This window comes from Balaenoptera acutorostrata, chromosome 1 (assembly GCF_949987535.1).
Source record: "Balaenoptera acutorostrata chromosome 1, mBalAcu1.1, whole genome shotgun sequence".
In the NCBI taxonomy this organism is placed as follows: Eukaryota; Metazoa; Chordata; class Mammalia; order Artiodactyla; family Balaenopteridae; genus Balaenoptera; species Balaenoptera acutorostrata.
Genome location: NC_080064.1, coordinates 174,957,762 through 175,079,657, shown reverse-complemented (window position 1 = coordinate 175,079,657; position 121,896 = coordinate 174,957,762). Strand labels below are relative to the sequence as shown.

General features: G+C 47.4%; 2 protein-coding genes and 1 long non-coding RNA gene across 3 annotated transcripts; 1 reads left to right on the top strand and 2 right to left on the bottom strand.

The window, feature by feature from the left end:
- Positions 1-6,268: 6,268 nt before the first annotated feature.
- LOC114236414 (uncharacterized) lies at positions 6,269-16,691 on the bottom strand. The gene is made up of 3 exons (XR_003622382.2): positions 16,566-16,691; positions 14,767-14,878; positions 6,269-8,229 (listed from the first exon to the last, which is right to left on the bottom strand). It is a non-coding gene; the product is annotated as an uncharacterized LOC114236414 (long non-coding RNA).
- Positions 15,295-60,939, top strand: MAPKAPK2 (MAPK activated protein kinase 2). Its single transcript, XM_007171663.3, has 10 exons — positions 15,295-15,831; positions 55,470-55,609; positions 55,793-55,857; positions 56,140-56,219; positions 56,718-56,844; positions 57,457-57,532; positions 57,921-58,045; positions 58,381-58,466; positions 58,566-58,646; positions 59,230-60,939. The coding sequence occupies exons 1-10, from the start codon at positions 15,514-15,516 to the stop codon at positions 59,371-59,373; spliced, it is 1,242 nt and encodes a 413-aa protein (XP_007171725.3). The 5' UTR covers positions 15,295-15,513; the 3' UTR covers positions 59,374-60,939.
- Positions 60,940-93,577: 32,638 nt separating this feature from the next.
- On the bottom strand, positions 93,578-97,504 carry IL10 (interleukin 10). Its single transcript, XM_007171565.3, has 5 exons — positions 97,313-97,504; positions 96,420-96,479; positions 95,991-96,143; positions 94,878-94,943; positions 93,578-93,793 (listed from the first exon to the last, which is right to left on the bottom strand). The coding sequence occupies exons 1-5, from the start codon at positions 97,475-97,477 to the stop codon at positions 93,701-93,703; spliced, it is 537 nt and encodes a 178-aa protein (XP_007171627.1). The 5' UTR covers positions 97,478-97,504; the 3' UTR covers positions 93,578-93,700.
- Between the last annotated feature and the right edge of the window lie 24,392 nt (positions 97,505-121,896).

The window sequence follows — 121,896 nt, the reverse complement described above, 5'->3', positions numbered from 1 at the left end:
TAAAACAGTTGGCTGGTGGGAAGCAGCAGCATAGCACAGGGAGATCAGCTCAGCGCTTTGCGATGACCTAGAGGGGTGGGATAGGGAGAGTGGGAGGGAGGCTCAAGAGGGAGGGGATATGGGGCCATGTGTATGCATATGGCTGATTCGCTTTGTTGTGCAACATCAACTAACACAGTACTGTGAAGCAATTATACTCCAATAAAGGTCTATGAAAAACAAAAAAAGAGCCTAAGCATAACAAGCAGAGAGAAAGATGGATTGGAAACAGTGGGGACTGAAAGCAAGGAATCTAGTTAGCTAGTTACTGGAATATTCTAGGTGAGAGAAAACTAGGGTAGTGGCAGGGGAGATGGAAAAGAGGGCAGGATACAGGAGGCCTTGCTGAAACAGAAGCAGCAAGAACTGCCAACCAGTTGAATGTGGGATGTGAGGAAAGGGAAGAATAAAAGGACGAATCTCCTAATACGGTGTTGGGAGAGACCTTAAAACTCAGCTAGATCAAGTCTGAAAACCGAACTTGGAATACCTTCTTCAACAAAGCCATACACACATGCCCAGTGTATGTGGGATACAATGTGTTTTTCTTGCTCCCTTTCCTTTTTCAGGAGTAGGGCACACACCAGGGTCGGATAACAGAAGATTCCACAACTGTTCTGTGCAGGGATTTCGGGGGTATCGCTGCAGGGCCAGCTTCATGGGTGTGTGGCCCACGTGGTCACACAGGGACCTGTGCCTAGGGGGCCCCATGTTTGGCTTAATGCTCTTCTGTTGCTTCCTTGGAATTCTTCCTAATTTCTGAACAAGGAGCCCTGCATTTTCATTTCGCACTGGGTCCTGCAGACTATGTGGCTGGTCCTGGGCCTGTGGCAGTTGCTGCTGGGAAGAGAGGCAGAGGTGAGGGTTAGATAACCCAGTCTGTCTACAGGCTCTGAAATGCGAGGGCAGCCGGGGTTGCAATGAGCGTGGATGAGAAGCGTGTGGATCCTAAGAGTCGCAGCCTATCTCACAGGCTTGCTGCGAATGTTAAATGAGCAAATGTGTGTAAAGGGCTCAGAACAGTGTCTGGCACGTAGTGATTGCTATGTGCATGTTTAGTGTTAGTATTATTCCCTCCCTGCATGGATTCCTCACTTGACAGCCCCAGGTTGATTATTCACAGGGTCACAGTTAACTTCTCATTTTTACATTGTTAGCCTGGCATTCACCATCCAGCCCTAGGCTTATGATTGTCTTTTGGGGAAAAAAATCCAACAATAATAAGTATCACAATAAACAAACGTGTGATCTCACATCCTCTCATCCTTAGTGTAACTAAATAGTGCTTCAGGCTGCGTCTGTCCGTGTGGGATGTGTGTCTGTGTATGTCTTTGTGTCTGAGAGGAAGCTTTTTTTTTTTTTTAATCTTAACTCAATTAATTAGGGGTTCTCTCTGGTGGTTTAATTTTTTTCTTTACCTGCCTTTTTTGTTCATATAGAAAAGACTCTTGAACCACCTGCTTCCTCCCTCCCTCCACTTGTCCTCAGATCCCCAAGGGGAGGGCAGGATCTAAAGGAAGGACTACGTTACTATTGTCATCATGATAATGGCTCCCTCCCCCACTTCCCTCCACTCCCATCTGAGTCCCCAGAGCCTGTAAAGTGCTCAACCTTTGTCCTTAAAGTACAGCTCCTTTTACTGGCGGTAAAAAATTAAAATACTGGCCCGACACCTCTATTCTGTGAACAGTTGTCCTGATCAAAGTCTGGAAGCTGTTTCCCCTGCCCTCTCCTAATCTTAGATGGTCCCAACCTATTCCCAGTAAGACAGAGCTCTCTCTTAACTATCCTGGGGTTTCAAGCCTATGGAGGACTGCATATTTTTTCCTTAGCAGAAATAGTTGTGGTTTTTCCTAACAACTTTGCAAGTTCCCCATAGAGTTGGAAATTCCCTTCCTGGTTGCAGCTTTTAATGGATGCACAAGAAGCCTGGTCTGGTCCTATCTTTCCTGTTGTGTGACTCTAGGAAGTCAGCTTAAAGTCTCTGGGCCTCATATTACAAGGATTTCCTAGATTAGGACGGATTGAAGGCTGAAAAGGGAAGGATTTATTTTTGGAGGACCCTGGGAGAAGGGATTTACAAACATCTCTGTGGTGAGAATAGCCAATTGGGGAACTACCAGCACACTTAGATTCCTCTTTTTGAAAAAAAAATGAGCTTAATAATTTCCATTGCTAATTCCTATCCCTTACCCTCACCTCCATGCCTGCCTCCACCCTCAGCTGTTGACTGATAGAGTAGCTAAGCTGTACTCTCCCCCCTCCCACTTATACACACACTTCTTGGAGGCCTTAGATAAATAGGAGGCAGAGGCAAGCCTGAGGAACTATTATTATCATTATGATGACTATTATGCTTTCAGCATGAGAAACAGGAAGTGAAACTGACTAAAATGCCCAATGATAAATGTCTAGCCGCATCTTCTCAGCCAGACCTAAAGGCAAAGAAGCCAGCCAAAGAAAACTGTGGTCCCATCACAGGCTCTATCAACCTCCAGTGTGTGTGTGTGTGTGTGTGTGTGTGTGTGTGTGTGTGTGTGTGTGTGTGTGTTACAAGGAGTGTCTTTAAATAACTAGTTTCCAGGACTTGTGATCTTTCCACCTTATTCTAATGCCCATGCTTCCTCCTTCATGTGATATCCTCAGGGTCCTTCCTTACTTTTTCCTTCCCCATTTCCTAGAGAGAGCTTCCAAAGGCTGTCAGATGTTAAAGGACACGTCCAGTGATTAATTGGTTCCTCTACACACACCTTATCTGCTGAGGCCAGGTCTGAGCCTGATGCTTTCCTCTGGAGCCGGTTTTGTCCCCACAGTAGACATTCCCTGAGCCAGAGGCCTTTCTTCCCTCTCCCTTCAGGGGAGCTATGTTTTCTCTTCTGGCCTGGCCGCCTGACACTCCATCTGCTTGGCTGATTATCCACATCCTTTGTCTTTCTCAGGAATCGATTATGGATAAACGGTAGTCGGAAAACAGGGCATGGGGCCATGTAATTACCCCACGTTGACATTTCCATTCGCAGCACCAGGGCCCCTGGAAATGCTGAAAAACAGTAGAAATGACCTGATTTTCAGATTGCCTTGTTAGCTCAACTTCCCAGGGAGAAAAGAGCAGACAGCTGTGAGGGAAGTAAATGGAGCAAGCTGGTGTTTTGGAAATACCCCCGCATTTGGACAATGTTCTGAAAAATGCAGAGGGAACAGAAGAGAAAAGGCTTCAGGACAAGGAGCAGGGAGAGGGAGAGTAGGATGCTCAGCTCTTGTTCTCCTCCCAACACCTTTAATCGCTTTTGGACCAAGATCTTGATCCAGAGAAACAGATTATTGGAATTTTGGTTTGGGAAAAAATAGCCATCTTAGTTTCATTGCCATTTTTTCCAAGCCTAGAACAGGGTCCAGTGGAGCCCATCCAGGGTTGGCATGGGGGTGAGGTCACAACAGGGTAACTGATGGGAGAAGAAACTCTAGGATAGAGCCTTATGCCCCAAGCTGTCTATCTTTGGGTGGCCCCTGCTCCCTGCTCAGGAAAGCATGGTGCCTAAGAAGACAGGGTTGGGTCCCAGCTTCCCACCTTCAAAGCCCCACTCCAGTCCTTACTTTAAGTCACTTAAACACACTGGGCCTCAATTTCCTCATCTGGGTCCCCGAAAGGATATTAGTAACACCTGCCTTGTAGGGCTGTTCTGGGAATTGCTTAACACATGGCGAGCGCTTAGAACCATGTCAGGAACATAGGAAGTGCTTGATCAATTGGCGTGATTATTACGACTTTTATTTGTCTTTCCCTGAGTGCCAGCCACCATCTTCCATTCCATCTGCCCAGCAAAAATAAGTGTCGTATTCTGTGGCAGGCACTGGACAGTCACCCCCAGGGATGGATAAGAAGTTTGCAGGAGGCTTCACTGCCTGCCAGGTCTCTGTTCTTTTTTTTTTTTTTTTTTTTTAAAGGTTTTTTGGGTTTTTTTTTTAAACATTGTTTTAAAAAATTTATTTATTTTTATTTATTTTTGGGTGTGTTGGGTCTTCGTTTCCGTGCGAGGGCTTTCTCTAGTTGCGGCAAGCGGGGGCCACTCTTCATCGTGGTGCGCGGGCCTCTCACTGTCGCGGCTTCTCTCGTTGCGGAGCACAGGCTCCAGATGCGCAGGCTCAGTAGTTGTGGCTCACGGGCCCAGTTGCTCCACAGCATGTGGGATCCTCCCAGACCAGGGCTCCAACCCGTGTCCCCTGCCTTGGCAGGCAGATTCTCAACCACTGCGCCACCAGGGAAGCCCTCTGTTCTTTCTTAACACAGTGCGGAGCACACAACAGGTAGTGTCATCTTGACTCCAGGCTTCCTGGTTCCTTGCCCCCAGACCTTGCCCGTTCACCTTCATTTGCTTCTTCTGCTGCCCTGCTCTTTCTTTTCCCAGCTCTGTAGAAGATGGTCCCAGGTGTCCCAGCCCAGGCCACGCTGGAGTCCCGCCAGGCCCTTCCCTGACTCATCCTGGTGAGGAAGCCCGCTAATCTTCCCACTCAGCACGTCTCCCTTTCCAGGCCCTGGGTTCCCCACACACTCCCTGAGGAAGCTGGAGGAGGGCCGCTTGGCTCTGTAATCACCACACTTCTCGGTGGTAAACAAGAACCAGATTCCTGGGGAGTGACGCAGGCAGGAGCTCAGTGGCCCAGACAGCTGCGATCACACCGAGACTTTAAGAAACACCCCTGCTTGGGCCCTGACCTGTCTGGGGAAGGCCCAGGGGAAGGCTGCCCACACACCCCTCTTTGCTACCTTTCCTATTGACAGGGGTCTTTGCACCAGATGGCTCTGCAGACACAAGGGGGGCAGCCAGTGGGCCCAGATTCGGAGGCCTCCCCCACAGAACTGGGGAGCATAGCCCCATCCGTCCTCTTCCAGGATTGGTCTCACCCTCTTCCCTGATCTATACCCAGCTCCCACCCCAGGCCATCATCGCTCACTTCCTATCCCTTCCCTCACCGATGCTGGGAGAAGCCTCAGACTCCGGAGGATGCCCTGATCCCAGGAAGCACAGAGTAAAGGCTGCGCTGCAGGCTGGCATGGCCACGAGCTACCCAAGCCTTTTGACTTTGGCTAACATGGCTCATCCAGGGCTTCGCTCTTGACAGTGGACTTTGGAGTTTAGGATCTGGTGTCCTGGGATTTAGGCCAAACACAGTCCATGCTAGTTCTTAAGCGAAAAGCTGGACTGGCTTAAATACCTCTGGAAGGATGCATGAGAAAATGGGGCAGAGAACTGGGTGGCTGGGAGAGAGCTGTTTACTATATGTCCTTTGGGGCTTTTGCATTGTGTACCATGTTCACGTACTAAAGCAGGGGTCCCCAACCCCCGGGCCACGGGCCGATACTGTTCCGTGGCCTGTTAGGAACCGGGTCGCACAGCAGGAGGTGAGCAGTGGCAAGCAAGCAAAGCTTCATCTGTATTTAGAGCTGCCCCACATCGCTCGCGTTACTGCCTGAGCTCCACCTCCTGTCAGCATTATGGTGAGTTGTATAATTATTTCATTATATATTACAATGTAATAACTATAGAAATAAAGTGTACAATAAATGTAATGAGCTTGAATCATCCCGAAACCATCCCCCCTCCCACTGGTCTGTGGAAAAATTGTCTTCCACGAAACTGGTCCCTGGTACCAAAAAGTTTGGGGACTGCTGTATTAAAGGTTCAGAGAGAGAGAGAGAGATGGAATATTCTGTAATTTTGTAAATCTTCTACCTGTTGAGTATAGGGAAGAGTCCTTTGTCTCGCTCCTCAAGGCAGAAGGGACAGTGAGGCAGCTGCATTGGGGAGGCCTCATCTGGGTCCGACTTCAGGCTTAGAAGGGGCTGTCAGAGGCAGGTGGCTGCTTGGGGAGATTTTCCAAGTGTCTGAATGACTTGGAATCTTGCACTAAAAGGTGACACGTTGCTGAGTGCAGTGATCCAGGAGGAAGGAGGGAGGACCTGTGACCCCTCTAGTGGACCTGTGACCACTCTCCCATCTCATGGACAGTTAAGCCCCTCTGTACCAGAGAGGTCGACACGGGCGGGTCATTCGGCTGCCTTTGCACTGGGAGCCAACACCAGGGGTCTGGCTACCGGGGGCCCAGTGTCCTTCCTGGTAGATGCCAGAAACTGCCTCCAATTTCCAGGTATTGTGTATTAATCTTAGTACATTTGTTTCTTTATTTTATTTTTTAAAATATTTATTTATTTATTTTAGGCTGTGTTCGCTCTTTGTTGCTGCGCGTGGGCTTTCTCTAGTTGCGGTGAGCGGGGGCTACTCTTCGTTGTGGTGCGTGTGTGGGCTTCTCATTGCGGTGGCTTCTCTTGCTGCGGAGCACGGGCTATAGGCGCTCGGGCTTCTGTAGTTGCAGCACGCGGGCTCAGTAGTTGTGGAGCACGGGCTTAGTTGCTTTGCAGCATGTGAGATCTTCCCGGACCAGGGCTCAAACCCGTGTCCCCTGCATATTGACAGGTGGATTCTTAACCACAGGTGAGTCCCCATTTTTTTCTTTAAAAACACTTCTTTCTTTTTTGTTCTAAGTTCTTGCATTTATATCATGTGTTGAAGTTTGCACAGCACTTTCACATAGTATTACCAATGGCTCCCTGTTGCCCAAAGTCCAAAACCTTAGTGGAATGTCTAGCCCTTAAATCTGCTTTTCGCCTCACATCTTGACACTCTCCCCTGCACACCCTACATTCCAGCCTGTGCTGACCACCTGCTGCTCCTAAACAGGCTGTGCAATTTCTCGTCTCCCTTTGCTCTATTGTTTAGTGTTACCCCTTTCTCCTCCTCTGCCTGGAGAATTCTTGCCCATATTTAGATCCCTAGGTCAAATGTCATTTCTTTGGTGAGAACTTTCTAGATGACTCTCTCTTGTTTGTGAGCCCTGAAGACCCATACTTAAACCCTCTCAAGGCCACACCCATTAGGACGGCTATTACCAAAAACAAAACCCAAAAAACCTAGAAAATAACAAGTGTTAGCTAAGTGGAGAAATTGGAACTCTTATGCATTGCTGATGGGAATGTAAAGTGATGCAGCTGCTATGGAAAATAACATGGCAGGTCCTAAAGAATTTTACATAGAATTAGCATAGGATGCAGCAATTCAACTTCTGGGTATATAGCTAAAAGAATTGTAAGCAGGGGCTCAAACAGATATTTGTACACCCATGTTCATAGCATCATTATTCACAATAGCCAAAGGGTGAAAGCAAACCAAGTGTCCATCAAGAGGGATGAGTGAATAAATAAAAGGTGGTATATATATATATAAAATGGTACAGCCTTAAAAAAAAGGAAATTCTGATACATGCTACAACATGAATGAACCTTAAATACATCATGCTAAGTAAAACAAGCCAGTCATAAAAAGACAAATACTGTATGATTTCACTTATATGAGTTTCCTAGAGTAGTCAAATCCATAGAGACAGAAAGTAGAATGGTGGTTGCCAGGGGCTGGGAGGAGGATGGGAGTGGGGAGTTATTATTTAATGACTTCAGAGAACTAATTTAGGAAGATGAAAATTTCTGGAGATGGATGGTGGTGATGGCTGCACAACAATGTGAGTGTACTTAATGCCTCTGAACTAGTTAATAGTTAAAATGATACATTTTATGTTATGTATATACATAACCGTCACCATTTACATATACATGTAAATATATATATATATGTAACTTCTCAAGGCACTCAAGGTCCATCAGGGTCCTCTGAGCATTCCTATGCCCAGTACAATACTTGACCTTAACTGGTGCTCAGTCAATGTTTGTGGATATGAAAGGGGGTGCAAAATTGATGGTGGGGGTCAGGTGCAGGTACCAGGCTGGTCCACATGCCAACTTCTCTCTTCCAGCACATCCAATTTTCCCCTGCACCTACTGCTCCAATGAAGGGAGGGTTCTAGACATCTATCCAAAGCTGTGGGGAGACGCCTTTCCAGCATCAATGAGCGAGCTTCCAGGAATGAGAGGGACTTGCCCGCAACATGTACTATATAGGTCACACAAAAGGAAGAACTTCCTTTCATGATATAGTGAGACACCGGAAGTTCTGAGAGCCTAAAGTTTTTAAGGTCACACACCTACTTGTCTACATGTAGGTGTGGTCTTTTGAGAAAGTTGACAGATCAGGTGGTCTTCACAGGTCCTTTTCATCTCTACAATATTATAGTTTTCATAACCTAAAGAGAAACATGGGGGAAAAAGTTAGCTCCTACCTCTGTCATTTAATGAGCAAAACCAAAACAAAATGTGGGTTATACCACATGTACCTCATATATTTAGGTCATTTCTCAAAAGCTTATACATCCTAGGATCCTAAATTCACTACTGCTTAAATGACTTTATTCATTGCCTTTAACTCTCTGTCTTGGAGGAAGAGTCTTTGGAATCTGAGTAAGTTGCAGGTTGCAGACTGTTTCCTTCTCCTGAGCCATGTGCACAGGCTGGGATGGCTTCCCCAGAGTGGCCTGGCAGGTGTCAGGTGGCTGGACAACTTACAGGAGCATTTAGGAACATGGACTTTGACATGTGTGGAAACAGCATGAGTTTTGAATTCCAGCTCTTCTGCTCTAGTGTGATGACTTTGGCCGGGTATTTAACCTTTCTGAGCCACAGTGCTTTCAATGATTGGAATAGCAGAAATAATACTAACTAAGTACAGCCTGTTGAGAGGATTGAAAGAGATGATTGGTATGAATGTACCTGCTGCATAATAACCGCCCCACAGAGGCCAATCAGTATGTGTCAGTAACAGCTCAAAACTTGGCACAGGAATATTAATCTAGGGAGTATTATCTCCCCCTTCATTATACAAAAAGAATGCAGAGGTGCAGTTATTATAGTAGTAAGTGGTAGAGGTGGGATTTGAACCCAGAACTTGATTCCGCCATGTTCTGCTGCCTCAAAATTATGGTCTCATGGGGAGCTGTTTATTCTTATACACTTAGGAAATTGTTACCCAGTCCACACACACACACACATCTCTTCCTACCTTTCCTACCTTCCCACTCCCATTTACTCATCTTAAGTGAGGGATGGAAAAAAATTCCAGGGGTCAGCAGGTTACCAGACAAAGACCAATGACCCTTTGGGTTGACACACCCTGGTTGTGTTCCTGGATGGCAAATCCCCTTTACCTTTCTCCCTTCCCCATTTCACTATCCAGGCTGAATGCTCATCTGAATCGCAATTGACATGCCCAGATACAAGCTAGACTGGAGGGGCAAAGCTTTTAATATGGGACAACAGTCTTGGGCTATCTTGACTATGGTGGAATATTTACCCCTTTCCTCTCCATTTCCCATACTAAGGCACGGAATTTACAGTTAGGCAACCTGTAGTCTTAATTAGTCCCATTTTCCGTCCCTTTGGACCAGGTCATGTCTGTCGATGTGCAGAAGCTAAGTTTCTGTTCCCCCTTAGGTACTTACTTCTTTCTCTTCCCATTCCCATCCGTCCCCTCTGCTCCGGCTGCTCCCTGCTGTGGCATTAAACAGTCAAAGGGGGCTTCCCTGGTGGTGCAGTGGTTGAGAGTCTGCCTTCTAATGCAGGGGACACGGGTTCGAGCCCTGGTCTGGGAAGATCCCACATGCCGCAGAGCGGCTAGGCCCGGGAGCCACGACTACTGAGCCTGCGCGTCTGGAGCCCGTGCTCCGCAACAAGAGCGGCCGCGACAGTGAGAGGCCCGCGCACCGCGATGAAGAGTGGCCCCGCTCGCTGGAACTGGAGAAAGCCCTCGCACAGAAACGAAGACCCAACACACCCAAAACTAAATAAATAAATTAATTAAAAAAAAAAAAACCCACAAACCTTTAAAAAAAAAAAAAAACAGTCAAAGGATGGGGTGCAGATAAGGGCATTGGGGTGGGGGAGCAGAGCATTTCTTCCCCTCTGAGATGTCCTCACATAGGCGACTGCCCACAATATTTGCTTTGGGTAAAATTTCTTTCTGTGGATCAGTCCCTAGTACTTTCAGAGATTTCAGAAATTTTGTGATGAATAATTCTTATATATCTGTCATTTTTGCTTTGGAGAATTTCTCAATCTCTCAAAGAAAAACTAGCGTATAACATGAAGACTGCTAATCTCTCCTAGGCCTCGAGTCATTTTCCTTTCCAAGAGTGAGCTTTCAGTGAAGAGAGCCTTTCCTGTGAATCATGCTCCCTTCTGCAGTATTTTGTGTGCCCCAGCAATAGATACAAAGGCCACTTTATCTGTGTGCATATATCTATCCAACAGCTTGCGGATGATCGTATTTCATCAAAAGCGTGTTATCTGAAAATGTGCAGGAAATTCACCTCCATAGATTTTCACCCTTTGTCATCCATTCATAATGCCATATCACAGCAAAATAGGAAATTTTTACTCTGATGGTGGAAGGCAGGGCGGGGGAAGCCTTGAGAAGAGATATTGTCATGGATTCACAAGTAATCGTATCATATAACCCAGCCATGCAAATTAACACAGACCTATACTCTAACAGATTAGGTCAAGATTGAAGGAAATTGAGGTGTGGGAGATTTAAAGTTTATCTAAAATGGAAAGTATAGGCCATACCTCTTTAGGTCATTCCTGCCCAGAAATGGCAAGATACCATATTTTGGACATCAAGAAGGATATGTGGGTGTATGTCTGCTTAGGATTTAGAGTGGGGGCCATGAAAATGGACTTTGGGTCAGAAAGACCTGGGTTCTGTGCTTTGTTAACTATGTACCCCTAGGAAAGTTATTCAATTTCTCTAGGACTAAGTTTCCTCATTTTTAAAATAGATAAATGAGGATAACAGTACGTATCTCATAGGGTTGATATAATAGAATGGGATTTGGATGTGAGTGATAGAAAACTTAGAACATCAGTTGCTGTAATAAGAAGGACATTTATTTCTATTTCATATAAAGGCTGGGTAAGTTGTTTAGGGCTGATACGATGGATCCAGGCTCCATCTTCTATCCATACTCCATGGATAGAAGGACATAGACTATATCCTTTTGCTCTGTCATCCTCAACCTGTGGCCTCCAATTCATGATTCAAGATGGCTGCTCAAGCTCCAGCCATTACATAAAAAAAAAAAAAAAAAAAATTTATTTATTGGCTGCACTGGGCCTTAGTTGCTGCACGTGGGCTCTTCGCTGCAGTGCTCGGGATTCTCTCTAGTTGTGGTGCGCGAGGGCTCCAGAGCTCGGGCTCAGTAGTTGTGGCGCGTGGGCTTAGTAATGCCCTGTGGTATGTGGGATCTTAGTTCCCCAACCAGGGATTGAACTGGCGTCCCCTGCATTGCAAGATGGATTCTTAACCACTGGACCACCAGGTAAGTTCCTCCAGCCATTACATTTTTATTCCAGCCACCAGGAAGGAGAAAAGAGGAAGAGAAGGAGGAGGACTTACCTCTTTTCTCAACAGCTTCCATTTACAAGTCATGAACACAGCCAGCTGTAATGGAGGCTGGGAAATGTAGTTTTGATTCCGGGCAGTCATGTGCTTAGCTAAGTACTGAAGATTCTTTACTATCAAAGAGGGGGAAATGGATACTGGTGGAAACAACCAGCAATCTCTACCACAGACCCTCAGGAGATTTAAATGAGACAATGGCGGGCTGAGCACAGTGTTGGGTATAGAGTAAGCACTCAATAATCGCCATCATTATCATCATCGTCACCATCATTGTGAGGAGGTGGGGAATACTCTGAAACTATGACAAGACATTGCCTTATTTTAACCTCATCTTTCTGATGAAGTCACCCATATCCACCTCCCTTTTAAGACACTATGAGCTTCACCTTTTATGAAGGTCAGACACCTTTATGTGTCCTTATGAAATAAAACTACATAAAAGGAAAGCAAAGGAATGATGAACCTAGGATTCAAGATAATGGTTATCTTGGTCAGAGAAAACAGAGGTGGGTTGGGGGTGAACGGAGGAACCACCTAGTTAGATGTATGCTACTGTCAAAGTCCTGGTTTTCATTTTGGGTAGTGGATTCACAGGTGCCTACTGCATTATTAAAAATAACTAAGGACTTTCCTGGTGGTCCAGTGGTTAGGACTTGGCACTTTCACTGCCATGGCCTGGGTTCAATCCCTGGTCAGGGAACTAAGATCCCTGCAAGGTGCAGCCAAAAAACCCGCCCCAAAACAAAACAAAACAAAACAACCAAACTAATAACTAATTAAATAAAAGCAGAGATACATGGACCAATGATTCAATGATGAGGAGGATTATAATTAACCAAATTCTATGTACCTGAGGTCTTTAAATTGTCTTTGTGTGTACAGTATTGCATGGCATATGTGTTTGCATGTCAATAGTAGACAAAAATAGTCCTTTATATTTGCATAGACTTTTAACTTCTGAAGTGCTTCTACATATCCATAAAAATTGTTTAAGTAGTTCATTACAGATGATTGAGAGCTTGGTATTATACAAATAGGACTTTGGACTTCCATGTACTAAGAAAAAATATTTTATTTTATTCTTACAATAGCTCTACAAGGGAGGCAGGACAGATGTTATCATCACTGTTGGACAGATGAGAAAGAGGGAACTGAGAGGGCACGGGACTTGCATGAGGTTACATAGTTAGTTAGAACTGGAATGGAACTTAAGACTCTGGATCTCTTGCCCATCTTAGGTTCTTCCTTTAGCCCATCTCACTCCCCAGTTATTATCCATCCATTAGACATTTATTTCGTGTCTGTTACATGCCAGGCATATTGCACTTATGTGTTTGTGTTGATATATGTATATGTTTTCTGGGTGCTGTGTGTGCAGCTTCTGTAATCTCTATGTACTGAGTCCTTGTGTGACCCCTGGGCCTAATTGGTCCTTGTAATTCCAGGAGGAAGTCCCAGCTGTGGTTTCAGTTGTCTAGTTATTCCTAGGTCACTGGGCTGCAGCATCTCCCCAGAGTCCCAGCTAGATAGGAAGGCAGCTTTGATATCAGGGGCAGATCCCCAGGCAGTGGGCACAGAGCAGAGGAGCAAGCCAGCAATGCCTCAGTCATGATAAGATTTACTATTTCATGATCATTTCTAGCTTTTGGGTAGTTCTCATGAACACTATCTCATTTAATTCTCACTCAGCCCTGATATTCGATTTTATTATTTGTCTCCTTTTTTCAGATACAAAGAGGAGAGACTTGAACTCAGGTCATTTGTCTCTAAATTCTGTTCTCTTTCCACTGTGCCTTCTGTCTCTGAAAGGGCAAAAAGAGCTTATCCTCTGTCTAGCCTTGTGGAGGGAAGCAGGTGAAAACTCAGTGCCAGGCAGTAGGAAGCCACTGGTGACCCTCTGCAGAGGAAAAAAGACCAACTCCCAGCGCTGCGCAGCCCCAGCCCAGCTGAGATGAGACCGAGGAGCAGGCGCTTCCACCTCCCCATCCCTGCGTCCTTCTCTCAGTCCTTGGGCTTCTCCCTTGTGTGCCTCAGGGAGGTGATAGTAGTGCTGCAGAACGGGTGAGGTGTTTTCCAATCTCTGTGGCCGTAGGCTGTCTTTTTATCTTTGAGGAGTCAGAGGAATGGGGAACTGTCTAATAACTTATCCACCCTCTAGCATGAGAGGAGAGCTTCCGCCGCCTGCTATTGCAGAGGAGAATCCCTCTGCCCTCACCTCCCAGACTTGTGTCAGTGCCACTCTCTTGATGCTGTCTGCTTGTACCTGTCTTCTCCCCCACAGATCAACACCATCCACCACTGCAGGCCTGAGCATGGCACCTTGCACAAAGTCAAGGTGTACGCTAAATTAACTGTGCTAAGAGCGAGTATCTGTGTTAGGGGAATCATATTTCTCCTTGGTCCATGGAATGGACCAAGGAGTGACTCCTGGGAAGGGACTCTGCTGGGAGGGTAACTTCTACCTTTCAGGCTACCCTTCACTCCATCCTTGCCTGGGCTCGGTCCTCAGGGCACCTGTCCTTAGGATGTTCCCTCCTCTGCTTCTCCCTGAGCTAGGTCTCCCTGGACAAGGGGGCTCTAGAGTGTTGGGGGAACGTGTTAGGGGCCACGTGTGGCCATAGGTAAAGTCACACTCTCTAATTTGGCCTTATCAGTAATTAAGCTGAGGTTTTGTCTTCACCTCTCTTGCTCCTTGTCTTATTTCTGAGCTGTTTTACTACTCAGAGTGGGGAGGAGGTCAGCAGGAAGGTATTTCATGATCATCCCCAAACCCCCATCAGAATATGTATCGAGACCCTCTGGCAGCTTAAATTTAGGGCCTCCCCAGTCTCCTCCCCTGATCTGGGCTATGCTTAGGTCCAGCTAGATCCTTACTATCTTCCTCAGAGACATGGGGCTAAATTGGACTAGAACTTGGCTTCTTCAAAAATACCCATTTCTTATGGCTGTAGGTTCAGGGCCTAACTTTTCCACATTGGAAATCAGGACCTATTCCCCAGACCTTCCCTTTTTGGTACATTGTCTCAGGGAATTCTCTCCACACCCCATTCTTCCCACTGGGAGAGGTGCACCGACTTGCTCAGGATCACACAGCCAGTCAGAGGAAAAGGCTCCCTGATTTCAGGTAGTCTGAATGTCAATCCATCCTCTTCCTGCCCTGTATCCCTTTTTAGCTAATTTACATGAAAAAATGTTCAAAAGTATAATTACTAAATTGTTCATATTTATACGATAATAAATCTTTACCGAAAAACAAATTTGTGAGAAAAGAAATGCAAAACTCAGAGGAAAGTGTTCAAGTTAAAATATTCCATATTTGCCTCACCCTATTCCGAGAATGAGTGGCCTCTGTAATTCCAGGTCACCCCAGAGGTCTCATCTGGCTCATACTTGCTAGTCATCCCTCGCCTTCGAAATACACCCCCAGCTGCTGCTGTCTAAAAGAGCCAGACAATTGGAGAAAAGTGGATTATCTATCTGATTATGCAGCTACTTTCATACGCCTCCCCTTTCGCTTTGCGTGGCCCTGATTATTTAAGAACTACGATTTCTCGGTCCCGGCTCCCTGTCCCCAGCCCCAGTCCCCAGCTTTGGCCCTTCACGCTCCGGAAGCCTCGCGTCCTCCCCTTTAAGGCCAGCCCCTCCCCCACGCCCACGCCTCCCCAGCTCCGTCCCGCCTCCCCAAGCCCTGCCCCCTCCGACCCTCCCCTTTAAGGACCGGCCCCGGACGCAGACGAGGCTGTGACGCGGCCGCCGGCCCTCGGGCTGGGTACTTTGTCGCGCGGCCGCTTCCCCCCCGGCCGGGGCCCCGCCGTCCCGCGTTCCACCGAGCGCCTGGCCCCCGGGGGGAGGGTGGGAGGGAGGGAGCAGGGTCGGTGGGCGCCAGCAGCGCACAGCGGGACCCACGGAGCCCCGCGACCCGCCGAGCCTGGAGCCGGGCCGGGGCGGGGAAGCCGGCTCCAGCCCGGAGCAAACTTCGCAGCCGGGCTGGGGGTGGCGGGGAACCCGTCCGGAGCCGGAGGAGGGGCCCGCCGCGGGCCCTCCCGCCGCTGCTCCCGCGCCTCCGGGCACCATGCTGTCCAACTCCGGTGCTGTTCCCCAGCCCGCCGCCACCGCCGCCACCGCACCATGCTGTCCAACGCCGGCGATGTTCCCCAACCCGCCGCCGCCGCCGCAACCCCCCGCCCCGGCCCAACCTCACCCCCCGGCCCAGCCGCCGCCGCAGCCCCCGCAGCAGTTCCCCCAGTTCCACGTCAAGTCGAGCCTGCAGATCAAGAAGAACGCCATCATCGACGACTACAAGGTTACCACCCAGGTCCTGGGACTGGGCATCAACGGGAAAGTTTTGCAGATCTTCAACAAGAGGACCCAGGAGAAATTCGCTCTAAAAGTAGGTTTGGGGCCCGAGGGAGGGGAGGACGGGCGGAGGGGGTCTCCCGGGGACCACCCCCGGCACTCCGCAGCGGCCTAAGCTCTCGGTGGCTCAGCGTGGTCGCGCCGACGCTTTCCTCGGACTGACGTCGGGGCCGCGGAGGAGTGGCCGCGGCGGGGCTGCCCGTCCCGCGCGCGCGAGGGGTGCCAAGTGCGCGGCAGGGGGCGGGAGGCAGCGGGAAGGTCAGGTCCCGGCGGACCGCACAGCCGAGACCGAGTTTCCGGTCACCTCCGGGTGTGAGTGGCGGGGACTCGAGAGGACTCTTGAGGACCCTGCCATTTTGGGTTTGAGCGGCATCCAGCCGAGTCGCAACGGTTGGCTTCGGGACCACTTCTGCTAATTTTCCCCCTAGTCTCAAGGAAGTGATTTTCGGGGGTTGTGGTTCCCCATCCTCTCCTCCCTCCTTTCTTTCTGTGGGCACAAAAGGCCCATTACTCATTGAGCTGGTTGGTCGGTTGGTTTGGAGAAGTCGTATCTCAGAGGTTTATTTAGCCTCGCTCCTTATTTGGGAGCCGGAATGTGTGATTTCACTTCCCTGGGCCTTGCGAGTGCGGCTGTGCTGCCTTGGGGCGCGCCGGCCGGGGAGGTGCAAGGCTGGAGATTCCGCTGGGACACCGACACCGCCCCCACCCCACGACCGCCCCGAGCGCGAGGGAGGATTTGTTTTGATCCGAGAGGGTGCCCCCTCCTACCTTCAGTGCCTGCGAGGCTCCAGATGGGAGGCCAGCAGGCTCCAGCGCGGTGTCTCCTGTTTCCATAGCTCCATTGATCATTGTAAACCGGGTCCGTAAACCACGGCTTGGCCAGTGCTGATTCCGCAAATCGGAGATGGCCACTTGAGTCCTGGACGTGGGCGATTGGTGGACAGCAGGAGGGAGCGTTTTCCTGGAGCTGGGGAAAACCAACCTCTTTTTTTTTTTCTTTTCTTTTTTAAGGGGATCTGGTAGGGGGGAGAATGGGGATTTCAGTGAGAGTATCTACTTCGGAAGTTAAACAGAATGGACTTGGAGGTCTGATGAGTCGCCAGTGCAGTGTGAGCCACTGTTCAGGGTCATGAAAAAGGTTTTCCCCAAAGAGGGGTTTCAGATCAAACCACATCTCTAAAGGTGACCCAAAACGCCTTTTTCCCCTGGGGTGTCTTAATGACTGGAGGAGGAGAAAAATACTTCCTGTGTTATATTTTCTCTTCCCCCTCAATCCCTGTGGCTAGCTGTGTTTCAGCTATTCATACGAAACTCAGATATGTGTTATGGGTGGAACTGTTGGGATATATAATTAGATATAATAAGACCCTGGTACTTGGGGGTTGAAGAAGACAAGCATGTTCAACTTAACAGATTTTAAGGCCTCTAAAATTAGTTTCTTGCTGCTTTCATCCTCCCTTTTGGGGGAGAACTTCAGCTAGCCTCAACACTGTCAGATTTGTTTGGTTTTTACTATAAGCTGTTGCTGAGGGCTTTTGGTTGTTTGGTGTCGACTTTTGGAGAAGGAATATGTCAGTATCCTGAACTCTTTATTATTTGTGCCTTAGACCGTTCTTTCCTTACTCATAACTGGGGGCAGGGAAGGAGAGTGGTTGTTTGACCCCGTGGCTCTAACGTCGGGGAGTGGAGTTGAGTGAATACTGTTTGACCACAGTTAAACTGTACTGTTGAGGAAGTGACAGACATTCTTTCCAGGAGAATTTTCTATCCCCTCTGAGACGCCATCTGCCTTCACCCATCAGCAGTTTGGGGACACTGGCTGCTCATTTTCTTGGATAGCTGGAATATGGTATAAAGACTTCAGAACAAAAGCTCTCAACTTCTGCTCCTTATTCTATTTAATAGACACAGAAAACCACCCTCTAAAATGCTTTTGGGTGGCAATTCAGATTTCTATTGTAATTAATAGGAGAAAGATTTGGATTTTTTCCCCCTTCGAATGGTTTTGAAAGGAAGGATCCAGCAGTATTTTATTTTATTTTTTTAACATCTTTATTGGAGTATAATTGCTTTACAATGGTGTGTTAGTTTCTGCTTTATAACAAAGTGAATCAGCTATACATATACATATATCCCCATATCTCCTCCATCTTGCGTCTCCCTCCCACCCTCCCTATCCCACCCCTCTAGGTGGTCACAAAGCACCGAGCTGATCTCCCTGTGCTAAAGATCCAGGAGTATTTTAAATAACACTCATAGTTTGTCCTTCTCAGGTTAGAAGTGGATGAAGATTGAAGTCAGAGTGTGTTTTGACAGGCAGCCTGCTCCCAGATCTTACAAGTTGACTCAACTGTTAAATTGTAGATTTCCCACATATCTTTGTGTAAAAACTTAATAATAGAGGAAGAAAGAAGGGATGAGGCATTCAGAGACTGTTAGCAGTGTCAACAGCGCTTCCAATATCGAAATACTGGCTGAGACATAATTACAGCTGTGGGGGGAATCTGGTTCAAAGAATTCTGTTCCAGAGACACACACCAAAGAGATTTCTAGATCTTGAATCTTGATTAACTTAACCATAGGTGCTGAGTACTGAAATGATTTTCAAAACCAGGAGTGTTTTGATTATTAAGCAAGGGAGGAAGAGGTGGTGGGGCAGGAGGGATTGCCTCATTGGAAAGGTGCCTGAAGAAAAAGGGAGGAGACCTCTGCTCTACCCAGGGTGTTAGGTCAAAGAGCTGTAGAGCAGCAGCAGGGCCTGTCATGGGGGGTCTGATATCTGCTATCTCACAGCCCTGAGAGTTGATGAGAGGTGGCGGCTGCCTTGATGCCCTGCTCCCTGTCTGTGGTCTGGTGACCTCTTAGTCCTATTAAATGTAATCAGTGATTTAAAAAATAGTCCCAATCCGCCCTGCTATTTCTCTACCTCCATCTGAGAGAGGTAACATTTACATGCTTTTTGGTGGGTGCTATGACCTTGCCTCACCATCTCTCCTGGCTGCTTTTGCGAAGATCTGAGTCATACTCATACTTCTGTCAGAGTTGGAAGGGACTTTAGAGGTCATCTCATCCAACCCCCTCATTTTGCAGATGAGAAAACCAAGGCCCAGAGCAGAGGCTTGCTTGAGGTAATACAGCCATGCACTTGGCAGAACCAGGATTAGAACCCAGGACGGCTGACCGCTTCCCACTTGGGAACTGCACTGACATCAGCAGGCTTGGCCCTGGGACTGGCTGCTGCTCCAGAGCCTCTCAAGCCCGAGGAGCTACTGTCACCGCAGGCCCTCCTTGACTGTTGGCCAGGGGGTGCTGGGTAGGGACTTATCGGCTTCCCAGCAGAGATCGCCAGAGTTGGAGAGGCAGCTTACAAACCAACTCAGCAGCTCCATGAGTTTTGAATCTTCAGTAACAAACATTTTTTTTTACCACCCCCTCCCCTTTTTAGGAAGTGTTAGCTAGAAATCTTATTTACTAGTATTATTTTTTGTGCAAGAACATGAGAATTCTATTCACTGTTTCTTTGGTAGGGACGCCTAGTCTCAACTCACTTGTGCGGTAATTGGTCCTATTCCCTGCGGGGGTTTTTCAGTTGCTTACTGCTTCATTGTGTCACAGTGACTCTTAGGTATTAGTTGAACAAATTTAATTAAAGCCAGCACCGTTGTCCCTCTCTGCCGTGTGACTCTCATTCGGTGAAGCATATTACTGCTTTACAAAATATAGAATGTTGTCATAACTTATCTCTGTTTGTCTTTCCGTTGTGTCGATGAGAGGAAACAAAGTACTGTTCCTTCTTGCCTTTCTCCAGCAATCCTCCCTCTCCAGGTGACTTCGTGTCACCGCCATGTGGCTTCCTTGGTGTTCTGAAGGGGAGCTGATCAGAACCTCTCATGGTTGAGCGGGAGAGTCGGGGCTCCCACATCCCCTCAGTGCAGGCTGCACTCTCTCCAGCACGCCTCGTGCTGTGTACTGGTCGGGGAGCAAGAGAGTTTGCGGCTGGGTGAGGGGCAGTGTCCCAAATTGGGGTTTGCTGGATGGAATCACAAGGTGAGGAAAGTTTCATTAATCAGCCAATCTCTTTTATCTCTACTGTTGTTACAGTAGTTAACAATTCTCTGAGCATCCTACCATATGCTTTGTTGTATGGAGGATACAGACATTGAAAGTGGCCTTAAAATTTTGGAGGTCAGGACGCTTATTTGGAGAAGGTGAAATTAACAAATGTAGTCTAGGGCTGTACTGCCCAGTATGGTAGCCAATGCCCATGTATAGCTATTTAAAATTAGCTAAAATTGATTAATTAAATTAAACTAAGTTAAATTTAAAAATCAGTTGCTAGCCACATGTCACGTGTTCAGTAGCTACATGTGGCTAATGGCTACTGAATTGAACAGTGGAGAAGAACATTTTCGACCTTGTAGAAAGTTCTATTGTACTTTGCTGGTCTAGGGGTTAAATTGTGTGGTTGGGAATAGAAGAACTTTGAAGAGGCAATCTGTGAGGACCGAAGGAGCTGAGGACAGTCTCTGAGGAATGAGCACATCTGCAGGAGGTGATGGTGGCGTTGCCCTCGGGGCAGCTGAGGGGAGAGTGGATCAGTTGGTAAGGAGCAAGTGGGGCTGGTGATTCAGAATTGAGCGTAACCGCTCTTTGTGTTAAAAGCAAGTTTTAAAGTGTTTGAGGAGCATGAAGTAAACTAACAGGATGTTATAAAGAAAGGTTACAAATCTCTGAGGTTGGGGCTTGTGGTTTTTTGAGGGAAGGTGTAGCTTCTGGGTTCAGAGACCCTGTTCCTTGCTTTGGGCCCTGCCCTGGTTGCTGTCTACTGCAGCAGGACTCTTGACGTCCACTGAGGCAGGATCAAAGCTGGGGCAGCTCATGGTTCTTTTTCACTTATGAATTCTGGGCTTTGATAGAGCTTGAAAATAATCTCCAGCTAAGATGTGGGATCAGTGGCTGACAAAAGGGGGAGAAAAGCAGCCCCAGGCCTCAGGACCAAATATTGATGGGTGTCTGGGAAATGAAGGGGTCCTTTTTAGAGGATGAAGGTATTGGTATTCATAATTAAGATGTTTTGACTGCTTGGAATCTGAGGAGTTGGGCCATCATCAGTTGATGATTTTATTTAAGAAGCAGGTGCAGGGGATTCAGGGAGAGGCCTGGAGGAGCCAAGCTTCAGGACTGCTGGAGGCAAACTTAATCCCTGGCCACATCCTGGGGATGACGGAGGCCCCCTCCCTACCCGCAGAGCCCAGGGATGTGTGGAGTCTGTGCCGAGAGGAATGCCAGCCATGGCGGGGAAGACAGGGCATCAGTATCTGCATCTGAGTCTTTTCACGATTCCCAAGTGGCCCTCCTGTGCTCTGATGCAGGATTCTCCCTGGTAATTTGACATCTGTGGCACAGGATTCATACTTTCCTGCTCCCTCTCCTCTGCATGAGGCCTTCCCAAGGATCCTGTGGGGTCTCTTTTTTCCCCTCCTCCCTGTGCTGTACCTTTCCAGTTGCTGCAGTGTCCTGGACAGAAGTGGGTGGGCAGGGCAGAGCTGTTCTTTGTGTTTGAAGGGGCTGCAGCTGCTCTTGGTAATGATATAAGGCTCAGTGGCAAAGGGACCCACAACTCATAGTTCCTTAGAGCTCACAACACTCCCTGCTTATCTTTCTTGACCCTTTCCACCTCACCGAGGAAGAGGCTGGGCCAGTCCAGAAAGGTTCAGTGGTATATCCAAGGTCTTACCTGGTATCAGCATCAGAGCCTTGTCTTGGGACCTGGTTCGCTGGGACCTCCTCTTGGTCTGGGTTCCTTTGGTGTTTTGGTTGCTAGAGGTAAGAGTATGGGGTTTGTGGACCTGGCGGTGCAAAACTCATCTCCACTAACTGGTCACTAGGATCTTTCTACATTAGTCATCTTAGAAACGGGGCCATTGGTAATAAGATGGGACCATGCCACTGAGCAGCTTGATGTACACCAGATATGTAACCAAAATCAGATTTTATACCTTTTCTAGTCCTTAGGGGAATAGTGATATTTTGTGTTTTAAGATATGTATGGATATAAATATCTAGGGATAAACCCGATACCATGGGTTATGTGCTAGATTAGAAAGAAAGAAAGAGAGAGAGAGAGAGAGAAAGGAAGAAAGATGGATAGAGCTAGTCTTGGTGCCCTGCTAACTAGCTGTGTGACTTTGAACAGGTCAGTTAAACTTTCTAGGCCTCAGTGTACACATCAGAGGGTCAGGCTACCAGTGGCTTCTGGGACATGGCAGTGTGGGATGGTGGAGGGCTGTGCTGGAGGCAAGAGGCAGGAGAGCTTGCTGACTTGCTCCACGTCTGACCATCAGCAGTATCTGGGCCAGCGTGGATGCCCTTTTGATAGGCTTGCTGCTGGGTTGCAGGGCAGCTCCTGTCCAGTTAATTAATAACCATCATTGACCAGCTGCGCCTTCTCTTGTGTGAAGACTTGGTGAGTGTTCCAGCAAGTGCCTCAGCAGAGAGGATGGACTGTGTAACTCAGTGGGGTGTGAATCCTCTCCTTCCTTGAAATCAGAAGAATCTTAGTGTTCTGGTGGCTCAGGGTAGAGATGGGAACTCTTCATTTTTTTCCCCATCTGAAACTCCTTCCCGTTTGAAGTTACGGGGCCAAACCTGGCTGCTGTGGTTGGCTGTGCAGGCTGTGCCCTGCACAGGGCACCTGGCTGAGGGAGGAGGAGGGCTCTGATCCAACCCACTGTCCACTTGTCAGGCTTTGCCTTGGTGTGTGACTGGGTCCATACAGATGGGTGCCGCCTTCTAATTCACTTGGAGTTATAGTATGGGTTTGGGGCTGTTCTGAGGTGAGAGCTGGGGACTGAGTCCCAGAGCTTATGGGGAAGTTAGGATGTACCTCCAGGCACCACTTCTCACCCGCAGGACTGGGTACTAAGGGATGTGAGGAGACTGAGGAAGCAAGAGGAGAGGGAGATGCCTAGTGAGGTCTGTTTTCGTTTCTCTTCTTCCTGCCATTCAGGGCTAAAGCTGTGTTTTCAGCCCTGGAGCTTTGGACTGAGGTCCTGAGTGCCAGGCCAGAAGATTTTGTTGGCGGAAGAGGAGACTCCGTGGAAGCGGGGATAGGGTTGTGCTCCCCTCTGGCGGTGCCCAGTTCTTGGGGGTCTTCATTCTCTGATCCGGTAAACACCTTAATGTACCATCTGCCAGGTAGTACAGGCTGGGGCGTGGCTCCAAGGTCAGCCTTTATCTGTAACTGATGTTCCCTTCTAAGACCAGCCAAGCTGTGTGTTCATTCTGCCAGGAACCTGAGCTGTCCAGAAGGATCGTATGAAAGGGCATCTTACTCTTGAGGGGCGTTTCCAGGCATCTCCATGGCCAGTGTCCATCCAGGGCTCTTCCAGGGACGTGAGGAGTGGTGAAGGCTTTTCTATCTCAGAGAAGATGTGGTGAACATCTCTGTTTGGCTTATCTCCGGGATGGTTCTTTTGAACCTGAAGCAAAGGTGAAATCTCTCTAGTCACAGGTAGAGGGACTTGGGAGGAGAGCCCTTGACGGCCCCGCCAGCTTCTCCACCTTCATGCTCCTGTGGGGCTCCTTACCCTCCCGGGCCCTCCCAGGAGGTGATTGAGTTGATCACTTTGCTGCCATTTTGATTATTCATATTGTTATGAGGCTCCCAGCCCACACTGGACATTTGTAACCAGGCCTCCTGCCCAGGGCCCATAACTGTCACTCAGCCCCTCTGTCTCAACAGCTAAAAATAAACCTGCCACTGCTGCAGTCTCCCCTCGCAGCCAGGCCCTGACGCCTGACCCAGGTCTTCCTGCCACACTGCTGGGCTGTTTCTCACACTCACTTGCACCCCCTCCCCATTGGCCCCCTTCTCTTCCAGCCTGAGCTTGGTGGGTGGTTTGGGGCCAACTGGCTTTTCTGAGTGCTGAGAGTAGCCGTGGCTGCTGCTTCTCCAGGTGTCGACATTTATGTGTGGAGGCTCCGTGGAGCTCGGGGAAGGATGAATTAGCCAGGGAGGAGGGTGAGCGGGTTTGGCGCTGTTAGACTTTGTGTGTGCTTGCATCCAGATCTGGCTTCCTCCGGACTCCACCGCAAGCTAGCCTCCCTGGCAGAAGGAGTGTGCGGATGAGTAGAGGAGCCCAGCGCGGCTGTCCCAGGCCCTCGCCCAGCCACCCGCCCTGTGGCTGAGCGTGCTACCTGCCCCAGGACTCCTGCCCTGCTGCTAAGCTGTACTCTCCACCTCTGCAGCATGGGGCTTCAGGTTACCAGATTCAAAAGTGTGACCTCATCTCTTTGGCTTCCAGGAATAACTGGGCCCTGGCTCTCAGGGCCTGTTTCATGAGTCAGGCCATGGCCCCTCTGGCCCTCCCAGCTCAGCCACCTGCAGGATGTCACAGAGAGCATGGGTGTCTTCTACCTCCTGACTGTGGGGGGCAGGGGTGTTGGTGATCTGTGTCCCTTGAGGTCCATCGAGGTGGCCTCTACTACTGCCCGTGGATCCCGGGGCACTGTAGAACAAGGAGAGGAAACGGGCTCAGATAGCTGAGATACCTACTTAACTGATAGATACTGGGCAGAGCATTTCCTTTAGTTGACTTTGACATTCTCTTCTTTCTGAGTTTTCTAATCCTTGGACAGGTGTTGGTACTAATCCTGTTGGATAGGAGGATTCTGTGTTTTCTGGTATTAGGGTTTATCTGGGAGGAGGAGTGCATGGGAGAGAGCCGAGGTAGAACTTGGGGGACCCTCTGCTTTCAGCTAGAGTTACATACCCAGACCACGTCTCCATGACTGCCTACTCCTGTCTTTCCCCCTGGGGCCTCATTTCCTCTGAAGGGAGAGATTTATCTGCCAAGGCGCATTGGCCTCTGGAGGGGAGGAGTTGGGTGTAAATTGCTAAGAGTTTATTTTTAACTCTGACAGAAGGAGTCCCTGTCCTTGGAGTAGCCATGGCCCCCACCCCCTGCCACCCCGACCCCTGCTCTCCCTCTCCTGGGCCTCCTTGCCTGGCTTCTGTAATTCTTAGAGGCAGGGATTTTTAAAGGAAGGATTTTAAAGGCAGGCTTCACAGGAGCCTTAGGTGAGGGAAGCCTTTCTAAGTGAAGAATCTGCAGATTGCTCCTCGTGCCTGATTTCTGCAGAGTTCAAAGAGTTGGGGGGTGGGGCAGGAGGAAGAGGGGGAGCCCTGGGCGCTTGAAGCCACGTGTGTGGAACTCAGAGCATCCTAGGAATGCAGGTGGCCTGGTGAAGAGCCCAGTGTGCCCTGGAGCTTGCTGCAGTCAGGCTGCTGCCTGTGGGAGCAAGGTCTTCGTGTACCTTTCGTTGTGCTTCTCTCCGTACTGGCACCCAGATCTGAGGAAGGCTGGAGGCCACGGGGCAAAATGAGTGCGTAGAGTAACCTGCTTTGCAAAGTCTCATGCTTACGGAAATGTCGTTTTGCTATTCCCTTTGACTGCCAGGCTCCCCAGCACCATATCCCTTCCACTGGAGCCCATGTGGGATTCCCAGGGACTTCCTTGCTTCTGTGTCCCCTCCCCCTGGCGGCACTCCAGTCACCTGCGCTCTTAGGGAGGAGGAAGGGGCTGTGAGTGCCCCTTCCTCTGTGCCTCGTCTCCCCTGCTTTCATGGTCTCTTTTGGTTGCCTTGCTTTAGATTTTTTAAAAGAAAATAAAATTGAGTTGGAGGTGTAATTAGAGAAGGAAGGGCTAGAGGGTAGAGGTGGGGGCGGGCTAGGCCTTCGAACATGTGGCCGACCCTGAGGACCCTGGCCTGGAATGAGGTCTTGCCCCCTCAGTTCCTTGGAGAGCATGGGGATTAGTTTACCTAAAGCCCAGCTCTGATCACGTAGCTTCCCAGCTTAAACCCTTCCATGGGTTCCCTTTGGACGCAGAGTTTAGGAGGTTTCCAGATCCTTCTCAGATCTGGCCCCAATCTGGTTTTTTCTGAGTGTGTGCTGTGCCTCAGCTTAAGTGGCTTATATATGCCGTTTGCTTATGGGGCTCTGCTTTCCACCCCACACCCTCACCCGTGGCCTGTACCCCATTCGTCCTATGTCGCCTTTACCACCTCCACCCCCTGCTCCCCATCGCCCCCCGCCCCCCGTCTGTATCTGCTTCTTCTACCCAGTACACATGCTGCTCCTTCCTTCGTGAAGCCTTTCATGCCAGAAGCAGGTCTCTGCCATCCCTCCCTCACACTTGCCAAGACACTCTTACCTTTTCTTTCACATTTTAAATGTATTTCTCCATGTGTGAAGTGGAGATATTGGATTGTAAGTTCCTTGAAGACTCACATCTCCATTATTTTTGTATTCTCTTAGTTCTGTGTAGTGACTATATGCCGCCATTAAAAAAAAATTCAGAGAGTATTTTGGCATTGTGCATTATACTTAGCTGCCTCACAAAGGTGTGAAAACTGAGTAATAGTGCATGCTGCCTACATAAGTATAAAGTACTAGCGGTGATCCTCAGGGTGGAGGGGGGTGGCCCTGGGTGAGGGGCAGTATTTGCCTGGGCTGAGAATGAGCCAGGGCTATAGTGAGGGTCCCCCTAAGTGTCTCTCCCTGCTCTTCCTCGTGTCTGCTAAAAAGCCATTCTCAGGACAGCCTTCTGGGCGTTCTTCCCTTTACCCACTCGGATCTGCTGACTCAAGCTGGCACTTTATGTTTCTGCTAAGGGAGTTCTCGTTCTTGTAAGGGCCCTGACCACAGTTTCCCATTGATGCCTCTCCTCCTCCTCCTCCCTGTTCCAGAGCCCCGCCTTTTCCTGTTGTGCTGTGGAGATGACCCTTCTGCCCCTTGGAGAACTTTAACTGAGGGAGGGACAGATGTGGAACTTGCCAGCTCTCCTACAGTTCTTGGCATCTTCGAGTCAGCCCCAGACACAGCAGAGACACACAGATGCAGTCCAAGGTGATCTATCTGTCTGCTGGCCTTGCTCCTGTGTGTGTTGCAAGAGGACCAGTATTGAGCAGCATGTTGCTGGGACTGAGGTCAGAGGTTTGAACCTCGTGGGACCAGTTAATTCCATGCAGGGGAAGCAGAACTGGACTGGCATCTGAGAGACCTACCTGGCTGTGTGGTCCTCAGCAAGTCCTTGAACCTTTCTGGGCCTCACTTATTTTCTTCATTCGTAAATCGAAGGGCTCTCCTGTATTGAAGGGCTTTCTTCATTGCTGCTGCTGCAACCCCACTGCTGGGAAAACAACCCGATGCTGGGAAAGAACCCGATGCTGGGAAAGAGGTGGTCAGCCCAGGTTCCAGGGATCCCGGGATTGGGAGCCATCCTCTCTGTCCTCACTTTCTGCAGTCCAGTGTTCTTTCACCCTTCTCCGGGCTGTAGTATTTTTATTCATTCAGCCATTCAACCGATGTTTATAGACATGAATTCTTCTCTGTGCCTACCTCCTGTCTTCCCTGCTGACTGGCCATCAGGAGGCCCAGATGGCAGGATTAACCTAGAAGGGCGACTAGTCAGGGTCATCCCCTTGGGTTTAGACCCCTTTTATACCTCTGCTATATGAGATGAGAGGGATTTAGAACAATGAGGGTTGATTCTTTCTTGCAGCTTAGACTAGACCCCTGCCTTTCTAAGTGGGATTTGCCTTAGGGTGCCTTCTAGCCCTCTGAGATCCAAAGCGACCCACTACTCAAGAAAATTAATTAGAAATGCCAAGAATGACTTTTGCCGCCTCCCTAAGGATAGATCAGAACAGCAGAATGACTTTGATACCTACAACAATCTTGTATCTCTGTCTCCTTCAGATCACTGTTGAAAGCTTAGCAACACTGTGAAAGTTTCCCAGATTGATAACAGGTCTTTATTGAGCAGATATTATATGTATCAGGCATTGTACTAGGTGTTTTACGTACACTCTTGTTAATCCTTAAAATAATACTGCAAGGTAAAAGTCCCCGTTTTACAGAAGAGGAAACATGTTCAGAATCATTCACTCGTTAGCAATGATTTATTGAGCACTTACTAAGTGCTAAGTGTTATTTCAGGGTCTGGGGATACATCAGTGTACCAAGCAGGCCAAAAAAAAAAAAAATCCTACCTGCGTGGAGCTTGCATTCTAGCAGGGGGAGACAGACAAAATATAATCAGATAAATGTCCAACGGTGATAGGTACAAAGGAGAAAGGAGGGGAGGAGACCCTGGAAGGCTAGGAACGCATGTGTGGTGTTGAAATTTCAAATAGGGGCTCAGGGAAGGCTTCACTGCGAAGGTGACATTTGAGTGAGCCCTGGAAGTGACTGGGGTGGGGGCAGGCGGAAGGAATACAAGTGCAGAGCCCTGAGGCTATTAATGATGGGCGTGTCTAGCTCTAAAACCTGGCTCCCTATAGCTTGCAGAACTGCCTCTCTTAATAGTTCTTCCCTGACTGCTATAATTCAGTACTTAGTTGATTCACCTCTTTATTTGATCATCAAATATTTATGGAATGCTTATTTTGTGCAAATTGCTGCAATGATAAGATGGGAGCGCTGCCTTTGGGAACTTACAGTTTAGAGGAGGAGTGAACACCTTTGTGTATAAAAGGAGTAAAAATAGACTGACCCCCGAAATCTGGACTGTGCGCCTTCACATGTCTTCCCTCTTGACCCTCTCTGACAGAGGTAGTCCAGGTGGTCTGATTCCAAGTTTTACGCATAAAGAGGTTCAGGGAGCCGGTGGTGGGAAAGTGGTGGAATCAGGGCCACAAAGGATACAGAGACTCAGGGTGGGCTCCTTGAGGCTGGAGGGGTCAGGGGTGCGGTCACTTTTGCCTGGTATGGACTCACACCTGTGACAGGGCCCGGGGCCAGTGCAGACAGAAGTTTGGCCAGTGGGAGGAGTAGTTTGAGGGACTCCACTGGGGCTCCCATCTTCTGTTTGCTGAGGGGGGAAGACCCAAGGTCTCCCTAGGGATGTTTCTGGTAATGGGAAATGCTTGGGACTACGTTGGCTGGCTGTCGCCTGGAGCCGGGGAGGAAGGGGGTGGTGAGAAAGGGCTGGCCAGGCTGCAGCTGTGGCTGAGGCTCTTGTCCTCTTCGGGGCCCTCACAGGGTTTCTCTGTTGCTCTGAGGAGTCGCGTCCTTCCAGTGTTGAGCCTCCCAGGCGGACCAGTGGGCAGGTGCACTCAGGGTGCTCTCTGAGCCCCAGCTCTGGCCATCTTTGCCTCCAGCCTCTCAGGAGCTGGGCGAGCAGAAGTCAGGGCTCGGGATGGAGCCGACCGTTAGTGCAGATGGGAAAGTGAAGCAATGGGTCAGGTCTGTTTTTTCCTGAGCATGTGCTGTGACAAAGGAAGTTGCAACATTTTTTTTTTTTCTCTCTTTCTTTTTATAGAGCAAGAAGGGAGGAAAAAAGTCTTCCAGTAAACTTCAGATAACAGATCTGCTCTTTGAAGGAGGGTTGTTCTCCCCTCCCCTGCAGGGATTCTTTAGTTCGTAGTCTTTCTCCCATCCTTCCTCCCCCGCCATCCCTGCCACCGGCCCTCTTCTCTGAGGGCCTGTGTCTCTGCAGCAGGCTGAGTACCTCTCCCGAGAGGAGGCAGTCAGTAACTTGGTCTGAGGGAGCCTTGAGAAAGCATCTTGTCCATTGTGAGTGTGCGTCCAGGCAGATGCTGGCAAAAGGGTCCCAAAACATGGGAGCAGGAATTAAGGCTGAAGGACCACACATGTGAAGCTGGAGTCCTTGGTCAGGTTTGAATTTGGCCTTTGTGCTGTACCTGGGCAGGAATCCAGTTGTGTTTTTCAGTGTGCAGATGATATATTTTCCTGATGAAAACTTTCGAGGTCTGGAAAAGTAGAGGAACTTTTTTTTTTTTTTGGCGAGATTTATTTCTTCTCCCTTGGATTTCTATACCCCAGAACAGCCAAAAAGTTCCATTACAAACCAGCTTTGAGACTCCAGCTTTAGTCAGCTAAGGGATGTTCTAGGTCATCCTTGAGAATGAGGTCTGCTTGCTCTGGGGAAGCTGGGTGGTTGCACCAGGCAATGGGCCCCACTGTCCGGGATGGGGTGAGGGCTGCTGGCACTGTTGGTGTTAATTGCTTTCTTGGGCAGAGAAGGGCAAAGCCCTGAGGGGTGAAGATTTTTATTCAGGCTCTTTGTTCTCTGTACCTGCTGTCTCCGGTACAGCTGTCACAGAGCTCCTCCCTTCCTGCTGTTTTCTTTGAACTTAATCTCTTTGTCATCAGGTGGGTCTCTTCAGGCTGGAGATGAGCTCCAAGAGGTGGTGGTGGAAGGAGCAGAGTCACAAGTTTCTTGCTTGTGTAAATCTCAGAGTGAATACATACACCTTCTTTCGTAGCTAGCCGCGCTGGCTGGTCCAGTAGCCACTAGCCACATGTGACTATTTAAATTTAAAAAATTAAATAAAGTTAAAAATTAGTTCCTCTGTAGCACTAGCTCCATTGCAAGTGCTCAAGAGTCACATAGAGCTAGTGGCTACCGTGTTGGGCAGCGCAGATAAGAGAACATTCCATCATTGCAGAATGTTCTCTCAGACAGCACCAGACTCTGAGGTCATCATTCTACACCCTGGTAAAGATTTAGCGGAGCTGGAAGGGGATTTGTGTAAGAGCATGAGGAGAGGTTTTGGGGCCCAGTCGAGAGGGTAAAAAGAAGGTGATCATTTAGAAAGGGACTTTAAATAGTATTTTGTTTGTCTTGTTTAGGGCTGCATTCCAGCAGATGGTCATCTAGCCCAGTTGCTCCCAGCCAAGTCGACTGTCAGAATCACCTGTGGGTAACATTTGAAAATACAGATTCCTGAACCCCACTCTTTGTATCTTATTGTACAAGACTACAGAGGTGGTGTTCAGGAATGTGTGTTTTTGTCTGTGATAATTATCTGTGTTTGGCAACCTTTTGAATCTATTCTTAAATTCCTCCAGTGATAAGGGAGATTATCCCTTTTCAAGAAAACCTTACTCTTAAAAAAATTGTTTTTTTCTGGTTTTAAAGTTTTATGTTTGGAGGTTCCTTAAAAATCTAAAAATAGAATTACCATATGACCCAGCAATCCCACTACTGGGCATATACCCAGAGAAAACCATCATTCAAAAAGATACATGCACCCCAATCAATGTTCATTGCAGCACTATTTACAATACCATGTCATGGAAGCAACCTAAATGCCCACTGACAGATGAATGGATAAAGAAGATGTGGTACATATATACAATGGAATATTAGCCATAAAAAGGAACGAAATTGGGTCATTTGTAGAGACGTGGATGGACCTAGAGACTGTCATACAGAGTGAAGTAAGTCAGAAAGAGAAAAACAAATGTCGTATATTAATGCATATATGTGGAACCTAGAAAAATGGTACAGATGAACCGGTTTGCAGGGCAGAAATAGAGACATAGATGTAGAGAACAAACGTATGGACACCAAGGTGGGAAAGCGGGGGTGGTGGTGGTGGGATGAATTGGGAGATTGGGATTGACATGTATACACTGATGTGTATAAAATAGATAACTAATAAGAACCTGCTGTATTAAAAAAATATAAAATGCAAAAAAAAAAGTTTTATGATCATCGAGTCAAAATTTAGTTCCCTGAAGTTGTATCATCCCTTGGTGCTAGTGGTGTTTTCCGGAGCCTCACAGAACGCATCAGTCACATCTTCCTCACTCGGCCTTCTGCAGATAATCGCACCGGGCTGTGTGTGCTCCTCTGCTGCCCCAGCGTCATGGCAGGGTTTCAGACTCCTCGACCTGCCAGGGGCCCTAGAGAGATGCAGGGTTGTGACATCATTCCCAGGATTCTTCTGATCATCAGGCCTTGCTGAGAGATTGAGGAAAGGTCTGCATCTCAGTGGACCCTGACAGTGGAGAGTCCTAAGGGTCATCCAGCTGGTACAGGCCGTGCGTACCTTCCGCCTCTTTATATCCTGCTTCATAGGAAGGAGTCGCTGTTTCTCTGCATGGTTAATGCTTGCTTTTTGAGGCCACTGATCTGGTTTTCTTCAGAGGCATTGAGAGACTCAGCCATTGGTACCCAGGCGGCTGTGACCACAAACATTACTTCTATTTAGAGACCTTCAGTGACCTCCCCTTGCCTCCAGTGTGTCCCTCAAACTCCTAAACATGGTGTTCAGGCAAGCTGGCTTTGACCTTTCTTTCTTCCCCCACCCCCACCCCCAACACGCCCACGCGTGCATGTGCGCGCGCACACACGCACGCGCGTGCACACACATGCACATACATGCACGCACGCACGTATGAGCGTGTCTGTCTGTCTGTCTGTCTCTCTCTCTCTCTCTCTCTCTCTCCTTCCAGGAGAGGCGAGGGCTCCATCCCACTCTGCAGTGCGTTCTTCTGCTTCCAGATCTTCTTTTGCACCTTTCACTTGTTCATCCTTTTATTCCTGGTAGAATTGTGTTTCTCCTTCGAGGCTTAGATTTTACCTGTTCCTCCACCCCCAATTCCAGGCAGAATAGCTTTCTGCCCTATACTAGTGGTAGCTCACACGAGCTCTGTGACTGCTCTGAATTTAAATTATGGTCACTCCCATATCTCGCCCTGCTGGACTCTGAGCCCCTTGAGGACAAGAGTGTGTCTCGTTCGTTTGGTATCCCCCAGTGCAAGCACAGTGCCAGGCACTTAGCTGAGCTGCACCATACCCACAGAAATGGGTTAGCTTCTTGCCTGTTTGTCTTCTTTTGGATTCTGACGAGACTGCCACAGAGGAGCTGAAGCCTCTTTTCCAGCACCAGCATTTTTACCCCCAGTGGCCTTGCATCAGCTTGGATGAAAAAAGTACTGTTTAGCAGCTGATAATTAACAAGCAGAGCAGAGCCTTGGCTGCCTCGGAGGCAAAACTGATATTTAAACAATAAAGTTTTTAAAATCAAGAATTAAAGTGTCAGCTTCAGAGGCCGCTACATCCAAACACAAGCCCGCCCAGTTAGAGAAGATAAGTGGAATAATGGAACCAAAGAATTCTTTGTAGCCTTGAGGAGTCCAGGGGGAAGAGGCCGGGGTGGGGGGGGGGGAGGTTGGGGGGGCTGTGGGGGGGTGGCAGGAGCGGGAAAGGGGCTTTTCTGTTTTTGCTCTTGGAGGTGGGGTCTGGGGTTGCTTGGGGAGATGGGGGGATGCTTCACTAGAAAGAGCTGTCAGTGTTCCCTTTCACTCCCAGTTTCTGTAGATGAACTAATTTTGCTAGGTGGGCAGAGAGAGAAATTCGGAAAAGTAGGGTAGGAATAAACTCTGGACTTTTTCCTAAGGTGATGAAACATGCACTTTTATATTCGGTGATAGACGGAGACTGTTCAGTATTACCTCGTGGGATCTCACCTTGTTTCCTTCTGATGCTACTAGGGTTGGGAGGGGAGAGCTGACGTAGGGCTTCCTCCCTTCTTGGGTCAGAACCAGAGCCTGAGGAGTTCCCCAACCTCCCGGTGCTGCCCAGATACTAACCACGATCTGCATCTCCACTGAAGGTGTTCTAAGAAATATGCATGCCAGGAGCAGTCCGTGGCTTCAGAACAAGGGCAGAGGTTTTAAGAGGCTTCCTGTGTGAGGGGTGGCGGGCTGGAGAGTGCCTTCAACTTGTCATCAGGGGGCACCTGCCTCTGTACTCAGCTGCAGAGGTCAGTGGGTGATGCCCTTTCAGAGGCTGCTTTATTGTGAATGAAGCAGAAAGCCCACACCAAGAAACCAGAGAGGCTCCTGAAGGGGCTTTTCTACAAGTTCACCCTAGCGTACACAGCCTCTATTTTTCCAATGCAAAGGAAGGATCTGTCAGACAAACCATTATTTTTCGGGGGGGGGGGGACTACTTCCAGGTCCAAGAGGCGGTCTGAGATATATAGTTTGAATATAAAAATACTGTACTTTCTGGGAGATGTTGACAGTTAATGTCATGTCTGAGTGTCTGTCACTCTCATGATGAGAGGAAGGTTGGGTGAGAACCCTTGCTAGTCAAGCTTGGTTAGCCTGCTATTCCTTTAAAGTTTCTCTTTTGGAATTGGTGGTATTAGTGGCTGAGCTCACCCAGACCATGTGTGATACTTATGGTGGTGGCCTCTCCCTGACCACAGGTGTGTACGTTGAATGCAGTCACCCAGTTACCATTATGGCCAAATGCAAAACAGTTGGGGAAGTCTAGGGGCGACTTGGTAAGGGAATAAAACCAGCTGGCTTATCTGGAGTTGAACCCTTGTCCTTGGTGACATAAGCACATATGATTCACAGCCAGTGTTGGCTTGAGTGTGTGCAGAGGTTCAGTCTTTTGGATGAAGTTCTAGTGGTCCTTGCGGAAGCTTCATCACCGGTTGAACTGAATTGTGAAGATAGCACAGCGCGTGTGCGCTCGTGAATCTGTTCATTCATCTGTTCACTGGAAGCTTATTGAGGGGGGAACATGTAAGCAAAATATTTCTTATATATTCCAAATGGTAGAAGAGCTACATACTGGGGACTGGGTGAGCATGGAAGAAAGAGCCACCCATTTCTCCAAACACCAGACAGTCTTGGAATGCGTTGGTGGATCACCAACCCTGAGACGCTCTGTGATCAGATGAATCTGGGAAACATTCTGCAGTGCACATTAACATTCTGAAGGCTCTGTGAAGTTCTGTAGTAAAAGAATCTATTTGACTTTGTATAACCTGGTGCTTCTGACACATTTAGGGCCCCCTTTTTACCTATCACTTATTAACATCCTACAGAATACTATTTGAGAAATGGCAATACAGTCTCCCTGCTCTGGGAGAACTGTCCAGTGATTCAGAGAAAAATTCACCTGACTATATGTTAACACAGGTTTGAGAGGCTTAAAAAATTGTGTGTGTGCATGCTGGGGGTGTGGCAGAGAAGGGCCCCTGGCAGGTGGCTTCCATTGAAGTTGGCCTGTCTGCATTCCTGCTGGCTTTGTGCTTCTGGAGAAGGCTTTTGTCCTGGCTTGAACATACTGAATAGCAGTTACATCTGTCATGCCTGGGAAGTGGCAGTGTGCAGTTTGCGGGGGGGAGGGGGGCGACGACAAGCAGTGAGCAGACACCCCTGCTTGAGGCCCAGGCTGCTGAGAGCTCCTCACCATCGGAGAAGGGAGGGCCTGGTGATCCGGAGGCAGCTGCTTGCTAGGACTGGAAGTGTTAAGGGCGCAAGACTTAGCTCCCTTACCTCTGTGCGTCCTCCTTGTCCGATGGGGGAGGACTTTGAACCTTGAGGTGGCAGTGTGGGAGAAACAGGTGGGCTGGATGTTTCCTTCCCTCCCCACCATCCAAGGGCATCTGGAGGGCGGACCAGGGTGGAAAGGCACTTGGCTTTTCATCACCCGGGGGAACTGAGGTGAAGGCATTTTGGTTTAAATTTAAGGAAGAATTTAGAATTGGGAAGTGGATTTACTAAATAAAGTTTGTGGAGTTTTAAAATTCAAGAGTCCTGGCTAGAATTGTTTTCAGACCATTGGTGACTTGTCGGTGGTCCCCCTGATGGCCAGCTCCTGAGGAAGGCCTGGCTGGCCTCACTGGCTTCTTCACTTGGAACAAACCCAGGCCCAGGGAGTTCCCAAGCCCACTGGGGGCCTCTGCGCCCTCCTGGTGCAGCTTTGCATAGAGGTCATGGTTGTTTACAAGGAAATTAACCACTGAGGGAAAAAGGGAATGTTAGTGGGAATCAGTCCCTCTTCCTGCTGGAGATTATGCATTTCCAACGTAGGTAGAGCTCAGTGTCATGAAAGCAGGCCCAGGATTTCCTGTTTGTATGTGTGTATGTATTTATATTTTTATGTTGTGTTTCCTCTTTTGACCTTCACAAAGGGAAGGGAGGTGGTCTGTCCTCAGGAACTGCGGTGCGCTGTCCCTCATCTCGTGGCTTCTCTGGCCATCTCCCTGTCTTCCCTCAGCCATAGCCACAGCGGCGGCCTGGCGTTGCTCAGATGGGGGGAGGAGCAAACCCAGGCCCTCTGCTTGTTGCCTGTGGGAGTAGAGAAAGGGCAGATGCTGCCCTCAGTTCCCCCTGAACAGGAAGTCTGGGTGGGCCGGGCTTTGGTTTGGGAAGCAGGAGTATTAGCTGCTGCCGCCAACTGGGGTTGTGTTTGCAGACTCCCAGGCTCTGGCGTCCCCATAGGGACCAGTAGCTCTGAGCCCTGAGGACTGGCAGCCCCCAGGGAGGGAGCCCTTGCCAGGAACCTCTGGTGGGTCTTGGGTAAGGGTGGAGGGGGGCTGGGCAGTAGGAGAGGAGAAGGGGTGACTCCTCCCTCCCACATCAGCTGGGATGCAGCACCACTGCTGGGAATGCATTCCCGCCACTTCTAGGCAAATTGGTCATTATGGAAATTCTTTCTTACTCCAGGGTGGAGCTTTGCTTGTTTAGAAGAACCTTCAGATGTGTTCTTTCCAGGTCCTGGCAACGAGGGACTAAGTTGTTGATCTGCTGCCCCCTCAAGGCTAGAAGGCAGGGCAGTGTCTGAGCCCCATTCCTGTCATCTCTCCTTCTTGTTCTCCCTTCACCTGTCCTTCTGTCTTCACCTGATTCTAGCCTGGTGCGTAGTAGGCATGGACTGGGGGAGGGGTAGCAGTGCACGCCTCGTGTTCCGGCCCTCCTTGCATCTGGGACACATTTGGACCCAGACAGGGTGTCCTGTTGTCCTGCATAATGAGGATTCCAGATTTCCCCTAGGTGATTGGCCACAGTTATTCCAGGGGAGGAGTGGGATTTCCCCCACCCTCAGGCACTCCAGGCTCCTATAAGAGTCTTGACCTCCAAGCAGCCTGCTCCCCACCCCCTCCCCACAAGGAGAATGGTAGGAAGGAAGTCCTGCTGGAAGTTGTTTTTTGATTTGTGAGGTAACTGTCTTTGGTTTGAGAAGCACATAACATATCCTCCTTCCCTTTAAGATCTGAGGCCAAAAGTACTAGATTCTCTGGTTTCCAGGGAAACCAGAATGGATAAGGCAGAGAAAGAAGGGACTGGTTGTAGGCACTGAAATCTTAGAGGGGTTTCTGGGGTCTCCTGTGCTTTTCCAGGGAATGTGCGTGGTCTTCTCAGGGCCCTGGATTGTACCCCTCACTCCATCAGCAGCAGTGTGGAACCTTGGCAAACGTCCTAAACTCTCTGCACCCTAGTTTCCACGTGCCTGAGTGAGGATCTTGTCGGCTGCAACCGGATTGTGACTTTAAAGGACTATGGAATATGTGAAAATTAAACACATTTCCAGGTTATATTACCTACCTAGAAAGAGAGAATCACATCAAAGAATTTACTGTCAGAAGAAACCTTTGTCCTCCGGTAGGGTAGGCTTATCCAAGATTCCACAGAGGAGGGGACAGAGTGCAGGTTCTCAGCAAGGTAACTGTAGAGCTGGGACTAGAACTAGGCCAGTCAGCTTTCTGGCGTCTCCTTCTTTCACTTGGCCAGCTCCAGGACATGTGTCCTTGGGGTGGAGAGCCAGAGTAGGCAAATCATACCACAGAAAATCTGACAGTCTTGTATGCAGTCAGGTTTACATGGTCTATGCCATTGTGGGCGGGATAGCAGGGATAGTCAAGTAGATAATCTTCAAATTATTGAAATTGGACTTTTCAAAATATCAGTGACTTTTTTGTTTTTCTCCAGCAAATATATCTCCTTAATTCTCTTGCGTTTCCATAATGTTCTGTGTCCCAGAAACCTGCTGGGTGTTGGGGGACAGGGTGCTTCTGCTCATTGGTTCAGTGTTTGCGGTGGATAATCCACAAAGTGGATTATTCTCGTGCAGACAGAGCTATTTGTACCCAGTCCCTTTTTCTGAGTACATATTGATACGATAGCAATCTTCTTGCTGTAGGAAACTTGCCTGTGGGAAAGTGGCTGGAGCTTGCTGCAGCTGTAACTGCATCTCTGCATCCTTTGGCTCCTGTCTAGAAACATGGTTCGCAAAGATGTGGTGAATAGTTGACTGTCAGAGCTGGTCCCTTCACTGTCCAGGGGAGGATACCAAGGCCAGAGAGAGGGGCAGGGCTAGAGTCAGATAGTGATGGAGCTGGTCCCATGGGAACAAGAACTTAGGACAGCAAAGGTCTGAGCACTAACCTCACATATCCTCCATCTTGGCTAAGATTGCCTGTCCCCAGGTCAGCTGGGCCTTTTGCAGTTCTGCCCTTGAGAGGCCCCTGTGTTGTCTGAAGGCCCTCTTCTTCCCCTTGCTGCTGTCCTCCCATGACCGCCCGGCCACCTCTTCTTTCCCTTGTGCTCCCTATTGGCTGTTACTTCCTCCACCCCCCCCCCTTTATTATGAAATACTTTAATAGGCAGTGAACTTGAAAGAACTGTGCAGTGACCACCCATATACCAAACGACCTAGATTCTACCATTAACATTTTACTCGCTTTCTCATGTCTTTCTCCATGTTTCCATCTCTCTATCCATTTATCAGCCTATCTTATTTTGGGAATGCATTTTATAGTAAGTGGCAGACATCAGTACCCTTCACCCTTAAACATAGCATACGTAGGCATTAATTAGAGTTCAATATTTGTTCATGCGTTTAAGTAATTTTTTTTGGTGGTAAAATTTATATAGCAGTGAAATGCTCAGATTTTAAGTGTATCATTTGACGAGTTTTGATAAATGCTTCCATCTGTGTAACCCGAACCTGTGTCAAGGTAGAGAACAAAACATTTTATTACCCTGGTAAGTTCCCTCATGCGCCTTCCCAGGCAATCACAATTCTGGTGTTTTTTCACTAGAGATTAGTTTTGCCTGTTCTGGAATGTCGTATAAATGGAATAATCATGATGAACTCTTTTATGTAAAGTTCATCCACCTGGTTACCTGTATTGGTAGCTCGTTCCTTTCTATATGGAGTAGTTTTCCGTTGTATGGTTATGATACAGTTTGCTTATCCATTCTTCTTTAGAGCATTTCCAATTTTTGGCTATGAAGAATAAAGCTCCTATGAATATTCTTGCACAGGTCTTTTTGTGGACATAATGTTTTCATTTCTCTTGGGTCAGTACCTAGGAGTGGGATTGCTGGGTCAAAGGAGGCTGTTAATTTCTTGTTCCTGAAATTACACCCTGTATTCTGCACCTAAGATCGTGAGTATTAGAAAGTGCCTTATTGCTCATCTAGATTATTCTTTCACTCAATGTAGGAATCCCCTGAGAGCCCACCTGAGAGCCTCTGCTTGAGTGTTTCCAGGCATAGGGAGCTCACTACCTTACAGGCCCTGCTATTGGGGGATAGCTCCTTTTAATTTCTGCCTTGGGGAGCCACATAGGACAAGTCTAATAATTCAGCCTTCTCCTCTGTGACAGCCCTATAGAATTTTGGGACTGTTAATCACATTCAGTCCCTCAACTGCTCCTTCGAGGTTTCTCTTCTTCAGGATAATTGTCCCAGTTTATTGACCTGTTTCTCCTGTGACTTGCTTCTCAGACCTTTTATGCACTGGTCATCATTCTTTGGAAGTTTAATACTTTTTTTGCTTAGCAGGTGACACTGGATTCTCGATGTGGTCTGAGAGGTACAGAGTGTGGTTGGATCTGGACTCCTGTCTTGATCCAGGTACTTGATCTGCTAGTGAACGGAAGGTGATGCTGACTTTTTGGCAGCCACATCATGGCGTTGGATCAGACGAGCTAATGTTCATAAAATACCGCAAATCTAAGGTGATATTAAGGTACTCATGCAGCTCAAAGTCGTTTAGACAGAGCCTCTGATATTAACAGCATCTACTGTGTACCTTCTGCTTGCCACCATCCCATTTAATCTTTGCCACCACTTTATGAGAAACGTGCTATTAAAAAGAACTTAATAAAAACTATTTGGTTTAAAACGGGGCTTGTCAGCTTTGGCACTATTGACCTTTTGGATCAGATAACTCTTTGTTGTGGGGATTGTCCTATGCTTCTTAGGAATTAGCATCCTTGGCCTCTACCCACCAGATCCCACATGCAACCCTCTCTGTGCCCTGCCAAGTTGCGACAATCAAAAATGTCTCCAGACATTTTCAGATGTCTCCTGTGGGGGAAAATCATCTCAGGTTGAGAACCATTGCCACGGTGTAGAACTTAGTCATTGAAAAAAATTTAAATAATGTAGCCCTTCCCGAAGGGTAACCACTGTTACACCTTAGCATATATACTTCCCTATTATGTTCTTTGTAAGGACAGTCCTTGCTTTTCACAGTTACAATATACATGAATTTCATTTATCACAATTTAGTTAAATAACACCAGTCCCCCAACAGCATGGTTCCAATTCCCGTTGCCATGGTATATGAACTCTGAGTGATTGCATAGAGTACAAACTTTGCTACTAGCTCTTCAGTCCACAAATCACTAAGTACCTAACAGATGTTTGTTATGATCAGTGACCAGTCACAGCCCTTCTTTCAGAGTCTGTTGGTGGTGGTCACCGCCCATACATACACAGGACAGTGTGCAGTTGTGTTGCCTCCTTGTCTCCTAGCGATAAACTCGTGTGACATTTTACAAAAATGGATAATCAAAAGAGGAAATTGCCCACCGTTGATGAAATTTCAGCAAAGAAATGAAAAGTGAAATTCCGTAACTGAACATAAGTGAAATTATAGAATAAATAGCTGATTGTAGGAATGTTGACATTGCCGCTGTTTGAGACTCTGCGTATGCAGCCAGAGGAACTCAGTGGAGGCAAACTCGTTGACACAGTGGTTGTGACACAAAGGATGAAGAAGTTCCAGAGGAAGTGACACTGGGAAAAAACTTCATATTGAAGGCACTCTTGGAGATATTTTTCAACATTGAAAGCACAAAGGATAAAATGTTGGAAACTGATCCAGACTTAGAAAGGAGTGTGGCAATTTGCAAAGGCATGCTTGCTCGGTATTGTGTGTTAAATAACAAGAAGGCAAGCCCTGTTCAGATGGCTCTGGATGAGTTTTTACAAAGCAACAAAACACTCATTCTCAATGCCTCTGATATTTTTTAGTTACAGTGTGCTAAATAAATATTAGTTTTATACTAAATATTTTTTTCATTTCTCTATTCATTTGTAGCTGACAGTAAAAGAGTTTTTAATGTTTTGACAAAAATTTCTAAAGGTCATAGAAGAATCTTAATTTTCCCCATTGATGATTAAGATTGCTTTGTATGGTCATTTGTATGGTTCCATGTTACTAAGTAAAGCAAAGGCTGTCTATAGTTACAAAAGTTTGGGTAAATACACGTGTGCATGCATGCACGTGCGCACACACACGTACATCTGCTTTTTCTTTTTCAAAACATTTTACAAAAATGGGGCCAGACTACATGTGTCAATCTGCAGCTTGCCTTTTTCATGGAAGAATATGTTTTTTGGAGAAGTTTTGATCTCAGTTTGTCTGGGTCTACTTCCTTCTGTTCTATAATTGCATATTGTTTAATGCACCGTTACGGGTATACCACAATTTATTTGACCAGTATCTATTAATGGGCATTTAGTTTATCTCATTTCTTTTTTTACCCATTTGAAATACACTTGACCCTTGAACAATGTGAGGGTTAGGGATGCTGACCCCCATGCAGTCAAAAATCCACGTATAACTGTGCAGTCGGCCCTCTACATCTGCAGTTCTCCATCCGTGGAGTCAACCAACTGGGGATGCTGTAGTCCTGTAGTATGTATTTATTGGAAAAAATCTGCATGTAAGTAGACCTGTGTAGTTTAAACCCACGTTGATCAAGGATCAACCATAATGCTAAAGCGAGTATCTCTGACAGATACTATGATTAGCCCCATTTAATGGATGAAACAATGGATATTAGAAAGTGAAGGGAGTTCCCTGGTGGCCCAGTGGTTAGGACTCTGTGCTTCCACTGCAGGGGGCCCGAGTTCCATCCCTGGTCAGGGAAATTATTAAAAAAAAAAAAAAAAAAGGAAGAAAGAAAGTGAAATAACTGCCTAAAGTCAGGCAGCTACTAAGCTTAGAGCTGGCTTGAATTTAGGATAGTCTAATTGCAGGGCCCTTGCTTTTAACAGCAGTGCTCTATAGCTTCTCTTCTCTTAGAAGTAGCTTTTAACAACAGCAACAACAGTATCACCAACAAACAGTAGTAGAGTTTATTGAATTAAGTACAATTCTAAGTGCAAGTACATTATTGTTATTATTACTAAACAACAACCCTATACGGTAGGTACTATTATTATCCCTGTATTACAATGAAGGGAACTGGAGGTATAAGTTAGGAAACTTCCAGGATCTCATGGTTAGTTAATGGAAGAACTGAGACTCACCCAGGCAGCCTGGCTTCAGAGCCTTTGCTCTCACTCATCGTGTGGTATGGATCTGACTTGAGAAAGGTCTCTCTCATCACAGGCCATTATAGATGATTTTTTGAGCCCCAACATATGACTGTTTTAGGGGGTTACTTTGGCCCGTATTTTCACCTACTGTGATCTGTAAAAAATCTGTTACCTAGCACACTCCCAATTTTTGGGTCACTTGGCAAGTTTGATGAGCTTGCTGTCTACTATGTTTTCAGCCAGCTTATTGGTAAAATTTTAGGCAAAGCCAAAGATTGCATGCCTTGGTTCGTCACTGGAGGTGTTCTCTGGGTTTAGTCAACAAGCAAATATTTATTGAGTACATCCATAATGCCATGTATTAGACCCAGGATTAGGAATCAAAAGGTGAACAAGACGTGGTCCTAGTCTCCAAAAGGCACACGGTCTATACAGCAGAAGGAGGACCAGTCTTGTAAATAACACCAGTGAGTGCTGCAGTAAGAGTTTAACAAGAGTCTTGTGGGAGCAGAGAGGAAAGAGGGCTGACTGTGCCTGGAAGTCATCAGGGAGGCTTCACAGAAGAGGTGACATTGCGCTGGCGCTCAAAGGATGCAAAGACATGGAGTCATGACAAGGCATGGCATGTTTGAGGACAGTGAAGTTCAGTGTAGCTTAAATAGAATGTGTTAGGAGGTGAGGGCAGAGATATTACGGCTAGGAGTTAGGAAAGACCAAGCTAAGGAATTTGGGTTTTATCCTCTTAGCCAATGGACATCTTTAAGGAAGAAGATGTCCTGCTCAGATTTGCCTTTCAGGGGTTGATGTGGGATGTATTGGAGAGCAGATTAAGTCTACTGTCTAGAAACCAGTTAGAAAGCACATAAAAGAAAAGGGAACCAAGCAAGCGGCAGCAAGACTGGAAAAGGGAAGATAGATTTGAGAGATCTTTCCATAGACAAAATTGGATTGGTTCTGTGGGTGAGGGAGGGAGAGAAGCTGCAGATGACTACTTCAAGATTTATATGCGGGAACCTGGCTACATGGTGATGTCATTGTCATTTACTGAGACTGGGCAACAAGTCAGAGGGAGCAGTGAGTTCAATTTGGTGCATGTTCAGCCTGTCCTAGGTCCATTAAATAACACTTTTATTATTGGTCATTTATAACAATTAAAAATATTATCAAAATGCTTTGTCATCTCACCCCCTCTTCCTTTGTCATCCCAAAGGTCTGGCAGGAGACTTTGTCCATGTACTTTGTAGAAGTCAAGGACCCTCGTGTCTGTTATTTGTTTGGTCTATAATTTAGTAACCCTGCTAGAAAAGGTAACAAGACTAGTGTGCATGCCATGGCTTCTTAGGGAAGCAGGCTGCGTTGTGAAGGTCCAATTCATGATGTGCTCCAGAGCTTTGCCAGAGACAGAGGTGAAGTTAAGCAGTTCTTCTTCTTAACAGTTCTGTGTACGTATTGTTTCTTTTGCCTTGACTCTGTTTCCTTCACTAGACTGAACTCCTTGAACCCCTGGTGCCTGGAGCAGAGTGGGTACTGAGGGAATGCTAGCTGCCAAAAAGCAAGGCATTGCCTGTTTTCCCCATGGCCCCTCAGTGATTACCAACGGTGGTTCAGGAATCATACCTGCAGGTTCCTTCTGTATCCTGGGATGTGATTCTTCTAAGACTGGTATCTTTTAACTCAGTCATCTTTGGGCGATTATAAGTTGGTTGGTTCTTGGGCCATCTTGGATTTGAGGTTTCCCTTAAGTATGTGTTTCCCTTAAGTATGTTCCAGTTCGAAGTGCTTTCTCCTTGATAGAGAAAATGGAACACATTGGAGATGAACATTCCCCCCTTCTCTGTCATTTTGGTAGATTAGAGCCTCTGTCCCCATGAGGGGCCCGCTTCCTCCCTGCTTCTTCTTACAGCTTTGCATGTAGGCTTTAGCCACGTTTCTAGTAGTTCTTGCATTTTCACAAGCTCTGCTCATGCTGTTTTATGAGCCCACACCACTGTCTTTGGGTCTGTCCTGGATTATGGGCAGGTGCTTGTGTCTTTGGACACATCCTTAGAGCCCCCTGTGCATGGCCTTGCCATTGGCAGCTGCTTTCTCCTGGTTCCTTTTTCCGGGATTATCATGCTTTAGAGGATCAGAATCCACTTGTTGGAGGCCAGGCCTTGTCCTTCAAAATGCCTTCCCTTTTGGGATCTCTGCTCATACTATTCCTTTGTCTCAACTTCTAAATACTGGTTTTCTGGAAGTCTAGGCTAAACAATTGTTTTTGTCCTAAGGCTTTTTCTTCCCTCCTTTGAACTCTGAATTGACAAGGTTACTTCCTCCCAATGTGGTATTCTTGTTGTTATTGTTTTGCTAATTAAGGTTGTGTTTTGTTTTTTTAAACATAATTTACTAGACTTTGCTTTCTGGTCAGAATCGAGTTCTGGGTAGCAATTCCCTTCTTCCATCTTCAGCTGTGTGAGAGGCAAACTCTTCAGTAAGGCAAGACAGGAATGTATCAGGTGCCCTGCTCTTGGCAGAAAAAGACTTAGTCTCTCTCGCAGATGTCCTCGTGCTCACGGTGGGTGATTTGAGTCCTGTCTTGCATCTGGGCCATTTTGTAAACTGGGTAGGAAAGAGTGGTTCGTATCTTCTACCACACATTCCTCCATATGTTACCACAATAGCTACTTACTGTTCTTTTTCCTTCTCTCTTCACCCAGCTGTCCTCCAGTATTAGGTGTGTGGAATTGTCGGATTGTTGTCAGGGGTGGTGTGTGTGTGTGTGTGTGTGTGTGTGTGTGTGTGTGTGTGTGTGTGTGTGTGTGTGTGTGTGTGTGTGTGTGTGTGTGTGTGTGTGTGTGTGTGTGTGTGTGTGTGTGTGTGTGTGTGTGTGTGTGTGTGTGTGTGTCATTTGTAAGACCCTTCTCCTCTACTTTCTCTCTCAACTTCCTCCACCTCCCGTTAGATCTGTTGATTAAGGTATACATGCCTTGAGTCTCATTCCGCTAAACTGGGGTGATGAAGATGAGTGGCATTTATCACTTCCAATTGAAAATTTATATTTGCTTTGTCAGTTGTATAGGGTCAAATGGATGGGGGCTACGTGTGGACCAGAAGCTGTGTTTGTGACCTCCTTCTGTCTTATTTTCTCCTGATAGTTTGTCCATCTCTGTGGGTTTCGTAAAGTCATGCCTACATACTACAAAGAGCAGAGCATTTTTTCTCCCTGCCACTCAGATTTTAGCTTGCAGCCAACTTGGAGAGCCTAGTGTGTTTCCTTCCTCCCATCATCTAGCCTGTGTCCTGGGGAAAGATGCCTTGTATCCTGCTGTAAGCCATGGCCTATAGAATTGCTCTGATACACAGTCTGCCCATTTAGTCAGTAAGTGTGTGTTGCAGCTCCTCTGCGCTAAGCTCTGTGCTGGGCCTGACGGTTGCAGAGATAAATGGGGCTGACCAGCAAACAGAGCAGGGAAAGGAGGCCTTTAGGAGGAAGGAGACAGGGTAACAGTACACTAATATCAGCAGCTCAGGGTTTGTTTGTCAAAGCCTCGTTTGTAGTGAAAAAAGGGACCTGGAGGTTAGAGTCTGAATTGGGTTGAATCCTGGCTCTGTCAGTCACTAGCTGTGTGACCTTGGGCAAGTTACCTCGCCAGCCCTGGTTGCCACACCTGTGAATGTAGTCAGCCCAATATTGGCTCTATTCCAGAGGCCTGTTAGGAGGCTTCAATATAGCATATTTTCTATATATAAAGTGCACCTGACTCATGGTTGGTGCGGTATACACGAAGATTCTTCTTTCTCTTTCGAAGTCGGCTGGAAGAAACAGAAATATCTGTGTCCTGTAGCCTTTCAGTTTCCTTCCCAAGACTCCGCTGTGGTTGACATCCCTGCTGTGCGCAGGGCTCATTTCCAAATAAGTCAGAAGTGGTCAGCAGTAGCGGTTTGGGGCCTCAGCCTGCTCTTTATCATATTTGGGTTATACTGTCCAGGAAGATGCCAGGTCTTTCTGTCACCTGCGTTCCCCTCATACTCTGAGTTCCAGCAGGTCCTTCTTTCCCCCTCCGAGGTCAGCATAGGGTCGCCATCTCCACCCACCTCCTGCTCTAACAAGCAGGTCAGCTTGCTTCTGGGGCACTCAGGCTGGGGGTCAAATATAGGACCAAAGCATACTGCCCCTGAGAATCCCTAGACTTAATTTTTAAGAAGAAATACACGCAGATGGTAGAAATCCAGACAATACAGAAAGATATAAAATGAAAAGGGGAAAAAAATGGAAAATGGTACTAGCTTCCCTCTAGTGCCTACTCCCCTGGGGTCAACTCTGTCGATGTTTTGGGGGGTAAATACCTCCAGAAAAATGTCTAGCATCCACAAGTCTGTATATCTTCTCCCTCTGCCTTAAACAAAACAAAACAAAACAAAACAACAAAACCACCCAAGTGGTATATTTTACATTCTGTTTAGTACATTTTTATTTTTGGAAATTTAAGAAACACAAAAAAGAAAATGCTATCCATATTACCACCATTTATGAATAACCACTAATGAACCTTTTGGTGTGTTTGCTTCTTGTCTATGTGAACATACGTTAAAAGTTACTTAAGTAACGTGAATGCAGCTCCATTAAAAAAAAAAAAAGAACAGAAACAAAAAAGCCAAAGTATCGTCATGTTCTTTGTCTGCCTTGCCATTTATTAACACCCAGTCCCCTCAGAGTGGCGGACGCAGCCCTGCCGCGCTCTTTCAGCAGGCTGTGCCACACTCTGTTCTATGGAGACGCTGCCGTTTATCTGACCATCTCCTCAGTGGTAGACATTTAGGTTCTGACCAATTCTTTTTGCCATTAAGATACTTTAGGAACATATTTGTAGGATGATTTCCTAGCTAAGTAATTATTGGGCCTAAGGTTTGAACATTTACACTTTTGATAGATAGAGCCAAAAATATACTAGTTTTTATCCCTGTTGAGTGTATGAGAGAGTGCCTTTTCCTCAAGAATCTTTGCATAAACTCAGGAGTTTGTTTGTTTGTTTGTTTTTTGGCCTCACGGCTTGCAGGATCTTAGTTCCCCGACCAGGGATCGAACCCGTGCCCCCTGCAGTGGAAGCTCGGAGTCCTAACCACTGGACCGCCAGGGAAGTTCCTCTTTTGTTTCGTTTCTGGTCAAACATTAAAAAAAAAATTCGCCATTCTGGTGAGGTTATTGTTATTGTTTTTATAAACATTTCTCTTTTAATGAGTTGCATCGAGCATCTTTTGTTTGTGTTTCTTTTGCTTTGAACTGCCTGTTCTTATTCTTTGGCCATTTTTATATTGGATTGTTAATCTTTTACAATTGATTTGCCAGAGTTAAGTTAACCTTTTATCTGCCATGTGTGGCAAGTATTTAAAAAACTTTGTCATTTACAGTGTAACTTCTAAGCCTCTTGTCTTTTTGTTGAAGGCTAGTCCTTTGTGGCTCCCCAGGGAAGGTCCTGGAGAGTAAGAGCGAGGGCGAGGGTGGGGACCACAGGGAAGGTCATGCTCATCTTCTGGGCAGTGTGGCTCAGTGCTTTTAAAGGCTTTTTGTACTGGGTTCCTTCCCCATTGTAAGTTTTAGCTTTGTTTTAGGTCGGGATTTCCCCCCATCACATTAATGAAAATCAGTAAACAAAATAGAAAACCGCTTTTACCTCCCAACCAAATGTTTGGGAATGTGTGTGCGAACATGAAGGACCCGATGATGTACTTCTGTGTGTCTTTCTTTTCAGTGACCTTCTAAGATTCAAAAAAATCTGCTGTTAGATTTGTTTGTTTAGATCAGTTCCTAGGGGAGGCCCATCAGTTGCTCCTGAGCTGTGCCGAGGTTCTAGAAGAGGGACATACTCTTTCTGCCCCTGCAGATGTAGAGGAAAACCATCATTTCAACCAAGACTTATCTGTTTGTCATGTCTTACGCTCCCGAGATGGGCTAGATGAAAAGAGATGTGTGACACCTCTCTCCAGCCTTTCGTCTCTCCGAAATTTGGGAGCTACTGTGGCAGCACACAATTTATGTCCTTTATAGCACAAATCATGATGTGTAATTAAAAATTAAAAAAAAAATTGTTTGTTGTGTACTTCCTGCCCTAAAATGTAAGCTCCATGGGGGTGCAGGCCTTATTTGTCGTGTTCTCTGTTGTTTCCCAGCACCTTCCAAACCAGCGTGTGGCACGTGCCAGGCACTCCGGGTTTGCCAAGTGATGGCAATCTGGGTAGGTGAGGTCAAGTGCTGTGAGTGCCACATGTCTCCCCATCCCCTCGATGGCTGCAGAGCCAGGGACGGGGGCTTTGGAGCGACCTGGCTTTTTAGAGAGATAACACATGATGCCAGGACAACATGTCCTGGTCCTGCAGCCTTGTGACTCCTCATATGTCCCTGTTCACTGTTCAGGGCTGTGGGGGCCCAGTGTTGTAGGTTTCAGGTTGAAAGGAGAGGTCCAGTGATCTTTGAGCCAGACATGGATGCCCCACTCCTAGCTGGAGAGCCGGGGAGGCTAGGTCAAGGGCCAGGTGGAGCTGGAGCAGGACAGAGAGTGACTGTGGAGGTTGCACTACAGTTCTGCTCTTCTCCTCTCCCTAGAGGAGGGCTGTGCCGCATCCAGCGCCCACTGGGCATGAGCTGCTTTCTTGCTCAACACTCGACAGGGCAGCCCCTGGTCTGTGGCTAAGCCACCTGGCAGAGCTGCCTGGAAGTCCATAGCTGCTGTTCCCTGGCCACAGGGCCTGGGGGTATGGGTGACAGCCTCCAAGTAAAATTTGGAGAGTAAGCTTCTTTGCCTCTTTAAAAAGTATATATGCTAATTGTAAGTCACTTAGAAAATTAAGATATAATAAAGAAAATTAAGGCACCTGTAATCCTATCTTTCAGATATATAATTATCAATATTAACGTACTGTGAATGCGCTTCCATATATATGTATATATATACGCATATACACATACTATGTACATCTGTGTACATATACGTACACACACGAATATAAATAGATATACATATAGAACTGTACTGTACATAAAGCTTTGTAGGTTGCTTTTTCACATACTGTCAGATAAATTTAAGGAAATTTCAGGTTGGGAATTATGCTGTAAAAGAAAAAAAATAGAGTGCTACTGCTGATAGCGACAAGGTTACTGAGACACTTAGGAATCCATTTCGCATTAAATATTCTTCCGAAACATCATTTTAATGATTGAAGATTGTATAGATAAACTGTTTTGTAAAAGCAATCTCTATTGCTTGTTGCTGGGCGTTCGGTTTGCTAGCCATTTCTAGTTAAGGTAAACAACTCTTAGAATATGCATAGCCTTAAAGCTCCACCTATGATTAGTGCCATAGGGTAAAATTCTAAAATTCTACAGTTCTTGAATTCTGGAATTTCAAAGTTAAAGGGTTGGTTTGCACTTTAAGGCCTGTGTCCATTTTCAGCCCCCATTTTGGCTGTTGGTATCATGGACAGTCTTGGGCAGATGTTGTTCCCTTTGCCTTACCACGGGATGGTGGGAAAGAGGCTTTGGGAGCAGTGAGAATGGGGTTCAGATTCCAGCCCTGCTGGGGACAGCCAGCCAGCTCAGAGACCTTGAAGTGATCGCGTAGCTTCTCTGAGCCTGTGTTTTCTCATTTATAAAATAGGATGCGTCCTCCTGGGGCGGGTCTGAGGGTTCCCCGTTGGAAGTGCTTAGCACACGTTTAACTCAGAGCCCTCCCTGGAAGCCGGGGCTCCCTTCTGCCTGCTCCTTTGCGGCTGCTCCTTGCTTGCTGCCAGCTCTGTGCTAAGGAGCTTGCTAGGACTCAGCCCACAGCAACACCTCTGCTTCCCAAGTCCTCCTCTTCTTTTCTGGCCTGCAGAGTGCCCAGGTCGGCCCCCTCCTTATGGTAGGGAGGGGAGTGGGTGAGCCTGGCCCACAGCAGGGGTGGTGCCCTCCTGCTGGGAGTGCAGGGGAGGTCTTATTTACCGAGGTGCCCCACAGGCCGGCACCACGCTCTGCCTGATTCAGACTTCTGCAGTCACTCTTGGCACCGCATCAGTCTTGGGAAGGGATGGATGGCTTCATTCTCTCAGGACATGTACGCCCCACCCCCAGCTGTCTAGTTTAGGTGGTGTGGGAGGGAGAGGGAGGCTCAGGGCTAGGATGCCTAAGCCCGCTTCTCCCCCAGTGTTCTGGGTCCCCCTCCACCCAGCGCCTGGAGCTATTAATAGCACCTTAAATGAGATGAGTGTGAGCGGGATCCCAGCTGCCCACCCCAGTGGGACTCTGGCACACTGTGTGGGGTGGTTTGGGGGGCAGAACAATAATAGCAAACACTAATGCAGTGCTTACTATGTGCCAAGCACCGTTCTTAGTAATTTACATAATGCATATGTATGAATTCATTTAATATAGGTAGGTACTATTATTATCCTATTTAAGAGATAAGGAAACTACCGCACAAAGGAATTAAAAACTTCCCCAAGTTCACACACTTGGTAAGCGGTGGAGCTTGTGAAGGGGATGATGCCTTGGGACCTGGGGCTTGTTCCTTCCTGTCTTGTCCTCAGATCTGCCTTGCTGGTGAGCTGCGCTTCAGGCCCCAGCCTCTGTTTCCCTCCTTTTCTCTGGCTCACCTAGGCTTAGGATGCTGATTACTCCCAAGTCTTTTCATGTGGCCCCATGATAGAAGATTTGGTGGGGGATATAAGGGGTACCATCCTCTTCCCTCCACGTTCCGGCGAAGACAGGCGTGGAACAGTATTTTTTTTTTTTTTAATTTTATTGGTGTATTGTTGATTTACAATGTTGTGTTAGTTTCAGGTGTATAGCAAAGGGATTCAATTATACATCTACATGTATTCATTCTTTTTTAGATTCTTTTCTCATTTAGGTAATCACAGAATATTGAATAGAGTTCCCTGTGCTATACAGTAGGTCCTTGTTGTTTATCCATTGGGATACTAGTTTGCATCCCAAATTCCCACTCCATCCCTCCCCCACCCCGCTCCCTCTTGACAACCACAAGTCTGTTCTCTGTGAGTCTGTTTCTGTTTCATAGATAAGTTCATTTGTATCATTTTTTAAAGATTTCATGTATAGGTGATATATGATATTTGTCTTTCTCTTTCTGACTTACTTCACTTAATATGACAATCTCTAGGTCCATCCATGTTGCTGCAAATGGCATTATTTCATTCTTTTTAATGGTTGAGTAGTATTCCATTGCATATATATACCACATCTTCTTTATCCATTCATCTGTTGGCAGGCATTTAGGTTGCTTACATGTCTTGGCTATTGTAAATAGCGCTGCTGTGAACATTGGGGTGCATGTATCTTTTGAATTAGAATTTTCCTCTTTTCTGGATATATGCCCAGGATTGGGATTGCTGGATTGCATGGTAATGGAGCAGTATTTTGGGAGAAATCCCACAGCTCCCTCATTGCCACAATTACCCTAGAGGTTCCTCCCCAGGCAGTGGGCTCTGTGGCCTGGTCCCTGGCCCCCGCCACACTTGGTAGGTAGGTGACCTTGCCTATTGCATTGCAATCTAGCACATGCAACAGTTAACCTTCTCTACAGAGCAAGGGAATTTCAGATGCAAACTACAGGGGGGCCGAGGCAAGTCACAGTATCCATTCCGGGCTTAGCATGGGCTTAAAATATTTTATAATCCCTTTCAGGCATTCCTTGTCTCAGGGCCTGTGGCTTTTTGGTGGGAAGACTCTTCTTTCCTTCAGACGTGAGCCCTCAGGGCTGTGGTTCTGGGCCCTTTCGCCTCCACTGTCCTTGTCCAGGCCAAAGAGGTAGGAGCCTTTCCCACATGACTCTCTTGGCTTCTGGTTGAACCTGCCGTGTTCCTCTGCTGGTGGCTCCTGGCAGCACCCCAGGAATCCTGTTTTCTCTCCCTGTCTCTTCTCTGGCTCAGAGCTCAGCACCTCCCTTGCTGATCTTTACTTAGCCCGGTACTCCAGATTAGCACATTCTTGCTTTCCTCTCTCCAGGCTTTTGTACCCCACAGCTGTCTACAAAGCCTCTTTGGCTCTTAATGGCTTTGCCCCTGTGACGTCAGCCAGCCTGTCCTCCTGACTGGGTTGATGGTCTTGCTTTCATTGCATGGGCTGGTTTTTATATCCATTCAAGGATTTCTGATAAATACATACCTGGCTGTCAATTACCAGTCTTCATGGGAAATTCTTACTATGTTTCTCTTAGAATTTAAAAATACTGCTCTTTCCAATTTTCTTATTTTGCCAAATTGAATCCAGTTTTACAGATGAGGAAACCCTTTTCAGAAAGGTAGATTGGCTTGCCTGACACAGGCTGGGAAGTGCAGAACTGGGATGCAAATTGTGTGCGATTCCCAAGACCAGGTTTGTTGTGCTAGGCCAATCCAGCTCCTCTACCAGGTAAGGAATTGTGTGTAAACCTGGAGGTGGAATGTGAACCCAGGCGTTCTGGCTGTAGATTCTCTTTTGCCTAATGCCATACACGCTAACGTGTCTATAGCAAAGAGAGCAAGCAGAACCTGCAGTGCGTGCTCTGAGTTTAGGAGGGGCCGAGGGGCATGCAGTTGGGTTTGGGCCTTGGTGTGTCCTCATTTAGCACAGCTGTGGTTGGTTAGAGCACAGAGCTGGTTTCCAGGCGGTGGTCACAGGACTGCAGACAGAAACCCAGCCTATAGTCTTGCTGGTGACTTGTATATATCAGGGTTTCTTGGTTATATCCGGATGTTCCAGCTTCAACTCAGAGGTGATGGAGAGGGCCCCTGTGCTGTGGCAGTTATGCTGATGGTTTACAGTGGTGAGTGCCTTTCTGATAACAAAGCACACTTAGAGGTATTCTTTCATTAGATGCTTGCAATGGCTCTGTGAGGGAGGGGGCCAGGCAGGTATTTTAACCCCCAACTTACAAATGTGGAACAGGCTCAGAAAGGTGATAGCCTCTCCAAGGCTACGCAACCAGAAATTGACAAATTCCAGACCAAGCCCAAGTCTCTCATGATTGTAAATCCAATGACCTCATGTTGCCTCTGAGTGAATTTGACAACTTCAATTCTTCCTCTCTGGGCTTCAGTTCCTATGTGCCTGTAGGGGGCGGTAGAGGTCATTCTATTTTGGGTGCTCTGAGAACTTTTTCTCTTGAACCCTTTGAACTTATCAGTCTTACAGCACATTATCTCTCTGGATTAGAAGCATTTTCTATGTGTCTACCTACCCTCATGCCCTCACCCCCCCAGTTTGAGTTCTTTCAGGTTGGGACTCTTCTATTTGGTCTTGACATCTACGCAGTGTGTGGCCCATAGTAGGAGCTCGATAAATGCTTGTTGAATTGAAATACATGCAAACGAAATTGGCCAGCATCTCCTCCTCCTTCTCATAGTGCATGGGAAAGGAAAATAACCTTTTTCCTTGGTCCATCCAAATGAATGAAGTTGAAGGTGGCAAAACTCAGGACCTGAGCAGTGTCCTTAGATGGCCACCAGGTGGCAGTGTGACCCCATGGCGACCTTGTCTTCTGCCTGCTCCCTAGGAGACTGAATTATCTGGGCCCCTTTTGGGGGATTGCCTCTGCAAAGCCAGTTTGCATTTGGTGATCTGAGACTGAGAAGTCTTGGTCTCTGCCCCTCCTGTAAAAGTTGCGTGTTATCGTGGAAAAGGTTTAGGCTTTGGAATCCACCAGGCCTGGTTTCCAACCCCGGCTCTGCCTTTCCCCAGGAACTGAGCCTGGGACACACTACTTCTCTGAGCCTCAGTTTCCGCATCCTGTAAAATGGGCAGCCGTTGTACAATTAGGAAAGGACCAGCATATCACAGACCATAGCATAACTGAATGTTAGTTTTATTTTTGGAAATTCCTGTGTTTGCTTTTCCCTGCCCTCTGTAATCTGGCTCCGTCCTGGCCGTCTGATCTTACTCACCAAGCTTCATGCACTTTCCAGCAGGTCTCTTCGTGCTCCTGATGCATCACCCACCAACCCAAGGTACCTCTTGGTACCAAGGTGACTGCCATGGCACCAGGTGTCATGTGCAGGAGAGATGGTGTGCATTCCTTGTGCTCCTTTTAAGAGGCCTCTCAGCAGACTTCCTATGAAGTTCTTCTTGACCAGTGTCAGGTCTTAGTAAAGGGCCTGGCTTAGACTAGTCAAGATTCAGCCCTTCAGGACAGGAATAAAGACACAGATGTAGAGAATGGACTTGAGGACACGGGGAGGGGGAAGGGTGGGCTGGGACGAAGTGAGAGCGTGACATGGACATATATATACACTACCAAACGTAAGATAGATAGCTAGCGGGAAGCAGCCGCATAGCACAGGGAGATCAGCTTGGTGCTTTGTGACCACCTAGAGGGGTGGGATAGGGAGGGTGGGAGGCAGACGCAAGAAGGAGGAGCTATGGGGATATATGTATATGTATGGCTGATTCCCTTTGTTGTAAAGCAGAAACCAACACACCATTGTAAAGCAATTGTACACCAATAAAGATGTTTAAAAAAAAAAAAAAAAGATTCAGCCCTTGAGGCAGGTGAGGGCGCCAGGCTGCCTTAATACCCCCTGGCCACCTGGTCCATGGAAGAAGAGGGTCAAGGACGAGGCCCGTGAGTTAAGTAACTTGCTCATGGTTGCAGATCTAGTTAAGAACCAGGATTCAGACCACAGCGGGCTGACTCCTGAGACTATCTGTTGGTTGAAAGGACATCGCTCGGGATTTGATATGCTGGGGTTTAGGGATCTTGGAGGTACCTTTTCTTTTTTTTTTTTTTTTTTTTTAAATTTTATTTATTTATTTATTTATGGCTGTGTTGGCTCTTCATTTCTGTGCGAGGGCTTTCTCTAGTTGCGGCAAGCGGGGGCCACCCTTCATCGCGATGCGCGGGCCTCTCACCATCGCGGCCTCTCCCGTTGCGGAGCACAGGCTCCAGACGCGCAGGCTCAGCAATTGTGGCCCACGGGCCCAGTTGCTCCGCGGCATGTGGGATCCTCCCAGACCAGAGCTCGAACCCGTGTTGCCTGCATTGGCAGGCGGATTCTCAACCACTGCGCCACCAGGGAAGCCCGGAGGTACCTTTTCTAACTGATCTGAAGTCTCCCCTGTCTCTAGGCCCCTTTCCATTGTTTGGTTTTTTCCTCAGTCTGTCTTTCTGCCCAGGTGTCCTTTACCCTCTTGTCTCCCAATGCTCAACTCTGCTCGCCTTCTGGAATAGACTTCATGCCCATAGCTGGGCCTTTCCCCTGAATGGTCAAGGGTGGTCTCAGAGTAGCTGTCAAGACCCCATGAGGGGTCATCTTGAGGTTCCTTTTAGAGCAGACGAGGGAGCTGCAGAGCTCTGAGTCGGGGCTTAGGAGAAGGAAGTGCAGGGAAAGTGCTAAGGGGGCTGGTGTTGGACCAGGGTAGGGAGAGTCGGTGGTGTGTCGGTGGGGATGTGGGCGAGTGCGTGGGCCAGGCCTTGCGGTAGGTCCAGGTGGCGCAGCAGCCGGCTGCCGAGGTTACTCAGGAGGTGTTTGGCTTGCAGATGCTTCAGGACTGCCCCAAGGCCCGCCGGGAGGTGGAGCTGCACTGGCGGGCCTCCCAGTGCCCACACATCGTGCGGATCGTGGACGTCTATGAGAACCTGTACGCGGGGAGGAAGTGCCTGCTGATCGTCATGGAGTGGTGAGCAGCCCTTCCTCTTTATTCCTGGCCCAGCCTGATCCCACTCCCCACCCAGGCCCCTTACCTTCTGAGGACTGCCAGATGGGGACTCTGAAGCTTAAAATGTAAAGATTTTTGGAGGGGCAGTGGGGAGAGTGCTAGTGGGATGCTATGTCCTCAGATCTGACTGTGGCTTTGTTTCAGTTTGGATGGTGGAGAACTCTTCAGCCGAATCCAAGACCGAGGAGACCAGGCATTCACAGAAAGAGGTAGAAAGGGTCTGTTGTGGGGCCTGGGCTCGGGCAGGCAGGGCCCGGGGTGTCTGAAGGGGCTCTCGTGAGAGGTGCGGAGGCCTGCTGCCTTCTCTGACTCGCCGCTGGGGCCTTCTTCCTCAGCTGAGCCAGGGCTGCTCCTCATTCCTTGGTTTCTGGGATGCGGGGGTGGACGTAGGGAGCCTTAGGCTGTTTGGGGGATCGGTGTATTGGGTTTCCAAACCTAATGACACATCTTGTGACTTTCCTTCCCGCTCCCACATCCCCTCTTCTCTGCAGAGGCATCAGAGATCATGAAGAGCATCGGCGAGGCGATCCAGTACTTACACTCGATCAACATCGCGCATCGGGATGTCAAGGTACCAGCTGTTCTTTTTGTCCCCCCCCAGTTCCCCCAACTCAGGTGCCATGGAGGCCGTAGGGGTCAGGGTCGTGGTGACCCTAGGGAGGGTCCCCAGAGTCATCCTGCATCCCCGCTGCCTGGTTCCTGAGTGAGAGTGGGGCGGAGTGCCACTCTCTACCCCGCAGGCCCTGCCCTCGCTGGGCAAACCCCCGCCCCAGTCATGCAGCCTTGTGAGGCCGCCCTCATCCTGCGGTGCTCCTCAGTCACACCTCACCGCCACGCCTTCGGTCTCTATGTCACTGCAGTGTTCACTGCGGTTCTCTGCATCAGTGTCCGACTCCCGTGCACGCTGTAAGCTCTTGGGAGGCAGGGAGCTGAGGGTCCTCACAGTGTGCAGATCACAGGGGCTGGACAAATGGTTGTTGAATGGAGGAAGAAAGGAAGGGAGGAAGGGAGGGAGGGATAGCCCCTCACAGGTTCAGCAGAGGTTCTGTTTATGTCTCTTTGTCTGTAGCCTGAGAACCTCTTATACACCTCCAAAAGGCCCAACGCCATTCTCAAACTCACTGATTTTGGCTTTGCCAAGGAAACCACCAGCCACAACTCTCTGACCACTCCTTGTTACACGCCATACTATGTGGGTAAGTCCAGAGGAGGTCTGGGGAGCTTGTCTTCCCCAGAGCTCTTCTCAAACCCTCCTCTTGCCGGTCTCAGGGCCACAGGTCCTAGGAGAGTTGAGTCCTCAGGCCCTTTCTAGCACTGGTTCTGATGTGACCCGACCCAAAATAGGGCTCATCAGAACTCAGCTGGGACTGAAGCATTATAGGAAATTATCTGCCTGAGATTATGGGTGGGATTTTGCACACATGCATGCTTTTCCTGAGAAGAGCTGTCATTCCTATCAGATTCCCAGTGGAGTCTGGGATGCAGATTTGGTTCAGGAGCCCCAGCTAACTGGCACAGAATAAACTCTCAAAACATGTTTGTCAAATTAAATGGCAGTCTGAAAGGCTCCTGCAGTTCAAGACTTGTTTTATCTTGAGATTCTAGCCCTAGCGCTCTCTTGGAGAAGGGTCTTCTGGTCTCCTTTGTCCAGCCTTGGGTCTGGGCTATGACTGTTCCCCTTCCCAGCCCCGCTAAGTCCCATCAAGATGGGCTGAAGGGTTGGATGGGGAGCACCAGCCACCGAGGAACTGGGGTGGAATCCAGTGTTCTGAGGGCGAGGCCCACCCACGTTGACCTTTGGTTTGCAGCTCCAGAAGTGCTGGGCCCAGAGAAGTATGACAAGTCCTGTGACATGTGGTCCTTGGGTGTCATCATGTACATCCTGTGAGTGTGTGGGGAGGGGCCTGGGGGAAGTGGGGCTGGGCTGGGCTGGGGCAGGGGTGGGATGAGAAGAAGAGGCAAAGATTAGCGTTCCCCTTCTGGATGGGAGATGCCCTGGGAATCCCCTGCATGTTCCTGTCTCTCTGCGTTTAGTGGATTCTGTCAGCTAAATGCTATAAATTAGCTAATGGGCAGGAAAATGTGTGGTTTAGCTACTCGGTATGTTGGATTCCTGGGCCCTGTCCTTGACTTTGTATATTGTACCTGAGTCAGTGAGTCCCAATTTCTCTGTGACCTTAGCAAGAAGAAGCCTGTGTCTCACTCTAGTCCTGGTGCAGGACCCTAAATAACATCAGCTCTGTCCCTCTCGTCCCACTTCCTCTCGGCTCAGGCTGTGTGGGTATCCCCCCTTCTATTCCAACCATGGCCTTGCCATCTCTCCGGGCATGAAGAGTCGCATCCGAATGGGCCAGTATGAATTCCCCAACCCAGAATGGTCAGAAGTATCAGAGGAAGGTAGAGAACCCACATGTACATGTGCGTGTGTGCAGGTGTGTGTGTGTGTGCAGGGGTGGTCTCACGTGGGTGGCGTGGCTGTGGATCTGCACCTGGCCCACAGCTGCTGGGTACGTCCTATCTGTGTGAAGGGCCTGTGGCAGAGCTGGGGTATGGGGCGCGTGGGGCTGTCAGGGCTGGAGCCATAATGGTCTTCAAGGCTAGCTCCTTGGGTGGTCTGTGTCCATGCCCCTTTGAATCTGGTTTTTCCCTGAAAACTGTGGGAAGGAGCAGCAGAAGGAGGGTGGCCCCTTAGCCATCTCTGTCCCCTCCCCACACCTCGCTTTCCGCCACAGTGAAGATGCTCATCCGGAACCTGCTGAAGACAGAGCCCACCCAGAGGATGACCATCACCGAGTTCATGAACCACCCCTGGATCATGGTAAGCCTGGTGGGCCGGAGGGGCCTGGGTTCATGCGGACTGTCCCTTGGGGCTCCACCCCACCCAGGCTTTCACCCTGACACTTTTCTCTATCCCCAGCAATCAACGAAGGTCCCTCAAACCCCACTGCACACCAGCCGCGTCCTGAAGGAGGACAAGGAGAGGTGGGAGGACGTCAAGGTGAGGGGACCACTGGCCAAGAGGGGCTCAGAGGGTGCTCACTGAGGTGCTTGGGTGTGAGAGGCGGTGCTGGCCCAGAGGGGCTAGTTTTGTATGAGCTCACCCCAGGGGATGTCTGTTACAACAGGAACAGCGGCTCTGAGCCACTTCCCTGCCGGGTTGTGGGCAGAGGTTCTGTGTTTGGCCTAAAGTTGGCCGTGGCTGTTTTCTACAAGCCCTCTACTGTCTGGGTCTCTAAAGGGACCTGAAAGGTCATCTGGTACCATCTCCTCACTTTGCAGATGAGGAAACTGATGCCCAGAGGTGGGGGGGTGACCTGTTCAAGGTCACTCAGCTAGTGATTGGCTGGGGCAGACACGAACCCAGGTCTCCTGACTCCTAGCCGGTGCTCTTTCTGCCTTCCCGTGGCGTTGCTGGAGGGCTCTAGGAGAGCGGTGGCAGCACGGTGGCCAGGCTCTGTTGACCCAGCCCTGGACCCATCAACCAGCCTGCCCTCTGTCTCTTCTGCTCCCACCCGTCACTCTCATCCTGCCCTTGCTTTGTCTGTCGCCTCTCACGTCTCTCTCGGTCACTGCCCCCCCAGGAGGAGATGACCAGTGCCTTGGCCACGATGCGGGTCGACTATGAGCAGATCAAGATAAAAAAGATTGAAGATGCATCCAACCCTCTGCTTCTGAAGAGGCGGAAGAAAGCTCGGGCCCTGGAGGCCGCGGCCCTCGCTCACTGAGCCGCTGAGCCCGTCCTGCTCCACTGGAGGACAAGCAATAACTCTTGACCTGAATATATTTTTTAAATGAAGAGACACAGAACTATCCACTCCCGCCTCCCCTCCTCCTCAGCCTCATGGAGCCCGGACCTCGTCGTAGGCTGAATTCTGCCTTTGGTTCTGGCCACCCCTGAGAGGGAGAGCCTGGAAGGCTGGGAGGGCGTGGAGAGAAGGAGCAAGATGCTCTTGAACCTGTGCTCATTTTGCAGTTTTATCAATAATTTGACTTAGAATTTTTATGAAACTTCTTTTATCGTTCTTGCCCTCATTCCTGCTCCTTCCCCCCAAACCCTTTCCTGTCTGGATACTACACGGGTTTGGGGTTTGTTACAGGGTGTTTGTGGAAGCTGTTATAGAGGGCGTCCCTGTGTCGAGCCACCAGCCCTCTAATTTCCCCACTACAGCCCCAGGTCCCCGCTGGCTGAGGCCTTCCGGGAGCTGCAGGCCGTGGAGGGCTGGGGCCAGGAGGCCACCCACCTCCTCTGCTGAGCCCTCAGACGTCACCAGTGTGCCAGACGGATAGGAGTGAGTGTGGTTGTGTGTGTGCGTGTGCCCGTGCCCTTGTGCCTGGATCAGTGCCTGGGCCTGTGCATTTGAGGGGCCAGGGGCAGGCAGGGCTGCAGAGGGAGGGCCTCTGTCGGGGCTCAGGAACTGTCTCCCTCCTCAGGCCTGCCCTGCCCGCGCTGGCTCTGCCAAAGTGCCTGGGAAGCGTGTCCAGATTCTGAGCCAGGCCGTCCGTGCCTGCCTCTGTGAGCGGGTCCTGGGAGGTGGGGAGGAGTGACTTAGCACTGGCACAGCGACCAGGAAGACTGGAGCCCCGCCCAAGACCCCACTCCCCGCTGAGGGCTGGTCCTGGTCCTCCGAGGCGCTCATCTACCACGTCATCTCTCTGCTTCCCCTTCCTGCCACTATTAACCCGTTCGTGTTTATTTTCTTACATTTTTGCTGTTTCTCAACAGGCCCACTCTCAGCCCGCATGGGTGAGCCTGGGCAGTCGATGAGTGACACAGAGCTGCTGCATTTCGCGTGCCTCCCGGGCTCTGGGGCATCGGCAGCACCCCCTGGTGGGCAAAGACAGCACGACTCTTGCGGCCCTCCTGCAGATCTCCATCGTGCGGCCTAGCGGGTGGGCGGGGGAGGCTTCACACCAAAGATGTCCCGATCCTGCCCCTCCCCATCAGCCCCTTCCCCCCACCCCACACTACTCAGCGTCATGTGTCCAGGCCAGTGGGGGGGGGGAGGGGGGGAGGGCCCTTCCTCCCCAGTATTAATTTGCAGCAGTGTGGGGAGAGGTCCTCTGTGCCATGGTCCCTTGGGGCAGGGGTGACAGTAATGCTTCAGCTTTCATCTCCCTCAGGGGCAGGGTTGGGGGGCGCACCCAGGGTCTTCTCTGGGTGTGAGGGAAGGGCTCCGAGTGCCCAGGGCGCCTCCCGTCTCTGATGGCGTGTCCAGCACTCAGATTGTTGTAAACTCTTGTTGTTTTGTATGAGCAAAATTGTCTTTACTAAACAGATTTAATAGTTGAAAGGTTTTCTTTCTCTTCCTTCGTGGGGCTCAGCCCCTAGACCCCCCACCTGGCCTCTTTCCACACGTGGAGAGCGGTTCTGTGGGTTGGGAGGGCAGAGTCCGCGTGTCCTGGGAGAGGAGGGGGGTGCTCCCGGGCGAGAGGGAGCCAGCGCCCGCCCCACTGAGGACCTGGCCAGGACCTGGTGTGGGGACACGGAGAGCGGGGCTGGTGCCAACCACGGTGCGGGGAGCCCGTGCTCTTTTGCCAAGTATTGAATCGGGAGCCAAGCTGCTTCTCAGCCCAGTTCTTCGACTTGTTTAGCCACAATCAGGCGCTGACACCCTCAGCCTGGGGGGCTGGCTGGTATGAGGACTGAAGAAGTTGCTGGTGGTGAATTGGTTCAAATCCTGGGAAAGAGTCCAGAGGAGCAGGTCAGTGTAGTTCCTGAAAGTTCCAGGAGGAGGTGATAGGGGTCAGGCAGAAGCCAGAATACTCTACATCAGACCTGGAAGAGGCCTCAGGGCTCCTATGACCCATTCCCCTCACTTCACAGACGAGAAGGCTGAGGCTCAGACGTGGGGTATCTGAGACGCACACAGTGAACTGGTTCGCAGTGGGGCCCAAGGTAGAAATCGGTCTATTGACCCCACTGCGCTCCCTCCCAGTCAGATGGAAAAGCAGTCGTCGGTAAGTTCACCTGCATTTTCTCACTTGATCCTCAGAGCTGTCAGGGAGAGAGGCGAGGCAGGATGGTTATCCCTGTTTTATGAGCGAGGAAACCGACCAAGGGAGTGAAGGGATGTGCTGGGGATCCCAGAGCTAATGGGTCTGGACTAGAACTCAGGATCCCAAGGCCTGGGGTGGTCTCATCCTAAGACCTGCTCTCCTGCCTGGAGGAGAGGCCTGCTCATCCGCCCGGTCATCAGTGGGATCGCATCCCCCCGCTCGGGTTCCTGGCAGAGGCAGGGCATGCCTGTGGCCTCGTGACCTCCCCCGCACAACTCCTGAATGTGGTTGGCTCCTACCTTGAAACTCTACCCATCACTCTAGAAACCACCATTCGAATGAACCAGCATGAGGCTTTGCTGTCAGAGAAATCCAGTCATGTTGTCTGTGCTTATGTGGGTATCAGAGGTGATTGATAAGAACTCGGGGGAAGAGGGAATAAGAGGTGGTAGGGCGGGAATTGGGGTACAGCGGGACGGCGTTGTCAGTGCTCTGCTGTCTTTGGAGGCCATGTTAGTTTTCTGTTGCTGTTGTAATACATTTCGTGGCTTAAAACAGCACAAATTTAGTATGTTAGATTTATGAGGTCAGAAGTCTGATACAGTCTCCCTGGTCTAAAATCTAAGGTCTCAGCAGAGCTGTGTTCTGGAGGCTCTAGGAGATTCTCTTGCCTTGAGTTTCCAGCTTCCAGAGTCTTCCCCATTCCTTGGCTCATGGCCCTCTCCATCCATCTTCAAGGGCAGCAACATCCCATCTCTCTGACCTTCTGTTGTCGCATCTCTCTTAACCTAGCCAGGAAGGAGTCTCCACTTTTAAGGACCTGTGTGATTAGACTGGGCCTACCCAGATAATGCAGGAGGTCCTTCACCTCAATCCCACCTGTAGAGTCCCTTTGCCATGTGAGGCCACATGTTCACTGGTCCAGGGATTGGGATGTGAGCGTCTGTAGGGCCGCTGCTCTTCCACAGAGGCCCATCTCACAGCCTTCTCATCCTCTTGCCCCACACGTTAGCACTTGTGTTTTGCTTCCTCCTCCAACTAGGTCAGCCCAGTTCACAAAACTGGATCTGACATTCAGGGAAGGTGGCTGGGATGAAGGGCAGGAGGGGCCTGGCTTGGTGAGTGGGGTCTTGCCATGCCTTTCTACTCTCTCCATGCCCCTGACCTTCCACACTGGTGTGGCCCTGTGATTCTCTGTCTCTAGGAAGAACTTAAGCTCCTTCTGCTAAACTCCCAGGTGGGATGGCAGTGGAACTTTCGTACCTAAAGGCAGTTGCTGGCTTGCGTGGTTGCAGGGGGCAACAGGAGATGGTTCTTGAACACCCTTAAGCGGTGTGAGATGTAAGGAGGGCTTATGGACACTTGTAGGCACCTAGGAAGCACCGGTGCTGTGCTGGGCTCTTTCCCTTGATCTCTTCACCATCATAAAAGCGCTCTGAGGGGAGTCAGTCTAGCCTCCAGTTTACCTGTAAGAAAACTCAGCATCAGAGAAGTAAAGTGACTCTCCCAAGGCCTCATGACTAAGCAGAGGTCAATCTGACTTGGGTCTCCTGCTTCCAAGTTTAGAGTTTCTTAAAAAACAAACAAACACCAAAGTCCTCTTGATAAGGGAGGTGGGGAAGGGAGGCCAAGCAGGGAGACAGCTGGATTCCCCTCCACTGAGTAGAGGTGAATTTCCTTTTCTAGGGAATGGGGGTGGCACTCCTAGGCCCTGTGGCTGTTGAGGAATGCAGCAAGATGATGGATTTAAATGTTTGGTCAAGGGCCAGGTGGCCTTTATCACTATTGGTGTCCTACCCTCTGGTGGGCTGCCCTGCCCAGAGGGCACAGGGAAGCCCAAGTTTGGAGCAGGGTTGGTGGTCTAGGCTGAGTCCATGTTCCTGTCAGCTTGAGGGCATCACCTGTGCCTTGGAGTGAGGAGGCAGTCGGGTTGGTAAACAATAACAGAAAATTTGGGGTTTTCCTTTGACTGGGTTGGAGACAGGAAACGCGGAGGGCTGGGAATGACAGTGGGTAGAGTGGGTAGGCTGGCCTGCTCAGGGTGCGAAGGAAATTCAGTTATTCAAGGGAAGAGGGTGGAGTTGGTGAGGCTAGGGAAAGTGGCTGTCTCACCCCCCCCCCCCCCCCCCGTGAATGTAAACAAACCTGCTGGGCGCTCTCCAGGGGGCCAGAGGGGGCTGGAGGAGGCGTTGGGAGCCAGCCTGTGATCAGCCCCAGGGATACAGCCCCTCCCTGGCTCTGTCTCTTGAAGCCCATGTTTAGGGGCCACCCCAGGGGGAGGCTGGCTGAGTTGGGGAGTAGCCATTCTTTGGAAGGGACACCAAGCTCTGGTGGGGCCTTTTGGTGGACTCATCTTCCTTTCCCTGCACTCAGTCGGAGCCAACATACTAAATCACCAAATAAATACCCAGGAACTTACTATATGTGCTATGCTTTGGGAAAAACCAAGTGTAAGACCCAGTTGCTGCCCAGCGAGATACAAAATCTGCGTGCAACCATCAGAGGCCTTGTCTTTTCTTTCTCTGCATCCGGAGGCCTGGACACATACTTTGTGGTCTGAATCGATCCATTCAAAACTGCCCCAGCCCAAGTGGCCTCTTAGGGCCCTAGAGGTTTTGAGACTGGGGGGATGAGTGAGGTCAGAAGATCCTGGATCCTGGATCCTCATCTCCTGTTGGACGAAGCCCTCCATGCATGCCTTGCTCAGGACAACATTGGTCCTCTCCGACCCAGGCACAGGAGGATGACACGTGGCCATGCCAGGACTTGAAGAGGAGGGAAGCACTGTGCGGGTGTGCAGGGCTAGGGCCCCTCCCACAAACAGGCCGCCCTTCGCGGGGTCAGTGCCTTGGCCTCCTGGGCCCGAGCCTTTGAGGCTCCCTCCAGGAACAGAAATGCCGCGTTGCGATTCAGCTCATCTGGAGCACCTGCCGTGTGCCACACCCAGCGCTTGGGACTTCGGGGAGACACAGCTGAGTTAGCAGTGGGTCCAGCCCTCCTGGGACTCAGCTTAGAGGCATAGGTGGGGGTTAATAGGATGGAAGGCAGGGAGGATCAGCGCTTTCATGGGACAGGGACAGAGCGGGGGGCCTAGGTGGGGAGGGTAGAGCTTTTCTGGCGGAGACTCAGGAGGCCTTCAAGCTGGCAAATTCGACAAATTTGATGGTAGAAAATGAGGGAGCAGCATGGTAGAGGTATTGCCATCAGATTTCTGCTCCGGTTTCTGCGGAGTAAGAGTCAGCTCTTCCTTTCTGCTTTCACCCCTCTGTCTTCTGGTCTGAACTGCTGTCTTCTCATCAATTCAGCTGGACCTTCAGCCATCGGTTCTGTCCACGGGAAATCTGACTTCTCCTCAGTGGGGGGCCCTCGGTATTTTCTGTTCATTTTCTCTTTTCAGCCCCTTCAACCTGGATTCCCCTCTTTCACCATGTTTGTTCCCCCAAAACCAAAATTTAGCCTATCAGGGATTTCCCCACATACTCTTTTTTTAAAAAAATTGAGGTATAGTTGATTTACAATATTATATAAGTTTCAGGTGTACAACATAGTGATTCACAATTTTTAAAGCTTATACTCCATTTATAGTTATATAATGTAGGCTATATTCCCTGTGCTGTACAATAGCTGCTCTATAGCTTATTTATTTTATACATGGTAGCTTGTACCTCTTAATCCCTCCATCTGAGGCTCCCTCCCCTCGCCCCTTCCTTCTCTTCACCCCCGCCTATGCTTTTTTTTTTTTTTGGCTGTGCCATGGCGCATGCGGGATCTTAGTTCCTCAACCAGGGATCAAACCCGTTCCCCCTGCAGTGGAAGCTCAGAGTCTTAACAACTGGACCTCGAGGGAAGTGCCCCCCCCCAACCCCCCGCTAGTCTTTTAAACTAATTAATTGATTATTTTATTTATTTATTTATTTTGGCCGCACCGCGCAGCACGTGGAATCTTAGTTTCCCGACCAGGGATCGAACCCGCAGCCCCTGCAGTGGAAGCGCAGAGTCTTAACCACTGGAACCACCTAGGAAGTCCCCCCCAAACCCCGCCACCACCACCTATTCTTAAGTTCATTAATTTTTAAAGAATCCTTACAAGGTTATACGTTAAACTTAGATCATTTTTAGTTACGCGTTTTACAGATCATTATAGAAAAGGATAACGTTACATGAGTTTGGGGGGTCCTGGAAAATTGGGGTGAATGGTTGTCAAGGGCTTCCTTGCCCCTCTCCCCTCTGAGTGTCACTGAAAAGCCAGAGTTCTTTGCAGGTCTTTCTCATCCCCGTTCACCATGGTCCCTACACCATGGGCTCCAGGTGTATTAAACCTGAAGCCCTTAGGAGCTTCCCTGTAACAAATACACATTTTAGTGTACCTAAGCTTCCACACTTTTTGTCACACACCACCAGCATCTCAGGCCTGGAGTTACCTTGGAATGTCTATCCACAGTCTGCAAGGAATAATGATTGCTCTGAAGGGAAGTCAGTACCCAGAGCCTCTGGACAGAAAATCTTGGCCTTCAAGCCTGCAGGATCTCAGGCGGGGCTCTGGGGGGAGGGGCTGCTCCTGAGGCCAGGAACCTGCATGTAGTAAGTCATTTTAGGGGCCAGGCTGCCATGCAAATATATTCGTTTGCATAACTTTCTTGCTCTAAGGGACAGTGAAGTTTCCTACCCCATCCGACACCCCTGCCAGTATTTGCAAGTGAAGTATTGGGACTGGCTTTCTTCCTTTGCCATCCCCCTCCCTTCATGAGTCCTCTCGTCCCCTGAGTTTTGTTTCTGTCCCCCAGGCCCTGTGTGACTAAATACTGGTCTTGACCTCTCTGATCCTAGGGTAACAGTGTTCCCGGGCCCCGTGATGCAAAGTACTGCAGAAGTCATGCAAATGAGTCCCCAGTCTGGGTGGCTCTGGCCCAAGCTCCGGCCAAGTTGCTGGCTCAGGTCACTGCTGCCTGGGACCATGTGAAACGTGATCTTGTTCCTTCCTCAGTTCCTGCAGCTGATTGTCTCTTGTTCCTCAAATAGCTAGAGCCTCCTGAGGCTGTGAGGCCTTAAGGTTCAGAAAGAGCTGAATTCTCCCAGCCCTTAGCCTCTGATTTGGAGGCCAGTGGTTCTGAATTCACCAGGCAGAGGTTTACTTTTCAAAGAAATCACAATCTCATCTGACTCTGAGAACGAGACCTTGGTTAGTTGTGACTGGAGCCTGTGGTATGGGGAGATCTGGTGTTTGTAGTAAGACCTAGAGGGGCCTCTGGCTCTCTGGCACTCAGCTGTCTCCTTTTCTGATCAGAAACCTGCTTTATGGAAATGGTCCTCATAGTGAGACTCTAATCCTACCTCTCACCCCACCCACCCACAGTGGGATGAGGGCAGGCCATTCTCTGAGCCAGTCTGCAAGGAAGAGGAAGAGGTAGACGAGAAATCCAGTTTCATCCGCCTATTCCAGGTTCTGAGGATGACAGCTCACCCAGCAAAGATGCGTGCGCAGTACCTGCTGGCTGGATGAATGCATCTAAAGAACAATTAACACAAGCAAGTCCAATCATTCAAAGAAATTATATACACACATAATTACATATACATACAGAGTGAAATGTGAAAGTTTTCTCTTTATAACCTCTCCTCACCTAACTATGCCAACTTCCTCTTCAGAAATAACTACTTTTAGCGGCTTGATTTTATTTTGATTTTATCCAGTCTTACCAAAAGCTCTAATTATTTGTCTACATACATATATGCTTAGAAACACAGGTGAGAAATTCCTTTGAAGGCTGTAACAAGTAGCAATGAAATCATTAGGCATATTGTTCGGCAACTTGCTTTTTAAAAAAATTGTGGTGAGAGAATTCCCTGGTGGTCCAGTGGTTGGGACTTGGTGCTTTCACTGCCAGGGCATGGGTTCAATCCCTGGTCAGGGAACAAAGACCCACAAGCCGCATGGCGCCGCCAAAAAAAAAAAAAAAAAAATTGTGGTGAAATACACATAACATAAAGTTTACTACCACCATCTTTAAGTGTAGAGCTCAGTAGTGTCAAGTATGTTCACATTGTTGTGCAACCAATTCCCAAAACTTTTTCATACCATCAATCAACACGCAACTTGCTTTTTTAACTTGGCATTTCTTAGTGGGTGCCCATGACTGAACTCAGAACCATCATATTCATTTTTAACAGCCCATAGTGTGGCTATACAATAATTTATCTGCTACTGATGAATGTCTCATTTCTTTTTTTTTAAACTGTTAGTATTAATGTTGCAAACATCTTGCACAGTATCTTTGTGCACATTGTAAGGATTTCTGTAGGATAGATTCCTAGAAGTGGAATAGTTACATCAAAGGGTATACACATTTTAGGTTTTGGTAAGCACTGCCAAAAAGACAGTATCGATTTATGAATGAATGCACTTTGAGTATTGTTTTCTGAATGAGAGGTCCATGAAAGGATTTGCTGCCAGCTGTGGGGCAATCTGGGGACAGAATAAGTCAGCTGAAAATAAGAGGACATTCAAAGCACTTCCCAAAACCAATAGGTGCATACCCTTGGCCACATTGTGAGTGACTGGAAAAATCAGATCTGGAGGGGGCAAGGGGATTCCTAAAACCTCTCCTCACACATCAGCAGCTCTGCTCACTCAACTACGGTTATTTGCATAAATTTTGGGTGTGTAGGCAGAATGGCTCAAAGACAATTCTGAGGTTCAGCCTTGTTCAGCCTCCTACTGGTATTTGACTTTGAGCAGGTTACCTGACCCACTCCTCAGACTGGGAAGCGAGTGTCCCAGGTGGAGCACCTAGGAGTTTGCAGTGTGCAAATGACTTTGACATAAGAAAGACTGGCAGGTGCTGTAAGAGGCCCAGAGTGCCATGGGAGGTTACCTGGGAGGGATGGCCCCTCTGATTAGGGAGCATGGGGAAAGAAAGGCACATGGCAGAGGAGATAGCTCTGACTCAGGATCCTAGGTGTTATGGGGGACACAGGAGACATGCAAGGATTTTTTCTTACTATTCAGGAGCTCAACCACATTTTCCCCCCAAAACCCTTTCTGGGACACTGATTGTGTGCTCAGCCCTCTGCTGATTACCGAGTCTGAGATCAGGCTTGTGACACGGTGGTCAATAACTCAGATGCACACTGCACAGGAGAAAGCTTTGGAGTTATACTCAACTGGGTTCAAACTATGGACAGGTGACTTGACCTCTCTGAGCCTCAGTTTACCAACCAGTACAATGGGGATAATAATTGTGGCACCCCACAACTATTAATTAAATATTAATATTTATAATACTTAATTATTAATTATGAGCAGGTGCCTTACAGATATCCAATTACAGCATAATCATCCAAGGGCCCCAGCTGCTTGCTCTGAAACCCATTGTTGCATATGCACTGAGGCCATCCTCCCCTGCATCTGCCCCCAGCCAATGACTGGGCACAGCAGGGATGCTAAGGCACATGGGTTCCTGGGGGAACCAGAACCCTAGTGACTTTGGCTGGAGGACTCCCTGGCAACTCTGTGGAACCTCTAGGACTTCTGTGCCCAGACTCCTCTCCCTCACTCCTCGATGGGGTCAGGTGTGGTATGATGGCTCTCCCTGCCTGGCCTGGCTCCCACCCTATTTTCTCTCATAAAGGCATTTCCCCTCATAAAACGTGTGCATGTTTAATCCCATTTTGTCATCTGCTTCTCGGAGGACCCAGACTAACAAAATAATATCACTGACCTCATTCAGTTGTTGTGAGGAACGAATGAAAAACTGTGTAAAAGACTTGTAAAAGCTTGAGCATAATGCCTGGCACACAGCACTCGTTATTATGTATCATAGGAAGTAGTCTTATTATTGTATCAGTGCGAGCAGGTTGACTTAACTAAAAAGGAGAGTTTGGGTTTGGGAATCTGGAAATGTGTCTTCCTGCCCCTTCCCTGCTCTATTCCTTCTGAGCTCTCTCTTCCTGCTCACCCACGCCCTTTCATAACAGTGGCAGCTGTCGCAGCAGTGGCCTGGGCTGGCGCCCGTTGCTGTCTGCCTGGGTAAAGGTGATTAACGCTGGGTGGCTTTTTTTTTTTTTAATTAATTAATTAATTAATTAATTTAAACCACGAAGAGCAGTTTGTTTGTTTTTTTCTTTTATTTATTTATTTATTTTTTTGGCTGTGTTGCGTCTTCGTTTCTGTTCAAGGGCTTTCTCTAGTTGCGGCGAGCGGGGGCCACTCTTCATCGCGGTGCGCGGGCCTCTCACTATCGCGGCCTCTCTTGTTGCGGAGCACAGGCTCCAGACGCGCAGGCTCAGTAGTTGTGGCTCACGGGCCTAGTTGCTCCGCGGCATGTGGGATCTTCCCAGACCAGGGCTCGAACCCGTGTCCCCTGCATCGGCAGGCAGATTCTCAACCACTGCGCCACCAGGGAAGCCCCACACTGGGTGGGTTTGGTTGGGCAAGTCTGCTATAGGGTCTGGGGCGGGGCTGTTCGGACCCACTGGATGTGTTGCTCTTCAGCCCGCAAAGAGGACCCCCGCCCATGCTGGGACGTGACTTGCTGGGAGGCAGCGCGAGTAGCTGGTGGGGCGGGGTGGGGAGGAGTGTCACTGGGGGGCGTTAGCAGCTGGGCAGAATTGCGGGCCAAGGGAGGCTGATCGGAAGACGGTGTGCCTTCGAGTGAAACAAGGGCCGTGAGAGGTGAGGTTGAGTCACAGGGTTTCTCTCAAAACCCCTGTGCCGGTGGTGTCTAGCATGAGCTGAAAGTGGAGCCCGCCAGCCCCAGCGTCGGCCCCAGTTCTAAGAATGCATCCCCTTCCCTCCCTCCCACAGTTGACAAAATTAATCAGGTGCCTGACTTCGGGGGTGAAAACCACTGGGTTATATCCCAGCAAAGGAGGCCACAGAGACTGGGGCTGATTGAAAGGAAATGTGAGAGAAGCTGTGTCTAGGTTGGGTTTCAGAACCTGGTCCTTTGTGCTCACACCAGCAAATACAGTGTGGCTTGAGTGATTGAGCAAGAGAGGCGGTGTGGGCCAGCGCCTTGGACTCCCACAGATCCTGGTCACGTTCTGGATCTTCCGCTTGCCGGCTCAAAGCTTTCACCCTCTGTAAGCCTCAATTTCCCATCAGTGAAACAGTGACAGAAAGGGCATCTTTGTCATCCTGTGTTGTGAGAATTAAATAGCTAATCAGTGTAAACCCTTAGCCCAGTTCCTGGCACACAGTGAATGAAGGAACCGCCCAGCTCAGTTCAGAGGCCCCATACCCCTTTGCGACCTCTCTGCTCGTGGATTTTGACCTCCAACAACCCTATGAGATAGTGGTATTATCATCCCCATTTTATAGACTTGTAAGTGGAGGCTCAACTTGATTGAGTGCCTAGAAAAAAATCTTCTGTAGTTCAGGGCCCTGACATGGTCAGCAGGAGTTTACAACTTGCTTGGAACACCTCCCAAAGGCAAAGAGGAGGCAGTGAAGTCATCTGAGCCTCGGAGAGGCTCACGGCCGCTTGTCAGTAAACGAGCCACAGCACTCATGGACCTGAGGGCTGCAAGGGCACAGTGCAGCACCTCCTGCCCCCCGCCAGCCCCCAGGGCCCCCGGTGGAACGCTCCTCCTTCAGATATCTGCACAACTTATTTCCTTTACGTTCTGTTCATGTGTCACTTTTTCAATAATGTCTGCACTTATAGCTCTAGTTCAAACTGCTGGCTTCCTTCCCACCCCCGACTCCTTACTCTGGGCACTGGATTCTCCTCCATGGCTTTATTTTTAAAAACCATTTTTTATTGATGTATGATGTACATACAAAACAATTACCCTGCTTAATCCCCCCTCCCCCATAGATCTGATCACCTTCTAAAAAGCCATCTAACTTATTTATAGTGACTGGAATGCAAGCTCCACAAGGGCAGGAATTAGTGTCTGCTTTATTCACTGATACATCCCGGCGCCTGGCACACAGTAGTCCCTATTTGTTGAACGTTGGCAGGAACCTAGTAACGTCCTAGTAACAAGCACAAGACGGAGACCCCACCTCCCTGACAGTTTGGAGGAGGCAACACCAGGCACTGTATGACTAAGTGCCAAAGGGTGTGGCGGAGACAGCAGCACGTGCTGGGGCTAGGAGCAGTCCCCAGAGGTTGGTGAGACACAGGGAAAGCCACCCTGGATCTAGGTGCCCGAGGGCAGCTGGCACCTTGATCCTTCCAGCTCTCCTGTCACCTGAGACAGCTCTTCCTTCCCAGACCAAGGGGAAACCTTCCCTCTGCCAAACCCCCATCCCTCCTGCTGCTGCTTCAACCCATTTCCTCTTGCTCTGCCCTCAGTGGGTCTTGTGGCAGTAACCGCACCAACCATTCCAACGCATCTCGTTCCTCAACCTGACGTTCCAGCAGGCCCAGCAGGGGCTGCCACAAAGTAGCCACAAACCTGTGCAGCGCGGGAGGGCAAGCCGAACACACTTTGCCCCTGGAGTACGGTGAACCCCTGGAGGCACGATCCCCACAGAGGATGCTCAGTAAATATTGGGTGAGTGGATGGTTGTGGCTGACGGTTAAAAGATACCCTGAGAATTCCTTTTAATAACCTAGCGTCTGTCTAGATTTCAGCGGCTACATCATTTAAACAAATTTTTGTTTATTTCACTTTATTATTTATTGTGTTTAGTATTTTATTTTTATATCACGTTTCTCCATAGAAGCTTCCCAAACTGTATTCGATGTGGTATAATAAAGCTGAATAAAAATAAATAAGAAAATCAAGGAAAAAAGAGAAGTGAGGTAGTAAGGAGGAGTACATCCCGTAGAAGCTCTTACGCAGTGGGGCTAGGTAGAGCTGAAACCCAGATATTTAAAGCCCTGCTGTTGGGACTTACCTGGTGGTCCAGTGTTTAAGAATCCACCTTCCAATGCAGGGGACGCAGGTTCGATCCCTGGTCCGGGAACAAAGATCCCACGTGCTGCGGGACAGCTAAGCCCGTGCGCCACACCTACTGAGCCCAAGCGCTCTGGAGCTCATGCACCACAACTACTGAGCCCGCATGCCACAACTAGAGAGCCCATGCTCTGCAACGAAAGATCCCACGTGCCTCAACTAAGACCCGACATGGCCGAATAAATTGAAAAAAAAAAAATCTTTAAAGTCCTGCTGTTGTCTATAGGGAGAGTGGAGGGTCACAATTCTTATGGGATCCTAAGACCCCATAAAACCTCTCTGGTTTGTATCACATGCTCCTATCCAGGTACATCAGAGAATAGGTTGAGTGATGGACATTCTGAGAACATCCCTGAACCAGAGAATCTCAGGGCTGGAGGCCTACAAAGGGATATTGCTGTTTCCCAAACTTTCTGAAATCATAGAATACCAAATAATGTTGCTCATGCTTCACCCTAATAAACCTGTTACTTAAAAAGTATCCCTGCCCCAAGCCACTGAGTAGCTACATATAGAGCAAAAACCAAAGGGAAGTAATTTCTTTAGGGATTGTGGTCTCAAAAGTGGTAACATTTTATCTGTTTTCACTAACAGAAAATACGTAACAATATTTTTTCCCAATTTTTACAGCACATTTGCCATTGTTTTCATAGGATCTGGACTGGAGTTCCATGAACTCTATAGCTTGTCACCAATGTCAGAGTTTACTTCGCCCAGCCCCCCATCCCCTGCCAGGAAGGAGTTCTGTAGCCCTGTCAGAACCCACAACCCTTTCCTCTTGGTTTGTCCTCGGTGACCCTGAAGAGTGGCAAGTGGTGGCCACTTTAGAATCGTCCTGCGGGGCCTTTACAGTGAAGCTAACGGAGCTTCAATTCAGAGCCCTGAGTTGCGCGGGCCTTTTCTAATTTTGTACCTGTAACTTTTTTTTTTTTTTTTTTAATTTATTTATTATGTTTATTTTTGGCTGTGTTGGGTCTTCGTTTCTGTGTGAGGGCTTTCTCCAGTTGCGGCGAGTGGGGGCCACTCTTCATCGCGGTGCGCGGGCCTGTCACTATCGCGGCCTCTCTTGTTGCGGAGCAGAGGCTCCAGACGCTCAGGCTCAGTAGTTGTGGCTCACGGGGCCAGTTGCTCCGCGGCATGTGGGATCTTCCCAGACCAGGGCTCGAACCCGTGTCCCCTGCATTGGCAGGCAGATTCTCAACCACTGCGCCACCAGGGAAGCCCCTGTACCTGTAACTTTTAATTTATTTTTTCTTAGAGACAGCCTCCAAATTATTCAAGCTTTGCGCCCCACAAAGCCTAGATCCCTCACTGCTTGCAATTCACGGTGGCAGGAAAGGCTAGCTCTGCACTGCAGATTTCTGTCCCTTCTGTTGTTGTTGCTGGGAAGTGGCTGCCCAGTCAGGGACTACATTTTCCTCAGTGACTGAGTTCTAATCAGTGGAATGTGGGCAGAAAGGAAATGCCCACATTCCCAGGCCTTACCTCTAAAAACCTCCCATACATCTTCCGTTTTCCTTTCCATTCAATACCTTCTCTTCGGGCTGCCATGTCGACATTCAAGACAACCACGAAAGCTATGGGTCGATGATAGCAAAGTGAATTAAGTTTGACTCGGTTTTTGATGTTTGACTGCTGACATCCGTAGAGGCTGCGACTCCCCTTGTCTCTTCTGCCCCCAGGAGACTGATAAGAAAGCTTAAGCGCGCCCTCCCTTGGCACTGGCGGGAGGTTCAAACCATGCAGGTCTCAGCCTGTGCCTGGGAATCCTTAGCAAGCCCCCTCACCTAACTATCACGAAACCCCAAACCCCCGCTCTCTCCCAAGCCATTCCTGGACCTGTTTGAGGAGCCACCTTGTTCCCCACAGAAAGCCTCATTATGTAAACAATAAACATTTCCATATCCTCTTGAGGTGTGTGTGTGCGCGCGTGTGTGATGATCAGTCTTGTCATCTGAACCACATCTTGGGTGTGTTTGGGGTCCATCCTGTCTCTGAGGGTGACTCTGACACATGGTCATCTGACACGGATGACCATGTGGAACAGAGTTCTTGTCTGTATCTCTCCACACCCCCCCTTGCTGCTCCCCGTCCACACACATTCTTTCCAGGAGTGAGAAATAAATTTCTAATGTGTTAAATTAGTGAGATTTCAGGGTTTATCTGACACAGCAGCCTATTATGGTATTACCTTAACTAACATAGCTGATGATAAAGCTGACTCTCTAGTTCTAATCATGTCTGTCTAATTAATCCTAATATCCTAAGAAGCTTCTGGGAAATCTGGAAAAAAAAAACACAACATTGGATCTCTTCCTTTCTGACTTGAGAGAAGGCGCTGACTGCTTATCTGTCAAAGAGATTGTGGATAGCAAAGCCATTTGATTCAGGATATAGGAATAAAGATGCGGTGATTCTGGAACGATGGATTATTTATTTGTATGAATATGACTTTATTCATTCATAGTATTTTCCCATGAAAGTAAGTGGAGAGGGACGAGAAAGTTATCATGTGTTATAAAACAATAGGAGAAGGGAGGGAAAAAAAGAACCCAGTACAGCAAAATCAACCACTCAGTAAACACCCCAGTCATGCACCAAAGCCCAAGGGAGCTGCAGGTCAGGAACTTCCCTAACTTCCCTCCTCTCTATGAATTCAAGATCTCACCCAAAGCTTTGGTTTCTGGCAATAAACATGGAGTTGTATTTGTCCCATCTCCTACTGAACAAATTTCAGCTTCTGTGACATCTCTTTTTCCTAATATGTGAGCATCTTTCCTTTCTCAGTCTCCCACTCACTCCCAGTTTCTCTGTGGAAACACTGGCCCTACTGCCTCTCTCTACCTTTGGAGTGGACAGGAATGCCAGATTATTAAACCAATGGTGTGTGAGCAAGTGGACGAGAAGGCAGCTGTCACTAGGATTCAGTAAATTTTCACTGTTTAAGGTTTCACCTTTAAGGCTGCGATGCCACTTGTCATTAGGAAGACACCTGAGTCAGGAAGAGTCTGCAGATGTGGGTGCAGAGTCATATGTTAGAGGGGCCTTAAACTCATGCCTGGGAGACAAAGTATCTCAAATCTGAAGGCTGGGGCAAGATTGTCAGTGGGTCAGAGACATTGAGGCTCACTCAACAAAATGAACAGATGCTTTTACACAGTGCCTGTCTTGTGTGGACAGGGCAGATCTGAGGTCTTTCTGCTCTAAATAAGCTATTTGTTTCCTATGGTCATTGGACTGGTAGATTTGAACTTCCATTACGCAGACTTGAGTATCTTGATTTCATCAAGGCATCTGAGAAAGTCAATTTCTGGTTAAGCTATAGTTGTCTATTATTTCTAGCTGACAGAAGGACCTTGATTGTTATCTGATGTGCTGTGGCCTTGACACACCATGTTTAATGTTCTATCAACTTGGGTAAAAGTATAGAAGCCATATTTATCAAAAGCTAGATCAGTTGTCCAAATATCTAAGAGTAAAGCAGACCTGGATGAGCACACGCCATAAATTTACTGTAAAAATCTTCAGTGTACAACACAGAATGAGGATGAGGTAACTTGGTCTTAGTTCAAATTTAAAAGATTGGGATTTTAGCTGACCCCGGGGTATTAGTTTCCTAGGGCTTCTGTAAAAAACCACCACAAACTGTGTGGCTTAAAACAACAGAAATGTATTCGCTCACAGTTCTGGAGGCTAGAAGTCCAAAATTAAGGAGTCACCGGGGCCATGCTCATTCTGAAGGCTCTAGGAAAAACTCCTCCTTGCCTCTTCTGGGTTCTGGTGGTTGCCAGCAATCCTTAGTGTTCCTTGGTTTGTGGCAACATAACTCCAATTCTGCCTCTGTCTCCACATGGCCATCTTTTCTGTGTGTCTGTGTATCTGTGTCCAAATTTCCCTTTTGTTATAAGGACACCAGTCATTAGATTAGGGCACACGAGACTTCAGTATAACTTCATCTTAATTACATCTGCAAAGACCCTATTTTCAAATAAGATCACATTCCAGGTACTGGGGGTTTAGGACTTGAACAGATCTTTATTTATTTATTTATTTATTTATTTTTGGCTGCGTTGGGTCTTTGTTGCTGCACATGGGCTTTCTTCTGTACAATGGCTTCTCTTGTTGTGGAGCATGGGCTCTAGGCGCGTGGGCTTCAGTAGTTGTGGCACGTGGGCTCAGGAGTTGTGGCTCGCAGGCTCACTAGTTGTGGCTCGCGAGCTCTAGAGTGCAGGCTCAGTAGTTGCGGCGCATGGGCTTAGCTGCTCTGCGGCATGTGGGATCTTCCCGGACCAGGGATCGAACCCGTGTCCCCTGCATTGGCAGGCAGATTCTTAACCACTGTGCCACCAGGGAACTCCAGATCGTGTTTTTTTTTTAATTGAAAGGACTTGAACAGATATTTTTGGGAGACATGGTTCAACCCACAACACCTAGTACAGCCAACAAGGTAATGTGGCTGCAACTGAAGGATCTGCAAGACGGTGGTGAGGTGACATCACGGTAGATAATCCTGGGGAAAGAGAGTGGTGGTCCTAATCTGCCAGTGGACACATCCTGAGGATTCTCAGCAGGACTTCACTCCTCCTGGTCCCCTTGGCTTCCATGCATCACAATCCACTTCTCTTTTTATCCTTCTGGCTGTTCCTCCTTGGTCTCCATTTCTGATACCTCTTCCTCAGCCCACCCATTAAGTGACTATATCCCTCGGTGCTTTAAATCTTCTATTCTCATGCTCTATAGTTTTTCTGAGTGAGTTGACACCCTCTCCCGCAACTTTAGTAAGTGTTTACATACTGATGACTCCAAAATCTGTGCCAATATCTCCTGAAATCAAATTAGATATCCATTTAGATATCTTAAGGTATCTCAACTGAGTATATCCCAAACTGGGATTTGCACCTTCCTCCTTTTTAAAACCTGGGCCTCCTCCAGGGTTTCCAGTCTCAGTCTACGGCACCACCAGTTGTCTCAGAGATCCTTGATTTCTCCCTTTCCTTCATTCCCCACATCCAGTGAGACATCAAATCTAATTGATGCTACATCTGAACTGTTGCACAAGTATGTCTATATAATTTCCTTTTTATTTCACTGCTACTACCTTGGTTCAGGCCACTGTCTGATTTTTTTTTTTTTTTTTTTTGCTTGGATAACTGTAACAGGTTTTGAATTGGTCTCCCAGTCTCTGGTCTTACTCTCAGCTAATCCACTTTCCACACAGAAGCCAGAATGCAAATATTATCATGTTATTTCCCTGCTTAAAACCCTTCAAAGGATTCCCACCCTCTTTAGGATGTGAGTCAACCTCCCCAACATGGTCTCATAGAAAATGTATGGCCTGACCCTTGCTTACTTCTCAAGATCCATTTTTCTCTATTGCCTCTGACTCTCACACCTTCCTCCTTCTCCTCCACGTCTTTGTACCTACCGTTCCCTCAGCACAGCACACTGTTCCTTTCTCTCTTTGCCTAATTAACTTATACTCATATTTCAGGTCTCAGTTTAAATATACTTTCTTGTAGGGAGGCCTTTCCTGATGCACTCTTGCTCCCATCAGTGACTAGTCTACCCCATTGCACAACTCCAAGGGGTGAAATTTGTGTTGTATTATGTGTGAATGGTGCCCCCAACATTGTGCAATGCAGTGACCAGGCACACACACTTGGTTCCTCAGTGTCATTTTTTACTTGTCTTCCCTCCTGAGGCTGCAAGCTCCATGTCTGATTCTCTGCTATATGCCTGGCACACAGGAAGAACTCAATCAATACTTGCTGAATTAATAAATGAGGTGTAAGAGAGAAATGACTGTCTTAGTGAGTGAATACAAGAAAAAAAAGTGGGAATGGAAAAGATCCTGAAAACCACAACTTTTACAGAATAATTTGAGTAACTGAAGATAGTTAGCTTGAAGAAATTAAGACTAGAACAGGTAGAATAGCTGCCTTCAATATTTGAAAGGCTATCCATGTGAAGATGAAATATGTTTATTCTATTTTATCCCAGAAAATAAAAGTGAAACAACTGAAGGCAAGTTATGGGGAAACAAATTTGGGCCTGATAATAAAATTCAAATAACTTTTCAATGATGAGAGCTGTCCAGAAATGAAACAGATGGCACACAAAGTGATGGGTTCTGCCTTATTGCAAATGTTGAAGAATAAGCTTGAGGTCCATCTGTTAGGATCATTGTGGGTGGCAGTTGGGCAGTTGGACAAGAGAGCCTGTGAAGGTGTAACTCAAAATGTTTGTGATTTTATGACTAAAGAGAAAGTTTTCTTTTTCATTGAACACAAGCATTTATTTAATGCTTTCTCTGTGCTTGACGCTGTTGGGGATATAGGACTGTCAAGACCCTGCACTCAAAAGTTCACAGTCAGGTTGGAGGAACAATGTCAAGTTTATAGGAAATAACTAGAAGACAAAATCTTTCAGACTATCATCAGTTGTCTAAACATGTGATACAGAGGTTTGGTCAATGAGTGGAGTAAGAGTGTGGTCTTCCATTGTGGTAGAAGGCTTCATAGAAGAAGAATCATCTGAAAACGCCCTTAGAGGATGGGAAAGAGCTGTAAAGGAGGTTCCACCTCAGGAGAAAGAAGGTGAGATGGTAGAGCCCTGTGAGAAAGGCAGATGTGGGCAAGATACATAAGCTGGTGCTCCTCACACATTTCATTTCTGGCATCAGATTGTGGACTTAGCTCTGCAGAGCTCTGGTTTCCTTAGATGAAAGCAGTCAGAAGGTGGGATGAGGGCTGGCTTAAAAATTTGCTAAAACTCAGGATTCATGTCCTGTGGTGAAAGGGAATGAACTCCTTGCCTATCCTGAACTCCGTCAAATATTGGGGGTTCAGTGGATGAGTCAGAGGTGACTTAGCCACCCATAAAGAGGAAGCCTCAAGATTGAAGGGGATAAGGGGAGCCTCAAGATTGAAGTGGCTGAACTGTTCATAGCCCAAGAGTTCATGCATATTTTTCATACAGATTTTGGCTGCAAGTAACCTAAAACCCAAATAACAGTGACTTAGTCAAAAGGAAAATTATTATCTCACATATTGAAAATTCTAAAGTAGTTCCCAGAATTTAATTGGTTAATTGATCGATTGGTTAATTCATGGATTTAACAAAGTCATCAAGGACCTAGTTCTTTCCATTATTCTGTTTGCTATTTTCTGCTTGTTGATTTATCCTCTTAGGCTGAGTCCCCTCTTGGTCTCAGGAAGGGCTCAGATATTCCAGGCTGCAAATGTGGACAACAACCAGAGGCAGAAAAAACCCAGTTTTCTTGCTTTTAAGCGTAAGATACAGTCATCCAGACAGTGTGGTACTGGCGCAAAAATAGAAATATAGATTATTGGAACAGGATAGAAAGCCCAGAGATAAACCCACACACATATGGTCACCTTATCCTTGATAAAGGAGGCAAGGATATACAATGGAGAAAAGACAGCCTCTTCAATAAGTGGTGCTGGGAAAACTGGACAGCTACATGTAAAAGAATGAAATTAGAGCACTCTCTAACACCATACACAAAAATAAACACAAAATGGATTAAAGACCTTAATGTAAGGCCAGACACTATAAAACTCTTAGAGGAAAACATAGGCAGAACACTCTGACATAAATCACAGCAAGATCCTTTTTGACCCACCTCCTAGAGTAATGGAAATAAAAACCAAAATAAACAAATGGGACCTAATGAAACTTAAAAGCTTTTGCACAGCAAAGGAAACCATAAACAAGATGAAAAGACAACCCTCAGAATAGGATAAAATATTTGCAAATGAAGCAACGGACAAAGGATTAATCTCCAAAATACACAAGCAGCTCATGCAGCTCAATATCAAAAAAACAACCCAATCCAAAAATGGGCAGAAGACCTAAATAGATATTTCTCCAGAGAAGACACACAGATTGCCAACAAACACATGAAAGGATGCTCAACATCATTAATCATTAGAGAAATGCAAATCAAAACTACAATGAGGTATCACCTCACACGGGTCAGAATGGCCATCATCAAAAAATCTACAAACAATAAATGCTGGAGAGGGTGTGGAGAAGAGGGAACCCTCTTGCACTGTTGGTGGGAATGTAAATTGATACAGCCACTATGGAGAACAGTATGGAGGTTCCTTAAAAAACTAAAAATAGAACTACCATACGACCCAGCAATCCCACTACTGGGCATATACCCTAGAAAACCATAATTCAAAAAGAGTCATGTACCAAAATGTTCATTGCAGCTCTATTTACAATAGCCAGGACATGGAAGCAACCTAAGTGTCCATCATTGGATGAATGGATAAAGAAGATGTGGCACATATATACAATGGAATATTACTCAGCCATAAAAAGAAACGAAATGGAGGTATTTGTAGTGAGGTGGATGGAGTTAGAGTCTGTCATACAGAGTGAAGTAAGTCAGAAAGAGAAAAACAAATACAGTATGCTAACACATATATATGGAATCTAAGGAAAAAAAAAAAAAAGGTCATGAAGAACCTAGTGGCAAGATGGGAATAAAGACACAGACCTACTAGAGAATGGACTTGAGGATATGGGGAGGGGGAGGGGTAAGATGTGACAGGGTGAGAGAGTGGCATGGACATATATACACCACCAAATGTAAAATAGATAGCTAGTGGGAAGCAGCCATATAGCACAGGGAGATCAGCTCGGTGCTTTGTGACCACCTAGAGGGGTGGGATAGGGAGGGTGGGAGGGAGGGAGATGCAAGAGGGAAGAGATATGGGAACATATGTATATGTATAACTGATTCACTTTGTTATAAAGCAGAAACTAACAGACCATTGTAAAGCAATTATACTCCAATAAAGATGTTAAAAATAAATAAATAAATAAAGGTGGTCATGGAGATTTCAAAAAAAAAAGAGTCATGTACCAAAATGTTCATTGCAGCTCTATTTACAATAGCCAGGACATGGAAGCAACCTAAGTGTCCATCGACAGATGAATGGATAAAGAAGATGTGGCACATATATACAATGGAATATTACTCAGCCATGAAAAGAAAAGAAATTGAACTATTTGTAGTGAGGTGCATGGACCTAGAGTCTGACATACAGAGTGAAGTAAGTCAGAAAGAGAAAAACAAATACCATATGCTAACACATATACATGGAATCTTAAAAGAAAAAAAAAGGTTCTGATGAACCTAGGGGCAGGACAGGAATAAAGACTCAGACATAGAGAATGGACTTGAGGACACGGGGAGGGGGAAGGGTAAGCTGGGATGAAGTGAGAGAGTGGCATGGACATATTTACACTACCAAATGTAAAACAGATAGCTAGTAGGAAGCAGCCGCATAGCACAGGGAGATCAGCTCAGTGCTTTGTGACCACCTAGAGGGGTGGGATAGGGATGGTGGGAGGGAGACTCAAGAGGGAGGAGATATGGGGATATACGTATGCATATAGCTGATTCACTTTGTTATACAGCAGAAACTAACACAACATTGTAAAGGAATTATACTCCAATAAAGATGTTAAAAATAAAAATTAAAAAATAAAAGTAAAGAGGAAAAAAAAAAAGAATAGGCATAGAATTTATTATCCCATTCCTACAAATAAAGCCTGGGTTATTGTAGAGGCTGAGGGAACACAGTCCCTTTGGTAACTTATTCTAGGGATTAATAAAAAATAAAAAATAAAAAAGAGTGAGAAACACATGTCCCTGTAGTCCCTCAGCCAACCTCATATTTCTTTGACCAAGTTATATCACAGACCCTTTTCTTAATCAGTTACTGGACAGGGGAAATAAAATTACCATGGGAGGGGCCCAGCTCCCTTGAAGCACACAGATGCCTGACATCTGAACAAAATAAAGGTTCTTTATCAAGAGAGAAGGGAAGAATGACAGCCAACGGTAGCTGCCACATTTCCTTCCTGTTTAGGATGTTAAGTTCTTTCAGTTTAATGGAGAAAAGGGAGAGATGACCTGGCCAGTACAACTTGGCTTGCCTGAGCTGGGTTCCTTGTCAGGATATGCTGCCTATGCTAGGTACCTGTGGTTGGTACATTGTTGGGGCCTGAGATTCTAATTGGAGCAATGGGTTGTGGGTTCAACCCCATGGTCTTTAAGGCAACTCACAGTCCTTACTGTGGGCCTGGTATTGTGCTAGGCCACTAGCACAGTATTTCACATAATCGTCATCTTAATATGCAAATCAAGGACTATTTTCCCTACCTTCAGATAAGGAATTGAGATTAGCCAATTTACCCAAGGTCAACAGTAAGTGGTAGAGTGGGGATTTGAAATCGGGTTAGTCTAATATATGTATATATATATATATATATATATATATATTTTAAATAGAAGTATAGTTGATTTACAGTATTGTATTAGTTTCAGGTATATAGCAAAGAGATTCAGTTTTATATATATATATATATATATATATATATATATTTTTTTTTTTTTTTTCAGATTCTTTTCCATTATAGGTTATTACAAGATATTGAATATAATTCCCTGTGCTATACAGTAGGCCCTCATTATATATATATTTTTGGCCATGCCACGCAGCTTGTAGGATCTTAGTTCCCTGACCAGGGATTGAATCTGGCCCCCAGCAGTGAAAGCACTGAGTCCTAACCACTGGACTGCCAGAGAATTCCCAGTAGGCTCTTGTTATTTATCTATATTATATACAGTAGTGTGTATCTGTTAATCCCAAATTCCTAATTTATCCCTCCCGCTCCGCTTTCCTCTTTGGTAACCATAAGTTTGTTTTCTATGTTTGTGAGTCTGTTTTGTAAATAAATTCATTTGTATTTACATTTTAGATTCCACATAGAAGTGATATCATATAATATTTGTCTTTCTCTGTCTGACTTACTTCACTTAGTATGCTAATCTCTATGTCCATGCGTGTTGCTATGAATCGTATTATTTTATTCTTTTTTATGGCTGAATAGTAGTCCATTGTGTGTGTGTGTGTGTGTGTGTGTATATATATATATATATATATATATATATATATATATATATATATATACACACACACACACACACCACATCTTCTTTATCCATTCGTCTGTTGATGGACACCTAGGTTGTTTCCATGTCTTGGCAATTTTAAATAATGCTGCTGTGAACACTGGCGTGCATGTATCTTATATTTCTACCATTTGTATCTTACTAACTCTTTCTTCTAATTTAGAGTTTCCATGAGTCTGGGAATAAGCTTGTCTGTGTGTGATTTAGAACCTTGCTTCTCAAAGTGTCTTAGGCTAAGAACCAGATTGAAGAATAAATTCCAATCCATTATGGATCAACATTTTTACAAAATACAATAACAAGAATTACTAGGAAAATGAAATAAAAAAATTATAAAAAACATACAAAGTACAAACCCTATTTTCAATGATTCAATCTAGCAAACAAAAAAATACCATAGCAATGTCAAATTGCTATGAAGTTTTTTAAGCACTTACTCTTCATTTCTTTTCTTCCCTTGCCACAGTCTGGTCACTGTTGGTAGACCGACAACGGTCTTCAGGTCACCCAGAACAGCACTGATTTAGACAGCTCTCTGCCTCCATTCTCTTTCCTAGACTGCAACTCAGAATGTTTGATGCTTGGAGGCCTCAGCCAAGATGAGGATGGGAGAATTACTGGTTGTACAGTTGAGCCAAACATCAGAGGAAGAGATTAGATTTTGCACTGTTGTTTTCATGGGGCCTTCACTTTTCATCAACAGACAAATTATACTTGGGAAAACACTTTCTTGATGGTGATTTTCTGTCCTCCTGTTGTGTAGGAAAAATTGATACACAATGATAATATGTGAGATAGAAGAGACCCTGAGGGGGTAAAGAACATGCACACCAGAGGAAAGATCTGTGTTTGGAGGTTCCCAGTTGGATGTGTCATTGGATGATGATTCATCTTGGCAAAAAAATATACGCTTCTTGATTTGAGTGACTCTAGGGTTGTGTGTGGTTAATACTTGAACATCGTTATTTTTCTGACGTAAAAATGACTTCAATCTGGTGAGATATATTTACAAATATATGGGTCCTTTTATTTATTAGGAAAGTCCAAGAAATCTATATTAGGGAATCTTCTAAGAAATGTAGATCTCTTGTCCTCTAAGATTTGGAAAATCTAAAATGATCATGTGTCCAGTGTATGAAACTCTGAGAACTGTACGTATGTGGAAATAAGAACCCACCAGGCGCTCCAGGATGCTCAAACATCTTCCACCTCTCCCTTTCATTCTCAGCAGAACCTCCAGTCCATTGCCTGGCTTATCTACATTACCTCTTTTTATCAGTTCTCTCCTGTCATTGTTTCCCTCATTATTCAACTTTGAATCCTGGATCCATCTTTCCAATCAGGCTCTTACCTGTATTCTCAACGCCCTCTTCCCCTTGTCCTTTTGTGATATTCATGGGGCAAAACAATTCTACCTTCTCTATGTTCACCCCAGGCTGCCAAGAGAATCCTGAGAAAGATTACATAACCTGGCAGACCACTTCAATTCATGCTCACCTATTTCAACTGAGCTCAGCACTGCCTGGAAATCTGCCACATTTCTCGAGAGTTGTTTGCTTTCCACATTTTTGCCAACATCATTTCAAATCTTTGTTTCTCTCCTCAAACTTCCTTGCATTCTCTCGTCCTTACTGACTTTTGTCAGAGAAAATAGAAACCATCTGATAGAAACAACCTCAACTTCCTGCCAAAAAATCTTCAAACCAAACTGCTTTTGTACCCACTGTCCCTACTTCCTTCCTTTTATTCAATGAAGGAGTTCCTCCTCCTTTCAAGAGCCCCCCTTCCTTTTACCTGCATCCTACCTTTCCTGCTTTCTGAAGAATCTGTCTTTATCTCATCTCTCTCCTCTGTCTTCAACTTCTTTTCCTCCTCTATTGGCCCAACATCTTGAAAGAGCTGTCCACACATGTCATCCCACTTTTCCACCTCCCATTTATACAACCATCTATCTCCCATCTCCCACTATTCCCCTGCACTATTCTTGATAAAGTCACCAGTGCCCCTACTTGCTATATTCAGTAGGGGCTATTTTGTCTTGATCTTATTTCACCTCCCAATAGCATTTTATCCAGCCAACCAATCTTTTTTCTTAGAAATAGCTTCTTTCCTTGTCCTCAGGGATACCACTCTCTCCTGGTATTTCTCTTTACCACTCAGGTCACTCTTTCAGGTTGTTTTTACAGCATCTCCTGCTCTGAATTATAAATATCTGGCTTCTCTGGGGCTTGGTTCCAAGCTCTCTTCTCTTGTCACTCTACACTCTTCCCCTTGGTGATTTTCTCCAGCCCCAGGATTTCATTTTCCACCTCTATAGCAATGACACCCAACCTACTGTGTTTTATCTCCAGACTACATCTCTCTGTCCAGCTGACCACTCTGGACATATTCACTCAAAGTCTCAGAGGCACCTCTAATTCAATGGGGCCAGTGTAGAGTGTACCTTCCCCTCCAAACTGGCTTCTTCTCTACCCAGTTGTTCAGGCCAGAAACCTGAGGTTCATTTTGGTCATCACCTGCCATCACCACTCTCATCTAAGTAGTTGCTGAATATCTGATCACTTGCACTTCTCTCAATTCCTATTTCTTACCACCTTAGTTCAGACTGCAATTTCCTCTTGTCTGGACTGCTAGCAAATGGTCCCTAAATATGTATTCAGAAAATACATATTTTCCTCTCTACTTAATAGCCTTCAATGGTTTCCCTTTGCTCTTAGGTTAAAGTCTAAAAATTTTAACCCTGCCCATTGCTTCAAGCTCATCTTAAATCTCATGCATGTTTTCCCTCTCTTGCTGTGCTTCACTTTTTATTTCCTTAAACAGTTTAAGTTCTGTCCTACTTCCAGGCCTCAGAACATGAGAGGGGATGGAGAGGTCAGAGGGTCCTGAAGAGGGCCCAGGGCCTGGCTATCAATACAAATTAGTATCAGTACAAATCTACCCTTGCTTCAGAGACACGCCCTCCCCCTGTTCTTTGCAGTTCTAAGGGGTCTTTAAATATGTGGCTCTCTGCTAAAGTTCTCATCACCTCCCTCTTTGTTGTCCAACTCCCACTCATCCTCCATATCTAGCTGAGTGTCACCTTCTCATGGAAGTCTCCCCCTAACCTTCAGTCTAGGTGAGTTGCTCTCTTAAAAGCTCCTACTTCTCATTTAGTAGATATCACAATTATAATAAAATTGTGTCGTTAACTTTGTAATGTCTATTTCCACTCCTAGCTATGAAATCTGTGAAGGTAGAATCCATGTCTGCTTATTTACTGCTTTTTCTTCAGCACCCGACATATTTACTGCTTATTTACAACGTATTTACTGCTTATTTACTGCTTTTTCTTCAGCACTCAACATAGTACTTAGAGCATAGTAGGTTCTGAATGAATAAATGTACATCTCATAATGACTCTGATTTGAGGCAAAGTCCAGGGAGAAGCCAGTCTGCCTCTGTTTTTTTTAAATTTAATTATTTTATTTATTTATTTTTGGCTGCATTGAGTCTTCGTTGCTGCGCGCCGGCTTTCTCTAGTTGCAGCGAGCGGGGTCTACTCTTCATTGTGGAGCGCAGGCTTCTCATTGCCATGGCTTCTCATTGTGGTGGCTCCTCTTGTTGTGGAGCACGGGCTCTAGGTTGCCTCTGTTTTTATTTGGATCTCGTCCTCATTACATATGCAAGTAGAGATTATTCTGTAAGGAGACTGATTAGTTATTTATGTTGCATACTAACCTTATTTACTAACTCAGCCCTGGTGGAGACATATGATAGTATCCGGTTTGGGAAATGATATCCCCCTCCTCTATGTAATCCAGAAAGATGTCTTCAAATAGACATGACATTCCGGGTTGTATATGGGACAAATTCTAGGCTTTATTATACAATGGCTTCTTGATCGTGGAAGAAAAAGATATTTTTCTTGAATAATGGTAAGGGAAAAAGAAGGGTAGTAGGCTGTCTCATTTTTCAGGTTGTTAGCACATAAGCAACAATGATGGATAATGAACATGTATGAACAACGCTCAGTGTTGTAATCAAATAAAGCCTTCTACATAGTTAATCTAATCTATATTTAAGGTTATGTGCAACAATTATTGCTCTGAATGGAATTAGGCATTTATGTTAAGCAGTGGGTTGTAATTCATATGTATATTTTTAAAAAATCATCAAGCAAAGTATTTCTGAGACCAACTTCAGGCACTCAAAAAAATACCATTTCCCTTTTTCCCTCTCAAGTGCGGAGATGGTCCATTTTTGCTTTCCACTTAGAAATGGTGAGTAAGGAGGCAGAAGGTGTTATAATGAAAGTCCAGGTCTAGTGGTTGGCACACAAGTTGTGTCCAGCTGTTTTTTTATGGTGTTAGCACTGATCTTACCATATGGTTCCACTTGAGCATTTTCCCAAATGTCTAAGGAATAGAGCTGCTTTAATTTTTTACTCTGTACTTTATGTGTATTTATGCCTTTATTTCTTATGACAACAACACCTTGAAAGAATGATTACTCTCTCTATGTTATAGAGAATAGCAGAAGCAGGTGATATCTCAAGGCCATGTAGATTAGAGCCAAGGTTCAGCAGATTCCAGAGCCTGTACACCTCGTCCCTGTGCTGTGGAATAAGAGGTAATCTGTGTTACTTTCCCTCAGGTCTTTTATCTCCCCCAGATCCTCTCCAGCCAGAGTGTCAAGCTTCTGGAAGCTCAGTGCTCTGTGGCTGCTCAACCCTGCTTGGAGAGGGGAGTTGCTGATGACATGCAGATGACTGGGAAGCTGTTTGGAAAATGCCCAGTGCAGACCTTGTAGACACAGGAATATGTCCTGGAGGAGGGTCCAGGTGGGAATGGGTCTGGCTGACTGAAGGAATCTGATGCTGGAATTAGGAACTGTGGGCTTGAAGGGAACTTAGTGGTTTTAAAGCTTTTGATCACAAGGGACTGCAATTTTCCTCAGAGTCTATTTTAAGCTATTTTGGCTGGTTAAATTTTTTTAAGGAAAAAATTCCATTTTCTGATTTTGTTAATCAAAGATGTGATATATGACTACCAAGTAGAGCTTCCAATCAGCAAGAGGTAACCTGTTTTTCCATACAAAGTGGCTATTACTTCAGCCCAGTATGTAGCAGTTCTTTTTTTGAGCGTGTACAGACTTATGGGAGGTAGGGGTGACAAATGTATGGTTCTTACTAGGCTTTTTCATATTTTAGAAATTATTCAAAAACAATCCTCACCCTCCCCATGAATGCCTTCAAGAACCCACGTGAATGGCCCCAGTTGGAAACCATTGATCTAGACCTAGATCCTTACTTTATTATTGAGGAAACTGAGGGCATGTAAAATTTCCAAAGTCATCAAGTGAGTTAGTGCTTAAAAAGAGTATTGAATGGGACTTCCCTGGTGGCGCAGTGGTTAAGAATCCGCCTGCCAATGCAGGGGACATGGGTTCGATCCCTGGTCCGGGAAGATCCCACATGCCGCAGAGCAACAAAACCTGTGCACCACAACTACAGAGCCTGCGCTCTAGAGCCCGCGTGCCATAACTACCGAAGCCCACGTGCCTAGAGCCCGTGCTCTGCAAGAGAAGACACCGCAATGAGAAGCTCGTGCGCCACAAAGAAGAGTAGCCCCTGCTCGCCACAACTAGAGAAAGCCTGCGTACAGCAACGAAGACCCAAGGCAGCCAAAAATAAATAAATGAATAAATAAATATATTTTAAAAAACCTAGCTGCTTTAAATAAATAAATAAGTAAAAAATTTTAAAAACTAGCTTCTTTTTTTTAAAAAAAAGATATGAATAATGGGACACATATCACCTGGGACCCACCAACCACTCAGAGACACAGAGTTGACAGGTTCATTCTGTAGCCGGTTCTGTAGCTTATGCAAGTCCAAAGATCTTCCTGCCATTTTAAATTCTGGGTATATGTTCTTATGCTCCAGCTCCTATTTCCTTGTAGTGCTATGTCTGATTTTCCTAATTCACCCTAGGCCTAGAGCTGGTTCCCATGTTCCACAATTAAATACACTCACACAAGTGTTTTGAGGGGAAACATGCCATGGAATGGGCAGCTTCTGCCATCTGGCCAGTCCTCCTCTTTCCTCTTTCTTTCTGTCTCTGATCTCATTCCCTTCCTTCCAGATTGTGCCTCACTCCCAGGATGGAAGAACTCATTTGCTTTCTCTCTGTCTGATTCTGCCAGTGGTCAGATAGGGTAACCATTCTGTCATCATAGATTAGGGGAGCTCCTCTTATTGGTCCCACCCTCCTCACTTCAGCAACTGGGACCACAGACAGAAATTCTCTTTCTCCACTGACAACCAAACTCTGCTTGAGGGGACCGATGGACAAGGGAGGAAATGAGGTGGTTGCTCTTCTTAGAGAATAAAGATTTGAAAAATAATCCGCATCCAAACCTCATCTGTACACTTCCTATCCAAAACACATGTACACCTTCATACCTGACACTCCATTTCACTCTTATATGACATCTGGCTTATCAGTCAGCTCAGGGTGCCATAACAAAATACCAGAGGCTGAGAGTCTTAAACAAGAGAAATTAATTTTCTCACAGTTCTAGAGGCTGGAAGTTCAAGATTAAGGTGCTGGCAAGGTAGGTTTCCTTCTGAAGCCTGTTCTTTTGGCAGGTGGGTACAGACATCTTACTGTGTTCTCACGCAATCTCCCTTTTTGTGCTTGGGATGATGGGGGGAGGGGCAGGCGGGGGGAAAGAGAGAGAGAGAGCACACATGTGTGAGCTCTCTACGTCTCTCCTTATAAGGGCACTAATCCCATCATGAGTACCCCACCCTTATGACCTCATCTAATCCTAAGTACCTCCCAAAGGACCCATCTCCAAATACCACCACACTGGGGGTTAGGGCTTTAACATATGAATTTTGAGGAGACACATTCAGTCCATAACACTGGAAAAAGGGAAAGAAGTTTTGCTAGTTTTCCAGATGAGACACTGAGGCTCAGAGAAGTAACTATATTAGACTGAACCTATAAGAGAGAACTGAAGGAGGGCAGTGTCCATGATGCTGACCCATCCATGCACTCTGATGCCTACTCAAATCTTCCCCTTCTCCTCACCAATCAAGGAGTCTGATGTGCCAACCAGCTCAAAGCTATTTCTTCTGAATACTTAGAAGGGTGTAGTAGTTTTAAAACATGTCCACAGATTCTTTGATACTCTTCCCTTCAGAAGGTGGAATCTAATTCCTCTCCCCTGGAATATGGGCTATCCTTATCAATGCCCTTCTAACAAATGGAATGTGGCAGAAGTGATGGTATGAGATTTCTGAGATTAGATCTAAAAGATACCATGACTTCCCCCTTGCCCTGTCTCTTGGATCATTGGCTCAGGAAGACAGCTGCCATGTCGTGAAGACACTCAAGAAGCCGTGCAGAGAAGCTCATGTGGCAAGGAGCCAAGGCTACCTGCCAATGGCCAGTGAGGGACTGAGGTCTCCTGCCAACAGCCCTGTGAATGTGCCACTGTGGATGTGAATTGTCCAGTCCCAGTCGAGACTTCAAATGATTGCCGCCCTGGCTATCATTTTGACTACAGCCTCATTAGAGACCCTTGTTGCTCCAAGATTCCTGACTTAAAGAAACTGTGAGATAATAAACGTTTATGGTTTTTTTTTTATCAGTTATTTTTTTTGATTTCAAACTGAGAAATGATGTTTTTTTTAAAAAATTTATTTTATTTATTTATGGCTGTGTTGGGTCTTCATTTCCGTACGAGGGCTTTCTCTAGTTGTGGCAAGCGGGGGCCACTCTTCATCGCGGTGCGCGGGCCTCTCACTATCGCGGCCTCTCTTGTTGCGGAGCACAGGCTCCAGATGCGCAGGCTCAGTAATTGTGGCTCACGGGCCCAGCCGCTCCGCGGCATGTGGGATCTTCCCAGACCAGGGCTCGAACCCGTGTCCCCTGCATTGGCAGGCAGACTCTCAACCACTGCGCCACCAGGGAAGCCCCACGTTTATGGTTTTAAGCTGCTAAATTTTCAGGGCAACAATAGATAATTGATACAAAGGGAAAGGTGTTTTATGCTGCTAGTCTCACTTGTCCCTTCTCCACATCACCCACATGGCCGAGCCCTATCAACATTTCTGAGCATCAATTCCCTCTTACAGAAAATACCAATAAGATACCATATAGTATAACTGATACATTCATGCTTAGTACTGACTTGCTCAAAATAAGTGCTCAAGAAATTGTAGTTTTTGTCAGCATCTTGTCAGCTATGCGGCTTCTCCAGGTGAGTTTCTGTCTATTGGTTTCAGATGCCCACATCCCTCACGTGAGGTGCCAACCTCAAACCAAAGTCAATGTACATTGCCTGCCAGAGACCCCTAACTGCCTAAACCTTCCCGGCTGAGGGGCTCATGGCTTCTTCTCCATTTCAGTATAGAGAACTTTCCTCCCTCTCTCACTGTCTTCAGCTAGCCTCCATTCTTAACCCTAATCTTTCATCTCAGAATTTCAGCTTTGATGCTTCCCACTTCCTTCCTATGGTTGCTTTAACCGAAGTGAGTCAGGTCTTACTGAAAAACTGACCACAGCCACTCGACTCCCACCCTTCCCCAGACCAGGGTTGCCTGGGCAGAGTGTGAGCGGGATCAGTGTTTACTCAGCCCATTCTTTCCCCTCTCCACCTCAAGTCATAGGGCTTTGAGTAGGGCTTCCCCAGCCACCATGCCCCGCCTAACAGACCGCAGTCAGCAGTCTATCTCACATTTGTCTGGCGGCTCAAGGAGAGAACAGAAATGCAGCAGCTTTAATCCTTGTGTAGCCTATCAAGTGGGCTCATTTGCTTATATTCCACTCTATTAGGTCCAACCTGTTGCCTCTGCTCAGCTCCAGGAGGATTTGGTAGAAGATTTTAGGTGTGAATACTAATAACAGCCAACTGTGTGCACTAGGACCATCTCCTAGAGTCCGGAGACATGCAGCACTTTATCTTAATCCTCACAATAACACAGGCAAATTAATATTCACCCCTGGAACTTTGGAACTTGAAGGAGCAAACAACGATAACAAAAAAGAAGACAAACAAAAAAACCACCAAAACCTAAAACACACTGAAAAACTTCCTCTGCCTTACTTTTTAATTTTGGTATGTACAGAATCTCATCCTTAGCCTTGAAAATCAGCATGATCATGAAGGATGATTCTTTAAAGGACTGAGTTTAGGGGAAGAATATGGTGGTCTTTGCTATTGACTTTTGAAGGGGTAACAGCTTTTCCCTGATCAGATTCGGAGGTTTCCTGTTTTCTGGGAGAGGGTAGCTGGCTTTCTTTCTCTGGAATGTAGAATTCATTCATCTACTCTCTTCTATCTTGGAAACTTTGAGAGAATATTTTTAGCCAGACAGAAGTCAACTGACACCATAACATGATTTTAATAAGACCCATTTATTTATTCAAAATTAAAATCTGCTATGAAGACAGACAAACAATGTAACATTCCCAGAGGAATTGAATTGCTTCTAGTTCAGACTGAGTTCTATTAGAACCAATTTTAGGTTGTTATAAATAACAAGCCCGCCACAGCTTTCAAGAATGAAGTGGCTGGGGAATGAGGTCAGGGGAATCCCTCAGAGCCACTGGAATATTAATTGTCAAAGGGGCTCCCTAGTTTCTCTTCTTACGAGCATAAGAGTCTTTGTAACACTCCGGGAGCCCCAGGCCCAGGGACAAGAGAAATTAGAGGGAGATCAGGGAAAATAGCCCAACAGCTGTCAAGTGTGGTTAGGCTTGGAAATGAAGCTGCAGTTGACTCCACAAGGAACAATTTTTTTCCTTATATAACTTACAATTTCTCTTAAAACACTCGAATACCATAGGGTATCACCCTATGGAAACAGCTTAAACACAGGTGAAAATAATAAATATTGAAAAAAATGTATAATATTGGGCTTCTTTCTAAATATTTCACAGAGAAGCTCAGTAAATAAATAGAAATGGGAGTTGAGGTATCAGAGGTAATAAATATTCTAGGAGAGAGGTACAATAGGGTTTACCAGGGAGCTGGTTCTGCTCTCCCAGAACCCTGGATCAGATTTCGAAGATCTTCAGTTTATGCCCTAGAGTCTAGTAGAGTTGCCATCCTGGATGTTTTCTTCACTAGAATGCTTCAGTTTTTCATCTTTGTTGTCATGTAGGCTTCTATGTAGTTGATGAAGATGTCAAACTCACTCATGGCTTTGTAGACACCCTTCTCTTGGAGCTGTGTAGGGAGGTAAGAAATGTTTAGTGAAAACCCCATCTGAGCAAGTAAGTGGGTCCTCCGCTTGGATGGTCATGACCCTGGGACCCAGAAGCTGTACCAGCTCCCTTGTGTTGGGAGATGAAGGACAGACCCTGGGGACCTGAAGATATGCCCCGCTGTCAGGAAAGGCTGTGCATTGGCCTGGACCACGACCAGTAGGCAGCAAGAGGAACATTCACTTTTGCAAAGCACAGTCTTTCAAATGGTGCCTTTTCAACAATTTTAAAGGTCATGTGCTCACATGATGCTTATTCAAAATTTGATGAAAAGACATTAGAGGAACCACTTTGAAAGCAAGACATTGAGAGAAGGAGAGAAGGGAGCCTTTTTTGTGTTTATGTTCCCCCACCCCTGGATTGAGAAGGTCCAGCCCTGCTGCTCTGGCCTACTGTCGGGGGATTCATGCCCCCTGATGTTGGAACCCTGCCCAGTGTCTGTGTCCAGCCCATGAAGAGGACATAGGCCCCATGGCTTCTGGGAAATGTGGTAGAAGAATTCATGGACAGTTGGAAGAGTGAAACCCCACTTGGTTTGAGAGCTGACATTCTCAGGCACCTTGGGAGCTATGACTGGCAGGTGGAAAGAGAGGGGGACCAAGTCCACATAAGGGAGAACTCTGCTTCCTGCTCTGAGTTTGGGGGAGTTCAGGCTGCACCCCTGGGTGTGTTTGTAAGTGCACGTTCATGTGTCGGCTTCCTGCACGTGTGGCTTCAGACTTGATTCCCAACAAGCTACTTTCTGTTTCCTCTGTCACTCTCCCCAGCACCCAGCTCACTGTGTTCACAGCTGGCTGGCCAGCCCAACCCGCAGGCCTGCAAAGGCGGGGAGCAGTCATTTAGAAACCCCCCAAAACACTTCACAGAAAACAAACAGAACTGAGATGGCAGCTCCTCACTGGCTGAGGAGGTCACACCATTTTTCGGGTTCCCACACTCCCTCCGAGGGAAGTTCAGGGCCTGCTGAGCACCTGCCAACCTCAGCCCCTTGGGAGTGGGCAGAGATCATGGTCCCCAGACCCTCCCTGCCAGCAGCCCAGGCTCACCTTATTGAAGACACTCTTCACCTGCTCCACTGCCTTGCTCTTGTTTTCACAGGGCAGAAATCGATGCTGTGGAAGGAAAGAGAAAGTGTGAACAACATTGGCGCCTGGGTCCTGGGTCCATTGTGCTTGGGGGACAACCCGGGAGCAGGAAGAGGCCAGACTCATCTTGGATGGCTACTCTCCACAGCTCCTGTGAGGACTATGGCCTACCTCCTCCTTCCCCACCAGACAGAGAAGAAACACAGCCCAGGGAGATTACTTGTGTTTCCCTAGGAGCTGCTCCCAGCCGCTTACAAGGCTGCATCAAACACCCAGGTCTTGGAGGTTCCTTCCCTGGAACGTCCCAGCGCCGAGCAGAGCCTGAGCCAGCCCTTCTGTCCTTTCCTGCTTTTGTCCTGTCCCTCTCCTTCAGTCCCAGCCCCGAGGACCATTTCTAAGTATCCGAGGAGCAGAGACACAGTCTCAGCCCTGCCGGCCAAACCCGTTGCATGGTCCTCTTCTACAAACACAGCCCAAATGATTTCTCAACACCAGTGAGGGAACAAAGGAAACCAGTGGTGAGGGTATCATTTCAGTTGGAGAAATAAATGATCCTGGGGGATTATTCACAGACACTAGCTTGGGGCCGAGTAGCCCCCTGGCCCCTCTAAAATGCCAGAGAAAATCCTGTCGGTCATTTGGACTCCACTTGAAGCTCTGCTCTCAAAAGGTTAAGAAGAAGAGGGAAGTGGAGTTTCCTCTCCCGGGACCCTTACCTCTGGCCCCTCCTGCGGGGCCCAGGTCCTAGGTCCCCAGGGACGAGGGAGCCCTGACTGAAGCTCTGGGCCCCTTTCATGTAGAGAGAGGGGAATAGCTAATAACCCACAAATGACTCACAAATAACAGGAAAGCTATTGCAAACCTTCACATGTAAATGCCTAGCAGCCACCCCACCCCCTGCTCAGAGAGAAATGAGCAAGTGATGCGACTTCGGCGCCTGGCCGGAGGGAGAGGGCACCTGCTGGCCTGTGTCTTTGTGTCTCTGGGTGGGAACCGGGTTTGGGGAGGATGTTTCCGGAAGACCCCAGAGGAGAGAGAGCCACCTGCAAGGGAAAGAGCTGGCCTGCTACTCACACAGCGCCTCAGCCTCAGCCTGAGGGTCTTCAGCTTCTCCCCCAGGGAGTTCACGTGCTCCTTGATGTTGGGGCCATGGTTCTCAGCCTGTGGCATCACCTCCTCCAGGTAAAACTGGATCATCTCCGACAAGGCTTGGCAACCCAGGTAACCCTAAGGGCAGAAGCCAGGGTGGGTGGTGACCCGGGAGGAAGAGCTACTGCTTGAGAGGATGGCTTTGTCCCCGGGGACCTTCTTAAGTGGCCACCTCCCCCCAGGACCAAGCCCTTGGTAACAAGCCCCCTCCAGCTACTGGCTATGTGCTGAGTTAAGATCTTCCCACTTCTCCTTTTCAAAGTGAGGGAAGCGGACCCAGCTCCTTGCAGGCAAGAAGCAGAGCCGCCCTTAGTCATGCTGCACACCGCACCCCCGTCCCCACCCAGCCCTCACCTTAAAGTCCTCCAGCAGAGACTGGCTCAACAACGAGTTGTCCAGCTGGTCATTCATTTGCTGCAAGAAGAATACAAGGAGAATGAACCCAAGGTTTGGGGAAATACTGAAAATGACTGTTTTTCTCATGCCCTTTTATTTATAGAGTTTTTGATTTTTTAATCAATGCAGACCTGGCCCCAAAATGGAAAAGAGAGCTTTCAAAACAGGACATTCAATGGTGCTGGAACTCTTAGTTAAATCAAGTCCTTCCCCCTGGGATCAAGTTCTTTAAAAAATCTGGCTGATTTTGAAGGCAAGGCAGAAGCTTGCCTGGGTCCTGCTCTTTCTGCAAAACTGTGTCACATGTGCAAGGGCCCCCATACCAACCCCTTGGCGCCCTTTGCTTTTCTGTCTACCCGCTGCCGACATCCAGCTGCAGCGCTGAAAATTCTCTGGGAGTGGGAACCATCTCCTAATGCAGGTTTCCCCCTGTATGGTGCTACCCCAAACCATCAGTCTTTCAGGTTCTGGAAGCCCTCTAAGCTGAGGCAACTTATGTTTCCTGCCACAGGATATGGGGAACATCTTCACCTCCAATCAGACCCTTTGTGATCTCTCCCAGCCTATGAAGTATTGAGCTCCAGAGAATTCTTATACAAATTTCCGAGCATAGGAGAGATGGGAGAGATACTTTTTTGAAGGGAGCTTTTCCTGCACAATTTGCTGCAGCACCAGGGCTTAGACTGACTCACTGAACCCACAGCTTGACCAAGGACTCTTAAGAATTTCAGTTTGAGGGGAATGGGTGTTGGGGGTGGAGATGAATGCAAAGGAGGTTTTATAAGCTCCGGCAGAATGCCTTGTCAGGCAGTCCCAGGGAGGAAGGAAGGACAGGAGGGCATCATACTCACAAAGAAAGTCTTCACGTTGCTGAAGGCAGCTCGGAGCTCCCGGAGCATGTGGGGCAGGCTGTCTGGGAAGTGGATGCAGCTGTCCTTAGACTGGGTGCCCTGGTGTTGGCTGGCCGCCACCCCGGCCAGGAAGATCAGGCAACAGAGCAGTGCTGAGCTGGGCATTGTGGAGTTCTGCCTTCTTCGTTCAGTCGGCCTTGTGGTTTGGTTTTGCAAGAGCAAGCCCCTGTTGTGTAGACCTTCACCTACTGTGTCCCCCTTTTATATTGTGGGGCCTCGCCATTCATAAAAAGCCACAGTGTCACAGATTTCCTGGCAAAAGTTTCTTCTGATTAAAGCCCCTCCCTTCCCTAGACCTCTCCAACTTTGCATTCGTTGAAACTCTTACTCAAAGTTTTAAATTTTGCATCGTAAGCAAAAGAGATGGTTGAAAAATGAACTTCTGCATATGGCTATTTTTAGGAGAAGCTACCTCTCTCTCCCTTTTAAAATAATTTTTCAGCTTCTCTTAATAAAAAAAAAAAAAAAAAAGTTGATTTCCTGGGGTGAACAGCTGTTCTGTGCGCAGGGACCCACAGTTGTGGGTTCCATTCACGTGTTCCTAGGTCACAGTGACGTGGACAAATTGGCCATTCCAGAATACACTGAGATTGAGAAATAACTGGGTCTCCCTCCCCAACCTGGGTTGATACTCAAGGCTTCTCCTTACTGGATTGGGAAGTCACCTCAGCTCTCCAGGCCTCAGCTTCCCCAAATGAAAACAGGAGTGTGAGCTAAATATCCTCAAAGCTGCCTTCTGGTTCTTTCATTTTATGTTCCAAGACTACTCCTTAAAGAGGCCAGCTTCCCACAGGACAGGCAAGGGTGTCAGATGTGCTTCAGGTTCCTTCTCTGGCCCTGGATTCATTTAGACTCTCAGATCCATGTCTCCAACCTCCTTGGCTAGCCACGTCCTCAGGGGGAATTAGTAAGAGTAGTCCACGCTTACTGGAAGCTGTACCTGCCAGTCACCATGACCCTCATCTCCATTTTACAGTGAGCAAACCGAGGCACACAGATATTAAGTACCCTGCACATGGGTGCTGAGTGAGGGAGCCAGAATTTGCACCCAGGCCTGCCTGATACTCGGGCTGTGCTCCTTTCCCTATTCTACACTGACCCCAGTGTGCAGAATGGAAAATTTGGATTAATGAGTCACTAGGTTTCTTCTGGGTTGTGAGTTTCAGTGGCTGGAGACTTACATTTGAAAGATGGGGAGGAAGAAGTAAAAATAACAAAGAAAATAAGTTGGGATTCCATGAAGGCTGGACAGGAGGCCCTTTTCTCCCCTCTTACCTATCCCTTGTCCTCCTTCCAAAGAAGCCTTAGTTGTCTTGCTTTGGATTTGCACGTGTAAGCGTGTGTGTGTGTGTGTGTGTGTATGTGTATAGGGGCAGAGTAGCCAGATATGGTGAGGAATGTTGCACTACCGCTAGAAGGAAAGGATGGTGTGGTGACATTACTTCTACAGATATGAAGAAAGTCTGGGAGTCCTTTGATTGTGCTTTGACCTCCCCCTTCTGCAGGGGCTCCTCCCACTGCCCCACTGAATAGCTCTGATCTGGGGGGACAGGAGGCCGGGGCTCTGCCACTCAAACCCAGGGCAAGTCACCTGACCTCCCTGTGTCTGTTTTCCATCTATCCCAAGGGGACAGCAGTACCTGCCTTCTGTCTGCTGGGGACCTTTGGGCTTCACATGGGATGGGGCCTGCGGAGGTAACAAGTGGATCCAGAAGTAGGATATCTCCAGTGTTTCTGTTATTTTCTTGCCTTCTTGCATCAGCACTGGGATACCTCATGTGGCCCTGGGCTCTGAGCGTGCCCCATTAAAGAAGCTCACTGCACCAGACGAGGGAGGCAGACATTCTGGGGCTGGGCTGGAGGGAGTGGGAGGGAGGAGGCAGAGAGCCCAGGCTGCGGATGTACTTTGTGGGTCAGGATCAGGGGACTGTAGTCTCTCTTCCCAACCCTTTGGGGAGTGTTGATGCAGAAGCCTAAGAATCACAAAGGGAGAAAGAACCTTTAGAAATAGGCGTGGAAGGGAACTATATTCAGTATCCTGTGATAAACCATAATGGAAAAGAATATGAAAAAGTATACATATATGTGTAACTGAATCACTTTGCTGTACAGCAGAAATTAACACATTATAAATCAACTGTACTTAAATCAAATTAAAAAAAAAAAGAAAAGAAATAGTTGTGGAGCTGACTCAGGAATTGCTGCTCCTGCCAGATTTACACTGGCCTTAGGAGTTCTGAGTTTTGCCACGAGAAAGAAGAGGGAAGGGGTCAGGGGCTGGGTTTTGCAGCCCTTCCACCCTACTCCTTCCCTCTTGGCTCCTGGGTTTTCTGGGCTGTGTCTGCTTCAGCCCGTAGGGCTGACCCCTCTCTGAGCTGGGTGTTCTGGGTACCGACTCAGTCTGGCCGACCAGTCAGGCCAGAGGACCCAAACCCAGGGCAGACTACGAGGCCCTACTTCTGGACCCAGGCAGCACAGATCCCCCTCTTACCTTTGTTTGCCACCGTGCCATGTGCTTTTCTCCACTACTACGTCTACAACAAATGTCGCTGTCATCCACGTGCACAACTGCCTCAGCCAATCAGCTGTGAGCTCCCTGAAACGGGGCACTGTTTCATTATCTTTTGTGTATCTGGAGCCGAGTACAGGGTCTGGCCCGTGGAAGGTGCCAGGGACACAACTTCCTTTTTTCTCTGTTGGGATGGGCATAGCAGAGTACCCTGTGAGCCTGGACCAGGGCTGGTCTGGGCGTGGGCAAACACTCAGAGCAACTCAGGAAGGCAGGCGGTATCTCTTCCACTTTCTTCTTACAATTTGAAATATTAAATACACACACACACACACACACACACACACACAGAGAGACACGCATGCACGCACACATGCACATAATGGCAGGAGAAGGGAGGTGGGCAAGAGCCATTTCTATCTTTCTTTATTCCATAAGCTATTAGGTAGGGTAAGGGTTAGGCTCTGACTTCCTTATTTGTTTTGGAATGTTTGGTAAATGTTGCCAATTACCTCAAGCCATTTGTTGAATTTTTCATCCTTTCTCTGTTGATTTGAAATTGTTGTCCTCTCTCATCTCAAAATTTTCAGAATCTAAATGGTCAGAGACCATTTAGGCAACTTCCTTGATGCAATTACTTAATTTAGAAATGGAGATAACAATATCTTCCCTATCCACATATCTCATAGGACTGATGTCAAGCTGACACAAGAGAATACGTGTGAACATCTTGGGAAAAGTTAAGACCCTTTGCTTATATATTGACCAAACAACAAGAACAACAAAGATGATTCCTATTTCTCAAGACTGTGAAGGTACCATTCATCTGAAAAGTCGTTAGGATTCACTGGGAAAAGTCCCAAACTCGTAGGTCATGTGACATAAATGTCAACAGTCTGCATGTTAGATTTGAGTTGGGGTTTCAGTCCAAGGGAAGAGCCCAAGTAGGGAAGAAAGTGAGCGAGCAGGTACCTGTGGATGGATGATGTGTCAGTCTGGGCACCATTTGGCCCTGTGGATTTCAAGACAACACAAATGCCACTCGTTAGACTGTGAGCTCCTTGAGAGCAAATGGTCTGAGCCCAATTTTCCCTCAGATCTAGAATCATAGCAAGTGTCCAACACATGCCTATTAAATTGAATTTAAATGAATTTTTTTCCTTGGGGACTCACTGGGAAATCAGAGGAAAGTGTGGGAGGGGAAATACCTCTTCTCTTCCATCCCTGCTCCAGAATATTCCCTAATGTTCATATTCAGCTGCAAAAGAAAGAAAGTCTGACTCACCATGGCTTAAAAAGGAAAGGGATATTATTTTTTGGTCTTCCATGACAAGAAGTTCAGAGGTAGGCAGTCCAAGGCTAGTACAGCACTCCAATGTCATCCAGAATCCAGTTTTTCTGCCTTCCTGCTTTTCTATGAATTGTTGTAGGATGTCAGGGAGGAGGGACTTGGGTAGAGTCTAAAGGTCCAAAGGCATATCAGCCCGGCAGATCCTAATAATTTTTCTGGAAAGCTCCATTTATGAGTTTCACCACTTTAGCTGCAGACGACTCTGGGCAGACAAGAATTGTGAACAGATTTTGGAGGGTGCGGTCTACAATGCACAAGAGCTTATAAGGAATCACCTCGCAGCTAACCTCATGCTCAGCAAAATGGCAGCCTTCTTGGTATAACTGTCCTGTATCTTGCAACAATTCTGCCGCTCAGACCCAAGAGTGGGGAACAGACTGGGAGCCCTGTGGGGCTGCACTGGAGTCACGAAGAGAAGGCTATGGAATCTGAGCTTGCTGGACTCAGGGTTCAGCCAGCTTGCCTGTCAACAGGGCCACCACAAGCGTAGCAGGCAGGTCAGTGATGCAGGCAGAGCAGGTGGGAAGGTGCCCACCCAGGACAAGGGAGCTGACTGTCTCAATGAAGAATCCCTTGGGGGCTTGGCTCCTGTGTGCTCATTTGTAATCATTATTTTAAGGCTGATAATGGGAGTTTCATTTCTTCTTCTTCAGGACATCTAGAACGTACAATAGTTTCCCCAGCTTGAAATTTCTAGTATTCCCTTGAATAACCTTCCTCAGCTCCCTGGACCGAGGCTTCCTCAGGGGCTCTGCTGCAACAGGCCTGGTCAAGAGCACAGAGTGTGGCATCACACCCCCCAAGTGGGGCCGGGTGGGACCCCAGGGGACAGGGTTCTGTCTTTGACTTTGGCCTTGTGGTTGAGGTGCTTCAGAATAAAGTCCTGGTGGGTCAGAGCCTTAAAAGGAGCCTGAGTTGGGGCTGGCCCCTAGGCCGAATCAAGCAAGGGTTATGCAAACTGGAGTGGGTGCCCTTCCGAGGACTGTGGCCGGCAGACGCTGCAAACCACAGCGGAAGGGCTGATCTTTGGACAGCCAACGTGGAATTCCCCTTTGTACAACCGTGGCGCCATATCAAGCAGTTTGGATTTTCCTTAGGGGACGGACACTGTGCTCTGTAACTTCTCATATGAGAGATTTGGCTACAGGGGCCAGGACACCAGGTGTTGGAGTCCTTGCCACCCAGAGGATACAGCTGTCTCTGCTCTGTCTGCATGACTACCTAGAATAACTAGTGGGTTCCTGAGCCTGGGGCACAGATAGATTCCTTCAGCTCCAGGGCTGTCCCTCTGATGGGATTTAGTTTACTCGAATTTCCCTGGATGGCTGACACATTAAACCTAGTGTGTCCGAGCAGGACATGTGATCTGTGTAGTCACTCAGAGGGCCCCATGATTGGAAGGGCCCTGCCTTTGCTCTGTTGTCACTGTCTTGAAAGTCTTAACAATTGTTGAACAAGAGGCTCCACATTTTCATTTTGCACTGGGCCCCCAATTTATGTAATTGATTTTTTATTGGAGACTAAACTCATCATCTTCTTTCTCTCGTCTCAGCTTCATCCAGTGACATGGCACCCTAACTCAGCAAGGGGACCGCCATCTAACCTAACATACAAGCCAGACACCTAGAAGTAACTTGTTGGTTCCTCCCTCTCCCTTACCAACCTATGTCCAATCTATCAGCAGGTCTTCCAGATTTTTCTTCATAAACATCTTTGTAATCTGCTAACTTCTCTCCATTTGCATCAGCAGCAGCAGCAGCAACTGTCTGGTTCAAGCTTCCATCTTGTCTCTCCTGGGCTCCGAACAAGCGCCTTGTTGATATTCTAATATCCATTCTCCAAACTGTTCTCCACTTTGTATCCCAAGTGATTATTTTCAAACACCAATCTGATCATGACTCTCCCCTTGCTTAAACCCTTCAATGACGTGTCACTTTCCCTTTCAGGGTAAAATAAGGACCCACATTCTTAATACTGTTTACAACTCCCTTTATTATCTGACCTTGACTATTTCTTCTGCCTCAACTTCCAGCACTCTCCACTTCCCTCTGCATTCCAGCCTTATTGGCTTTCCTCTTTTGTTTTTTCCCAAATGATCCATGCTCTCTCTCCTACCACGGGGGCTTTGCACATGTAGTTTCTCCTTTCTGGATTGTGCTTCCCCTTCTCTTCATCCTTCGGTTCTCAGCTTAGATCTTACTTTCTCATATGAGTTTTTCCTTATTCCGCAGTCAAGGTCAGGTCATTTGGGTATATCTCCTCAGGACACCTTGCTCCTTTTCTTTATAGTACTGATGTCAGTTTGTAATTACACACGTGGCTATGTGGTCACTTGATTGATCTCCATCTCTCCCATTAGACTGCCCTCCACTAGGGCAGGGCTCACGTCTGTTTTTGATCATCGTTGTTTGCCTAGTACTTAGCACAATTCTGGGGACATCCAAGGTTCACACTAAATATTTGTTGATGGATTGCATGACTGAGTGTGTGCTTCCTAAACCTTTTGTAGCTGTAAAACGGCTACGTTTGTCTTCTATCTCATATAAAGCAGAGGGTGAATTCACCTGGGGAAACACCTACCCTCACAAACTCTATGTCTATTCCCATTTAGCTTTTCCATGTTTAAAATATCAATACTATTACTAATCTATACTCTTCCTGGCAGATGTTAACCAAATCCCTCACGGTTGTTGGAACATTAAAAAGGTCCTGTGTCAGAAGATGTCAGAAGAGGAAGGACTTTAGACATTATCTAATCCATACCTTTTATTTTACAGGTGGGCAAACTGAGGCCCAGAAAAGAAAGTGACTTTCCCAGGCACTAGAGACAGTTAATGACAAAGGTGAAATCAGAACTCAATTCCTTTTGTATTATTCTTCTCAAATCAGTACCTAATTCCTTGACTCAGATGAGTGTTAAGTCACTGAATTCTCATGCAGCACCAAAAACTGGGGGCAGTTGCCTAAGACGTGAACAGCATGTGGGGCAGCAGTGGTGAGGAGAAGTTGAAAGTCTGTGAAAATAAGTTTTTCCTCCATAAAACAATTATGAATCTATTATGTACTTGCAGGATGCATAGCCCTATGATTAGAAGCTGGAGATGGGGTGAGTGTTGCTTAGATATTTTTGTCTTAGGGAAATATTTCAAGCTTTCGAATATTTGCAGACAGAAAGGAGTTTCTCCTGTATCTTGTCTGTCTCTAAGACACAACTGCAGTGATATTAAAGGCATAGTTTGGTATGCTCTCCCACCACGGTGCCCCTAAAGCACCATCTCCTCCATGTCCTCTTCTTCAAGAGAACAGAGAGCTGAGGATTTCCCTTTATCTTGCCTATTCTGATCTCTATCCCTAAGATGTACCCCTGACTGTAAATCCTCAGCCCCACTCCACGTGTGCTTAGGTGCATAACTGCATGACATGGGAAGAGCCAGCTGCTTCCTCCATCCTGGACTCACATCACTTCTACCGTGAATGTGTCATTTACATACCAGCCCGAGGTCATATACTCTCCGGGGCAGGGAGTGGGAGTGTGCCACTGTGTTCAGTGTGGTCCTAGAGTCCCTTAGTCAGCTCTTCTCAAACTATTTGGATTCAGGACCCTTTTACAGTCTTGAAAATTGTTGAAGACCCCAAAGAGCTTCTACTTTGTTGGGTTATATCTATCAATATTCATCATATTAGAAAGGAAAACTGAGAAATTTAAAAAAAAATTTATGATATTCTAAAGGAATAATAATTTAAAAACCCACTACATCTTAACGTAAATAACATATTTTTAATGAGAAATAACTGTATTTTCCAAGTCGGAACACATTTAGTGAGAAGAGTGCACAGTTTGACATCTGTCGCAAAGTTCTTTAAATATCTGGTTTAATAGAGGAACTTACATTCTTACATCTGCTCCTACAGCCAATCTGTTGTGATAGGTTTTTGGGGTTGAAGCGTGTGAGAAAATCCAGCCTCCTAGAGGTATATGGTTAGAAGAGGGAGGTCCTCCTAGGCGTCCTTGGACCACACTTTGAGAACCATTGGCTTAAGCGTTTAACAAAAATGTCTGGGTGAGGATGAATGGGAGAAAGGTGATCAAAATTTAGCTTCCAAGGAAGGGGTGGAGGATGTACGCTCAAGCACCTGTCCTGCAGGGAGAAGGGAGAAGCCCATTGCTTCACTGCCGTCTCCTTTATTCAGTTTCCCAATAGCCTGTGTGGTCCTATAGCGGCTCATGATGCAGCTGCTTCTGTGAGCATCACGTGTGTCATGGAAGCTGCAGTGCCTCACACGTCGAATTTGTAGCTTCAAGTCAGAACCCAAGGGAGTTTGGGGGCTGATTTGCAGTGCTCTACCTGTTACTGTAAATCCCCTTCTCCAAGGGGCCCGGCCCTGGCCCAGGATCAGGTTTCAGGGCTGGGGCGGTCAGGGGGCACCGGGCTGTGGGAGGGGCTCTACTGCAGACTTATTTTTGGTTCTACTTTCCATTTCCACTTTTAATTCTTCTCTCGTTCTCGCTCTCGCTCTCTTGCTCTCTCCTTCAATTCTGAGGGGCAGTTAATAAACCTGCTTTCTCTTTGGCTAGCCTTGTGCTTTCTCAGTTTTCAGAAAAACCTTGAAAATAAAATATTAGGAGATTGGGATTGACATATATACACTAATATGTATAAAATAGATAAGTCATAGAGTCTGCTGTATATAAAAATAAATAAAATTCAAAAAAAAAAAGAAAAGAAAAGAAAAGAAAAGCAGACATTTCCCAGTCTAACAGGTCAGGATTAATCCAGTCAAATCAATACAATTTGCTTTCCATTCTCTTCTGTCCGCCTGCAGAGTTGAGTGGCAGTTACAGTCAGTGGGCTTTGATTGATCTGGCTAATTCAGAAATCACTTTGAAAGGGGGGCACCCTTTTAGGAACTGGGTCAGACATGGTACGTTCAAATTAAAGCTTGATCCCAGGTTGCCCATCTGACTATGGGAGATTCTATGCACTGAGTGGAAACAAGTTCTTTTTTTTAACAGAGCTGGACTAAGAGGCCCTAAGATGCTTCAACCTTCAAATGTAGTTCAAAATAACATATCAGTAAACTATAAAATAAATTTAAGGAAGCCCAGCAAGGTTCTGATACTCTTGATGATTACATATATCAATGCTTGAGTCTGTCATACAGAGTTAAGTAAGTCAGAAAGAGAAAAACAAATACCGTATGCTAACACATATATATGGAATCTAAAAAAAAAAAGAAAAAAAAATGGTTCTGAAGAACCTAGGGGCAGGACAGGAATAAAGACACAGATGTAGAGAATGGACTTGAGGACACGGGGAGAGGGAAGGGTAAGCTGGGACGAAGTGAGAGAGTGGCATGGACATATATATACTACCAAATGTAAAATAGATGGCTAGTGGGAAGCAGCCGCATAGCACAGGGAGATCAGCTCAGTGCTTTGTGACCACCTAGAGGGGTGCGATAAGGGAGGGTGGGAGGGAGATGCAAGAGGGAGGAGATATGGGGATATAGGTATATGTACAGCTGATTCACTTTGTTATACAGCAGAAACTAACACACCATTGTAAAGCATTTATACTCCAATAAAGATGTTAAAAAAAACCCCAAAACCAAAAAAACATTATTCTTTAAAAAAATTGAACAAGATCTCATTGTGCCTGGCTTTTGGGTGGTTCGGGACTGTTCCTAGTCAGGTGCCTCAAGCACAAAGTTGGATATAAAGTAGTTGACTGATCGGTTTCACGAAAGAGTGGCTAAGAATTGTGCACTCAAGCTTCCCTTGTGTGGCAGAACTCATATGACCTCTGACAGCAAAGGCTGAATCTTTGACAGCAAAGCACTCATCTTCCTCACTTGCCACCCCACAGCCCCCTGGGTCCAAGTATTCAGTTACTGGAAACCACATGATGGTGCCCTGCCTTTGGGCTGGTCTTTGCAGGAGACTGTGGTGGTTAAATGTGTAGGCCCTCGAGTCAGACTGAATTTGCGACCCAGCTCTGCCCCTTACCATTGGTGTGACCCCGGGCAAGTTACCGAGCTTCCCTGAGCTGCAGTATCTCCAGCTGGAGATGATGACTGGCGCTGTGGGGCTGTTGTAGGGACCGAGTGAAATAGTGCACGTACACAGGTGCCTAGGTGAGTGCCCGGCACTTAACAAGCCGTCAGTATACCTGAGTTGCAGTGGTCCACGCCTTTCCGTGGGAAGGTGCAGCTGCTAGAGCCGGAGGTATCTCTTTGTGGACCTAAAGTCTGGGAACAGGACAGGTTCTCCACCCCAATATTCTGAGGACGTCCCAGGGGGGCAGAGAAGTCAACGCCATAATAGAAAGAGTTCTGGCTCTGGCGTCCAGGAGGACGGCTTCCAGCCCTGGCCTCCCCTGTGAAATCCTGGACACATCCTTTCCATCCCTCGGCCTTGCTTTCTGCATCTATAAGTGGGAGGCTTGACAGAGTGGTGTTCTTGGTCCCCTCCCCCGCCCCATCTACTCTCCCTGGCAAGAGTTAGCTGGCGTGAGTGACTCCGATGCACACATTTCCCCCTTGCCAAATCCACTAAGTCAGCTCGACGTGGGGCCCCTCTGGCCACTTCTAGTGCAGAGATGCTGCCCAGCCCTGGAAGTGCCATTCTGTAAGAGGAACAAAAACCTTTTCCTCGGGCAGCTTTGCGTGTGTTCACCTGTATTTCCTTCTCGCAATCCTGGCCCCCAGTGTTCTTGAGGTTGCAGTTTCGTTGTGAGTCAGAGCTGCTGAGAGCAGTGGAAATGAGAGGGGCCTCCGCTGGTCGGGGAGGACATGATGCTACCTTTTCCTCAAGAGCGAGGCCTGGGGGGCGGCGGGGGCGTGGGATGGAGGTGAGCACCTTCCGGAAGTGGATTTCTCACAGTGACGGTCTCTGGGAGGAAAGAATATTACTGGAAAGCCCTAGAGATCGCTTCACATCTCTTTCAGAAGGGCCTTCACGTTCTCAAGAAATTATCTGCACCGGGAGGTAAAATGTCTGTCGTTTTGGTGTTGGCCAGGAGCAGGCCATGGCCAAGGAAGAAGCACTCTGGATGTGGCTGGCTCACGACCTGAGTCTCAGATAACAGGTTTGCTTGGTGACGGTGGCGTGGGTGCTGGATCCCCATGGCAGAGCACGGCAAGCCAGGTCGGGGGCTGCCTCAGGCTGTGGTTTGCCAGGGCTGCAGGCTTTGAAGCAATGAGGAGGTTCTTCAGCCCCTTGGTCATATCTCACGGGGAAAAGGAGAGGAGAGAGTGGGGAATGACCAGTGCTGGAAACAGGACATATGACCATCGTGTGGAAACCGTTGTGGAGGAACACTCACCTCGTGCAGGCGCCAGAGCCGCAGATTCATGGAGCCAATGGAGGAAGCTCCGCAGATCAGTGGACTGAAGCCCCACTGGACACAAACATGTAGATGGTGCAAAGCACATACAGGCCGCCCCCAACTTACAAATGCCCATTTCTATAGCCTCAAATGGCAGCCATTGGTTCATTCTTACCCTTCTGAGTAAGGAACCCCTTACTTCAGGATTCTGCTTCGGAGAGATCCTTTATGAAGTAACCAGTAACTTCTAGAGGGCCGCTGGCGTCAGATTCAGAGGCGGGGAAGAAGCAATGGAAAAGAAATAGAACACTTAGGTGTGCTGACCCCAGAGGCCGGGCTCTGTGTAGGGCTGGGCTGTGAGTTGGGACAGGTGGACAGGAGAGTAGATCACCTGGGAGCTCTGGGTCAAGCAGGGCAGAAGGCAGGGGTTTCAATAGAGGGGTTTCAAGTGAGGGTCCCCTCAGAGGGGAAAGTGACAGGGGCTTCCCAGAGAGGGGTCTCAGGGAGAGGGAGTAGAGTGTGATAAGAGGTGACCCAAGACAACTTTGTCTATTTCAAATGTTGCCTAAGGCTGGTCATATATCCAGTAGGAGAAAGAAGCTCCCTTTTGTTAATCTTGCAGACCCCAGCTCCCAAGAACCTGAGCTGAGGTTGGTGCTATTTATAGTATAACACAGTTGTATCATAGGCCAAGAACAAAGCATTTTTAAAAGGAGTTTCTATGAAGACATTGTTCCAGGTTCCAAAACAGTGACTTACAAACATCTGTGCCTCAGGCAAAAGCTACCTGCACAAACACATACCCGGTCAAAGGGGCTGCAAAGTTTGACTGTGTGTTGGGAAGGGATGGTGATGGGGGCTTGGGGCTGGGCACGTGGAAAGGAAGGGATAACTGGACATCCTCAGCGGGGTGTCATGGGCAAACTGGCCAGGTGTCTCTGCCACTGGAATCCAGAGCCCCATATACATGTCTACCAAGGAAACCCTATCATATCTGTAAGACAGAAGACATAGTAATACCCATCTCCTGGTCATGAGAATACAATGGGATAAAAGCTTGTCACAGTGTCTGGCACGTAGTGAGTACTCAACGACTATTACCTGGCGGACAATCCATGGCTTCCATATAACTATGTTACACCTACCGCACCACGACTACCAGAACAGCTATGACTGTTGATACTACCACAATTTTGTTTTCCCTTCTGGGCCTCTTGAAATGACTTTGAACATCCAAAGAGTGGTGCAAGTGGAGCGGGTGCGGGCTGCAGGGGACTAAGGAGGCAGAGCCCTTGGTGGAGGGAGATGAGCTGGGTAGAAGCGCATGGGAGCTTCTGGTCACTATGATCACAGCTGGGGCTTCTGTTTCATTTCAGGTAAAATCAGAGGGCTTTAGAGTAAACTGGAGGTGAGGAGGAGGAGCTGCATAGCATGTAAGAGACCACAGGGAGCCAGAGCTTGCTCCTGTGTAGGCTGCAGTGCTGGGAAAGTTGGGGTTGAGGCTTCTGGGGCCACTGCAGCTAAGGTTTAGGGCTGCAGAAATGGTGAGGCTGCTGAGTTCTTCACATTGACCCCACCCCTGGTCCCTAGTGCTTCCTACCCTAGCTGAGCTAAAGGCCACATGGAGGTTCAGCTGTAGCCGGTAGTTACTGCCATTACCATTCTAAGGACAGCCAATTAACTCTTTATTCCGGTTGTTCCCTTCAACCCCAGGAACGTCAGAAGGCCTTCTTTTTTTTTTTTTTTTTTTTTTTTTAAACATCTTTTTTGAAGTATAATTGCCTTACAATAGTGTGTTAGCTTCTGCTTTATAACAAAGTGAATCACTTATACATATACAATATGTTCCCATTTCTCTTCCCTCTTGCATCTCCCTCCCTCCCACCCTCCCCATCCCACCCCTCTAGGTGGTCACAAAGCACCGAGCTGATCTCCCTGTGCTATGCGGCTGCTTCCCACTAGTTATCTATTTTACATTTGGTAGTGTATATATGTCCATGACACTCTCTTACCCTGTCACATCTCACCCCACCCCCTCCCCATATCCTCAAGTCCATTCTCTAGTAGGTCTGTGTCTTTATTCCCGTCTTGCCACTAGGTTCTTCATGGCCTTTTTTTTTCCCCTTAGATTCCGTATATATGTGTTAGCATACTGTATTTGTTTTTCTCTTTCTGACTTACTTCACTCTGGTGGATGGAGTTAGAGTCTGTCATACAGAGTGAAGTAAGTCAGAAACAGAAGGCCTTCTTTATGTCATTTTCGATTTCTCCAGACCGCAGGCTCATCTTCCTAATGCACCAGTATCATCACCAAAGTCCCATTTGCAGGAACCTTCAATGGCTGCCCAGTTCCTTCTGAACAGACCCCAGCCACCCAAGCTTGGCATTCACACTTCCAAATGCCTTTGCAGCCTTCTTTCCCACAGATTTTCTGCACAAGGTTGCTGCCAAAACAAGAAGGCTCTCACCTGTTGTCAGAAGATGCCCTGTTCTCTCTCAGCAACTTGCTTCCACTCGCGGCTTTACTGGTCTGCAATGACTGCACGCCTCCACGCTTTCATCCAACAGAATCCTCCAGAGCCACCTCTTCCATGAGACTTTCTTTACCAATCTGGTCCCACTGAGCTTTTTTCCTTTCTCCTTCCCTCCCTCCCTCCCTTTCTCTCTCTTTCTTTCTTTCTTTTCTTTCTTTCTTTTTCTTTCTTTCTTTCTTTCTTTCTTTCTTTCTTTCTTTCTTTCTTTCTCTCTTCCTTCCTTTCTTCTTTCTTTCTTTCCTTCCTTCCTTCCTTCCTTCCTTGCAATCCTCCACTGCTTATGACCATACTTGGCCACACTTGGTGTATACCACCACCTAGAGTTGTGAAGAGTCTTTTCCTATGTATGTATTTGTGTGTGTTTGTGTGTGTGTATGTGTGTATCTTGTCCTGGGGGCCTGGACCCATGTTTCACATATGCCACGGATGGGGAGGAGACAATCTAGCTTGGGGTAAATACTTTGCTCATTTTGGCTAGCAGTTGGGTTTTAGATTCTCAAATGGTAGAGATCTGGGCCCAGGAGAAGGAGATCTGTTTACGTTTTAGCCTTTCTTCTGTGTGGTTATGGAGATGTCTTCCAACTTCAGTGAGCCTCAGTTTCTGTCTCTGTGCAATGGGGAGACTCCTCCCTTGCAGAGGATCAAAGAGGCCTGCCAATAGGTTGAAATACTTTAAGGTTATGAAATAGCCAAAGACATGGAAGAGTTAGCTCCTTTGTGGTCTTATCCTTGACTCAAGGAGGGAGGCCCTGCTGGCTTTTAGAACCAGCAGCAGTAGTCAGATCCAGGACTGTCTTCTCCCTAGCCAGTCCCCAAACCACCAAGCCCCACAGCCCTTTCCTGGGCTTTAGCCTTCCCACTGCCCTGTGTGGTGCAGTCTGTCAGGCCTCACTTTCCTTCATACAACTACTTTACAGCCATGGAAATCTGAGTTTTTCAGAGAGCTTCCTTCTAAAATCCCCCTCTGCCCAGGGTTCCCAGGGATACTGAGGACCTTCCTTCTTGTGACATGGCTGGGGAAACACACTGGTCTGCAGACCTCTTATTCATCTTCTCAATCAGGAGATGGTGAGCTTAAGCAATCTTATCTGTTGTGAACGTGAGTGTGTGCTTGTGCGGGTATGTGACTCTGTGAAGCTCTTTTATGTCTAACTGATGCCAGATGTCTGCTACCATCTAGTGTGTGTCTACTGTGTGCCATGGGCTTGACATAGCCTGACCTAAGGCCAAGAGCCCTTGGACCCCTGCTGATGCCCACAGTTGACTGCTACCTGGCCTAATTGGTTTTCCTTTATTACTCTTTGATACCTTACTATGTGCCAGGCATTTTATTAATATTACTTCACTTTAAGTTTCACAACAACCTCAAGAGGTTATCCAGTTATCAATCCTATTTTAAAGAAGAGTAAAATGAGGCTCACCCTAGGTTATAGAGTTCATAGTGATTGAGGCAGAATTGTGAACCCATATTTGACCCCAAAACTTAGACCTTAAAAAAAAAACAAAACTATACTATGTAGATTCTTAATAAGAGTAAGAATTTTCTCAAAGTAGCCATACCTGCTCACTCAACTTCTTTTGGGAGACCATTAAACTATTCCTCTACATTCCTTCTAAACCTCATTCACTCCCACTCCAACCACCCTCCCAACCCATTGCTTCAGAAAGCATTGCCCATGTACTCACACCCTCTAAAAGCATCTTCTAGGAAGCCTCTCTCCGATTCCAGTAAGCTGTAGAGATCAAAAATGGTCCAGTTTAAGTGTCAGAGAACAGAGTGGCTTCAGAAGCTGTAAGTGATGGGATGGTGGTGGTGGTATGAACTGAGAGATTGGGATTGACATATATACACTAATATGTATAAAATAGATAACTAATAAGAACCTGCTGTATAAAAAAATAAATCAATAAAATGTAAAAAAAAAAAAAAAAAAGGTCCAGTTTAAATCCAAAGGGCCATTGTCCATGTAGACGATTTTCCCAGCCTAAACCTTATGTAGGAGACTTAAAAATTCTTATACTGGAAGAGAAGTAGGAGTCGTCTAGCCTAAGTCCTTGCTTTCAAGACGTAACCAAGCAACCTGGCACCAATCCTTGTCTATTCTTTTCCTGAGGCCTTTCAGACAAGATTCCATAGTGTCCAGTGATCCCAGTGCTCAGAAAATTTTCTTCAGTCCAACAAACCCCCTCTCCTGCTTTCTATAAGCCTGTTGCTAGCTTCATGGAGCACCAAGAGGTGCAGATAACTAAAACCTTCTACTACTATTTGCCCTGGTAAGTGGAAATTATACAAACAGTCTGAACATGTCTAGAGTGTAAAGGTTTACAAAATGCCCTTATAGGTATAGTATCATCTGGTCCTCCCAGCCACCCTAGGAGGAAGGCAAAGCCAGGGTTCTTAGTGCAGTTTTACAGATGAAGAAACTATGGCTTAGAGAAGTTAGCTGACTTGCCCAGAGTCAGATAGCCAGGAAGCATAGAGTTAAGGCGTGACTCTAAATGCTTAGAACTATTAGAGCTGGGAGGGATTTTGGAGTTTATTTTCTAGTTTATTTCTATATTAATCTTCTCCTTTTACAGATGAGGAAAATGGAGTTCAGAGCGTTTAAAGAATCTGCCTGAGTGGCAGAGTAGGATTTAGAAGTTTGGTCTAATCAGTTCATTTCTTTACCCATATCACCCTACTGAGATAAATAATGTAGCTTCAATAATTTTAAAAAATTAAAAAATGCCATTACACCTGAAACATCATATGAAACTAATATGATGTTATATGTCAGTTTGAAAAAATGTCAGGAAAAGAATCTGAAAAAGAATGAATATATATAAATGTATAACTGAATCACTTTGCTCTACACCTGAAACTAACACAACATTGTTAATCAACTATACTCCAATAAAATGAAAATAAAAAACTATACTCCAATAAAATGAAAAAAAAAAAGAGAGAAAAAAGAAAAAATGGCACAAGGCTGTGGTCCTCCCCTCCCACCATCCTCTCAGTATCCCGAAAGAAAACCCGAGCTCCATGAGATTTCATCACTGGTTCTAGGCAGCCTCCTTCTCTGGTTGCGGCCTGCCCAAAGGCATGTAACAGCAGCCCCCTCCACTGCAGTGAAAGGAAAATACGTGCCACCTCCCAAATAGAAAAAGAGTAAGAAAAAAACCCCAAGCTCGGCAACCATAGAAGATAAACAACGTTGAGCCTCAACATGGTTCATCGGCAGAATTTTCCCCAGAGCCAACGGCCTGTGGCAGAGCTGTATTTTCCACTTTGGCTGCTGTGATTTGGTTGCGGCACACTTGCTTTCTTTCCTTTCGTTGGAGACAGACTCTGACGCAGGTTTAGGGCTCTGGCAGGTGTCTGGGGGTTTACATGCCCATCTCTGGCCTCTGACACCTCATCCTCTCACCCCACCTCCCCTCCCCCTCCCTCCCTGACACGGCCAGACCAGCTGGGACAGAAGCAGTTGGAGCTGTGGAAGGGAGGGCGGGTTTTACTGTCTCCAGGATCCCCTTAGCATGTGCCTGCAGCCTGAAGGCAGAGCTGGCAAAACAGAAGACAGGAGCCTGGATTGCATAGGGGTTTCTCTTAGAATGCATTTCAGAAAGTTTAAGGGGACTTGACAGATGACATTTGCTATCTTTCCTCACTCCTTCTTGCTAAGCTGTTCTCTCTTGTGCGGTGCTTGTGTGTGAGAGACTTCTGTGGACAGAAGGGCTTTTCCAGGGCTGGTCAGATTTACCATCTCATCTGCTGATCACCTGTCACATCCAGCAACAGTCAGATTCCAATTGGAGGGCCAGGTTGACCTCTTCCACTTCCTCCTTGGGAAGAAGAAGACTGTTTCCAGGGACGGTTATAGTACTGGATAGAGAGAATTAATCAGTGAACATTTGTTCATGATTAGGGCAAGGCTGGGCAAATTCCCAGCAGCCCTGCGGCCGGCTGTATCCAGGGGGTCCCCAGGTTTTGACTTCAGTTCTCTGCATGCTGTGCCAAGTGCCAGCTCTTCTTGTGCCCCACGCCCAGCCCTCCGGGACCCTCTCCTCAGCTCTCTGGTTTCCAAACCTCAGTGTGGTTTCCTTCGCCAACAGCTTCACCTTTACCGGGTGCTCCCTTTCCTCCTCCTACAAAAGCCCCATTTTCATAAAGGTAATTAACCAACTGAACACTAAAAAACAGGTTATAACTGCAATTTCTCACCCTCCCACGAAAGCTCATATAGTTTTCACAGGTAATATCACACATAGGGTATCTAAGTAAACGAGCGTTCCTGGCTGTGTGTGTGTGTGTTTGTGTGTGTGTGTGCACACATTTGAGGGCAGGCCCAGGGCTTTCCCAGGCTGGTTGGATTTATCGTCTCATTTGCCCTTCCCAGTATGAAAGATGAATAGTGCCAGTCATGGGGCAGATGCCTACTTCTCTGGAATTGCCCCATCCTGGTGACATCTGTGGCTTTTAAGAGCCAAGTTTGTTCTAAGCTTCTGAGGAAGCCTGGGAAAGAGCAAAAAGTCTGCCCTGGAAATAATATACAAGGAAACCACCCACCCACCACCCACTTCATGAGTGAAAGGGGCTGAGTATTCCTGAGCCTGGGGGGCAGGTCTGAATTCCTTGGACCCTCTTCTCCTTCCCCAATCCCAACCTGGGCATGGCCTCGGCCCCCTCCCCATAGCGTTAAACGCTGTGTTTAGTCAACAGTGGTGGATGTTCTCGGACCGGGCCGGCCTGGGAAAAAACTGGGTAATTATGAAAACATGATTGCCCTGGCTGTCCCTTTGGGGTTCAGCACATTCACGTTAGTTCCCTTGTTCCTTTCGCTGTCCCTCTGTTGGGAACGGTTTGCAGTCTAACAACAGAGGGATGAAGGGCTCTCAGGATCAATTACAGAGCAGATCAGAAGGATTTGTGTTGTGAACGTGCTTGTGGAATGCCCAAGCAAGCCACTGATAATCACCTGGGAGGTCCTGGAGTTGGCACCTGACTCGGCCTTCTGCGCATGACTTTTCTAGTTTCCAACATTTCAGTCTCCCCATCTCAGGTGGAGTTTGTTGTCTGAGGCAGTTGGGGGGTGACTATTTTAAAAATAATATGAGGCAGCACGTGAGCCGAGTCCCAGGAGGGGAAAGCTATGAATCAGGAGTCATGTAGCAAGACAGGATTTTCCTTCAGGCCGGCTTTGGTCAGCACGGGTCCGCGGTTCCCTTGAGGGATTCCCCGACGACACAACCCAGCGGCCACGCTCTGGTAGAACGCCTCCAATTCCCCCATCTGACCTGACTCACCCCAGCCCCCAGATTGCTCAGTGGTGCTCAGACCTCCATCAAGGTGCTGCTTGGAGAGTCAAGCAGGGCCCCAGCAGGCACCCCGTCACCCACCACAAGGCTGGGTGGGAGGCTGAAACAAAATGGCTCATCCTCTCAATTCTGGGAAAGAAAGGTTGGGCCTTCCTTTTACTCTCCAGCTCACACTGGGAACCTCAAAAATAGGAAAAACACAAAGGCTGGAAAAATATTATAATAATTATCAATGCTTTCTGAATCTCTGACACCGCTCGATTAGTCATAGCAGCAGTTTGGGTGGCTGCGATGATAACACCTTGTTGACCTCCTTAACAGTTAGTTAGTGATGATTATTTACCTCATCCAATCTCTGAGCAAGGGAGGAGGGTGCCTGGTGACAAGACGGAGATGCTGAGCAACGGGCAAAGGAGAGTAGTGCCGGCCTGACACCAGGTGTGGGCAAAGGTCCTAGGGCCGAAGGCTAATTCTAGAACACCTGAGTCATGAGGGTGAATCCCAAGGTCACAGATCATCACTCAATGTCCCAGAGACATCTAGAGGGCTTCCGGGTCATATGTGCTCTTGACCTTAGGATGCAGATGGACAATGTTCTCCAGCACCTTGGATACTATAGCCAGGCCGATCTTTTTCCATCACTGTTACCCTCAAGCTCCTCCCCAGTTTGGCCACTGGCAGAGACTTCTCATTGACCACCAGGTCAAGTCTAAATTCATATAAACACCTCATTTTCCCCCTCTGCAAAATGGAAATAAAGATACTACCACTGTTGTTGGGATAAAATGAAATAACAGGTGGAAAGCCCCTGGCACAATGAGTGACATAGAGTGGGCACTCAACAAATGGTGGTTTATTTCATTTCAGTTTCTCTCTGTGTCTGTTCCATCCCCTGCTCCCTAAACCCCTCGTCCTGCCTTCTTGTCTCCGGACATTCACTGATTGCCATGCTGCTGTGCCCTAGATGCTACTCCTCCATGGAGCCTCTTGCCACTGCTTCAGTGTTCAATGACATGCCTTTCTCTGAGCCTCTTATATTTCAGTTTGGCCCTTGATTATTGTATACCCTCTTGGCTCCTCCCTACTTGGGGCATGAATGTAAGTTCATCTTCCCATGCAGGCTGTAGTTTCTCAAGTTTAGGAACTGGGCTCATTGCCTCTTTTGATGCCTATACTCAGCAGATCACTAAGAGAACAGTAGGTTCTTTATAAGAGACGGAGGGGGTAGGGGTGGGTGTGTGGCAATGGAAAGTTACCCAAAATGATGGGGAAACCAGCTGGGGCACTTCTGTTTGGGGATTTCCCTGGACCACGTTTCATGACCTGTCCCTAGCCCCTTGGGCTTTAACAAGCTGTAATCCTGCCACACTCCCTACTTTCTATACCTATAAAGGTGATGTGGGATGGAGAATTTTGGGAATCTCAGGGCAGGATGAGGGGCCCCCAAACCTTGTGTTCTGCTGACCACTCAAGGCCTCCCAAACCCCACCCCCATCTCTCTGTGGCTATTGAAGCAATCCTGGCTGTCCTGCTCTGGACGAGGCCTCTCTCTCGGGCGGTTCTCTTCTCTCTGTGCAAACAGCTCAGACACAAGGGCCAGTCTAGGTCCAGACCTTGGGGCTCACTGAAGAATTTGAGAATTAGAGTAAGCCCTGGTCTCCAGGGCTGGTACTGTTTACCTGGCAGAGGTCTGTGGGGAGTGGTCTGCTGTTAGAAGGGATGGATGAGTCATCTTAAAGCCGTAGTGCCTTGCTAGACCCAGCCCCACCTCCTTGACACATTTCAGTTTCTTTGCATCCAGCTGGGTTTATTCTGTCACATATGCATGTTGTCTTCTGCTCTGGGGCTCCTTTACAGGGACCAGTCCTGGATGATGCTTGGTCGGGGTAGACTTTGAGTTTGCTCAGCCCTAGCTGATATACCTAGATTATGCTCAGATTAGATGCCTCAAGAACCTGGCCTATTCCCTACTATTTCCCACCTATTCTCTACTCTACCCAACCCAACTCACCCATGAATTCTTCCCTAAACTTCAGGGAAGCATTGTAAAATGCTGGGAGGGGCTGTAGAGAAAAACCAGTTTACTTTCTTCCTCATTCTATAGGTGGGGAGAGAGACCCATGACTTGGGAGTAACTTGCTGTGAGCCCATATGGCCTCCACACACAGATAGCTGTGCATTTGCCTATCCCGGGATCAGAGACCTCCCTCAGGTTATTCCCCACAACCCACTCTCATTCAATCCATTGTGTCTGAATCAATGCCTCTTTCTCCTTATTCCTTCTACTACCAGTCTTAAAACTCACCTTCTCCAAGAAGCCTTCTCTGATTAATTCAGTTCATTCTCCATCCTTTATTAGGTGGGTGGCTCGAGCTATGTTAATTTTCACCTAGTGTTGTTTTTTTTCTCCGTGAGCTCCTGTAGGATTATTTCAATGTGTTCTTTATCATCCTCATTAGTCTGGCAGCTCCTGGGGGGTAGAGTCCATTGGCTGGCTTCCCCCATCATTCTAGGGGCCCTTGAAAGGCATCATGTTCTTCCTGTGGATCATCACCCTTCGTCCAGCTCAGGGCTACAAGCCCAGGGAAGTTCACAGTCCAGGAGGTGGGTAGCATTGCCTGATGACCCAGGTCACAAAGACTCTTTGTGCTGAGGGTGAGGCTGGATAAAACTTCGAGGAAGAAGAACCTTCCCTGACTCCTACACTGAGGTCAACCTCTAAGGGTCAGGGCCCACCCGCTACAGTGCAGAGGCTTTGTTGCCGGACAGGATGTGAACATCCTCGATTTTTACTTAATGGTCAAAGTTAAGTAACTTGTCTGGGGTCACACTGTGACACATTCATTGCCAAACCTGTTCCTTTTGCCAAGTCAATCCTCCTTTGCACTTTCTTGCTCAACCCATGTAGAATTCTAGAATTCTCAGGAGGGAAGGGAATCCATGGTGGGGGCTGGGTGGGGTAGGGATCATATTCTACATGATGTTCCATCCTTCCAGAAGGCATGGAAGTCAGAGGCACCAAAGAGCTCCACTTTTACCTGCGGTCACCCATTTCAGCATTGCACACCTCAGAAAGTTCAGCTATTCTTGCAAACGACTACATTTCTGCTACTGTAATTCGATTCTGAGTCCCACACTGTGTTTTTCCTGCCAATATAGGAATGGGTAGGTGTCTGTGTGTCTTTAAAATTGTGTCTTAAAAAATATTAATTGAAAAATAAGACTATGTGTCTTAAAAAAATATTAATTGAAAAATTGCCCTCCAACTTGAAGCACCACAGTTCCCTGTTTTATTTTCCTTGCTCAAGTCCTAAGCAATCTTCCTGCTGCCACTTCCAGACCCACTGCTGTCACTCACAAACACTGCCAAAAGATGACGGCAGCTGGCCATTTCAAGCCATATGCCCTCAGGGATCAGAGCTCTCTGGGGCATGATGAGGGCCCAGAGATGGTGTAATAGTTCGTAGGAACATATGTCCCAGGTGCAACATTATGGGGTATGGGCTCTCACTCTTTCTCCAAGTGACTTTGAGATGAAGCAATTTCTGGAGAAGTTTAAGAAACTTGGATGTCATCAAGCCCAATCTCTGACTTTAGAGACAAAAGCACTGAATCTTAGAGCAAACCAGTGGCAGAGCTAGGGGCTGATCAAGGCTCAGGGAACCCAGAACCTGCTATGTTTGGCTGTGCTGTGTCAGAGCTGAAGGAGGAAACAGAACACACCTGCTGCAGGCTGTGGGGACAGGTGACTGCCCCTGGACCACTTGCTGCCTACCCCTGCCCCTCCAGCTGGGTCCCAGGCAGAGTCAAAGCTTCCATGGGGACAGTCCTCACCTGCTTCCCAGTCCAGAGAATCATATTAAGGGGCCATGGGGTTTTGGTTTTACTTGTAGACATGCTTTTGCTTTTTCTGAAGCTTTGGCCCTGCCCTTAGCAGCACTGGGCCTTACCTCAGTGAGCTGTAAAATGGGGAGAATTGTCTTAAGTTCCTTGACTATTGCTCCAAGGCAGTACCTCTGAGAAATGATTTAAGGTCTTCAGAGAGAGGGGCGAGGGAAGAGACTTCTCCAACAAGAGGGCACAATCTTCACGAAAGTCGGGGGCCCAGAGCGTTCAAGTGCAACTGTTGTTGGCCTGCAGTGCTGACGAGTTATGGTGCATGGGAGTCAACCTGACAAGCATTTACTGCGTTAGACATTTGTTTTGAATTATTTGCACAATAACTCTAAGAGGTGGAGTCTATTTTTATCTCAATTTTACAGAAAGGAAACTGGAAGTTAGAGAGAAAGTTGAAATAACTTGGTCACTCAGCTAAGAAAAGGCTGTGATTCAAGCCCAGGCAGCCTGACTCCAAGCTCACGTTCTCAGCTGCGTTGCATCCCTAGACCACGGCTCGAGGTGGAATTGCAAGATGGATGGTGAGTTCCCCTCGCCCCCCTGGACCCTCCATAGAAAGGGATTTTGTGTCCGGCGGGTTGAGGAAGGGCGATGATCTGTGAGAGGTAGAAGTAAAGGGATCAAGCTAAAAAAGTCTGGCAACTGCTGAGTTAGAGGAGCCGAAAGAATGGGAGAAAAATGGTTCATTTCTCTCCCTCTCAAGCTGCTTGCTGGTGTTCTTCACCTGGCTAGGTGTTCCCTCCAGGCTCACCCTCCCTAGCCTGCAGGGGGGCTTGTCCAAGGCCCGTCACAACCCAGGCATCACCTTCATGAGGGAAGTGCTATACGCTACATTCGTGGGACCACAGTTCTCTGGGGACTTCAGTTGGTATGGAGATGACAAGGACAGAAGAAAAGAAAGAAGTTTAAGTTTGAGCTCCCGCATGCTCCAAACTAAAGCTTCAGTGTCTCTCACTTGCACCAGCCATTTCCAAAGCCCTGGACCTAGTTTTAATATTAGTAATTACATATATATATATATATATATATATATATATATATATATATATATATATATGTATGTAGGTAGGTATGTCTTTCTTTCCTTAAAGAGAGCACTCTCTCCAATTGTATATGCCTCAGGGCCCCCATCAAACCTGGCTTGCCCCTCCACCACCTGATCGGCCAAATGTCAGAGTCCCACAACCCCCCTGAGAAACACCACAGACCCTTCTTTTCCTCGTGGAGCCCTCCCACACAGTACGAACCTTGACTGAAGGCGTGATTCACCTCTGAGTAGCTGGGTTAAGTTTTTGTAAAGAGGTTGCTGTGTGAACACTTTTGCAGACCTCAAAGCCACCAGAGGGTGGGAGCTGAGTCTACTTTCTTTGTAATGATGACTCTCTATGATTTTTCTCCACAGATAGATGCTTGTGTGAACTCATAGGATTCCAAGAAGACATACAGAGGGAGCATTTATGTGTGAGTCTATGTGTCCTCACCATGGACACGTGTGGATGTCTGGAAGCATGCGTGTGTGCAAAGACTTCTGAACTCTGTTCCATGGGATGAGTCGCTTCTGTTATGGGGATCTTGGATGTAGAGTCACTGTCTGGGACCAGGCA

Coding starts and splice junctions, on each gene's coding strand:
- IL10 (XM_007171565.3), bottom strand. CDS start 97,477: ATGCCCAGCTCAGCACTGCTCTGTTGCCTGATCTTCCTGGCCGGGGTG. Junction 96,144..96,419: donor CTCTGCTGGAGGACTTTAAG/GTGAGGGCTGGG, acceptor TTCTGCCCTTAG/GGTTACCTGGGTTGCCAAGC. Junction 93,794..94,877: donor TGAAGAGTGTCTTCAATAAG/GTGAGCCTGGGC, acceptor CTCCCTACACAG/CTCCAAGAGAAGGGTGTCTA.
- MAPKAPK2 (XM_007171663.3), top strand. CDS start 15,514: ATGCTGTCCAACTCCGGTGCTGTTCCCCAGCCCGCCGCCACCGCCGCC. Junction 56,845..57,456: donor TTACACGCCATACTATGTGG/GTAAGTCCAGAG, acceptor TTTGGTTTGCAG/CTCCAGAAGTGCTGGGCCCA. Junction 58,046..58,380: donor GTCAGAAGTATCAGAGGAAG/GTAGAGAACCCA, acceptor TTTCCGCCACAG/TGAAGATGCTCATCCGGAAC.